Here is a 138,515-nt window from a genome sequence, read left to right as displayed (position 1 = left end):
ACTGGAAGTGTGCTGCCTGTGGGGTGACAAATACCACTGGCCCCCAAAGAGTTTGCTTGGAAACAACCAAAATGAAACAAAGAGCTGAGGTTTGATGTGTGTCATCCCTCAAGGGACATTTGAGCTGAGATCAGGACCTATTTCTGACCTCCAGCCCAGAGTACCAAGTCAAGTCTTACAGAAGCGCTCTTCCACTAGGCTGAAGTCTGTAGGGGCCCAGTGTTTTGCTGGTTTGTCGTAGTACCTACTATCTCTTCACAAAAAATCAAATTAATTTTCCTTGACAGTAGTTTGTAATTTCCTCATGTGATCAGAAAATGAAACAGTGGTTGCAGTGCAATCTTCAGTCTCTGCTTCAGTTTTAACTGTGCTGCTTTCCCCTCTGATTCTTTGGGGATGGTTTCATCTGCCTCATTTCAAAGGCACTTTTAAATATTCTTTCTTTTCCTTTACTCTTGGTTACCCTTTGCTTTTTTTATTTTTCCAAATTGACCCTGGTATAGAGTCACCCACCACTGTTGCTCTACACCCATTCATCACCATTTAGGAATGGAAAAGTAAATGTCAAACACGGTGCTGTACCAAGGCAGCAGGCTAGTGCTGTTGTCAATGGTTGTATTTAGAAGTAGATCTGAGATTTTCTTCAAAGGAAGAAAGTGTCTCTTGAAGCTGGGCACACTCTCTCTTCTGTAAATACCTGAGCCCATTAATCTATTACCACAAAATATCTTCTTATCAGTGAATTTCTGTGCTCTTTGTTATCTGCATTTCCATAGCATAGTCTTTCAGTCCTGTCGTGCTTAATTTGAAACTCAGTAACAGAATTCAGATCTTTTGGATCTAAATCTGCAGAGAACCAGTGGACCTTAGCTTGCTGAAGCTCCTTAGCTTGCAGATTAGGAGGTGTGTTAATCTGGCAAATATTATCAAAGACAGTGATGTGGGAGAGAGAAACAACTAGTCACACTTGAAAATTATTCTAAGTGTGCTCAGGAAAAAACTCAGCAATGTGTTTTATGTGATTAAAATAAAAAGAAGAGGATGTTATGAGAATAGGATCTGACTATACAGTCCTCCTGGGAAAAACAGGCTCTGGTGGAAGGACAGGAGGATTTGAAATGGTGTCTGGACACCAGAGCAGTGTGACTGCACTGACTGTTTGCAGGACCTGCAGTGAGTGCCTACAGCTAGGAAGGCTCTGAGTTACACAGTGGTTTCAGTGCCCACAGAGACAGGCTGCACCTTGGCTTATTCCAGACACAGCTGGGTAAGGCCTGACAGATGTAGTTTTGTTGTAGTATGGTCAGAACATTACTGATTTTTCAATTCTCCTGGAGCATAAATGGAGATAAGGACTTCTATTGCCATGAGGCTCTTTGCTGTTATGTTGAATGTCTCTAAACTCATCAAAAATCAGGTTGCCTTATGATTGTGGACATCTTCTCCATGGTTTTGGGTGGTTGTTTTTTAACCTAACCTTGAATTATCATCAACATTTCCCACCCTACCCTTAATTTTTTGGGGGGAGGGATGAGGGTGAAAATTAGAATGGATTTTGAAGCCCAGCTACATATAAAGCTAAATTTTTGCCTGCTACCTGCTTGAACACTTCTTACAGCTCCCATCGGGGCTTATTTTATCCAATTACCACAACTGCTGGGCAAAGATAATTTTGAGACAGATTTTTGGACTGAGGAGAAAATGTCTCCCACTGAGTTAATGAAAATCTCTTGGAACATCAAGTCTGATAGTTCTGCCAGACCTTGTCTCAATCCTGATTAGACCCTGCCTCGCTTTATCATCTTGTTTACAGTGAGATATTCCTTAGAAGGAAGACAAAATCAAACAGCTGCTTTTCTATCAATTCTCATTTGGGAAAGGTAGTGCTGGATACAGGTATTTTCAAAATTAAGACCAGAAGATCTGCTTTCTGCTTTCAATTCCCAGTTCTGCTTTTCATTCCTTCTGAACTTAGGCAAATTACACATCCCACTTTTTTTTTTTTACCTTTTTTTCTGATTGAGATTCTGATCTTATTTTTCCTCAGCTTCCTCTTTCATCTATTTAGATGCTGTCTTAGTGCGCAGTCAGTCCTGTTTTGCAGTGAAAGAGCTGAAGCACTGGTGCTTCCCAAGTCATGGATTCTAAAGCAATTCCATTCCCAGTATGATTGAGAGGTGTTTCAAGATGTCAAGGCAGCTGGTTCCTTGTGTAATCAGGGGAACATGTTGGTAACTTCTTCTAATGGAAGCTGAAGAATGACAGTATGTGAATTGGGTAAAAAGATGTATTCCCAAAGCCTAATACCTCAATTCAAAATTACCTTCAAGGCAGCATGATTGATTGCCAGCAGAATTTAATCTTTAATGAGCTTTTGTCTCTGACTTCATAAAACCTAATGTGGATTAATAGTTTTTATTGTCTTTGGTTAAAGCACAGCAACCCTTTGAATGAAATTGATATTCAATATAAGAAGCTAAGGTTTTTAAATTCAAAATGGTAAGGAAAAGCAGAGCTTTGTGTTTAGTTTTTTTTAAAATTCACTCAAGGTGTAAAACAATACATGAAACAAATTCTTCTTAAAGCGACAACTTTTATTGCGATGCACTTTCTTCAAATTTGGTTCAAATCATCCCACAACTACCACAATAATTTCTATGACTTTTACATTTGCTGTTGTTTCTACTAGATTACCAAATGAATATGACATTCTGACCTGCTGGATTGGAATCTATTTTCCCACCTTTTTAATTTCCACTTCTAGAATTTGTAGAAGGGACTTGGGCTTGTGAAGGGGAAAAAAAATTGCCATCAAATAACCAGGCAATGGAGTGTTTCCCAAAATTCCTCTAAAAATGCTAATCAGGCATTTTGAAAGGTCTCTGAGAGGAGAAATATTAATCAGTGACTTAAAGGATCAGTAATATACTGCAAACTGCAAATAGCTGTCAGAATGTGATGCACCACAGCAGTGGTTGGTGAGAGTAAGGGGTCTGTGTGTGGAAATATCTAACACAAAGAAAACTAGCAAAGCTCTATGTGCCACATATTCTTTTCAGCATATTCAGGACTCAGTGTATCAGTGCAATTATGGGGAAAGGTAATTTGTCTTGCAGACAAAGAGAGATTTTTTTTGAAAGCTTTGCTGCTTGCAGTATATTCAACAGCTTATATTATACTCATAAGCTTCTGTTCTAATCAGAGTACATGGTTTGTGAGCTGTTTTGCTATGCCTAATGGAGAACTGTGACAGAAGGACAGAGAATTGTAAAGCTAACACATATTCAATAAATATTGTAATTAAATTCTTTTCTATCCCTGTCGTTGTGATGAGGAATTTTTGCTGAAATACTTTTGCCCCAATTAAATATTAGAATGAGCATGGCTTTTTTCACTATAATTTTCTTTATTGTAAAGATGAACAATATTTCAGTTTTGATGGAAAAGGAGATTTCTTCTGAAGTCTAGTCATTCGCTCTTCAAATTTTATTAAACTTTGTTTCCTAGGAAGTGAATGACATCCTGACTGTTGCTGATGTGCTACAAGGCACAGAGGTGATTTAGGTGGTGACCTTTTAGCCATTCATGCTTTGCAGGACCAGCCATTTCAGACTAACACACATTTATCACTTTGATGCTAATTTGAATACTAGCAGAGATAATTTGGGCTGATCAGTAGCTTTTTTATAACATCTGATGGATATTAGTCTAGTTTTTATACTCACAAGCTGTTGAGTAAGTTAATATTTTAGATGGGGAAAGAAGAATGAGAGCATGTATGAACATACGAAAAAGGGAGCGAGAGCTTTTTTTGTCTGAACATACTTTGTAAACAAGTAAAGAGGATTAATTATTCTGCTTATCATTTCTCTCTCTAAGACAATCTTCTTTCTGATCCAGCTTTACCAAAAGCAGCTGGTGGAAGCGGATCAGATAGGTACAGTTCATTTGTATAAATATATCAGTGTGTGAATGACTCAGTTTGTGTTTTCCACTCTAATTCTCAATAGTTCTGCAAGAATAATGGTCATTCCTAGTGGTAAATTAGTGCTGTGTCACTCTGCTAACAGTGCTGGTATTGTGAGGGCTTGCCTCACTGTTGGACATCTCCCGAAAAACAGAGCGTGTGCAGAAAAGGCCAGGATAAAGGAAATCACTGAGCTTTTGTGCCTCACTTGACACCTTCTGCACCAGCCTCATGGGACAGCTTGTCTGTCACCGACATAGTTTATGAAAAATCCTTTACTTAAAAATTTTCCTCTCCTGAGAGCTGAGAAGCCTCAGGAACAACTGTAAAAAATTCTTATCTGCTGCTGTGGAATGCAACGGGGAGAAATCTGTGATTGGCCCCGTCAGACTGTTTGCAATTAAGAGCCTATCACAATTCACCTGTTCGGCCCGTCTCGGGCTGAGAAGACTTCAGTTTACACATTCTTTTCTATTCTTAGGATAGCCTTGGTAGTGAAATCTTTCTCTTTATTCTTTTAGTATAGTTTTTATATCTTATATATCATATGATAATAAATCAAGCCTTCTGATGCATGGAGTCAACTGTCTTGTCTCTTCCCTCATCCTGGGACCCCAGAAAACCACTGTAACACTTGTCCACCTGAGCAGGTAGGTAAGGAAGCTGGCCTCCATCACCTTCTCCAATACCATTTGCAAAGGGAGTGACAATGGTAGAGATTGTTTGCAAACTGGCAAACATGCTGCATCACAACTACAACTTTTAAAGATATTTAATGAAATGTAGTAAAAATTCCTATATGTGATCTTAAGGGAGCAAATGATTCTTCATTGACAGTGACAGAGTAAATGCAGGTGATTTCATTTACAGGAATTACTATGAGCTTTTAGAAATGCTGCTCTGATGTCAAAGATCTCAAAAAAGCCCAATTGACACCACCCCTTGAATCAAACTCATTGTAATCCTGCAGTTGATAAAATGACAGCATTTACTTCACCATTGCACCTCACAGGAGCCCAGATTTTGAAAATGTTCTGTTAAATGCCTGCAAAGTGTGTGGTGAAGAGGATAGAACAGTTTGGTACAGAAGAAGCCATCTGTGTTTTTATTGATGAGAATGAATTTTAACTAATGAAAATTTCAGTGTTGAATGTTGAGCATATTGAAGCAATACTCTGTGTGATTACATTTTATGTAATAAAGTAAAAAGAGAGGTGGAAAATCTTGCACAGACCATGTTCCTTGAAGTGCAGTTGAGTGGTGGTCTTTTTTTCCTGCCTTCAGTTCTGACAGATATTAGCAAAATTTTCAGATAAGTTTTGCAGAAACGAGCACATGTGCTTGAAGGTATGGGTGGTCATATCCTTGCCAGAAGTGATCTGTGATAATTAAAGCCAGGACTGGCAATTATGTCCTCAAAATCTAACGACCTAGATTTCTTTTTACCATGCTGTTTACAGAAGCCTGTTGTAAAAATAAAATTTAAAAAAAAAAAGCAGACAAAAGAAACCCTAATGGTGATTCTCCAGTATTTGAATAACTGTTCTGGGATGTTTGGAGGGAAAGAACTCAAAATATCCAGAAAAGTTTGGGTTTCATAATCTTCATTTTCTGTGAAGGGGAAGATGTTTTGATGGATTGGATCATGTATTGGGGATTCTAGCTCTTCAAATAGATTTGGCTTCACTTTTCAAACACAGAATTTGTGGAAATATCTGCCAGGTGCTGACAACCTGTGCCCACAGCGTGGAAAACTCCACAGGTGGGATCTCACCTAGGTTAGGGATCCTGAGTATGCACAGCCTTGAGCTACTCAGCCAGGACAGAAAGGACTCTTCTGCAGGAAATGCATCTCTGTCTTCTCCTGTGAGCATCTAAAATTCTGCCAGGACACCCCAGCCTGTAACCCCTGATTTCTTAACTGTCAAAGGATGTGGATGTTATACCAGAATACCATCTTGCCTTCCTACCCCCAGTGTGGGGTGATCTGTCTGCCTTTATCTTCCTGGAAATGTAAAAGGAGATCCTTTAGTTATTTTCTGAACCTGGATGTAATTTGACAGGAGAGATTAGAAGAAGCTATTTCCCCTCCCCACCATGACATTTTTTAATCTCATCTATGATGGCTCAACACTATAGATATGGTAGCAAGTGCCAATAACTAATTTCTATTTGTTCATGCTGTGTTATTGTGGTTCCTGATAATGTGACCACAGTGAACTCTTTTCTTGCTCTATGTAACCTTCTGTAATTTATTGTTTTATATAAAAGAGAACCCCAACCAACTGGTCTGTTCAATGTGCTTTTGGATAATTGCTGCTTGTCTGAATATGAGGTAGAAAGGAGTGAAATAAATGTGATTTTTCAGCCCTAAACCCTTAGAAAATGCTGGATGTTTAAGAAACAAATATCAGGAACTCTTGATTCTTCCTCTGAGCTTTTGAACACGTGCATTATTCTAATTTTTCTTTTTGGGAAATAATAGAGGCAAATATGAGATGCTTTTTTTTTTTCCAATTGAAGGAATGCAATTCTAAGACATGGCAATTATGAAAGACATCAGATATGCAAAGAGAGCTACATGAGGGTGCAGGTTTGCTCCATCCCATGAGAAATGTCTGGGATCCAACCCCTTTGCTCACAGCTCTGTTGCACTGTTTTTCTTCTGAGATGCTGATCATGATCAGAGCAGCCAAGAGTTGCATCTCTTTTCATGGGAACTAGGTATCCTGAATGTCTTAATTTTCAGTGTGCAAGTATATATTTAGTTGGTATGACAAATTCACAATCTTTCTACTCTTTGAATTTGCCTGCAGCTGCTGTTCTCTGCCACACTTATTTGATGTGGTCCTTCACAAAAGACCTTTTCTGAAAGAAGACAAAAATAAAGCTGGAAGCGGAGGAAGGCCAGCAGATAGGGAAGGCCAGCTTTTACTTTCCTTGACAGGGGAAGATGTGTGGAGAGACAAGAAGTCACTATTTTGAATTAAAATGACCATGCTTGCACAGGGACCTGACCACCGATATCTAAACCCCAGCACTTCAATACTTCAGACTATGGGTTTGGGTAAACACAATTACCTCCACAAGGCTTACAAATTATTAGTAATTTGCAGGAGGATTATAAGACATCATAAAAGATGAAAGGTTATTTCCAGAGCTAAGTTTTAAATTGCATTCTTAGAGTCTAAGAATGACCTTTTAGTAAGCTTTGGGCAGGCAGCGGTATCCGAAAGGTGGATCAGCATGAAGCCGCTGAGCAATGATGCCTCTCATGGAGGGGCACTTACAGGGGTCACTTAGAGTTTCTTGTTATTCAACTTTGAAATGGTTTTCAGTACTCTCACAAGAGTATGGCTTATTCTTCAAAAATAAAGAAGTACAAAAAAGCTTCTGTTATAAAACATTAGGAAATTGTTAGAGACTGAATATAGTCACTTGTGTTAAGCTGGGTATTTGGTCTAAAGGAACCTGTGCAGCTAATTCTAAATAGTGCCCAGAGATCTTGTTTTTAATGAAATGGCATTTGCATTTCTAGCACCTGTTTTATTTTTTTTTCCTTAGCAGGAGGAATCTCCTGCCAGTGCTATTGCCCCCAGTAAATCTTTCAGCTTTTCAATTGGCAAATGCCCTTTGCACAAGTACCAAAATCTACAGATACTTTGCTTCTGTGTAACTACACAGGTCCCAGACTTACTCAAACACTTCAGCCCTTCCTCTACACTTTTGCCCACTGCTGCTGGCACTTCTCCTGTATGAGAAACCCAGTGCTGCCCATGGGCTGTGTGTGGGTCCCTCTGGTGCTGCTGAGCACCAAGCATGGCTCCCAGCCACATGAGGGAGTCATGGAATTCATGCCTTCTGACTCCTTACTTGCACTCAAAATATTTTTTCCCGCCTCACAGCATCAAGTTCCTTCCAGGGAAAGCTGGGCTAACTGCATCTGACTGTGCTGTTCTGCACTTTTCATGCACCTAAAGGGTGTCAGGTTTCTGTGACATAATAAATTCCATCTCATTTCCATCATTACAGCTATTGGCTCACTCACCACTGTACTTCTGTTGTAGAAATATTTTGCAGGATAATAGGGAAATTTAAAAGATGGCTAGGAAACAGAGCTACCCTCTTCTAATATTTTGTCATGCAAGTATGATTTCCTAGGCCTTGAACTTGGAGGGATTTTCAATAACTCTTTTTCTAATTCTGGATTTATGAATGGCTAAGTTTTCTGCTGTTCTAAATTTCCAGAACTTTGGGGAAGACAATGGCAGACTGTAAATTCTCATGAAGAACCTATCCCTCACAATTCAGGAGTAGAATGATAAATAATTATGGGGAAAATTATGCTTTATGGGGTAAAGGTAGTACAGTTTTTCAAGATTTTCAAGCATTTTATATTGAATTTTACAAAGAAAGGGCATGTCTGGGAAGGGGAACTTTCTTACTCATGTATTAGGACATTCTGAACTGAAAGCATGTCTGTGTGCAGACCATTCAGCTGGTTGTTGAACTGTCTTGTTTGTGCCCAATAATGGTGCTTATAATTAGGAGGCATAAATAGTGATGCCCTTTGAAAAATGTGCTTTTCAAAATCAAAGCAATGTGACAAATTGATCCTTTTTTTGCCATTGGAAAAATGAGCCTGAATCTGGTTATGGTTCCTTATGTCATGATACTTTTTGAGTGCATTTTTCCCACCTGTATGTGTGGCGCCAGAATACCAGGAATCGAGGGATGTGATACATGACAATATGCTGCAATGCTACAGGAAAATAAAGACATGGAGCAAAGGTGTCTTTCCAAACTGAAATTTTATGAAGTGATCCCCAAGGGGCAATGGAGGGAGGAAATAGTCAAATTAGAAGCAAAGCAGAAAGCTGGATAGTCCTGTTTTAAGAAGGTTGCCAGAGGACCTGAACTACCATAACTACATGAGGACAGGATCTTGATTTTTCTGTCTTGAGCAAAAAAATTCCCTATCACAACAGCCTGAACCAGAGGGATTTTTGTTTTTTTTCCTCTGGTGATTGCAGGCCAGGATTTAGAAATGCTGACTCTTTCTGAAAGCCTCTATATGGGTCTGTTGAATATGAGCAGTTTCACATCATTTGTAGTTGCATACACCTGATTTCAGCATCTGGTTTCTCATGGGATCCTACAGTTAAAGATTAACCCTGTGTGCTTTTTTCTGATGATTGGCTTCTCTTGTATTTTTCAAAATAAAAAAGCCTTAATTTTCCATACTTAGGAAATACTAAATCCTAAAAGTGTTGTAACAGAGTGTTTAGAAAGGCCTAATACCATCAGAATAAAATTTTAAGGCTTAATATTTTTTTAGGATGTCAGAATTAGAATACAAGTGGGTGTTTGTTTTACAGTGGTGATTAAATTTATCTTTGCTTTCTGATAGATCTGAGGTTTTTTAAATATTAGGAACTTAAAGTGACCTTGTTTTTAAGGTAAATATGTTAATTTTGACCTTTAACTGAACCAAATAGAATGAGTCTCAGATTTTTTACCATTCAAGATTACAGTCCTTTTTTTCTGGTAACTTTAATTTATGGGGCAATGTTCATGTTTTATAGAACTGTTCAAGGCTAGGCTGGACAGGGCCTGGAGCAACCTGGGATATTGGAAGGTGCCCCTGCCCATGGCAGGGGATTGGAAGGAGGTAACCATGGTTAAATTCAAGGGTCTGTTCTGTAGCTTCAAAATCCACTTCTCTTCCTTTGATAGGTGTTGGAAGGATCTGGTTCTTGCTCTGAAGACTTGTCCGTCAGATTCAAAAGAATTGTAGAAAAATGGTAAAATATGATTGGTCCTCTTCCTTAGGTAAATTGTGGACCCATTTGTTCTCCAGATCACAGCCAGTATCTCTTCATTGTGAAAGCTGCTATTTTCTGCCTGTGCCTGTCTGAATCCCAGTCTTTGACAGTACCTCTGCCGGCATGGCCTTGCTCCCTGCTTTCTAATTTCAGCCCTGTGTACAAGTTAATTTCACCCAAGTGATCTTCTGTCATTTTCAGTTGACTTTATTGTCCATTCCTAAATGCCTTTGCCTCTTCAAACTGACACTAACTTTGTCAGGTAGCTTCAAATAGAGCTTAAATTTGTATCTCAGTGTCAGCCATACTGCTCTGCTTCTCACACTTGTGACTGGACTACTTATAGCCAGAGACTCTGTAGGAGTGATTCATTCATCCTTTATGCATGGTCATGCTGAGTCATTTCCAAATTATTGCCAATTGCATTACACTGCTATTCCCACAACAATAATTAGTTGTATGATGCTGATGTGCTCCAGTTGGCTAAAATATCTTATTTGAGAAGCAAAGCTCTAGGTTTTCTACCTCCTAATAGTTATGTTCTGTGTCTTCTTGAAGCATATTTTAACATGTGCAGTTTTCCCAGCAACTGGAATTGGAGTTTTCAGTTACAGGAGTTTTCTTGTTTGACCTTTAGTTTAAGATTTTAAAATTTCAATATACTCCTATGAGGCCAGGGGCTGAGCCTTTGAGCAATGTTCCTGACCTCTGCATCCTACAAAACAGTGTTCCCCAATTTTGGTGCCTGTTTCTAGAATGCTTTAGATGTGCACAAATAACCCTGTGACCTCCTTGGTACCCGTTTCCCCTTCATCCCTTTGACTGTGGAAAAGATGCCTTTATGATTTATTTATTTTATTTATTGATCTCTTTCCCTTTCTTCTACAAAGGTTGTGCTAAAGTGTATCTTTAAAAAGAAACAAAATACATCCAGCACATTCAAGTAGAAGAGTACTTGCTTTCACCGGAAAAGAAATACATCTGCAGGAAAGTTTACCTACTTGTCTAGTGACCAAAATAAGGCACAGGAGATGTCACCACCTGGAGAGCCAGGACAGGAGAAAAGAAAGGGAATGGAGTAGCCTCTCCCTACAGTAAACAGAACTTACGCAAAGGCTGGGGCTGCTGAGAAGAGACAGCTCTATGAGGAAAGAAAAGCAACTGCCTATTGGGACACCTAAAGGAAGGATAAAAGGATAAATTACAAACCCACAGTGCTTGGGAAGGGTTAGGGGAGTGACAAAATAGATTAAGCTTGGCTGTGGCCTTCAGGAGAGACACTGCCATTTGTTGCTTTGACATTGAGCAACAGACTAATACTGCCTCACACAGAATTACTGTGTAATCCTGACAGAAAAAAGTTTTCTCCAGTTTCATTAGACAGATGCTACAAAAAAATTTGCTGCTGCCCAGCACAGAAATGCTCTGACAGGGCCTCCCTGAGTGAAACACTTGGCCCAGGGGTGAAGTCTTGAGACAGAGTGGAAATTTTCCAGGTTCCAGGGTAGAAGTCCTTTTGATTTAGGTTAAATGTACATCTTTTAGTTAAGCCTTGGAATCTTAGCTGTTTAGTCTGAACTCAGAACATTGCACCAGTGAAGGGCAGAGATAAAGCGGGGGGAGATGGGTCAACTTGGCCTAGGAATTTTTCTGATAACAAAAGAACTAGCGCCAAATGTCAAGCGAAGTCTGTAAAATGAATATGTATGAATCTATTGTGAAATTGTATGCATATGTATTTGGGGAGAAAGATAAAAAGGGGACCTGAAGGTCCCAGAGGTATGCATGCCTTTTAAGAGGAGTAATCCCCGCATGCGTCCAGTGCTGCAATAAACATACCGGCTTTACAACTTTTACGAAGTTGTGGAGTTTTGATTTTCTCCGCAAAACAGTCTGAAGAGCTGTAGGATCCAAGGTGGCAAGATGTAGTGCTGTGATAAAATCCAGACGCTACAATAGGGAAGTTCTTGTGTTGAAAACAAGGAAAAAGTATTTTGTTGGTGTTCACAAGGCATGGTTGAACTTGAAGGCTTAATAAGCAAAGCTGAGGAAGTTAATTCTTGGACTCCCATGGACCATTTAATGTTTCCCACCGGACAATACCTGCAGGCTGTTCTCATTTTGAAGGTGTGAGTGTGCTGTCCCAGCTTCTTCCCTGTCCTGGGAAACATGTCACGCTCTGTTCCCAACAGTCCCTCTGCCAAGGGCTCTGCAGGGACACCTTTTAATGTTGTTTGGATCCTCAGACTCACCCTCCAGTCCTGGTGCTGGTACTGTTGAGTGGGGTTATGGGGAGCAGGAGAGCTTATGAAGTGGTGCTTAGCTGTGTAATAACTTCCTGAGAGTCAGTGCTCAGATCTCCAGCAGATTAATTTTTGTACCCACCAACATCCTACTTGTTTGTGAATAAAGGTCCTAATCGCTGTCACAAGAGCTGCATTGAACTCGCACATTGGTGACCTTGTTTGTCACTAGACAGATGGCGAAGAATAGGACAAAATATGTCTGATAAATATTTTACATGACAAAATGGATCTGAGAAAGCTGTGCTTGAACATGTCTGTCATTGACTCAGACATCCTGGAGCTTATTTTCATTACAAGATAATTACAGGAGTTGCAAACAGAGAGAAACTATTGAAGTAATTTTGCCCCTTCCCTGGCAACACAATGCTTCTATATCTCTCTTTCTGGTTCTCTGCACATCCACAAGCACTTAACCATGGGATATTACTTAGCTAAAATTAATCCTCAACTTTATCCAAACCTTCTGAATGAGGATAAACAACATTTAGCTTTCTAATAGTTTTGAAAATAGATAGAGTCTGATATCACAGAGGATGGAGGTAATCTGGTATCAAAAAGGAGGGAGTTCTGCCATCACAAAAGATGGAGGGCGTGTGGCACCATAGTAGAAGAAAGGAGTCTGGAATCACAGAGCTTGGAGGCAATCTCACATCACAAAGGAAAGATGGAATCTGGCTTCATAGAGGGTGGAGGTAATCAAAGAGGATGGAAGCAGTCTAGCCTGGTTGAGGAAGGGAGAAAGGATTCTGTCCCCACAGAGGTAAGAAGGTTTCTTCCATCCTGGATGTTCAAGGGAGTGGCATCACAGAGGAGGAAAAGAGTCTGGCATCATAGAAGTAGTAGCAATTCTGGAATCACTGAGGAAGGAAGGAGTCTCATCACAGAAGTAAGAGCGGGGCTGGCATCGTAAATGAGATGGAAATTGTAGAGTGAAGTTGGGGTGCTTTTTGTTTTGTTCACACATTCCCTAGAGACAGAAAACTAATACCACTCCGTGGGAAACTGAGCCATTATTTTGTTTAAAACAAAGCACACCTGCAATCCTCTCCTGCAGGTGGTGGTGATCAATGGTTTTAAAATGGTTTTTCTCTTCCTGAAAGGCAATCCAGCAGGCTCTGCTGTAAGTTCCTGCCTAAATTTAGCGGAGAGAGCAGGTGAAGAAGAGGGTTGCCAGAAAGGCCAGAACTGTGCTCTAGGGGCCTAGGAGGCATCCCTGCAGCCTGGGAAGTGGAGTGGGCATGGGGGCTGTTTGAGTCCATGAAGACACAGACAAAGACAGTCACTCACTGTGTGTTCATGCCCTACCTTTGCACAGTAGATGTCCTGTGGTACCCAGGAGTCTCTGCAGTGTTTTTGGATAGACAGGAGGGGCTGTTCATAGCCTTTGAAAAGCAGGGAGCCAGGGGAAATTTTTGTTCTCTCTCTGCCCTGCCTTGTCCTTCTCTCTGCCTCCTATTTCTCCTGTTAATTCTTTGTCTTTCCTGCTCCTAACACAGTGAAACAAAACTGGTTTTCCTTTTGTTTCTAGTGGTTTTATCTCTCTATTCTTCTCATGAATTAGCACAGTGCTGCAAAATCTGGATTGCAAATCAAGCATCGATTGGGCTTTGTAGAAAGGAATTAGATCTATTTTGCTTTAAAAAAGTGATAACTCTGGCCTAAAAAAATGCTTAGATAAAATTCTCTGAGACTAATGCTTTTAGTAGACAGTAATTTCAACTTTAAAGAGTCCTCTTCATCCCAAGTATGGGCTAAAGTACAGATGAAAGAATTTCGTAAATATATTTGAAATCATACATTGAGTTCCTAATTTTTAACTGTGCTCATGCAAAACTTGGTCAACTACTTTAGCACTAGATTTTCCAGTCACTTTTTAAGTAAGACCTTTACCACAGAGTATTATTTAGCACAAGCAGGAATTACAGAGCATCAATTTAATTCTTCCACCTTTTGCTTTCAGTAGACAAACACAGATGACATTGACACAGTAATTTTTATTAACACAGTTTAATAAACAGATTTCTCATTTGTAGTTTCTCCTGTGTATCCAGCTTGACATGAGAGGGAAAAAAAAAATTTTGAATAGAGAGAAAGCATTAGTGAAGGAGAAGGTCTGCCGGGCTTCAGGCTGGCTTGACTGAAGGATGGTGCCCATGTAGGCAACCAAAAATTGAGTTCAGCTTCATGCTGGAATGCAAGGCTCCCAAGCTTGCGTGGAGATGTCATCATCTCTGAGCTGCCAGTGCTTCAGTGGCAGGCTTGCCTGGCTGCCAAGCTTTGTGCTTGGCAGTCTCTCAGGACTTTCTTGATGGAAGTGAGATTAAGAGAACAAGTTCAGGAAAAGTGAGTTCTGCTGAGGTGATGATGACAACTCAGAGGCACTGTGCTTCCCCCACCACTCACCTTGGCAGCAGCTGATAGCTAATTAGCAAATCCTCTTGGTGCTTGTCTGCCAGCTCTTGTGCCTTTCCTACTCACTCTCACAGTTTCCTTTTAATATATGCCATTTTCCCCTTTTCAGATGCATACCCTCTTCCTAAAATGAGTTAGGAACTTGTCTCCCCTTGCCAAGCTTCTCTACCTTGGCAGGAGCAGTGCACAACCAGCTGTGTGTCCCTGCCTTTGCAGCCCTTCCTCTGGGCAAAGTTACAGCCCCAAAGGTTTGCCTCCTAAGCCAGCCATAAGAGGATGTTTGGAATTTACTGAACCTCTCTGACACCTACAGAGCACAACAGGGGACATTTCTTGCTTGCTTTATTAATTGTTTCATTGAAAAAGATGATAGGATGGTACATCTGAGTGTATTGATTTACCAGAGGTTGACATAGTTGATTCTACTAAAAAAGATACAGGGAACAGGGAAATGTTGGCATTCTCCTTCAGGACTGTGCTGTTTTTTCTCTGGGATAGAGTTAACATTCTTCATAGTAGCTAGTATGGGGCTTTATTTTAGATTTCTGCTGCAAACTTTGTTGACAACACAGGGGTATTTCAGTTTCTGGAGTTATTATAGGAATTTCAAATTTCACCTTTTTTTTAATATTTGCAGCTGACTTTTAAAGCTTTTGGGTACTTAGTGTGCTATTGTTTAAATTTCTGCTATTTGCAGTAGTCAGTCAATGAGTCATACACAGTTGTATAGCTGTGCTTGCCTCCTATGATACTTGTACCACTTTGTTTTGATCCCCCTGACCAAGTGGTTTTGATGTACTTTAGTTTAGGTAGTGGCTTTACTTGGGATTCTGCTGTTTTTACCAGTTTTCTTTACTGGCAGAGGGGAAAGAGGCTGGCCACCACCCATCTGGAATTTGAAGATTACTACAGGCTGCTGAATTACAAAAGTAACAGTTGAAGGGGGACTACCGGCACAGAATGAACTGCTTCGATTCATACACCACCAATTTGCAGAGTAGAGGTTTCCAGCCATCTCAAAGATGAAGTTCAAGGGAGTTGGGGGACACAACACACAATCCTGAAAATTGCTGAGGGAAAGGACTTGAAATTTATGATAGAATTTAATAAATTTATAGAAGGGATTTTATAACACAACAAAATAATCCATGTAAATAAAAAATAGAACTTGTGGCTCATGCATTCAGTATATATTTTACCCATGTATCATGGGTAAGTATTTTTCAGGGGCTGCAGAATAAGACTGGTTTGCTGTTTGCATCATATTGATATTGTACTAATCCATGCCTTAGGCTCCTGCTGTTTGCTTGCTGAAACGAAAAAGGAATTAATTTTTCTTTGGGCTATAACTTCACCCAGGAGAGAATGGTGCTTGTGTGTCTTACTCAGACTGACTCAGCATGAAAGACAACACCTCATTTGAAGACCAGAACTAGTTTCCTCAGGTGAGACTGGCAAAAACTACGCCAATTCCCTTCTGGCTTTCTGTACTAAAATGGAGTGTGGCTAATCTATGTTGTTCTGTGCATTAAATCAAACATGTTCCTACTGTTCCTACTGTTATAGACACTCAGGACCCTGGCAATGTTCTTGGGATCCCCTAATCTCCTTCACATCCATTCTTTATAGATTGGTGGCTTTAACCTTCCACTAAAGCTGCCAGGCACTGGGGGTGCTGTTGTGGTGTGGTGGGTTGGTCATGGCTGGATTCCAGCACCTACCAAAGCCCCTGTCTTGCTGCTCTCCACAGCTGGGCAGGGGAAAGGAAATGCAACCAAGGGCTCCTGAGTTAAGGACTGGAGAGAGATCTCTCATCAAATACTGTCACAGGCAAAACAGGCTTGAAGTAGAGATGTTAATTGAATTTATTACACTGACACAATCAGAGCAGAATAATGAGAAGTAAAATAAAACCTTAGAAACAGCTTCTCCCCACCCCTCCCTTCTTCCCAGCTCTACCTCCTCTCCCAGTGGTACTGGGAGACAAGGAATCGGATCTGGAATACTTAGCATTACAGATCTAGACCTACACTGAGGATTTTTGCGAGGAGCAAAAAGGTGACTGTGAAAGTCCAGATTCTCTCTGCTCTCAAAACACGATGCTCTTTTTTAATTATTATCCAAATGTATGATTTTCAAAAGGAAAACTCTACTGATCAACACAGTAACTTTCTGAAAAGCTTGGAGGCAAACACAGATGCAGAGCAAGGATCTGACAAAGGAAAAAGATGCTAATGCAAAAGGCTTGTCAGCTGTTGCTGATATGCAAAACAGAAGCAATTAACTCTCCATGAGCAGTTACATTTGAGGAATTAAGAAGTGACTCTGTTCCACAGCCAGCTTAGCAAAATAACTGCATCCTGTGGGCTTTGCCATGAATTCAGAAATTTTATCTGAATTTGGAAAGCTGGTCCCATGGTTCTAGTCAAGCTGTGCAAATACTCTGAGCACATTTAATATATGTAAATTAAATAAATCTTAAATCACCGTGTCTCTGTGGTAGTGAACAATACAGAAAAAGCAAATGGGACACACAGCAAAAGGAAGTGATTCAGCTGTCAGACTGTATCCATGAATATTTCTCCAAACTCTTTGAATGGAGACATTACAAAAGTACAATTTTTCTTTAAAGAGCGAATATTTAATAAATTTTAAAATGATGACATTTTTGTTTCTCTGCTTAATCTTGTACTACTCCAGCTTTAGATTAATGTTCGAATTTGATAATCTAGTCTTCTAAAATTAGCCTGCCAGGATATGCTTTACATTTTGCAATTTTATGAATACTTCTTTAGAAGTTCCAGGCCATAAAAATCAGCCCCCAAACTTGTACTGTAAGCAAATATTGTTCCTTCATCGGGCAAATGAATTACTAATTGGGGTTGGATTATTTTGGTGCAGGAAGTTTCAAAGACTTTAGTTTTGCAACAAGGATTATAATCTTGTATTATAATCTTGTCTCTCCAAAGTCTTAGAGCAGGCAGGCAGATATAAAACTGAGGAATTAGAAATGCTATAATGCTGTCAAATCCCAGCAGGTTAAGGAGATTTCCCAGGTTAAGGGGAAGTGTGGCATTTTAGAAGGATAAGTGTCTCAGGTCCCTCAGAGTTTGTTGCACAGGTCAAATTGGGTGTGGGCTGTAGCTCTGCTCAGATTGCTGTCAGCAATAGAAGATGCTCAGTTTTTGTTTTTGGTTTCCGTCAAGCTTTATTTTCTTTGCTGTTTTTTCTTAAAACCAATGGCACCGACGTTGACACTCATGGACTTTTAATAGGAGCAGGTAAAGAGACAAGACCATGAATAAAAAAAATTCTCTATTGCTGCTTCTTAGAGACTTGTGTTGAATGAAACAAAGAAAGTTGTGTCTAGAATAATTTTTAAAATCATGTCTCTTATCAATATTTTACACAAGTTGGGAGGGAATTAATGAAGTGTGCAAATGTTGTTCTAACAGAAGGACCTCAATAATCAAGCACTGAGGGACTTCTTTCTCTAGATACTTATTTTTGGTGGTATTCTCTGTTTTAAAGAAAAACTGATTGACAACAAAAAACTTTTTGATAAATCAGGGTGTTTAGTTTAAAAAACATTCATTAGTAGAAGGACATGCTGTGAGGTACAAACATTTATTGTGGAAGGAAAAATGAGTGAATTGTATTTCAGCACATAAAAAGGGAAAAAATGGGGGCTCTATTTTTTCTTTATTCCATCTCCCACCTTCTACCTCCATATTGTCCTTTCTCCAGAATTAACCCTGTCCCATCTCACAATGTCTTCTCTCTGCCTGAGCTTGAACACTGTTTTCTCTTCAATCCTATCAAGTATGAAAGGATGTTTTAAAATATATTCTTACAGCAGTAACTGTAGTCTACCACGGGAAACAAACCCCAAACCTGAGCAGAACCACCAGCCTGGGTACCAGGAGTCATTCGTTGCTTGCCAATTATTTATCAGGTACAATAATGTAATATTCAGGACCAATGTACATAAAAGAAGCACTTATGAAAACTTATCCAGTCCAATATTATGCTTGATGTGACAATGATTGATGTGACAATAATTAGCAAGGGGCTTGTATGGAGGTGGGGGCTTCCCTGAGGATCAAGTATAACCTCAAAAACTAGCAGATGCCTCAGAGTAGTTTATTTAAATGGGTAAGAGATAATACATGAGGGAAGAAGAGCTAAAATGAACTGTTTGATCTGGTAGCACAGCAGAGATTGTCAGAGGGACTGTCTTCTCTCCAGAGGTGCAGCATCAAGAAGTTCAGGTTTCTGTGGTGATGCCTTGGCCATTGGCAGCAGGAGCAGAGGAACTAATTTCAATGGTTCTGGTACATTTCCCTTTAATGTGCTTCCTAACATTCACCTTCTGTTCAGGAACAATCACACCAAAAACTTTTGGCACGCAACCATCAAGTTACATGGAAATTTCTGTTCCACAAGGACATTCTGTGTATTTCAAAGCTGACTCTGAAAACCAAAATAGAATCTAAAATCTTCCACCTTTTCTCTTGGATTTTGAAAGTTTTCTGCACATTGGGTTGTTGGTACAACAAAAGTATGAGCCCAGGTCATGCAAAGATTGGTCCTTCTCATGGGAACACAAATGCTTTGAAGGCTCAGCTTTGCAGAGTGCCCATCAGTCATTGCTGATGTCAGGCTGATGCACTTCTCTGTGCAAAATCTCCCTGCTCAGGTGTGCTGGGAGGCCATCCATTTCAGCAGGAAATGCTGTAGCATTCTTCTGACTCTGCACAAGACATCTGCATGCACTGAAGAGAGTGGTGCTGGTGCTGCTTCTGGCATTAACCCTCCTGAAGTTGGGAGATGGGCCTGGACCTATTTCTGGCATGGGGTAGAGGGAGAGGGGGAAAATCAGCATGGGTCATAGAAACTCTGCTGCTTCCTGGTCTTTGGCATGGGAGTCTCAACAGTGTTGTGTGGCCTTAATAAATAAGATGGTAGGCAAATGGTGTTTGAGACTTTAAAAGTTGAAGTGAAAATTTCTAGGTATTCCTTTTTATTTGACTTTGTCTGAATAGTAAAATATTTTTTTTCTTTTTTTCCAAGCAGTGAAAAGATTTCCCTGGGGCCCAAAGGTCCATTTTTAGGTGGAGGTGCTGCAAGACTCTTTTTCTCACCTGAGCATAAGCAGCAGACCTGGAGGCAGCTTTCTCAATGCAGAGCTGATCACGTGTCAGAGGGTGAGAGGCTTGAGCCCTTTTTCTTTCCTTTCTCAGGCTTTGAGGTCAGTTTGTATGGGTGGAAAACCATTTCTTTCCATGTGCTTCCACCACCTCCTCATCAAACCCCCTCTGAGCCTCTTGCTCCAGCTGAATTCAAGGGACCAGGAAGCCCCATGGGGTGGGTTCTGCCTTCCCTGGGAGATGGTCGTGGGACATATCTGTCTCACAAATCCACTCTGCGACTGTGGAGGTGAAATGTGTGGGGCATGCAGTGCTGATCTGGCTGCTAAGGACTCTTTGCTTTGAGCTGGTAATGGTCAGGAGACCTTGTTTTGGCGCTACCTTGTTTAGGTGGAATGGAAAATGCTCTGGGGTTTGATTATTTATTTTGTGGATTATGCATAACATGAATAGGAAAGCAGTGAGGTCCCGGGAGAACCCTCTTTCATGATAAATAAAGCAAAATAGACAAAATTTGAGGTGCTCTGTTACTTTTTTTTCCCTTTCAGCTACCTAAGCATATCTGCACTTTAAAGGATTGTGTGATATGAGGGCAAACAACGAATTCTTCCTTTCAGAAATGGGGGAAGATTCTTCTTTATTTATATAGTTTGGGCCAGATTCATTCCTTTGATCATGAATTGCAGCTTGTCTGTTACCGGCATTATTTCATACTTCATCTTTTCTCATGTAGTTTCTTTTCCTTTTGATCTCTCTCTGTTACTTCTGCCAGTTGTGCTACGTGAGGAGAATGAGCAAACTTAAGACCTGATTTTGCACAGGAAAAACACATCCCTCTAGCTGGTAAATTGCTCTTGTTGGATGCCTTGCAAGTTTGACAGGGAAGCAAAAGCTTAGTGGCGGTCCTGGACAGTAAAATGAAGAGTTTGTCTGGCATCCATCTAGCACCATCTGCAGAGCATGACCCTTGTACTTGGCTCCTTGTGCTGTAGTGCAAACCAGGCACAAAAACCTGCAGTTTCCAAGCTCTCCGGAGAAAATCCTAGGGAAGACTGGCAAACTCAGTGGCCTTTTTTCTGTCAGGAGCTCTGAAAGGCTGGAGGCTGCAGTGTGGATTTTCTTTTAACTTAGAGGTTAGGGCAAATAGATTAAATATACCCTTTGTGAAACCCCAGGGGCCAAGAAGCTACAGAGACTTCTCTTCCTCCAGGCTGCTGTGGCAGGTAAACCAAAATACACTAACGTTCCATTGTTTTCCTATTTTTTACATCTGTGGCTGGCTGCATTGCTGATTCAGATCCCATCTTTTAGCTGGAAAAAGCTCCTTTTTAATTTTTTCCAATAATGATGAATTCCAGCACACAGAGCTACAAAGCCTTCCCAGCTGAATATGTAAGTATACTTAACATATAGATTTTTAGAATTTATACCTCTTTTTTGCCTTCCCCTTTCTTTTAACCTCAAAACTACTGACAATCCTGTCTGGAGAGGACTTCTTTCCTTCCTATCAATTGTATTTTACCTCTGTTTGTGACATCAGTAATTTCTTTCTACCAAAGAGTTTTTGTTTTGGTCAACTCGTTGAAATGCAGCAATTACTCTGTGTCTGTTGTGAACTTCTGTCCCCTGCCTGTGTCCCTTTGCCTCTACAGCTGTGTGATGCCAAATGGCTGCTGGGAATCCTGTGTGACAATATTTTGTAACACAGTATTGAGAAAACACTGACCGTCATTGTAGCTGCAGGTGACCCCAAGGAGGCACCAGACTGTGACCAAAGTGGTCCAGGGGCCCTTGTGGGAAGCCTTCAAGTAAAATTTTCTCACTGGCATTTGGCCCTTTTTTGTCTTCAAACTTCAGGTTCGGCTTAGCTTCCAAGTAACTTATTCCCAGCTTCTTATTTTTGCGCCTCTGAGAAAAATTCTGTATATAGCCCATTCTTGTATATGTTTCAGCTTTGCGGCTGTCTCTTCTCTCTGTGATAGTGACTTCCAAGAGGCGTCTCCCCCCCACCCCGTAATGAGAATTGATGGACAGCACCAGGTCTGGGCAGCACAGTGGGGATGTGAGGAGTGGAGAGCTGTCGGGAAAAGTAGAGCAGGTTGGCAAAGACAGCATTAGCCACCTGCAAACACAAAAGGACTTCTGAAAATAGCAGGGCATTTCAATTGAGGCTGCTCTTTAATGTGTATTTATGCTTCAAGACAAAACCAGTATGGGATGACATTTCCCAACGATTCAATTGATTATTTGGCTTGGCACAGATGCTGTTTGGTGTCTGCTGGGGGAAACTTCCATCCCCTGTGCTGAACATTTCCCTCCAGTTTGGTGACTGGCTGATATACATGGATAGGTGGGTGGATTCTCTGCACCTGGGCAGAGGGATTAAGTGGTGTGGAAAGATGGGATGTGGCAGGATTTCACTTCTTGAAAGGTGAGTCCTGGGTGGTAACAGCTCAGTGATGTTTAAAAGCTGTTTAGTGAGACTACATAAAGAGCCAGTGTCAGATATGTAATATCTAATATACGTAGACTAATGCTCTCTTTTTTCTGCATAGCCCTATGAACATCCTTAGTGAAAACACAACCAGTTCCTTGTTGGTGAAGTGTCAGGCAGTGGGATTGTATCATCATCCCCAGGTGGCAGGGGAATCAGCTGAGTGATTTTGTATAAAAAAGGAATAAGTTAGCCATCCTTTCTTATGCCAGGTACAGAGCTGGGCAGTAGTAAATGACGTTCTGAGGAATCTCACAGGCTCTAAAGAACATCCCTGGGCAGTGTGTGCTGGGCTGGGGGAGCACAGGAGCAGCTGCCCTTGGGAGATAGAGGCTTCTCCCTGGCTGGGGTTTGGTCTGTGTGGGTCAGGCCAGCCTGTTGGGCTGGCCTTGGTCCTGTTGTGTGCCCTGGGTGTAGATAAGGTGACCCACCAAGATTCCTGCCATCACTGTGGCTCTGGAACTGCCTGCATTTACACTTCAACTTGTCTGCTGCATGGGAAGTATTTCAGTCCAAGGCACTGGCTTTATCTGTTCTGTTTGCTTTCTGTACACTGGTGGAAAACTGTTTGTAAGAAGGAGTTTTTTTTGTTTGTTTGCTTTTTTGTTCTTGTATTTATTTCACTTTGGAAGTGAAATGCTATTTAAAGGTGATGTGCTGCCTTCCACACATACTATACCTGCATTAAGATTTTGGAAAGTACGGGCAGAGGTCTGTTTGACTTTGAGCTGTGTTTAATAAGTTCCTCATGAAGTTATGCTATTTCAGCAAGTCCTGAGCTGACAACTCATTAATGCTCCAGATAATCTGGGTATGCATAGTGGATGGACAGAGGGACTGAGCAGGGGGTTTTGTCTGTGGCCTTTTGTGTACACAAGCTTGTTGGGCTCTGTGTTACAGTGGAAACAGAAGAATGCAAACCAGCCACAATGGGGACATGAAATTCTCCTTTAATGCTGGTAGAGGAAAAACCCATCCTTTTTTGGGAAATGTTTTAGAAGCTGCAGCTGCTCTGTATTTTGTCATTTGTGATTGTGAGGCAACAGTAATTGATATACCTTTAGCCTGCTGCCTTGCTTTTCTTTATACATGTAATTTAATCTTTAAAGACGTTTAAATTTTGATGCAGTTACACAGTTGAGAAAAGAAGGCAATAAAAGGAGGAAGAAGAAAAAGACTAAGTGAAAATAAACCAAAGTAAGTGAAAAATGAAGTGGGTAACAAGTAGTGATTACCATTTCCTAATATTGTCAGCAATTTGGTATGAAAAGATGAAGAAGCTAAGAAAGTTGCCATGATAATGAATCTGCCACAAATGGAAATCCTGGAGCCACAGGAAGCATGCTGGGCAGCAGCAGACTGCAGGGCATCTCTGCATCTCTCCCAGGTTTTGGGAATCCAATTGGTCTGGGGTGCTGCTTCCCACCCAAGTGATTCCAATGTACTTCCATGCCACCAGTGAGCCCTTAGTTAACAGACATGAAGGAACCATACTCCGTCAGCTCTGCAGATGTGGACAGTCTCAACCCCTTGCTTGCTTGTCTGCATCTCATTTTCATGATTTGTTGTTTTAACTGTGCAAGGGAGCTGCAGAATGCTCTATGTTGCTGGGGAAAAAGCCTGATAAAATGAGACAGATGCTGTCAAAAATAATAAAGCAGGAAGTCTGTTAAATAGAATTTCCCTTGAAGAAGAGGCGAGTATCTCATGCAGCATATATTGATTTTCTGTGGTTTATTGTGTTTATTTTGACCTGTGAAGCTGCTGGAGCCTCAGCTGAGTGTGCGGGTTGCAGTGAGATCACATGTGCACCCAACGCTGAGAAACAGCAAAAGCTGAATTTTTGAAGCAATACCTCAACATCTGCACTTTGGCTTTTTAGAGGAGCCAGTTATTGAGCTTTCCATGCAAAGAAAAACAGTTGAAGAGTATTTGTTTGAACTCAAAGGACCCCAACTATTTTTTTACATGCATGTGTTTTAGGAGAACAAGTCTACTTCTTGCAGTCTGCTTCCTTGCAGAAAACCTGCCAAGACAAAATTGCTAGAAGATGTGAGGAGTAGGCCAGTTGCAGGGGAGGGTGCTGCAATGGAAATCCCACAGCTTCAGGGTAGGCTCAGATTTCTGGAAGTAAGAAAAGATCAGCCTGGAATTCTTCCTGAGGATAAATTTTACAGCCCTTCAGAGGGGGCAGAAGAGCCTTGACAGATTTGGGAGCAGCATCTTGAGGGGGGCTAGAAGATCATGAATACCCATTTTTTTTTTGTGGTCTACTGATACTTGGCCAGATTTTGGTATTACTGAGAGGACATTCAGTGATTTAATCCATATTAAACCCTCAGGTTTTTGGATACACATCAGATGTGTCTGATATGTTTCTGAATTGCTGCACTCTCAAGCAACAGCAACTAGAAATAAGCAGCAAAGGAGGACGTAGAAGTAGTATTGGAGCAGGGATCCAGTAATGGCACCAATATCTGAGCCTCTTTTCAACCTGCATGTCTGTGAAAAAGGTTTTTTCTTGTTTGCTTTTTGGTTCTTGTATTTATTTCCCTTTAGAAGTGAAATGCTATTTAAAGGTGACTTGCTGCTTTCCACGTGCACAGTATCTGCATTGAAATTCAAACAATATAATGTCATTACTAGTTTTAACTATATTGACATGTTATTTTGTCCAAGACATTTACATTTTAAAGTCCTTCGCTCTGTTGTTGTCTTTTTTTTTTTTAATTGGATTTTTTGGTACACATCTGTTATCACTTAGCCCTGGTACCTTTACCAGGCCATTTGGAGGTGCTTGGATATTGCAGTGCTCTGCCACATTTGGTAATGTTTCCCTCTTTGTGTACATTTTTCAATTGTTCCTCAGGGCTGATTGGTTTGGATTTGGCAAGGCTTGTGGTTTCACAGGCAAACACCACCAGGCCCCCCAAAAAGTAAACAGATTCATATTTTAGGGTTTTTACACAATAGGCGAATATTTCCACAGCTTCTATGAAGTTTGAATTTCCTTTCCTTGTCAGCCTTTACATCTCTTTAGAACTGATCATCCTGAAGAATTTTCCTTGTAAGTTGATGTCGGAAAAAATCAATCTTTATTTAGAAAAACACTAGTAAAAGTTTCTTGTGTGATATCATTTAAGACTGATCTTTTTACAGCCCCACAAAGGAAGGTGGTGGAAAACACTCATTCATCCTGGTTCTTGCACTAGCTGCTGACATGAGGAACCCAGCCTGAAAACTAGAGCTTCTTCAGCTCCAATTAAACTTCCCTTTTGCTGTAACAGATGCACATTTTCTGTGGATCACCAAAGACAAGGACTTGAGTAGTATCTAAAGTTATATATCCACTTGCAGCGCTGATCAGAGAACAGCTTGGTTTAATCTGAAAAAAAGCTGTGATCTGGGGAGAGCTCCTGCTCCTCACACCAAGTTCAGTATTTGCAGAGACTGTGTGCAAGAATATATTTTATTTCCATTTTAAGCTCAAGAGGAAAATTTATTGGGGTGCACACAGCCTGAAAGATTGGGGATTTTTTTAAAAATCCATTTTGGAATGTGTCTTTCTGAAACATTTGGGATATAATAAGGTCCAGCTTCATTTTCATGAGATTTTTTTCTTCCAATTTTGGTAGAATTGAAGCAGTATTTTTCTCTGAAAAAACTCAGTTAAAAAGTTTAATTCTCTTTTGTCCCTACAGGCTTGACCTTATCCGTACTACTCACGCTGGCCAGCATTTCTGCACAGCCTTCATTTAACCTCACACCACACCACAGACTTCCTCCACCATTCTGTGGTGCTCCTCTGGAAAGTTAACCTTGCCTCTGGTTGTGTTTTTTCCAAAGAGTTGGAAATGAGTCCTTCATAATCTCAGAAAGAAAAACATTCCAGGGCCTGTTGTTGGCGGTTAATTAAACATAGAGCAACACTAAAGGTGCTTTAAAAAGCAAGCACAGTATTTTTGGTTTTGTTTTTGTTTTTTGTTTGTTTGGTTGGTTTTTGGTTTTTTTTTGTTTTGTTTTTTTAAGGAAGGGTGATACAATGTCAGCTGTGAAATGACGAAATTACAGCAACTTTGCCCTGAATAAAATTCCAGATGATGACTAAGTAAATGGAAAGCTACAAGTAAAATATAGTAAGCCAAATACACATAGGCTGTATTTGACAGTGCATCAAGGAATCCAGAAGGACTTGAAAGATACATCCATAACTGCCATGTTGAGGCCAGATCAAGGTAAGCTCATTGGTGCAGTCTTGGTCAGCTTTTTCTCTCTGCTCTGATTACAGGTGTTCATGCTGAACTTCTCAGCTTTGACAGGTGCAGTTCCATGATGGTTAATTTTTTGTTCTGTGGTATTTTGGTGAAGAACTTCTTCAGCAAAACTGGCTGCTAAGGGGGTCATAGTCCATCAAAGACTCCCAAAGCACCTCCCAGACCGATTCCTGAGGCTTTGCAGCAGAAGACTGCACACAATGCAAAGTGATGCAACTGATCCAGGGTCTTGCAAGACAGTGTCAAACCTGAACCCTCAGGGGAGGCATCTGGGTGTTCCCACCTAGCCCAAATGTATATTGATCCATGAACTCTATGTTTTTTGGGGGACCCTCACCACTAAGAAGACAGGATTGAGAGTATAAATGGGATGCTGTTGGGATCCACAGAGTGATGATATTTTCTGCTTAATCTGTCTCTGTCACTATCTCTCTCTCCCTCCAGTCTTTTCTATTTCTCTCTCTCTCTCAGGTTTACTGTTAAATAAAATCCATACTGTTGACTTTGGCATATAATCTTATTTGCACTAATTCAGGCAGAGGCATCTCTAAAAATTTTAATAAACGGATCTTAACAGCTACGTGAGGGCAAACAGTTGCCTAATTAACATCCTATGGAGGAGAACAGGAATTGGCTGGGGCAGCAAGGAGTGACTAAGCACATTGAAGTGAAGGTTGTGTTCTCCTGCAGAAGGTTATAAAAGGTTTGCTGGTATGAGGTAAAACCATTGTGGCATTGTTAGCACCAGTTTCCCCACTGGTGGTATCTCCACACGTACCATGCAGGCAACGAGCAATTTCATACTCCCAGCTCTTAAACCTTTTAATCTCCTTGTCTTCTGAGCAATACTATAAATTAGCAGTGTACCTTTCTTCACCCCATCTCAATTTTTTTTCCCTTTAGAAAAGAAATTCAATTGGCTTTATTCTTCCACAGTGAAAGGCAATGCCGTGGGAATTGTGTTTGAACTGGAATGTTCCTTTTCTTGCTAATATGTTATTGCCAATATTTGTTTGTTTGTTTGCTGTATGTCAATTTTTGGATAGAACAGAAAAATCCGGAGACAGCTGGATATACATTAATCTTAGCTAAAAGCTTTTCAGATTAACCCTGGAAGGCAAAAAGGATGTGAACACAGCTGGAATAAATGATTGTTTTCTATTTCAAAGAATAAAGCTCTTTATTTTGTGGATTCACACTGAGAATTACAAAATTATCTCCTCCTGCTTTTTTTCAGACTTGCCTTATAAGTGTCATGAGAGTAACTTACTCTATACCTCGATTTCTGTCAAACTGATGAAATATATTGCTCAAATCCCTCCTGTCCCTCTCCTGGAGTACCATTGGTAGCTCTGATTTCTTAGGGATTTTATCTGTTTATGGCAAATTTGCTGGGAATATATTAGACCTAAGACAATCATGGAGTCTGGGACATTTGTATAGTTTGGTGTTTGTGCCACACAATGTTCTTGTTGTGTCTTGTATCTTCCATCTATTACTATTTGGTCCTGGAGCACAGCCAAAGCCCTCATGGAGGTATGAGGGGTAACTACTGAGCATCCAGCACCTAAAGAATGAGAAATAAAGAGTCAGAGTTTCATTTTTGAGGCAGAAACTGAAAACAGGATGAGTAAAATGTGTAAAAAATCCTTTTCATCTTGGACTCAGAACAGTCTTTTGCTCTCATGGTGTTGTGCAGGTGTGCCAGTAGTTCCTCTGCCACAGAAGAGCTACTTGGGCACAAATTCTTTGGGCCTTTCACACTGCTGACTCTGGCACTGAAACTTGCAGCATGGCCTGGGCTAATAATAAGCAGAGCCCTGTGTGGGACTGGTGAACGACTTGCTTGAGTAAAATCCATGGGCACAAGGGAGTTTGCAGCTCTGCCATGACTGCCACATGCTCCTGGCACATGGGACCTTTGCCAACTCTTTTGCCTTTGAATCACATTGGACTGACTCCACTGTCCCTGTGCTGCTCAAAAAACAAAGCAAAACAAAGCAAAACCCCAATGGCACCCTCAACTCTGAACTTAAAAGCAAACAACCCCCCTCTGCCCATTGCTTTGATCTGGAATGTTTCTACCTCCTCTTTTACATATTTGTGACTTCTACACTTCAGACAGCCTCATTTCAGAGGGGGCTGCTACAGAAATTCCAGCTGTCTAGAAAAGGCAGTTTTCACATGCCAGCTGAGGATTCCCTGTTCCAACTGCTGTGGTGCAAGCAAGAAGCAGTGTCTATAGTGACTGATGGATGCAGCACAGGAATATCACAGCTGGGCTTGGGGGATTTTGCCTGTGGAAAGGAAGATGACACTCAAAAAGGGGACATCAAATACAGAGATGACTTAATGACTCCTCTCAAAACTTCCTGATGTGGTGCAAGGGAGAGATTTGTATCCATAGTGTGTAGAGGAGAGGTCTGGACAAACATATTTAAATTACTGCAATCTTTTTGTTTGTTTTTAAACCAGTGTCTGACTGCAAATCCATCTGGACTCTCTCTTTCTCTGTCATCTTCATCAGAGCACTTGAAATCTTCATAAAGGTTTCCAGGTTGTTTCTTTGCAATGTCAGACTTGGACACATGCCTCTTTTTAGGGACCTGTGCTGGAGTTAGTTTCCTTCCCAGGGGCTGGAATTAGGCTGTAGTTTGGATCTGTGCTGCACACAGGGCTGATAACACAGAGGTGATGTTGTTATTGCTGAGCAAGGATTACACAGAGCCTAAGCCTTTCCTGCCCCTCAAAGGCCGTGCTGGGGGGGTGGCTGGGGGTACCTGGGAGTTTGGGAAGAGACACAGCCAGGACAGGTGACCCTGACTGACCCAAGGGATGCTCCAGACACTATGATATCATGCTCAGTATGTAAAGGGGGAGGAAGAGGGAGGAAGGGCAGGGACATTTGGGGCAATGGTGTTTGTCTTCCCAAGTCACTATTCCATGGGACAGGGCCCTGCTCTCCTGGAGGTGCTGAACACCTGCCTGCTCCTTGTTTTACTTTGCTTTTGTGTGTGGCTTTTGCTTTCCCTATTAAACTGCCTTTATTTCCACCCACAAGTATCCTGGCTTTTATCCTTCCTATTCTCTCCCTGATCCCATTGGTGGGAGTGACTGTGCTGTTTGGTTGCTGGCTGGGGCTAGACCACAGCAAGGCCTGAGATGGTGAGAGCTGAACTGTGCAGCCCAAGGGCTCAGAGAAAGCCCTTTCTGGCAGCCAAAAACCCATATGACCTCCAGTTGTGGTCTGGCATCGAGGTCATAACATGTGTCTGGCACATTCTCGATGACAGGTTGATTCCTCAAAATATATTGCCAGGCAGATTTGAAGAGAGGATATTTTTGGCAAAAGAAGAATTCAGAGATGAACATCCAGGGGTATTCTGTAGCTTGTTTTCCAACAGTTTACTGAAACCCAAAGGGTAATGAAAAGAAATAAAAACTTTTATTTCCCGTATGACATTGTATTTCCTGTTGAGCTAAATGTTTTGGGGAGAAATATTGCAATTGAATTTTAGCACATTCTTTAGCATGTTTTGGTAGGGACTAGCTGCTGCTGCTAACTGAGGCTGCTTGTGCCTGAGCTCCCACTGCTTTCTGCTGGAGCTGCAGCCGCAGAGACCAGCAGGGGAGGAAATCTTTCTCTGCTCGACAGACAGTTTATAAAAACTGGATAAAGTCTCCACTGTTTTAGAAGTCTTCCCCATTGTTCCTCTATCACCATTATAAGAAATCACTTGAGCTCCTTGGGGAGGGGCATCTCAAGACACTCCCATAATAACATAAGTTCAGAGCAAAATTTTGGCTTTGGTTTCACCATAGGCATTTATTTCCTTTGTGTGTTTCAGTTTATGGGAAACAGGGAAGAAAAATTTAGACCATCCATTTTATTCTTTCCTGGGGTTTATTAATCACCAGACAGCAAGTAATACTTCCTGTAGAGTGTGGTTGTTATTGCTTCGTTCTTGCTTCTAATAAAAATAATTTTGAGATGTCCCTCTAACTGAATATGTTTGCGTTAAATCAGCAGTTCTGTTTATTAAAACCAAACTTTTCCTTATTGAGTATTGTTGCAGAATTAATTACCAGCCTGTTGCTGAGCTCCTTTCTTTTCCAACAAGAGAGGATTAAAGTGGCAGATGCTGGGAATACATCAGCCACAGCAGTTTTCATAAAGTTTTTCCTGAGGACTTGAATTTTCTGTTCTGTTATGTACGTGTCTTGACGTGGAGATCAGATGAAGACATTAGAAGAAACTCCTCATATTTACACCCAAAAGCTCCCTACTAGGAGGGCCTGAAGGGAAGACTTTGCAATGTTCTGCAGGCAGGGCAATTTTCTTGGTGTGCTCTCTTTGATACAGTCTTTGGTGAGAAATAGGCCAACATTTGCTTCATACCCTCTTCTCTGAATGCCCTACAAGCTCCAGGTGTGATAGTGAGCTGCTAAGACCTGGCTGCCACTTAATATATCCCACTCAACCTCGTTGATCTGTACCTTGGAACTACAAAGCACATGGAAACCCATGAGTAGTTCAACTAAAACCAATGGCTTTGGGTATGCCAAGGTAGGTTTTCTTGGATGACAAACTTTTGGCTGAAATGGGAAAAAATAAAACCAAACAAAAAATCCTGCAGTTGCTTTGGCAAAAGTTTCATGTTTTTGCAGAGGCCTCCTGCAACCTGGTTTTATATTTTCCTGTTAGTTATGAAGTTTTCTGTGTGTTTTTTGTGTAGTCATTTGTAGTACTTGTTTTCCTGTAGCAGCACTGCAGGAATTAATGATGTAAGTTAGACAGGCTTGAAGGGGATGGTCAAGCCAGTGGCTCGAGATGGGACATGGCACAGAGGAGGAGAGACAGAGTCTCTCAGCCAAGCTTTGAAACTTTCTGGGTCTGGGCCAGACCATTCCTTCATCCCTGCAGACACATCCTTGGTATATGCTCACATGCCCTGGGCAAGTGGCGGCTCCCTTTGATCTGAGGTGATCTCTGGGTGTTTGACTTTGCCTGGGAAAGGAGCCTAGCTGAGGTATGAGGCTGCTGCTTGGGTATGTGCAAACAGGGGGGCAGGGGTTCCCTCTGGCTTAGAGGCTCACAGTAACCAGGCAGTCAGCTTGGCCTTCTTTGGACCCTGCTATTTTTACCTTACTCTGCTCCAAATTTATCTGCTGCTTGCCAGCTCCCCGAGGTTTCTCTTCTCAATTCACCTCAGCAGCAAAGCCAAAGCCCAACTCTGTGGTGCAAACTGGGTAGCACTGGGGCAGCAGAGTGTGGGTTTGAATTACAGATGCAAAGCTCACACTTAAAAGTGTTTCTAAAAACTGCTTCCTTCCCTTAGGGCATGCAGATGTTCCTGGCTCCCTGAAAAACAGAAGGAAGTGCCTCATTGCCTGGTGATGGAGTGAGTGAGAGAGTGTGATGGGGCTGGAAAACCACTCCTGCACCATGGTGAGACCTGGCAAAGGGATGGGAAGTGTTCCAGGGATTGTGCCCTGGAGGAGAGGATAGCCCAAGGGACCCTGGGTCAAACCTTAGGAAGTGGCCATGTAACAATCTGCCCATAGAATCAGGTTGCAAGTTTTACACAGCTCTGGCAGAGCCTCTTTCAGGAACAAGGCTTGGTCCAGAGCATGCTGGACCTCCAGTGTGGGCTTATGATAGAATTGTATTTGGGAGCCTCCAGCAACTGCACAGGTTTGGGCTGCAGCAGGGAATGGCATTTTGCAGCTCGTTAGGAAAGAGCATAGTCCAGCCAAAATATTCTTTCTTTAAGTGTTGAAACAGAAAACTGGATTTGCCCAAACTGTCCATTCCTGCCAGCAAGGAGTGTCTCTGCAAAAGTCTGTTGGAAGCCTTAGTGCCTACAATCCCACAGCTGAGAAGAAAGATTTCTTAATAGCAGTGGTTCTCCCATGGCCTGCTTTCCTGTTGTCTGAACACTGGAGATTGGGAGTGGAAGTTGAGAGTGTGTTCAGGTAGTCCAAGTATTCCTGTTTTATTTCTGTTCTGAATCAGTTCCACTTCTGGGCACTTTTTCTGAATGCTTGTGTTACCCATTTTGTCGGTGTAATGCTGAAAGACCTGAGGCAGAGGAGCAGGTCCCCAGCCAAAGGCAGCAGTCAGAGATGCCTTGGGTGAGCAGAGACCTCCCTGCACAGACTGGGAGGGACAATGCTTTAGAAGGTGAAGCTGTTGGTCCTTGCAGAGAAGTCTTTGATTGCTGTGGCCCATGTTTGGCTGCAGCTCTCTTCACAGAAAGCAGCAGGCATAATGCTCTCCCAGGATTTTTCCTGGGAAAGGCATTGAGAAACTTAAAGAAGAGAAAACAATTCTTATCTCTATTCAGTGCTCCCGTTGTTTTGCACTTGTGGAATGTGTTATGAAGATTTTTACCCTAAGTGATTTGTTAACTGGACATCGGTGAATGTTGTTTTGACTCCTTGACCAGTTGGGTCAAAGTTTTGTCCTGGCTGTCTCCAGACTGTCATGGATTTTTCTTTAGTATTCTTTAGTATAGTATCTTTTTAGTATGTAATTTAGTATAGTATTAGTGTAATATAGTATAGCTTAATAAAGCAGTTGTTCAGCCTCTTGAATCATGGAGTCAGAGCACGTTATTCCCTGGCTGGGGGATCACCTGTTTCTGCTATAGGCCATGAGGCATGGCTGGGTCTCAGGGAGGGTGGGAGCACCTGCAGTAGTGCAAAAGCATTGCCTGTCATGCTTAGAGTGCTCCTTGTTTATGGGCAGTGTGGGGAGATGTGAAAGGAGGAATGATGAGTGAAGAGGACTGACAGAAGTCACATCCTGTGCCACTGAGCTACAGCTTACAAACTCCATAAAAATGTAACTGGAGCTTAAGCAGTGTCTTTTATTTATGTGACATTTCTGTGGGTATTATAAAAAAACAAAATTTGTGAGACTCACAGTATTGCATGATTTCTTTCCTTGGGGTTTAGGGCTTTTAAGGTTTTTTATTAGCTGGAGGTAATTTCTTTAACAAACATCCATTTGCAGCTAGCAAAGAAAAGAGGAAGAGGTTGTGAAATATCTTGAGCTCCTCTATCTGCATAATAATAGCAGATCCAGCACAGGTATGCTGTGTCTCCTTGCTAGATAAATTCCCAACTGGCTTTTTCTGGTGGCTGCTGGGAGCACATTCACTCAGGGAAATAGGAGGTGGACTGTGTGGTTAAAATGATAATGGAGTTTATACAGCAAACCCCAGCTATCACTAGCTCACTGAAGGTGGCACTTCCTACTGCGCTCCCACCCACCCTAGCAGCATTTTGCAACATAAATTCTTCCAACAAAAGCCAGGAATGCTTGAGGAAGGTGGCTTTGCAGGAAGCAGTTTGATACTGCATAGTAATAGTAGTAATGATACAATATTCTTAATTCTCAGGACAGCAAATACTGGAGAGCAGAGGAGGTAGGCCTTATGCTGGGGAGCAAAAGCCTTGAGGTAAAATGAAACACAGCTTTTCAGATGTTCCAAAGGTTTCAACTGTTTTCAGTAGCCCTACCTGAAAAAACAGCATTGTAGAGCAGTAACTATGAGGCAGTTAAAACAAACAAACCCCAGGTAATTCTCAAAAATGCCTTAAATTAAATCTCTGTAGTTGGCTAAGGGGAGAGTATTCTCAAATGTTACCTAGATCAAGCTTTTTTTGTTTGTGTGTTGTCAATGCCAAGGATTTAAACCAGATTGTCACTGGTAATTCTCACTACAGCAAAGCAGCAGCAGTAGCTACTAATACCTAATGTATTGCTATATTCCCCCCACTCCCAAGTAATGTTTTTTCATTTTCCAAATTAAACTAATTGTTTGGAATAGCTTTGGTGAGCGACAGGGTTTTATTTTCTTGGAAATAAAATCAAATCTTAGCTCACTTTTCTTGTCCTTCTGTACGTCTGAGCAACCAGCAAATCAATGAAGTCTCTGCTTTCTAGTAAGAATAGACAGTTTGAAGGAACTGGCTGTGATCTTCCTGTTTGTTTTGACTTGGTGGTAATGGCAGTCTGTAAGTCAATATCAGCATTTTAGCATCTCCCATGGAAATTCCAGAGGTGTTTAATTTACTCCTTGGTATATAAAAGCTGCTCCTGGTGAGCATAATGTGCTGAATATAACCCTTACTCAATTACTAGAAGCACATAATAAAAATTGTTGAAACTTGGTGAGGGAGCTATAACACACCCAATGCATTGATTTATGTCCTTTGTCTTATATATTTAACTCTTTTCACAATTGCAGGTGCAGTTTGAGAAGGGGACTAGCTTGCAATTGTTTGTAATTTTACACATTTATGTATGTTTAAAGCTGCTTTTTGTCCTCTTTTTTTCTGTAATAACTTCCATAAATTTTAGCACAGCGGGGTGCAATTGTAGTCTCTTATAGTTGCAAACCCCCTAAGAATTACTGAAGTGTTGCTTTAATGAAAATGATCCTTTTCTACTTTAGAGCTCATGTGCTTTGTTATAGAAGCTCCAGAAATGCACTCTGGCACATGAAGTAAGTGATATTACAAAGGATTTCTCATCCTTCCTTTAAAATTTGGCTTTAAAATATATTTTTGAGGGTTTAGGTATATTCCCACAGCACAGTCTCTAGTCTGAGGCTAGTGATCTGATGCTGAAAGGATAATTTCTAATGGAAAAGGTACCTGCTGTGTATAAATGCCAGGATTTCAGTCAGATATCAAGGATTTGGGATGGGCCAAGAAGAACTGCAAGTGCTGGACGGGAAAACAGCTGAGGAAAACTAAAGCTTGGGGGCAGCAGGACAGAGCAAGAACTCTTTTTGTAAAAGGAAGCAATCTGTTCCAAGAGATGATGTCAAAAATACTCCCTTTTACTAATGAAATTTCAGCTCAAAGCTCTCAGTATTTTGGGAACATTAGCAATGATGCCTCCTAAACAGGTGACAGTGACTTGAGAGAGTGTTTAGAAAATCTAAAACTTTCTGGGAAAACAGTCCAAATCCTTCAGCCTGGAAGCAAAGAACAAATTAAATCTCTTTTCCCTGAGAATTGTTGGTCTTGCCTTTTTGTACAGAGCAAACTAAACTGTGTTTGCCTCAGCAGGGGAGGTGAGCCATGTGGGACAGAGTACTTTATGTGTGAAGGTTAAAATGTTGCTTTCTTTCTGCTCAGATGCAGTCTGGCCTTCTCAGCTTGCCTTGAGTAGTGGAAAGATTATGTTTATTTCTTAGCAATCTCTCTTTAGTGTCTCACACTTACCTCATAATTATCTGGTATCAGCAACTGCTGGAAATGTGAAGCAGACTAAATGGAACACGTATTGATTTATGCAATGGCCTTAGTGGGTTTTTTTGTGTTGTGGTTTGGCTTCTTTGGGCCCCTTCCCCCCATCTCTAAATCCATTCTTTGTGTTAAATACACTTTCTTCATTTTACCCTTGTACAGACTGGAGATCTGGTATCTGGGGATTTTCTGCAGAGGGAAAGGAAGCCATGAATTTTGAAGCTACTGAAATATTCAGGAGCTCAAATGTCTACAGCTATTCCAGACAGCCTTTGAAACACTAAAGCAAGTTTTATTACAGAGATTAGTTTACGTTACACTCATTTATTAAAACCTAAGGACATCTTTATAAAAACTACTGTATATAAAGATGAGAGCAGTGCAATAGCAGTGTAAAACACATTTTTGGTTTGCTTGGCAATCACTTTAGAAAGACAACATGATTCATAATGTGAAGTCAGAGAATTCTGCAAAAAATAGGACAGGATTAGACCAGAAACTAGATTAGCAAATCATGGATCCTGGCATGTGTTGATTTCAAACACCAAGTGTTATGGAAACAGTATTATCATCAATGTATCAATAAAGAGAAATCACTGCAACCCTACAATTTCTAGTTAGCTTAATTAGCCTAAAATAGTCTGCTGCCTATCAAAATAGACCATTGTACTGTATATATATTATTTTCTTAGTAATTTACTACTTTAGTAAAAGGAGGACTAGAAGAAATGCCTGTCTTCCAGAAGAGAACTTTTGAAGCTGAGAAAAGGTGTTTCTTCCCAGCAGTGGTTGAGGTTTTGTTTTTGTTGTTTTACTTTTCATACACAGTCACAGGTGATGGAATAGAACAGACTTTAAAAAGTCATTTTGATGTGCTAACTTCGCTGCTTCTTCAGGTGGACAGTCCTCATACAGAAATTACAGCTGTAGTAAAACTATAAAAAATAGGTGTCTAAAATAGCTGCTACAATATGCTGAATTATACATTAAGAGGCCAGATTATTTTCACTCTGTTTTTTGTAAAATCCATAACCAGGCATGAAAGATGGTTAAATTACAACACCAAGTCCTGCACAAGCTTTATAACTTATTTTTTTCTGTCCTACATTACACAAAGCAATTACTAAGAAGTTGGACATAGTTCTCAGTGAAACAGAAGAGAGGAAATTATTTGGGCAGGTGAAGGGGCTTCTGGAGCAGGAAGCTCCCTAACAGGCACTGAGATAGACAGCTGCCATTGTCACATGGGAGGTGTAATATATGCACTTTTTAAAGTGTTAACTTCAGATCCCTTATTTTTCCAAATATATCAGAATGGACATAGAGAAAAACATAATAATTTTAGTCAAGACAATTTCTTTTAGAGAAGGATTGCATTTGAACCAGTCTCTCTGCAGAAATAACTGAAAAATTCATTGCAGTTTATCTGGTCCACCATAATTTTGATCAAGGAAATGCAGGGGGATATCAGAGCACAGCTACAGAGGTGGATGAGGTGTTCAGGTGACTGTTTGTGCAGCCAGTGCTCTTCTCCACTGTCCCAACAGCAAGGAAGAAGGACTGATAGAAATGACAGTAGGGATATATGTAGTGCACTATTTCCCCTTAATTTAAGGCCCAACTAGCATTAGTCTTATTCAGGATCTTTTATTCTGCTAAACTAGAGAGACTATCAGGTGATTATAACAACACAATTGATGAAAAATTGTTCACCAGCTACAACATGGATTTATCCATAAATTAATTGGTAGGCAAAATCAGAATTTCAGCCAGAGAGTATCTACCTTATATTTACTGGCTCTGTATAGAGAATAAAAGAAAACAAACAAACAAAAAGCACATCCATTACAAGGTATACGTGTACTAGAAGTAAAGCATAAAACTGCTCATTAATAACGCACAATTCCCAAAGGGAAAAAAACCCTTACAAAATACAGTAAGTCACACAAACCAGTATCTAATACAAATTTCCCTATGAACATAAGCTTTTTCCAAAGCTCTCTGTGGTAGTCATCACCTCACAACAAAAGTAGATGCTGGGAGAAGGTATAAGGACCAGGCAGTTACTGCAAAGGACCACACTGGTTACTGTGGATACTTTTTTGGGTGCCTGCAAGATTATGAATCTTGGAGCCAATGAGGAAGTGTGGAGGACCTTGATGCTGGCATGGATGGCATCACCTCCAGCTACTCCGTTTGCTTTGTTTTTTTTGGAGAGTTTCTAAGGTGTAACACAGGTGTAACACCCCAGGTGCACTGTGGGAGCTCCCTTAGGTCTCTCCAAGCTGGGGGATGTGCAGGAGCTTCCGTGATGAGTGAGAGCAGGCCAGGCTTGAAGCTTTCCTGGGACATGCCTGCAGGGTGGCACTTCCACCTGTGAATTTGTTCTTTTAGGCACTGCCTCAGTGATACCTGGCATATTTAGTTGTTGAAAAGGGGCATGTGCATGTTGGCATCCTACTCAGATTGGGCTTTATTTGAAGACTGGGCTTCCAATCCTGTGGTATCCAGCCTTGTTGGGTCCTCCAACACTATTTATTCCTTCATGGTTTTAGTCACATACCATCCTGAACTCCAGTAGTCATGAACTAACTCAAATCACTGAGGAGTGTCCCCTTTGAGTTCAATAGAAAACTAAAATTCATTCAGCCAAAGAGGTACAAAAGGAACACTTGATTATTCATTAACAAGGTGTTCCTCATGTTGTGGTTAAATGGTAAAATGTAAGGTTATTTTAAAGTTACTGAAATTTGCAGGACAAAATATTAGATGTGAAGGATTAAACTGGCATTATCATGGCATGTGTTATGATTTCCAGATGAGCACCTCTGTTTGCTTGTCACTGGCAGGTTCACCATGCAAATACCTTAAATAACTGAATTTCGCAGGATTTGCTCATGTAATTGGTACTGTATGACTTTAAAATAACCCTGCCCTATGGAAAGTTAAGTCAACCTATTGCAATCCAGTGATCAAGTGCTCCACATACCTCTGTGGCAAAGTCATTGCCTCTCTGGCTTACAAATGGATTCTGAGACATGTGGTGTAAACTCTGCAGCCAGGCAGTGGCTGAGGGAATTTGACTATTGCCCTGAAAAGGAGGGGGACAATGGTATTATTGCTTTTGAAATATACATTTTGGTTTTTTTCTGTTTCCCTTTCAGCTTCAAGGAGTATAGGGGTGGAATGCTGTTGCATCCTAATAAAGGATGCCTTCTTCAAGAACCTGAATTTGGAAAGTCTTAGCAGAGCCATTGCCAGTGATCTAAAAATGTGCATTATGGTTGAAGCTACCCTGCAGTCTGACTCAATGAAAGGGCTTTGCTTACTTTTGTAATGCATAGGACAGTATGGTTAACAGTGATGTGAATTACCAGCATCTACCCTATTGTGACAAAATGTTCACCAGAGAACTTAGGAAAAACTCACATTCAAGATTCTGACACTTAGGCTGAGATTAGGCTCAAACGGCAATTGATGGATGGGGAGGCAAAGAAAAGTTATCTACCAAAGGTTTGTCTTGTGGTCGTTTTCCACCTTTGTGTGGATTTGCCAGAGCAACATAATTTTCTTCCTACTGAGCATTTTCACAAATATGATGCTTCCTTTCAGAGATAATAGTGTCAGTCTAGAATTAAAATATTGCTTACAGACTGCTTTCTCCTGGAGACTCTTTCTATATCATTTGCCTGTGTAAGTTGTTTGAATGGTGTCTGTCCTCAGGTGACTTGCTCAATCTTCCTCTTGTAGTCTTTCTCTCTCCTGCTTATCCATATTTTTTTCAGCTCTTGTAATTTAGTCAATTTTCTTGAAAGCTGCTCCTTGAAGTCTGGTCTTACCTCTCCCATCTTGAGGCACATCAATATAATTTTCTGGAAGACATAAAGCACAGATGTTTTCCATAATGTTTCAGGAACACCCAACACAAAAGTATTTTCTGTAAAGAAAACCTTGTAGTATTCCCAGCTGCAGATTTAGTTTGGGGAGGCAAGAAAGAAGAAGGAAGAGCATGAGGAAGAAAGAGGTGTTAAGAGGCTTCTACCTCCCTTTGTTAGCTCTGTGTGGTCTGGTCTACCTTGTGTGTGCTATGGATGGCTGCATTCTCCTTCTCTTGTTGGATTCTGCATAGCCAGAGGGGAAGGCTTAGCTTGTTTCTCCCTGTTCATATTAAACTGGTCATATTAAACTGGCTGCTCACTCTGATCCCTGTTCCTTTCCTCTGAAGAGAAAATGTGCTTCTATTTCCATATATATACGTGGGTAAATAATTTATTTATGTTCTTTCCTTTCAGAAGTGTTGTAGGTATTACTAAGTGTTGCGGTGTGATGTCATAGCTTGCTTCAGTTATCCTAGTCCTTCCCCAGGTGCCAATCACCTCTCCTTTCCCTCAACCTTACCCCTGCTGAGTGCTGTCAGTCCTGGCATTCCAGAAGGGCGTTGAGTGGTTGGCAGAGTTCAAAAGATGCTCTGCATCCCTGAGGGCCATTGGCCCATCCAGGTGTCCCTGTCACCTGAGACCTGCCTGCCCTGCACCTGGTTGGTGGGATCCCTACACCTTCCCTCCCCCTCTCCCCGGGGTTAAAAGGAACAGCAACCATGCAGTTCGGAAGTTCTGTTGGAGCAGTTGCTGGATTCAGAAGCCTGTGGGCCAGAATAAAGCTCTGGATCGAAACCCTCCAGCAGAACCGGACTCCTTTTCCTTCATCCTTGCCTTAAAGCTTCTCTACCAGAGGTAAACCTGAGCTACAGCTGCAGCATCCAGATAGCCAAAGGTGTCTCTGAGATGAAAACACCACAGTTGCTGCCTCTTGGTCAAGCAGCAAGTGCCAGACAAGCTCAGGAACGACCCATCCGGCGGTACTGGCATTATTCCAATAACTAAGCTTTTTGCTTGCAGCACTTTCTGGACATTACAGCTGCTTTAAATCTGCTGCTTTAAATCTTATACAGAGCGTGCAACTGGCTGTGGGATCCATCCACAGACAACTATGACAGTGTGCAGGGGGCTGGGCTGAAGGTCCAGCTAGGGAATGTTTTGCGGCAGACTAAGATCACTAATCATAGTAACAAATTAAAGAAATACATCTGTTTACTCAAGCAGGTAAAAAATGCAAGATGCTGGGCAGTGCAAGGTTGGGTATGCAGCCACCTGAGCCATAGCACAACAGTGTTACCTTAATTCAGACTGAGGAATTTTTCACAGTACTGTCAGCCAGGTAGGACCTCCAGACAGAAATCTGAGATTTTCCTGCAACTCTGGGGGTTTAGACTTTCACCCAAAACTCAGTCACATGAGACCTGCCAAGGTTTGACAGCTAATTCCTTTCTAATAATCAAATAGCCTACACAACCTTTTTCATGTTAGAAATAAAAAAAAAAAAAATGTTTTGTTCTGTCACTTGTCCTTTTTTGATATAGGTAGAAATGCACATTAACACAACATGCAAACCTGCTCTTGTAAGATCTGCACACAGATGGAGTTTAAAATTAGTTGTTCATATCTAGATGAGAGTCTCAGGAGACTTAGCTATAACTAATTAAAAAAACACCTGGGGAGAAAGAAACTGCACACTGTGAGTGCATCACATGGCTTGCAGGTACCTCTGTCCTTCATAGCACCTTCAGTTGTTTCATCTCACTCTTTTGTAGATTGCCACATGTGCTTCCCCTCCTGTGAAATGCTTGACTCATCTGCTATCTACATAATTTAAATCACTAGACTGTTTGACAGGATACAATTTTTTTTATTTATCTATCTTTGCTTTTAAATAAATGTTTAGGGATGAAGCAGATAGAGCAGGCATTTGTGTGTCCTAGGACAGACTCCAATTTTAAACGTGTCAGACCTGTTAGCCAGTTACTCTTTTCCTCTACCTGAGTGTCCCCAAGTTGCTGCTGGCCAGGTCCTTCTTCAGGTGAAGGTAAAATCAAGAGTGTCACTAAAGTGAGAGTTCCTGGAGTTCCTGGACCCAAAGACCATAGGAAAGTTCATGAATATTTGTCCGAAGCACAGAAGCTAAAATACCACTCCTGTGAGTAGCTCTGGTTTCCTGCCAATTCTTCTCCTCTGTCTAAAGCTATGGGAAAATGAGTGGGAGGATGTGGACAGCAGAGCCAGACCCCACTCAGCTCTGGAAGCCTCTTACAGCAAGTAGGGAGTATTTGCCCTGCATTTTCCAAGCTGGATGAGTCTGGGCCAAATCCACAGCTTCTCCATGAAACCAAACAGGACAGTCGCTAAACTATAAGGTCCTCTTCCCCTACAAAAAATGAAGTGGGGTGTGTGATTGATTGATTGATTGATTGATTGACTGTGGGCTGGACCAGTAAGGTTGAGAGGTACTGCTTCACATCATTTTGCAATGGCAGTAACCCATAAAAATACCTGCATTTTCCTAAGAGAGATGAATGCTAATTTCCATGTGCAAGAGTGATATATTCCAGTCCCCCAACACAGTGTGCTTGGCAAGAAAAACCCTGTGTTTGTCACTTTTGGTCACTGCTACAGGGTTTTAATGCACTTAGAGCTGAAGCCTGTGCTCTGGAGGTGGCTCAGGTTGTGCTTGAGCCTGCTGCTCCCTGGCAGAGGTTATTGTCACGGTACAGCACCCCAGGCTGTTCAATGAACAGCACCCAGGCAGCAGGGGGGAGCTTCAGATCAGATATTAGGAAGAAATTCTTTACCATGAGGGTGGTGAGGCCCTGGCACAGGTTGCCCAGAGAAGCTGTAGCTTCCCATCCCTGGAAGTGTCCAAGGCCAGGTTGGACAGGGCTTGGAGCAGCCTGGTCTAGTAGAAGGTGTCCCTGCTCATGCAGGGGGTGGAACTGGATAAGCTCTAAGGTCTCTTCCCACCCAAATCATTCTGCGAATCTGTGATTTTCATTGCTTGACAAGGCAGCAGCCAACTAAAAGGTTGCCTCCTCTTTGACAGCAGTAATTGCTTGGTAGTTCAGTTCTGCTGGAATTAAATGCCAACCATTAGTAATGAAGGAATGATTCAGAGCCTCTGGAGGCAAGTTTTTCCAGAGATTTCTGCCATTTTTCTAACAAATGTGGTGAACAGGTAAACAGGTAATGAGGTAAACAGTTGCCACCTTCACCATTGCAAGGCCTCTGGTTAAAAAGCGCCACGGATCACCACAGTCCCTTCAGACCTCAGATACACCCTGGATCCATGACTTACATGAGTTGTGGCTCACAGATCACACGAAAGCAACCAGCCTCTGCAACCGTTCAGGTTTTACTCTGGCATAAAATGGCACTACACTGATCTGAACAGGCCTACTGTGATCTGCATCTGTCTTCCAGCCTGCTCACTGGGACTGGGAGAAAAGCTTTTGCTCTCTCTGAGCACAGGCACAGCTGGAATGCCAGGCTAACAAACAGCTTTCTGTAACAGGAAGCCCTTGGTGTCTACACCTATTGTTACAGGAAATAGGAATGTGCCCTCCTTGCCCAGAAATGGAAGGACAAGGGAGGACAAAGCACATAGCACAAGACTTCGTAAAAGCCTCACCAGATTGAAAGGGAGGACATGAGAAATTAATTGCAGGGCAAGCACTAAATGAAAAGCCATTCTAAATACATTGTCTAAATATATTTCAAACCAGAAGAAAGAGAATGTAATCTAATCCCTCTGCCTGTGGAGTCTGCCAAAGAGCAGGGAAATAACTTTCATTGTTTGGAATCTGTAGACTCCTATGGCTATGTTATACAGAGCATGTAACATTATATCCAAAGTATATAGTAAAAGGTTGCTTGCATTACCAATACTAATCCTTGAAAGTTATAAAATTCCACAGTGAATGCTGCTCATTTAGGTTTGCTCAATACCAAAGAGATTGAATGTTCAGGATTTTTTGAACTGACAAGGAACAACTCAGCATTAAGCAGTGGTCCTGGGTGTTGCCATCTTGTCATCAAGGAGCATTGGATTTGCCTCTGTCTTCATCCCCAGGCTGAATTACCTCACTTTTGATGGATCACAAATTCTCCTCTGGTCTAGCTGTGAAATGCATCCTAGCACCTGCATGATGTTCAGATGGTAGGAGATAGTGGCAAATAAACTTTGTCACAGCCACTGCTAAAAATAACACCATCACTGACAGCCTCTGCTAATATTTCTAAATAATATCTGGCTCAGGGAAGACAGATATCTGGTGGTTAGGAGTGTACACAAAAGTCAGGCACTGGACATGTTCAACTTGGAAAACACCCTGAAATTTCAACTCAAGTGCTGTTTTCTACTGTAGCTGACAATTCTGCAAAAATGGAGAGAAATGTCAAAATATGTTTGAAAGCAAATACCTCAGGACGGTGTTAAGGTTTAAATAGAAAAAATGTACAATACATGCCTGATTCACCAGAGTTAAACAATGTTGCTTTGCAGGTGGGAAGAAAGCATTTGGATTATTTAAATTTTCCTTGCATTATGCTTATGGCAGTGTGTTTGCTCATGCTGCAACGAGCTAACATCAGCACAGTGTCTGTGAGTTCAGACACAAGGTGTGGATGTGACCTGTCAGGCTGTTCTCCCTTTTACCTAGGAAATGCAGGTAGGAACCGGGCATGTGCTTACTTCCACTGCTCTTTCACAGCTGAATCCCTTGTCTATCACCTAAGGGCACCATGTGTAAAAAGGTGATTGCTGTCAGCTGTCTCAGACATCCCAGCGCTGACTGTTTACACTGGATCGCTAGAAAGGCTTATTAGAAAAAAACAACTTGTGAAGCAGTTGTAAAGAAGTTTCCATCTGAATAGTTTGTTATGAGCGTTGGTAGGCCTGCTTTTTAAATTGCTCACCACTATTATTATCGATGCCTTACTTGAAGAGATGGGACTACTGTCGGGCTAAAAATGATTTATTACTCTGATAAACATCAGCCTCAAAGGCCGTGAGATTTTAGAGGGGTAAGAAGTCGGCCATAGCTCAAGGTAGTCACAAGTTTTTTCATTACAAGGCAATATAAAACATTCCAATCCAATAGAAAATTGCCACAAAGTTTAGGGTGGTTTTTTTTTTTTTTTTTTTTTTTTTGCAACCTATCACCCTAACTTAATTCTGCTGCACTGCAGATACTTTTATCGAATGGGCAATTATTACAGGTACACAGATATACATCTATAATAACATCTAAACTCTTAGCTTACTCTGTACAATTACATTGCTACACTATAAAGCCCTTCACCATCTTACCCAATATCATTTCTTACTTAAGATATAGTCTTACTTACAACTAGAGAAACATAAGTTTATAATTTTTCTGCTTAATGTCTATCTACTTTTTTTTACATCAATCCAAGCTTCTTCCAAGGCTGTAAATCAAACCCTTCAGTATCTGTGGAAGTTTCTAGCTTTCCGTTTCCTACAACCTTTCTTAAGAATCTCACCTCTTACAGATCAGTCTAAGCTTGTGCATCTCCCATAAGAGCTCAGGGGATAAAACCTGAACTGCACATGGCATCACATCACTTCTGAGAGCTGCTCCCTGGTTTTGGAGGAACTTTAGACACTTTGGGAATCTCTCGTGTACCCAAGGGACAGGCTGGCTTGGGCAGAGAGAGCTGCTGGCAGGTGTCAGGCAGGTGCCTGCTGGCCAAGTCCTGCTGCTGTCCTGCAGAGGAAGGTTGGTGGGTCAGGGAAGGTGCAGGGCTGCTCTCTGTGTCAGAGGGACAGACAAGAACTTGAAAGATTTGAACTCCACTGCTGCTTATTTTCCAGAAAAATCTGAAAACAATATTAAGACCTTCTAATTACCAACAGCTGTGTACTCCCCACTGGTGTGCATTCACCCATGAGCTTGGGATATCACACCAGTGGAAGGGCTTTCTTTGCCCCTTTAAATTATTTTTAAATTTGATTCCATGACTTTTTGCTGCTAATACTGAGTTCAGGGATGGTTTTCAGAGGAACGCTTTGCCTATGTGATGGTTTGGGCTTCACACTGGTACACTTACTAGTTTGGTCTTGTATCTAGGGCAGTGCTGTGATCTGGAAGCCAGAGAGCTAGGAAACAAATTGCAACCAGTCAGGAACTGGTTTTGGTACAGCACTGTGGCCACACTACCAAAGATCTGGCTGCTCTTTTGGGAAGTGAGGCTTAGGATCTGCTTGGATCCAAGGCCTGTCCTGCAAATGGATGCAGGAGGAGGTTTGGAACTTGCAGTGAGCCTGGAGAGCTGCAGCAGGCAAGGACTGGCCTCATCCAGCTCCTTCCCCTGAACTGTGGGTGTAAAAACAGCAGCTGGCTGAACTTCTGTCATTAATGTGACTGCCTGGCCAACAGAGCAAAGCTAAGAGGGAAAACTGGTTTCCTGTAGAGTCTCTGGAATATCTATAACTGTACAAATTAAATACATATTTTGTCCCATCATCTGGGTTGGGTGGGAGAGGAATGAAACCACACAGGATACAATTTTCTCTATTTTTTTACTGATGGCCATATTTTACAATCCTCACTTGCAAAGAGCAGTGATTTGAAACCAATTGGGTTGCTAACATAAATAAACATTACTTACTGTTTTTGAAGTATCCCTATGCTCCTGAAAGTTAAGTATATTTCAGTTAGTAGCAGTGTTTTTCATTTGGTAGTTCCTGAATTGGTTGATACTCCTGAACACTGTTCTGGAAAGTAAAAACATCCAGGAGAATTTCTGAGGTTTGTTTTTATTTTAAATGGAAATATGAAGCATTCAAAGTTTGATTTAAAAGTTTTCAATGGAGGAACAGATGAAGGTTTGAGCCCATTAACTGAAAGATGATCACTGAAAAGCTGTGTTTTTCCTCACTGAAGAGCTGCAGTCTGACTTTTCATGATCTGAAATGTTTTCTTCCTCCTCTTAAGGGTATTTCAGAAAAATACTCAAAACACCCCAGGTCTTCCAAAATGTCTTAAAAAAGTGGATGGCCCATTACAAGTAAAACTGAAAATTAATTGGACTTACTAATTCTCCGGATATTTATGAAACCCTTGTGTCATTACCAGGCTGCCTGAAACAGATGTGTGGCTTGAGGCTGAAATTCATCTGGTTGATTGTTGATGAATTTTCCTGCTAATATGTGGCAGTCCTTAAACAGCTGATATGCCTGAATCAAAATTTCTTTGTATGATTCAAAAAAACCCCCCAACCCTGGTTTTGCTATGTAAACGGTTTGAGCTGCTTTCAAGTTTTTTCAAGATGCCAAGGCATCGTAATGCCAAGATGAATGTGGGTATCCATGTGAAGAACTCTAGACATTATTCCACTTGAGACTGTGCCCATTTTCACATCTTTTTCATGTAACTGGAGTGACCAAATAGCTTTAATTGCACTCCTATCATAGAGGAAGATATTTAAAAACAAAGGAACTATTGCTAGTGGCAAGAGAGTATTTTTTGTCTTCTTCTTTAAGGTCCAAGCATGTTGCTTTGGAAAGGAGACTTATTGCTGTGTGTACTGTAATTTAATGGCATATACTCCAAGTGGGCTTAAATCCCACCTAAATGCAGACACCAGAATGGTAAAATGGGTTAATTTCTAGAGAGTCACCTCAGGGTCCTTTATTGTCAACAGAAAACAACTCTGCAGATCCACTCTATTCCTCCTCAGACAGGCTCCAAAAGAAACTGATAGTGCAGGAACCTCTGAGTCCCAAGCCTAACTTAGGAAATGAGAAGCCCCACTGGCCCCAAAAACTGAATTATAAAAATGTGCAGCAGTAGTACAGATTTCTCTTAACACCATCTTCACTCTCACACTGCCACATGCAGATACACAAATTTGTATGTAAATATATGAAACTCTGTTTTACAATCTAGTACCACTAAGTGGGAGGGTTTCTGTAGTCTCCTTGTTCTGGGTAGAAAACTTCCCTCAGGTTTATTCATGACCAGATTTTATGAACATGTATAACAGACCTGTAACATCCTACAAGATTCTGATAGAAAACCCAAGGCCTGTAGGTATTTCCTCAAGCAGATTCTTATCCCATATATGCATGTGCAGTCCTAGATTTTTTTCCCCCCTATCTCACAAACTCAGTGGCAGGAAAGGTGAATCCCTGAGGCTCATGACATGCCAAGAGGTGCTGCATGTTCCTGTGGGTGGGGTAATAGATGGGCATTCTCTAGAGCAGGGCTTGATCCCCTCAATTTGTTCTTGGTAGTGCTGTAAAAGTTCTAAAAAAAGCTGTGAACTTGCACTATTTCTGCATCAGTGGTAAGGACTGAGCTATCTCTGATTCAAGCTCATCCCAATTTCCCAAAAGCTGATGTCACCACCTTTCAAAATCTGTTCCTAGAGAGTAGCTCTGACATCCCTCGGACACTCAAATATTCTCCGTGTGTGCTGAGCTCTTGTACGGCAGTGCCAAACCATTCATCTTAGATCCAGGAGAGCACAGTGGAAATACAGGAGGCTTTACAAGAGCATGCCCTGCTGTGTTAAAATTCAGGTACATGATAGGAGAAAAAAGCTTCCTTTTGTGCTGACTGACAATTTGAATTTAACGGATCCTCTAGAACGTGAGGTTTAAAAACAAAAAACAAAAAACCAAACAGTAAAACTTGGCATGTGATTTATGATGTAGCTTATTGGGACACTGCCTTTCCCTGCTTACACAGTCTCCTAATGCACTGAAAATACTGCCAGGGATTTTTAAAAACCTACAAGCACCAAAATTTTGGTTCAACAGTATTGCTTGATTTAGAAAGAAGAGCACTTATAGAACAGTCTGGTAACTTTTAATTTTTAAAATCTATTTATTTATAAATGAAGGACAATTTAAAAGGCTGTCTGTGCAAGCTATACTCAGTATAGCTCACAGTATCTTTGCCTATGGGGATGGTCAATTCTAAGTGTTGTAACAGGTTTTTGCAAGTTACAGCTGAGGGTAAATGCAGCTGTTATGCAGGGCAATGTGGTTTGTACCTTGTCATTAACTGAACAGAAACGTTATGAGTAGAGGAAAAATGTGGCCAGATGTAAGGAATGCATGTGTTTGTTTATGTATCTATTTATCTGGCCCACTTTTCCTGTATATAATCTCTGACATTTTTAATATAGGTGTAGCTTTGTTTCTGTGTAAAATTCAAGAATAATCTACTGAGCTAAACAACAGCTCAGGCCAGCCTACATCAGGTGAATATCCTGCTCTTTTTGCCCTAATATCTTGCCACCAGCAAAATTCAATCTCTTAAAAAATTGCTGCCTAGCATGTCCTGATGTCCAACAGAGGCTAAAATCCAACCACTTGCGTGGAAATTGAACTGCTGAAACATGCTTAAAGGAAAAAGGGGTCAGCCAAACGTTAGATTGGAATGTTCTGGTACCATTTGCAGAGCTTTGAGGAGCTGACTTCTTCCAAGGCTCACAGAAGTCAAGAAAACTGAAAGCCACTGAGATTTCAGGGGACTTATTTTAGAAACAGGACAAGAGTTTGTCGCAGATTCTCTTTGAAAGAATGTGGCAATGCTGGTTTACAAAGCAGATCAAATGAGTATATTGCTTGAACTGAATCCCACCTGGATCACTAAGAAATACTGCAGGCTCTTGTTCCTCTGTTAGGAGGGTGGGTTCTGCATAGGAAGGGGGCAGAACAGTGGAGGGAGGAGTAAGGTAACCAATTCCTGTGCTGGCCTCCAACAACCAGGGAGCCCCTCTGGCTGCTGGAACTGCTCCTCAGCCTCTGCATTTCATTTGGCTCAGTAAGCTACCTCCCCTTTCTTTCTTCCATTTCCATTTCTTTCTCCTGAGCATGTCTTCCAAGACAAGATGCATGTGCTGCTTCCCTCTGCCTCGCCAGAGGTTCAAATTGCTCCAGCTGCACAACCATCTATTAGGAGGGAGGAATCTGTTTCAGCACTTGAGTTTTGAGCACCAAACCTGTGGTTTAGCCCAGAGCTGCATATTTTGTCCAAGTTAAATTAGCTTTTTTAGTTAGCTCTGTACAATACAGGAGATTCTGTCATTTCTGGAAATAAAATGCATAATAATGACATGTGAGAAAAAGTATTTTTTGAGATAGTTATTACTTTTACCAAGACCTTTATTTTCTGCTCTCACTTTTCAGTTTAAGAGGGCTAGTCTTCTGAGTCAGAGCTCAAGAGAAAGTGTGTAGTAATTATTGTGTTGAGAGCTTTCATTGTAGGATGAAACCAGTCATGTTTCCTGCAACTGTTCTTTCTATGTATGTTTTTCTTTTCTTTTCACAACTGAATTTGTGTGGCTTTTCTAGCAGCAGGAAAATTTAAACTATTTCTTTTAAAATAAGTTTCTGAAGATATTTCAATAAACTACACAGAACTGCTTTTTAACACTAACAAAAGTATCAACAGCTAAAATCAATAGGAGTAATAAAGCCTTTGAAATTTAATCTGGTTCCTGTTTGGCTTCCTGTTGTAGATCCAGTCTATGTTTCTTTGCACATAATCATCCAAGCAATAAATAACTTTAAACTTCGTTTCTTTGCAGTTAGGAGCAGAAGGGCAACACCCACAACACCATCATTGGTTACAGCACTACACACAGGAAGCAATGTTAGAATGGCAATTTTATGCAGAAATGCTTCTTACCTCTTTCCTCCCCGCCTTTCCTATGTAAAAAAGTGATAGGAGAAATTGAGGTGTGCTGTGATGTGGAAAGAGAAGAGGCCAAGAACCCTGGGCAATTTTAGCAGAGTGCAAAAGGCAAGAAAACAATTTTTCTTCTGTGGTTATCTGAGCTGTATGGCTGGTTTTACACAGAAACATGTTTTGATGCCAGTGCTGGAACTGTGACTGGTTTATTATTTTTAAATTGTCTCACAGCTGCATCTAGATATGGGTGTGCTGGGGCATCAAATGTCCTTTGGGTGGAGTAGGAACTTTTGCATGGCTCAGTGCATGATCCCTGCAGAGGAGCGTTTCTTGAGTCACGGAGAAAGAAAAACAGGGCTTGGCTGGTGTCAGAACTGAGGAATTCCACTTTGTATGGCATGGTTTGAATGATAATTTACAAAGCGTGGAAAATTTTTGTTGTATACCATTATGACTGCCAGTTGGTGGGTTATTCTCATTTTGTTCTATGTTACTTTTCATTATTTGCCCCCCCCCCCTTTTTTTTTTTTTGCATCTGTGTGCACATTTCATATTGTGGATCTATTATATGCTCATTTTTTATGACAGAAATTTAAGCTTCTTAGAGGTGCCCAGTGATAACTGTAGCTATCACGTGTGCACCTTAACATTAGAGGAGAAGCAGAAAGGCTGTAAGAATGCAGGATGATTAATTCCACAACAGCTTTTACATGTGCACACTGTAACAGAGCCCATTGCTCTCTTGTCCACTATCATCTCAGAGCGCTTCCACATGAAAGTTGGAAGCCTGTTACAAAAACAATTTTCACCTCTTCAGTACTGCTACCACTTCTGGCTCTCTGAGCCCACAGAACCTGAGAGATGAGGACTGGGCAGGTGGTGCTGGGAATGGGCTTTGCCCAGAGATTCCCATTCTCGGGGGTGATTATGCAATCACTGCACAGTTCCACTGGCATCAGCAGCTATTATGCAGCAGCTGTGTAATCAGGCATTTATTGGAAGAGGTAGAGAAGGAAGAAGGCCACATGTTTGTCCCCTGCAGTCCTGAATGGCAGAGGGTGATACAACTGGAGAAAAGCATTGCGTGAGTTTTGATGTGCAGCTGTTGGTTTGTGTTTTGTGACAGCTCAGTGAGCAGGATGAGCTTGCCATGCTGGGAAAATGTGATGCTTGCATCACGCCAACCCCCTGCAGCTCCAGGCTGGGGCAGAGGGGCTGGAAAGCTGGGAAAGGCCCTGGGGGTGCTGGGGACAGCAGCTGGACAGGAGCCAGGTGTGCCCAGGGGGGCAGGAGGCCAATGGCACCTGGGCTGTGCCAGCCATGGTGTGGCAGCAGGGCCAGGGCAGTGACTGTCCTCTGGGCTGGCACTGCTGGGGCCACAACTTGAATCTAGTCTCCAGTTCTGGGCCCTCACAAGACAGACATTAAGGGGCTGGAGCAGCAGGAGGGGCTGGTGAACTGGAGGGGCTCAGCCTGGAGTAAATGAGGCTCAGGGGGGACCTTCTTGCTCTTTATCTCTGCCTGGAAAGAGACTAAAAACAGGTGGGGGTTGATTTCTGCTCCCAGGTAACAAGCAATAAGGTAAGAGGAAGCAGCCCCAAGTGGCACCAGGGGAGGTTTAGGTTGGATATTAGGAGAAATTTCTTCACTGAAAGAGCTGCCAAGCACTGGCAGAGGCTATGCAGGGCAGTGCTGGAATCTCCATCCCTGGAGGGATTTCAAAGCTGTGTGGATGTGGCACGTGGGGACATGGGTTGACAGTGCTAGTGGAATGATTGGACTCAATGACCTTAAGGGTTTTTCCCAGCCTAATGATTCTAAGAAAACTGATGTTGGTGTAAATCTTCTGGGACTGCAGCCTCACCCGTTCCCCAGATAAATCAAATTTTTGAAGATTTTTGTTCTCTTAGGGTCCTCAGTTTGGCCAGCTGTGCAGACCTAACTTCCCGTTCTTCCCACTGTTGCTTATGTTCCACAAGCTCCCTTGCCAGTTTTAAAATCACAAGTAATGGGTGGTCTGCTGCATCTCAAGACATTTCCTTGATCAACTGCCAACTTTAAAAAAAAAGCACATTTGGAGGAGATAAATCCCACTGGCAAATTTTGCTGGATAAATGACTTCTATAAAGTCATCTTCCAGCATAATGTCAAAAAAATTAATCAAGCCAGGCTTCCAAGAAATTTCATCCATCTTAAGATAAGTGGAATGAATAACCCCCTGGAAATGCCTCTTTCAACTTGTTAGTGAGGATAACTAGTAGATACAGTACTTTTAAATAGCCAAATTGACTAAGTTTAATCCTGCTCTTTATCACCAGTAAGGATTTGTATAATTAGATCTTTCAGGTATTGGATATTTTTTTGTCTTTGTACAGTCCTCTACTATTCAAAATCTCCTGGCCATGAAGAATTTACAGACTGAGCTCAAATTGCCTTTTAATGCTCTTTTAGCCTTGAGCTTCTTTAACTCCATAGTCTGACAAACTTTCCAGAAGTCAGATAAGTTCTGCAGCTCTTCCTGAATGCTTTCCCATCTGTCACTAGGATTTTTCCTGATGCAGGCCCTAGGGAAGGTGGTGTTTCCCTCTAGCAATCTCACACTACTTGTGAGACAACAATTCCCTACTTCTAATTGGCATCTCCTCTCCATGAGCTCCAGAATTCCAAATTTGCTTGTTTAGCCATCATCCCAAAATACCCTCAAAAATGCATCCCAAATTTTGTCTTCTTTTTATTTTTCATGCAAACACTGAGGGTTTTTTTAACTGGGATGCCTATTTTTGTTATGCTCTAAGAGGTTTCAGTGAATATTTAAAAAAATAAATTGAGTCAAGTCTCATTCCATCATGTAATTTTCTTTAAAATGCCTTAAAATGCAAATCAGGCTGGTGTTCTTCTGGCTGCTGTTAACTTCAGCAGCATGAGAGAAGTTTGGGAGGTTTTTGGTGGGTGAAAGGCTGATCTCTGGCTGCCTTCCAGTCACAACTTCTTCAGAATGTTTTTGGTGAAGCTGTGCTGGGGATGAGCAGGTAACAGGTGCAGGCTTCAGCAGCTCCCTGTGAGTCACCACTTCCAAAAACTGCGAATGCAACTGAAAATTACTTTGCCTCCATCCTATGCATGAGTGACCAAAATCTGTAACAGTAATCAACTCAGAATATATTTAATGACTGTTTAATTAATTTACTGTAATTCCTGATGAAGCTCACTGCAGTTCCTTTTCCATGTGACAGCCAGCAGTGATTTCCAGCAGACAGGAGGCAGCCTGTGTGGTGTGTACTCAGCAGAGCTCAGCTCAGGGATATGATCAGCTCGTTAATACACACAATTCCTGTAACTAGGGCAACTCTTTTGTGCATAAACTCCTCCCTGATGTACCAGTTTTTCAGGAAGGAAAATTGTGGGTGGAGCTTGCTCCCTTCCAGATTTGTGTCCTACAGTCATTTTTCTATTGTAAGCTGCTGTGCAAACACCTTTCCATTTCTGCCTTTAACGTTTACTGTCAATAGCTCTGTCTCCCAAGCCATTCCACCTCAGAGATTCTCTGGAGCCTAAGTAAAGGCTCCCACTATACAGAAACACCGGGAAACAGATAACCCTATTGGGAAGTGAAGTGAGGTAGATTATTTCCACACATAACCACTTTTTACACATCTTTTTTACATTCCTGCATATTATGATGGGTGCCAAATTCTATCCAATTATTCCTCTGCTGCTGCTCTATGCAGGTTACATAGCGTTGTGCTGATTAAACTCATCTCACATTTTTTGAAGCAATGTGCCTCACTTCTGTTCTGTTTTGGGATCATGTTGTCACCTGAGGAGGGACTACCATTAGCAGCATTCCTAATTGTGTTCCAGCGACATGTCATATTCCTGCCATTTCATGTCTTAAGCTGGTTTTATCTCCTCAGCACTGCAAATTTCCAAGAAACTTTCTACCTGGATTTCAAACTCTCCTAAGATGTATGTTTTTTCCTGCGGTGAATTGTAAGTGTCTGTGCATATTTATTTATGACAGTGTTGATCATGTAACTTCCCCAAAAGCTTTCAAGTGCCTGAAAACTGTTTGTTCTCTCATGTCTCAGTGAAGAGTATAATGACACAGATTTCAGTGCTTCTTGATCTATTTTGCTTTTGAGACTTAAACAGCTAAGATATATCTGATACCTTGCTAATAATGAAAATCTGTGTCTAATTTCTGGTTCTTTTCTTTTAAGTTTTTTTTTTTTTGAACGGTTCAGTGAAACATAATTATAAAAACAAGATCATACAGACAAGTTTTAGCACTTCTCTGATGAAATAATTACTGTGGTTGCTTTCATTATGATCTCATCAGGGGACAGGGACAATAAAAGTAATGATGTGGTAGATTCCTGACCTCAGCTCTCACTGAAAATAATTGTCTGACATTGTTACCATTTATGGTCCTGCCTTCAGCATTATCATGTAAGTTTCTGATTATTCCATTAATGTCTGATATTTCATAATAAGCCATCATTTCACACAGAAATTTTAGCTTACTTAAAAGATCTTCTGCTATTCCATAGAAGGATTAATTATTACATGTGGCTTTTTGCTTAATAATAACTCTGAAAATAATAAATAGGTCAGCACAAGATCTTCAGTACTCCCTGAGTTTAGGAAGTTGTTTTTTGACATCCAAAATATACATTTGAGTTCCTTTTCCAAGGTGAAAGCAGTGGCATCTTATTTCAGAGACTCTTACCTTGTTTATTCTTCTTCCTTCTCCCTTCTGTTAAAAGTACCAAGTGTACATAGACTGTTGTTCTGCAGGTATTTTAAGTAGTTCTCTGCAGCATAAACTACTGAAGATGGGCAATATCCTATCTATATTTTTTTTCTGTTTTATTTTTGAAATGTGCTTTCTTTCAGTTCAGAACAACGAATTACACTGAATCTCCTACCAAGAAATCCTGTTGCACTGTGCATGAAGTAAGGATTGTCTGTTTAAATCATTAACTCTAGCTTCTCAACATCTCCCCTTTTATTCTTTCTATCCCTGGAAATATCTTTGGCTGATGCTTAAGTTTTTCTGTTGTACTTCAGAACCCAAGCGAGTATGTTATTTTTCCGTGCATATTTAAAATGTGTAAAACATTAGTCAACTGCTGTTGAGCATCTAGCACCTAAGAGGATGCCAGGGGTAGGACTTCTGTAACTATCAAGGTATTTATAGAGTGTTTTAAAGTTTACTGGTTCCTATTGTGACAGAGGAGATGGAATTGGCTGATACAGTTTGGGATGCCAAACTCCTTCCTGTGTGATGGTGTTGTGACATTATGCAGTAAAATTGTGGGCTTAATTGCAGTGTTCTGATTTCACATAAATTTTATGCTGCTATCTGCTACTTCAGTAGTGTCATTCTATATCTGTATCATGGGGATGAGGTAATGATCTCATTGCAAAAAATTCTATCCAGAATAGATGAGAAAATTTAAATATGGATGATGTTCAGCTCTGGTTTCAAACAATTTTACTAGATTTCTTTCCTCAGCAGGAAAAGTTAATTCAGCAATAGTACTCAGATAACCTTTTAATCACTCACTTTAGAGTGAGTTACTAATTACTGTTTTCTCACAATTCTTTATCATATTTAAGTTAAACTGCTTCAACTGTACAGTCCCTTTAAAAGAAAGATTTTCTTGAAGCTGATGAATGCAACAGTCCCAACTCAATGAAAAGGCTGAGAAACAGCTGCAATAGGGAATATCAATAAGCCCACATGCCATGAATTTGCAGTTAAGAATGTAGAGAAATCAATATGGGGTCTATAATTTACAGAGCCAGAGGAAAAGGAGAACATGGCATGAAATTAATACCGTGTACTACATATGTATCAACAAAAGATGCAGTTTGTGCATATCTAGGTCTTTGTGCACACAAAGACTTAGATTGAACTGGACAAAAACCTTGCATATTGGCTTAAGTTCACATGCTAACAGTGAATTTCTAAACACAATGAAGAAAGGAAGCAGGCACTCAGAAACTTGAATTATTTAAATGCAAATGATAGAACCAGAATCTCCCAATTTTTTGCATGTTGTATCGAGGCAAGCAAACAAGACTTGGAGCACTGCAGATTTTGAGGTGTTTGGTTCCAAGCCCACTGTGTGTTTGTACTGTTGTCTTCCTGCCCTGGTGTGCTGGTTTGGGCTAGGGTAGAGCTAATTTCTATTTTAACAGTTATGCAGTTCCCAGTAAGAAAGGTAAGAATATTTAGAAGAAAATACATTCGGCATTATCTGTTATTCTAACCCAATATATTCCAAAGGCATTGGAGGCCCACAGATAATAGTAGATGTAGCTTTACACCCCTACCTAGTCTTTGTAACCAAACAGATTTTCTAGGTCATGTCAATTCCCAGAGAGTTCTTTCAAAGAAGCACAATAGAAGTACTATTATTTTTTTCATCTTTTTAAAAAACCCAAATTACTCATGTTCTGACTTGCCAAATTTAGTCTAACATAAAAGTCTAGGTTGAGGCTCTAAATAAAAACTATGCTTGGCCCTATGATGTAAAATTCCGCATCTTTAAAATAGCATATTCTATTGCTGTTCAGTCAAGTAATTCTGCAAATGTGAAGCTGAGATCTTATTTACCTCAAATGGAAGGAGGCAGCTTCTTTCTCTTGTTTACTGTAAATAATTATATCAAGAGCAGCCTCTGCACAAACTCCTCCGTCACCACAATGGCTCATGATTTTGGTGGATTGTGTGCACAGTGACCCACTGCAGCACTAATGTACCATGACACAGGCAAGACTGCAGCTCCTACAAGTCACTGAAGGAAGCACTGCAGTGATAGCCCATATTCTGTTTCAAAATCTGCTATCAAAGCAAATTCTTTCACAAGATCTTTTTAGCCACCAGCAAAATATTCATGCGGTTTTTGTATAGTTGCTGAGGACATGATCAGTTACCTGCTGGCTCCTAAACTCTGCCAGTATTTTTATAGGCTTTATTCTCTCTGGTGCTTTGCTAGTCATCTGAAGAGGTGTCAAGTAGCAGGTGAATAGCAGCAGGCTAGAAACTATTCTATTTGTTGTCCGAAAGACGAAGTGCCCCAGAGGAATTCACAGCAAAAGCAGATTCCAGCATCTAATAAGGCAAAGTAAAATAGACTTGCCTTTGCCTAATCCATTCCAGCAGTGAGAAGGAAATAACAGGGCTAACCCTGCTGGGCTGCTCCTTTCCTGATTCAAGCCAGGCAGCAGGTTTCTGAAACTGAGAGTCACAGAGCACAGGTGTGACCACAGGCAGTGCATCTGCCTGCTGTTGTGCAGGAAGGCAAAGAACACAGAAGCAAATGTTGGACTTCAGGACAGTATTTATTCCCTGTGATTTGCATCCTTGATGGAGGTGAGGAGGAATTTAACATCAGCAGAGCAAGGCTGAGAGATCAGGTCTTCCTCTCACATCCAGAACAAAACACAGCCACAGAGGACGTGGAGGAATTCTGCCAGGCTGCCCTGGCCCACACTTCTTAATGTGATCTTCCTCTTTAGACTGTTTTAATTATATTCCCACAGTTATGAGAACAAGTTATTTCAGCAGTCAGGATTTTGATTCCCCAACTGGCAATATTCCATTTTATCGCCTCCCTGGCTTTTACTTTGCTGAGCAGTAGAAATAATTTGCCTGCTGCTTGTTGCAGTTCCATTTCCAGGAGTAAAAGCTTGCTCAGGTAACCAACCAGACTGCAGGTTCTCCCTCGGGCCAGGCAGTGTGGAGGGCCCAGCTCATGCTCTGAAGGATCACCATGAGAGAAGAAACGGCTGTGTGAGCTGTATGAGCTCAGTCACTGCAGGCTGTGCTGGTGCTGGGGCTGCAGAAGGTGCATCCACCATGACCTTCTGCCCACACAGGCCTTGGGCAGCCCTCAGGTGGTTTTCATACTAAAGAAGAAATCAGCATTAGTTGGACTGCAAAATCCACATGCTACAGGATGACTCAAACCCATTTTTAAGTCCAAATGGGGTTGGATGCTCCTGAGATTAATGATTTTCCTTCCTATCCTGGTATGACACTGCAAGAGCAGCCAGAAACTTGCCTAATGGATTCCAGACCTCTTTACTTATAATAATATTATGGCTATACATGGTTCTCTTTGTATCAAGTAAACAACGAAGTGATCCACTGTGACAAATGTTTAAACATCATAGGGATATTTCTACCCACTCTATACTATAACTTGCTTAATTTTTCCCTCTGACATACCCAATTCATTGCCAATTCATAGCACTTAAAATAGGGCAATGAAAGAAATGCTGAAATAAAAGACAGTTACATAATTTTTTTAATCCAGAAAGATCTGAAAGCTACTTTACAAGCTATAGGTTAATCCTGACATCCTTCTTTGGACAGTTCCTTACACTGACAATTCTCTGCAGTACTCAAGGGATTTGCAAGAATCACTTTCCTATTATCATCATTTAGTGTCTTCTAGAATGGGCATATTTTTAGCTGTGCTCAGATGAATGTAGTACAGGAAGTTAACAACTTGAACAACATCTGTCATTACAAAAACTTGAAAACTGGTTTGGAAAATGTTTTTAGCTGTATTTAAGTTTCTTATAAGGGGGCTATATCCATACTTGTCAGGATTCATAGATGTATTATGCATTTTCAAAATGCTCATCTGTGCACAGGAACCATTCTAACAGTATATCATATATATATATATATGTATACACACACACACACAAACACACAGACACACACACACACACACAGACACACACACATACACATAGTGTGTTTGTGAGGTGCTAAAGAAAAATGCTTTTTTTTCCCTGCAGACAGAAAAGCTGGGGTAAGTTTAGAACACATTAAAATGGCAACATAAACTGAAAAGCTGATTTTTTTAGACTGGAAGCCTGGTGTGTTACCAAAGCAGGTTTCATAATCTAGAATAATGGAAATTCAGGTAGAAAATGTAAAACAGGTCTTTTAATAGACTCAGTGATTTTAAAATTGGGGATGGAAATTACAAATCCAGTAAGTGTTCACTTCTTCACTGATAGTATGGTTACATTTTGAGAAAACGGTACTGAGGTCATTCATCAAATATAGACTGCAGCAGAAAATCTGGCTCTGAAACTAATCTTAATTTCTGTAGGGCAAAATTATCATATTTTCATCTATATAACCTGCAGATTATCTAACAGAGAAATAAATAGCCAGGCAACCCACTCCCCACTGTTTTAGCAATTGCTGTAGTACACAAATCTGTCATTTTCTGAGGAAGCTGTTTACTCAAAATCCTCTTTTGCATGCTAAACATCTTGCCTGTGATCACCAGTGCCTATTGCTATTTTTTCTGTATCCAACTAAGACTGAATCATCTGTGCTCTTGGTTCAAAGGCTCCAAGTTCCAAAAGTTACAAGAATGAAAATATAGAAGCTAGTGTAGTGTTTTACATGCTGAAATACAGGCGATAAACAGGATTTTGATAAGGAAGCATCTACTGATTTCTTCCACTGAGCAAGGAAAGGACTAGGGGAAAATAACAATTTTGTGGAAGCTGAGGGGAGCCCAAACAGCTCACTGGGGAAGACGTGAGTGTTACTGGAGTGGCTTATCAATGCTCATCTCCTGCCAGCACAGGACAAGAAGAATATGGGATGTGCTCACCTGATCCTAATATTCATGGCTTGCTTAGCGCTTTGGGAAAAGCAAAGAAGCAGAACAGGAGTCAGTCATGAGAGGTGACCAGGAATCAAGCCTTCAAGAATATTGAATGGTTTCAATTTATAATATTACAGCAAACTAATAGTACATAAATTAACAGATGCAGTCATTTTTGTACATGTACACAGAATTTTTTGTACATGTACACACACATATCCTGATATTACGCCAGGATACCATTACTGTACTACAAATCTAGTTCTTAACATACATGGCAATTTTAACTGGAGACTGGAAAATCAATGTGCAAAAAAGCTGGAAGAATTAGAGCAAAGAAAAAGGAAAGAGGAAGTGAAAAGGAGAATGCTCACAACAAAGCACAAGCAATTCTCTCTCTCAAGTAGCAGCCTCAGACTCTTCTGTTTGAGCAAGCATTGCTGGAATGGTCATTCAGTCTGAGCTGCTCTGGATACATCCAGGACTGGCTCCAGTGCCAAGCAACCTTCTCTATCAGTGAGTTAACCATCACTTCTTTCCCTATTGCAACAAATCTTTAGCTCTATTTGTCCTCTATTTACCCTTCAAATTAAGGGGCAAGTGATGAAATCAAAGGACCATCACTGTTACCATCCCATCTGCAACCCAGTGATACCCAAAGGTTTCAGACCGACATCAGTGCTGAGGCTTCATGTGCTCCACAGCTCCAGGAACTGCTGTCATCTTTTTCACTCTGCATATTCCTAGATCACTTAAATTTGCCAAAACTCAACACTCAGCCTTCTGGAACTCTTCTAAAATACAGTGGTGACTTGGTACTCTGTCTGCATCCTTCCAAGTACTAATTCTTTCTTGGTAAGAAAAAAAGTCTCTGCCTTTCTTGACACCTTTTTCAGAGAAATGTTTTATTCAGCTCTCTCCCTTTGCTTTCATTTTCCTTGCAAAACAAGTCCAAAATAATTCAACGTCATTTTGTCCTGTGGCTATGTTTAATTTTTTCTATTTATACTGCAAATTCTGCTTGCTTTCATAGATCTGCCTCCCTTTTGGTCTGATGGCTTTTGTCTTGGTTTCATAGCATTCAACCTTACAGTAGCCTCCTTGTGACACTCTGTCAAATGAGATCAAGCAAAGCTTTTTTGGCTGTGCCTATAAAAAACTAACCTGGTTCTTATGTTGTTTCTGTGTCTCACGCCACAAAAAGAGAGGATTTGTGACATCTCACGTTGAAGCTATCCCAATGTCACTATTTATAGAGTCTTTTAAAACCAGAGCAACTGATACACATAGCAATTACTCTTTGAGGCCAGATTAAAATGATGTTTATAGTTGATGCAGATTTTTAGTTTGTTTGCATGACACAGTAGTAAAACTGCTCAGCACTGAAAGACGGCAGCACCTGTTTCTCCAAGAAAAGGATTAAAAGATGACTTAATATATTTCAGAGTAAGACATTACTCCTAAGCAGTAATTCAATAAGACAAGCCACGTTGTAAATAATTATGTGCAAGAAGTGGTGCTGTTCAGCCTGAATTCACAGGCACTTCCAAACACAGGGGATTTTTCACAGTTCAAAACAGCAAAAGAATATATCTCAGTATGACTTAGCTTACTTACCAGGCAGTTGTACTCTGAAAAGACACCAGGGGTGGGCTTAAAGCATCTCCTTTTAAGGTGTGTTCTGTCTGTGATGTTTGAGGCTGGGGCTGAGTTTGAGGCTGTGTCTGTCTTGGGTCCTGAGCAGGGTTAATCCATTGACTCTGTCCCGGTGTCATCCACTTTCCATGGATTCCCCAGCGGGCCAGGTAAAATTTGCAAATATCATAGTTCATTGAAGAGTAATATAAAAGGTCCAGTATCAGTAAGATCACCACAAAAAAGCCATAGATCCACACTCCCAACAGTGCACTGTAGTTGCTGTGAAAGGAAGAAAAGGGGCAACAAAGAAAGTTATCTCTTAGTAGTGGTCACTGTGTTAGTTCATCAAGGTTGTTTGTTTCATTGATTATTTATAGATGGCTGAAACAAAATATTGTTCCAAAACACGTGTCTTTAAAATTAAGCTATATTTTTCAGTATGAATACTGCTATAAGCATGGGTTTTAGAAACTAAAGCCACCTGTCTTACAAAATTTTTTGTCCTTCTAATCTGTTCATAGGCTTTCCAGAGGGGCTGCTAAAGACCTCTTAATATGGTTGGTAATAAATTTTAGGAAGGAAGTACATTGGCAAAATAATGTTAGACAATGCACTTCACAGGAAAGAAAATATGTACAACACTGAGATGTATAAGTTGGTGTACTTATAATGTGTTTATATAGATAAAGGCCATGGCAATAATATGGTGCAGAGAGCTGTAAGGCTGTGAGAGATTACTAATGGTATTAAAAGAAAGGGGAGAAAAACAGGAGGAAAAAATGTAAGGGGTCAAAAATGTGGAGATCAAAAAGGGGAAGAAGGGCTAATACCCTGCTGGAGAAGAAGTATTATTAAAAGAAAAATTACTGTCAGGTGTAAATGTAGTTTGGATTGGAAACTGTGTGAGTGGGGAGAATGAGATCAGAGCTGAGATGGAAAGAAATGTATAAAGATTAGATTGTTAGGTAGAAAGCAAAAGAAAGGCTGATCTAGACCCATGAACTAATGTGGAAGTACACGTACTGGAGACCATAAAACCAAGAGGAAGCTGAAGGAATGTTAGTAAAAAAATATCATTAGGAAGGCAGAAAAATTATATCCTAGTCATAGGTGGGCAACCCACATCTACATGGAGCTGAACTCAAAGCTGAACACACACTCAACCATGCTGTCCTTTCACAGCCAGTCAGAGAAACTTGACAGAAATCATATTTTCTTAGGACATTGATCAAAATGGCAATGCTGCAAGAAGAAAAAAAAGGATGAGAAGACATGCAAACCAGAAGGGTATTTTGGTACTTTAAAAACATATCCTCCAGCCTTTCTGGATCAAAAGATTTCAAGTCTCTGCTTTGAACTTTCATTTCTATTTAAACTATTGTAGGACTCTTCCATTTTATACTTTAAAAAAAAAATCAGGATTTGAAACAAGAAATCAGAATTTTACTATCTGTGTTGCTGTCTGTCAGCACTTCAAGAGAGTGATTCTTCCCTTCAGGGAATGATTTTTCCACTACACAGCTATAATGCCCTTAGATTAAATGAAGTTCCATTTTAAACAACTAAGTAACAAGACGAAGGTCCAAGCTGTTAATGGCTCACTTCCTGTGAAACTTTAGGACTACACAAGGCTAGAATTAAAATTAAAAAAAAATAAAGGAATCAGAACATTTCCAGAAGGATTAGAAGTAGGCAAAATTTAATGTTCTGAAAACCCTTAGCTCCAGAGTCTTTATCTCTGCTGAAGACTTATACATGCAAGCCTAACTTCACACAACAGAGGGTAGATCTTAGTAATGCACTAAAATCTGCAGTTCAGGTCCTTGAAAGTAAAACAGGATCTGGTCAATCCAGGCTTCTCAGCAGTGCTGTTCTTGACTTCCACTAGATTTTGTCATACTGGGGGTAAATTCTTCTATTTTCTATTAACATAAATAAAATGCAAGCAAAGGCTGAAAAAATCAGGAAGAAATGCACTTGGACAAAACCCATTTTTGCTCATCATTATTGCCAATAGGATCCATTTTGCATACAGGTGAGCTGTATTTGACCCACACTAAGAAAACATATTTGTTTTGGCAACAATGTGGGCGGCAAAAACATTCCTTCTAGTTAACTCAAAATATTTTTTTTTGTATTTTAGGTATTTAATTTTACCCACCAAAATTTTGACTAGTGAAAATTAGAGCTATTTTGAGTGTTCCAATTTAAAGCAGCACTTTAATAATCATGCCAATATGTAAGCTATTCATCTGCTCCTCCTAAGAAACATCTGTTTCTCACAAGTACAAAAAAATGAATGGCTGCTTTATATCAATTAACAATGGAACAACAGCACTATCAAAAATGCCTTGTGAAAAATCACAAGTGAAAATAGTAAGTAGTATGTTTAGTATGCAGAAGGATATTCCATACATGGTGTCTTCTGTTTCTCTGACTACTGAGGTAGAAGAAAATGGTAATTTTTCTGATGGCTACTAATGAAAATTAAAACTGACCTGCAAATAAAGATGTCCTCATTAGAAAATAAACAATTTTATTTACATAGATTACCAGTAAGTCCAGAAACACAGAAAAGAACTTGGAATCCAAAAACTTCTAGGACTTGCTCTCATTTCACTGACCTGAATGATTTGTCAGTTTATTCTTGCAATCTGGTTTTCCTGTTCTTTTGGGCAGAAGTTTAATTTTTGATAAAACTGAAGTGTGAACAGAGTCTAAATTTGCTGAGATTCAGATTTTAGGGTTTGTTCCATTACAGGGTGTAACAGGTTGCATCCATCTCACTCATTCACTTTTTGAGACAGATAAGCTGGTTATGACTAGCCTATATCTTTTTAGTGGATTTTCTTGGGTTTTATGTGCAGCACAGGAATAAAAAAAACTCATTTGGGAATTCAGGTTTGAAGAAACCAACAAATCTGAACAATTGCAGGCTGAAATCTACAGCTTCAGAGTTTAAATGTGGGCAGGTGGTCACGGAAATAGTTCCCTCCCCTGTTCTAATTAAAAGGGCAGTTCCTTGGATTAGTAACAATAAGGCCTGCCCCTAGGAAAGATTACAGCCGTGGTGCTGAGGAAACCAGGGCAGATTTTGCATCTACACTTTAAATGAGATTTCCCCCCCATTTTTCTTTTATAATTATTTCCAGGCCTTTGTCCAATCCTGTGTTTTCCTGAGGAATCTGTTCCTGCCATACATGAGAGGTGTTCCACTACCAACAGTTGGTAGTGGAATTGATGATTTTTTTTTTTTCTCTCTTGTTAAGATGACTTTCTGAGTGCTATTTAATCCAATACCATTTCTGCAGAGGACACTCAGTACCTGGAGAAAGATGGTGCTATTCTGTTCTCACACTGCTTTGGGTGCCAGTGTTGGAATGAGGTGTGCAAAAGCCATTCCTCTCTGACAAACCAAACTAAGAGATAAGCAAAAACATGGATACACTACAGACTGCCAGACCATTGCTCCAGTAGCAGATTAAGGACCCCTATCATAGCAGTACTACTGATAATCCACCAAAATATGCACAACAGAAAACCTGACTATGAAAACTAGACAAACTAGGTTCAAGTGAATACTACTTTTAAGAATAGCTAAACAATTTCTTAGATGGTTTAAAGGGAAAATACTTTGGATTACAGAGCTTTTCCTGTCTGTTAGACATAATTTTTATTTCTATATTTAATACTAAATTAATTATTCACATTCAAAAATATATACACTGATTAATTTGCATGATTGTAAAGATACAATATTCCCATATTTTTCTCTTATAAAAACATATAAATATTGTGTTACAGTAATGTAAAAATGTAAATAAATGTGGCTATAATTGCATTGTGGGACTGGTGAAGACAAATGTACCTTTTGAGCTGTGCCATATCAAAGAAGTTTCAAGTCACTTCATTAACTTTTTCCCTCAACTGTATTATAAAACAAGAAACTTTTTTTGGTGATCACAAGAATGGCTAAGGGGAAAAATTAACCAAATAACAATATTGAAATAAACCAAGCAATAATGTTGAATCACTCTTCCCTGAAAACTATAATCCATTTTTTTTAAGTTCATTGCTTTTCCCATATCTTAAATTATTCTACCTTGCCACAGTACAATAGGTTTAATTAGGTATTTTTTCAGTGGTGTGTGAAATTAGATCTAAACAAAGAGCTGACTTTGCCACTGTAAACTGAAGCCTGGAAGCATTAGAATCCAAATTATTGTGTACGATAGATAAAGTCAGAGTATTACTTAAGAAGCTTTTTGCAATGTTTTTAATGTAGGCACATAGGGTTCTCTTCTTTCTGCTGCTTCTAAAAATAGCAGGGAGTTTTCTACCAGTATCACTGAGCTCAGAGTGAGGAGATCTCCCCTGTCTTACTCCATCTTCCTTTACGTAGGAAGCAGCATTTTTTCATTTTCCTGCTCCTGACAGATTTATCAGAAGTGATATTTGAGGAACAAGGCAACACCAGTTTCATTCATGCACTCCTCTACACTACAGCTCCAGAGGCTTTTTACTGTATCCAGTAGGATGTCACATACCTTTGTAAAAGTTCACACAGAGCCGATATCCCTAGGAAGTCCTGGACTGGGTGGTAAATAGTCTGCGGGTGGTTCTCAACCACAAATCTTACCAACAAAAACACACGGGTACCTCTTTCTCCATCACAATTGAACAAGGTGACTTTTAAAAAATAGTTCTACATGAAAACTAATACAGTACTTTTACTCTAAATATTTTTATCAAAACAAATGCTGTAGTTCACAGAATACCAAACCCTTTTTTTTTTTTTTTCCCCAAACTGCTTGCATACACAACAGCCCTGTGATGAGAAGACCCCTGGATTTATTTCTCCAGGAGTGTGTGCACATGTGCAGATGTGAGTGGGCAAACAATGCTGGAGGAAGAGAAATGATCTGTGTCCCAGGTCATCTTTTGCAATCAGCCTGGACCTGTTCCTCTGCCTTGGAAAGGCTGGTTGCCCTCTACATTCCAGGTTGCTGGTGAAACGAATGGCAGAAGAGCTTTCCCTGAGTAAGCTCTGGCCATGACTACACAGAGGAGCTGCTGAAACACTGGGACAAGCCTGAAGCATTGGCTTAGTGTTTGTCAGAACTGCCTTTGATGGTAACATACCAACCTCCGTGAGACAGGGTGGTCAGCAGTGCTGATGCAGGGTTTATAGAACAGCACAGCAAGAAATGAAACAAATTTGCTGTGTGCAGGACAAAGACCTGGGAAAGCATGGGGGAAACACCCTCACGAGCCCATTCTTGAGGCTCATTTTACCACTCTAAGTGTGCAGCAGATTCTGGATCTGTCTGTGACTACCTGCAGAGCCCTTCTGTTATGAGAGTCCAGTGAGGACCTCTCTGACATCCAGGGCTGCTAAGGGAGCAGGGCCACCCCAGTACACAAAGGGGCAGCACACCCTGGTTTTTTAGCATGTTTAGAGCACATACTCTGTAGGAGCACTGGGGCTATAAACTCCACCTGGTTGCCTGGAACTATTTATGTTGCCAGATTTGGGGAGCTCCAGGTGAAAGCGGCTGGATTGTCTGGGCTGCAGAAAAGGTGGACAAAGTGGTTTGTCTTTAACAGGCTTGGTACTACAGTATCTTCCCAGCGTTCTGTGTGATCTGTTCTCATGATCCCAGAGGCACTACAAAGCCAAGGCAAGAAAATTTCACCTGAACTATGTAACTGCACATAAAGTAACACAACAGTATAGATCTACATTGATTTAAAGGTATCTTATATGGGTAGAGTCTATTTTTGTCTGTCTTTGCAGGTGATTGACACTTTAACCAGCGGTAAATTTAGAGAATGCAACTTCTATTGCATTCTTAACTCAGTCCATTCAAGACTGAAATTTTTCTGGGCAGCTCTGTATGAGGAGTGGGTGTTAAGGAAGGCAATGCTTTGCTGACCCCTCAAGCTGAAGACAGCTGCACACAATGAGTTAGACCAGCTAGCATCCTATTCCAGCACCATAATCTCCTAACAGCCTTGCACCTGCTCCCATTGGGGAGAATACAACAGAACAATTGACTGGCACCACAGAAAACACCAAAATCCTCTTGTAAACAGCAATCCATACACTGTGATTCCACCTGTCTTTAATCTGCTCCTTCCTTGTCCTGCAGGGGCTGAATACCAGAATAAAATGGCAGGGAAAGCAGATTGATCAGAATTCGATCTTGGGAATTACACCAAGGGAGCTCACAGCAGATCAGTGTGGCCAGAATGTTATACTAACCACAAGGGTGTTCCTGTAAATTGGTATTCAGTAACAAAGATCTATTTGCTACTTCCTGCTTCTTTATAAATAAAAAACTTACTGACATTCATTCTGGGGGACAGCCCTCAGCAGAACATGGAAGTATCCCAGGTAACAGGCAAGGAGACCACACAATGTTGGTAAAAGCAAATAAATTCTGTTCCCCAAGGCTAGTGATTTGTTACAAGAGATTAAGATTCAAAACCATCAGGGACTCCAAAAAGGGCATTTAGGTTGATGTGGAAAATGTCAGCTCACTTCCTCTCTCACCTGTGAACAGCTTTGGGGTTTATTTTTACTGATGCACATTTAAACATAGTTTGGATCAAATTAGGGTCAGGGAAAAGACTTTTCTAACTTTTATATGTAACTTTTTACTTGTCACATTTATATGCAACTTTTACACTCCTTGCAATGTTTATAGCCCATGTCAAAGCGAAGAAAGCAAAGCTGAAATATTCTTTCTTTTAGGAACCCTGCAACAACAAAAAACCTTTCAGTAATGTTTTCTGTATATGCAATTATTCTAATTGCTTCCATCATTAAGTGTACCTCAGACTCGTTTATTAGACCAGGAACAGTTTGGTGAAGAGTACTTTAAAACTCATTTACTTACTTATGCATATATCCATCTGCATTCCCTGTTAAGTTCATCTGCATAACAGTCTGAAATTCTGTCTCATTGCAGCAATATTTAAACACTGTGTTGTTATGGTGACAGCAAAAGATGTAAGATTTATTGTCAGAAAGACGGGGGCAGTGAAAACCAAAGTGGTAGCGACCTTTGTAGTCCGTGTATGGCTCGCAGACCCGAAAATGTGCGGACAACGCTGGAAAACAAAAACAACATTGGCTTTGTCAGTCACTTCTGTTATCTGCACCTTATTAACTCTCATTTTTCAAGGTTAAAGAACTGTTGGTTGATTTCCAAGAAACATCAGTAGTTCAGAACTTTCAATGTTTTAACATTTAGTACTTAAAGGTAACAATATTCAGACTTCTGTTGTATTTTGAGTTTTGTTGCTTCTATGTTTCTGATAACCATTGGTTGTTTTAAGGGAAGGGAGTAATGCCCTCAAGAGGCACAAAAGTATTTAGGGAAATTTTTTCATACTTCTGTTCTAGTTATAGGGATATCCATAACACACAACAATGTTCATGCTTGATTCTCCTGGGACGACTTAATAAAAACAAAAAGTCTGTGTAGAAACTGCAATGAAAGTTTGATGGCATTCGGTTTCCTGTTCCTGATTTCTTTTCTTCTTCTCTAAAGGTCAGTCTTTGGTAAAGAATAGTCTATCAAAACAGTTATTACAAATACTATAACAAATCTGAGCAGCTTTGAATTTGCAAATAGACAGAACTAATAAAACACAGGTGTTCCTGGGAGTTCTTGCATTTCTTCTTTAACAAGTTCTCATGTAAAGTGTTTATTACAGCTCTGAGAACATTTTTCTTCTTTGCAGTCCTGTGTCACACTGATTTCACCATCACTTTTACTGGGGTAAAAAAGAAGCTGTTCACTGATACCTTTTTCTCATTTTGGTTTCCCTGAGTTTCTGTGTTTTTCAATTGTGCAGAGGGGCAGGGTAGAGATCCCTTCCAAAATGGTTGTAAGCAAACAAATGCAGTTTCCTGAAAGACTTTATATTGTATTTGCAGGGAATGCCCTGACAAAGGCAGGAATGATGCATCTGACTCCATGTTCTCAGAAGGCTAATTTATTATTTTATAATACTACATCATATTAAAAAATACTATATTATACTAAAGAATACAGAAGGGATACTTACCTAATGCCAAAAAGATAATAATGAAAACTCGTGACTCTTCCCAGAGTCTGGACACAGCTTGGCCCTGATTGGCCAAAGAGTGAAAACAACTCACTCCAGAATCCAATGAAACAATCACCTGTGAGTAAACAATCTCTAAACACATTCCATGTGAGTAAAACAGAGGACAAGCAAATGAGATAAGAATTGTTCTCCTTTTCTCTGAGGCTTCTCAGCTTCCCAGAAGAAAAATCCTGGGCAAAGGAATTTTTTCAGAGAATGTGATGCCACACTTTTAGGAGTCAATGTTTGTTTCCACATTCACAGTTTGTGTTATGGTAGGCCTTACAAGATCATTTAAAAGTACATGTACCCCAGAGACACCCCAAAGGGCTTAAGCTTTAAGGAACATGAAATGTGGAAGCTGAGTCTGAATCCTCTTAGCAGTGAAATGTTTGTCCTTTAGAGAACTGAGGCTCAGCAATGATGTGGGCAACTGCAGTTCATAAGGTTACACCAACAAATAAATTATATATTCACTTTGGACTGACAGAATTAACTCTTGTAATTTGATGCATGAGTTTTCTGTCAGTTTACCAGTACAAGAAGTTACACATAATGACTTGCATGGATTTAGCTGAACTGGACCTTACCCCTCTGCACAGAGCCCCTCTTGATCTGCAATTGCATCTGTGCACCTTGCCTGTCTAATCCTCATTTTTTTCTACTTTGCTTAAAAAAAAAAGCCTATTCCTAACACTTGTTTGTCTATTTTATAAAATATATTAATTTCAAGACAAATTTTAAGGATTGTGACAGTAGAGATCACTTTATTTGTGTGTAGAGAAGGGGAGCCTGGAACAAAAACCAGAGTACTAGGCTGTTGACAAGGTAATCTTGTGCTGCAGCCTGAGTCAAGAAAGCTCACTTCAAACATTTATGTATACACACAATAGCTGGCATCATTACTTGCTTGAAAGAAGAAATAATTTCTGTAGATTAATTCAGCCAGGAACTGAAAGTGCTGGAAGAAAGTAATTTCTAAAGGAATACAGATATTGAGAAAACTAACTACCTACCTGTTCTTGCCTTACTTTGGAAAAAAAACCAAAGTGTTCCAAATGGGAGGATGCTATCATCAGCAAAGAAACTTTCTTTGGACTTATGTTTTTAACAACCTCTGTAACTCTCGTAACAAATCTTCATGTTCAAATTCTGTTGTAAAATACACACAGCATGTAATTGCATGGGAATGTGTTTGTTTGAACAAGTACTTTGCTGCATGCCCCTCCTTAATTAACATAGCAGTAATAAGAGTGTGCCAGGATAGATTATGTTGTGAAAAAAACCTCAGTGTTTGCAGCTGGAAGGGACCTCTGGAGGTCATCTCATGCAAATCCTCTGCTCAGGCAGGGCCTCCTGGTACCCAGAACGGTGTCCAAATGGCTTTTGAGAATCGCCAAGGATGGAGACTCCACATCCTCCACAAGCAACCTGTGGCATTGCTCAGTCCCCCTCACAGAGAAAAAGCATTTCTTGACGTTTGGAGGGAGCCTCTGGGTCAGTTTGTGCCCATGGCCTCTGGTCCTGTCCCTACCACTCAGGGCTTAAGCCTCCTCGTCACTGCCAAGTGTTTGGTTTAATTGCACATCTGGAAGTGTCCCCTGATCCCTACATGACTCTTTTGCACTTTTTAAAAAGACAAGAATCCCTAAACTTCTGAGAATTAAAACTGAGGAAAGCAAGATTATAGAAGGAAGGAGAGAAATAAGATAACATCAGGTCCTAGGAGGAGGGATGTCTGCAATAAAACAGTCCTAAGCAAATCCTTAAATAGCAAAATTTGTTGGTGATTAAATAAAGGCATGATTTGATGACTGAATGACATTCTCAGCTGGGCAGTCAGTGTGGGGTGGATTACCCCTGCTGGGCAGCTGAACACCACACAGCTGCTTGCTCACTTCCCCCTCCCAGTGGGATGGGCCAGGGAATCCGGAAGCCAAGACAAAATTCATGGGTTGAGATAAACACTGTATAACAAATAAGAAAAAACCCCACAACACCATCAACAACAAAAAACAAAGCACAAGTGATGCTAAGCAATCACTCACTACCAGCAGACTGATGTTCAGCTAGTCCCTGAGCAATTTTTGGGTAAACTCACACCCCAATTTCATTGCTGAGCATCCATCCTATGGAATAGAAATCACCTCGGTCAGTCTAGGTCAGCAGTGCCAGCCTGTCACCAGCCACAGCTCTGTGATACCAGCACTGCTTTGGTCACCAGCCTAAAACACAGCCTTGACCCCACCCCAGCCAGACCTAGCACACAGAGAAAACACTTCCTCAATTTATTATAATCTGTGTAATTTCAGTTGCTGTCTTTGCTTCTCTGTGAATCAGAGAGACAATAAACAAAGTGGGATTCATTTCCTCCAAGGTTTTTTGTTTGTTTGTTTGTTTGTTTTTTTCTGAAAATAACTTCATTTAAATCCCCAGTTTTAAAGGACCTTATTTCTATAGAAATACTTTGGATAAACATAGAAATATTTCAGATAAAGGCCTTGTACCTGTAAAGGCCTTAAGTTGTCTGTTGCAAAGATGCAGCTGTGTCTGGAGCTGTGAGTGCAAATTCTCAGGCTATTTTTCAAAACAGTTATTGAACAGTTGCCACAGATGCTCCTCTCTCTGTTCTAACTGATTTCAAGAGGATAGTCTGTCTGGCTTCATCATCACAAGACTTACCTACTTTACCTTAAAAAATACACAGCCAGCAAATGTCAGACTGTTACTTCTCTATCTAGTCACAGCTAGAGTTCTGCCCAATGTACATTTTTAATTCAGATACTAAATTTTTAAAGCCCAAAGACTCTCTGGATGGCTGGTGTTTATCTGCTTTCCATATGGAACCACAGAAATATTCATATGTATGCATTTTACCACATGTTAACTTGCCGTGTGGATGTTAATTTCCTACTTCAAAGAAAAAATGTTGTAATGTGCAAATAATCTGATGATTTTTGCTTGTTAATCTAAGTCTTGCTGTCAGCACTGATTTTATAAATGTGTTTAAATCCTTTAAATAAAAAGGTTTAGATTTGCAAAGCCAATCTAAGAGTTAGTGGTCAGAAAGTCATCCTTCCAGCATGACTGCATGGTGCTCCTCCCTTTATTATGCATTCCTGGTGTGCCCAGTAGAACCAGTGAGTGTTTACCCCCCCTAAAATGCCACTGTGATCTTGCTAGCACTGAAATAAAATACCTCAAGTTTCCGTATTCTCAACCCAGAAATTGATTACTGAGATTGTTAATCTTAGTATACCAAAGACCTGGAAGTGAAGCAATATCTTACAGATGGAAATCTGTAAATCTAGGGCACTCAAAGGGAATCTTGCCATTAGATTTTCATTTCAGCTTAGGTTAAAAATGACATTTATATTCCAGTGAGAGTAGCATCCTTTCTCCCCCACACCCCCTATCATTCACTGTATAAAGCCAGTAGTTTTCCTTTATGGAAACTGATCTCTCTTGGACAAAAAAAAAATTACATTGGCTGGCTGAAAAATAATAATAAATTTCCTCCTGTAAAATGTGCTGTGAGTTACCAATGACCTAAGCCCCTTCCTACAGATCACAGTGGCAAAATTCCACAAGGCAGGAGTACGAAACACTTGTGATGATTTCAAATTAAGCCTGGACCCTACATGCTAATATAGGACATGAAGAGATAAAACACCAGTAATCCAAGGAGCAACAAAATTATAAGAAACACATTTACAAAGCCAATAGTTATCAAGGATAATAGATAAATTATGTAAGAAGTAAAAGCTATGTGTAATTGGTTTCAAATAAAAACATTGCACTTCACAGGCAGTACTTCTAAGAGAGAGGAAAAAAAAAGTCTGGGTTTGAGGGAACAAGGGCTTGAGGGAATACACCAGTGGCTGAATACAGGTGTTTGCATAGTGCATAGTGCAATCACAGTGTCCCACTCAACTCCAAGACAGGAATTTGTATCAACTTGAGGAAATGGGTTGGAGGAGTGGGATCTCAGGACTGCTCTAGTAAAAGACCCCTATAAAGAGTGGCAAAGGTATAAAAACCTAAAAATTGACAGAAGAGCCTGGAGCAGCTGGAACAGTTTTGTGATATTTGATCCCTGTTGGATCACTTCATTGAAGACTTCTTGATAACCAAGTTCATTGCTGCACCAGGGAGGCAGATTTTTGAAATTTCTTTAGGCTAGAGGAAGACAAAGAAGCAGCTGCAGGCCCTGTGCCTGATCCCAGTCCATCAGAGGAGGAGGACAGTTCCACAATTAGGAAGTTACATACACGGGGATTCCAGGGGAAGGGCTCTAAAGAAAAACAATTATTTAACGTGGGCAGAGGAGTGCTCTAATTGATAATATGATAACATTGTTAGCAAAAGGGCTGTGTCAGAGCTAAATAACGAGCTATCATTAGGAAGAATCAACTTGAATGCTGCAAACAAGCAAGGAGACTGTGGGCAACAAAACACATACTCGAACTGACTGGTGAGGATATGAGTATTAATATTTCATGAATGTTAAAGACACAGACTCAGTAGTAACAATTTTAACTGGAACAAAAGGATGCTTTAGTAAACATGGTGCCTGGTAAAATTTTAGCTTTGGTGGTTGGGGATGTGATGTACTACAAGAGAATAAGAAGCAGTGATTGAAAAAAAAAGTCTTTTTGTATTAAAAACTGCCTCAGGAGTGGAGGACAAAAGATACTGAACTGAAAACATGTAAGGTCAAATCTATTTGGACTGAAAGCTTTTAAAAATTTTATTTTAAATATTCACTCACAATTACAAAAAACCCTAATGCCATAAATGACTTCTGATGAACAAATACAAACAATAATCAGAGCACTCCACTAATCCTCAGTCTAACAGCACACGTCCACACAAACCCTTTCTGTGTGCTAATTGCAAACATCTAGAGCAGAACTATCAAGCATCAGGAGAAACATCTCTGGTCCAGTCAATTCTTTAAATTCAGGAAGATTACACAGATTCCAAGTTCAATCCTTCAGGTGCTTTACATTCTCTGGTGTGTACACAGAAAAATACACACCTGGAACCTGACTTGCTCTGCTTGCAGTGGATGGTTATTTAGCAAAATGGATGGGTTTTATAGTGGTATAGAAATTATTCTTTTCTTTAAGGTGAACTGAAAAAGTAGCATATCCAAAGAAATAAAGCTACACTTTCAACTTTCCAGTCTGCTTTGTTCTTAAGTGATTTTCAATTCCATTTCAAATTCCAATTTCCAGTTCTTAAATACAAAGAGGCTTCATTTATATCAGACCTGGATGATCTTGAAGGTCCCTTTCAGCCCTAACCATTCTATGATTCTGTGACTGATTTATTAGACAATTAACAATCATTTAGTCTTGTTTATTTTGTAGGAACCCACTATTAAATGGCAATTATTTTTTCGCTGTGGTACACATCAGTAAAAGATAAATTAAAAGTTACCTGCTGACAAGAGTAATGAAAGCAGAACCATCAGCACATTCAAGGACTGTTGACCACAACTTGTCATCATTGGCTTTCATTGGTCCATTAGAGAATTACCTGTTGGACAAGATGCAACACCATGATTAAATGTCTGTTTCATTTCCTTTCATTGTTCAAATGTTCACTTCTCCACAAAGCTTTGGTAAAATGAGATGGCTTTGCACAGTAGGGAAAAAATTTTTTTTCTGGAATTTTTCTTTCCACTATTTTAAAGGGAAATAAATTCTCCTTTCTATGATTAAAATTCCTTTCTCATTTCACCATGGAGATATACAGCTGTTGACATACTTCTCATTAACCCAGAGTAGAGATGAATCATATGAAGTTTTTACTGAATATTCATATGTCCCCTGTAATCTACATCCAGCATTAGTCTGTTTGCTTTACTGTCACAAGAACAGGATGTTGTATTATATGCGTAAGGGCCATAAAGGAATAAAGAATAGAAAAATAAACTGGCTGCTTTGAAAGTCAATCTGTTTTACCCCATTAGAGGGTGCAGTCACTCAGAAAGTGGGTCAAGCAGCTGAGATGGTTGGAAACCCTTCAATAATGTCTTTTCATTAGCATCAGTGCCTTTCATGCGATTATTATTTGTTGTTTTCCTAGGACAGGAAGTGAGAAGTGATGCAGTTTGATCTGACTGGCAGCCCTCCTTGGTGTTTGCCGTCTGGTTAGTCCAAACTCCTCTTCTCTTCAGCTTAATTCAAAAACAGCAGCTGCAGCAGGGACCATCCCAGGTGTCACCACCAAGAGGAGGGTGGCACCTGTCACTGCCATCACTGATAAATCCAACTAACTCTGGGTCTCAGAGGTTTCCAGCATCCTGGACTCACACTGACATCAGGGCACACAGAAGAGGTCAATTCTGCCTTTGTGCACATGAACCCTGTGTGCACTGGGGCCACAGACAGGATGGCCCAGGGGGTGCTGCAGCAACCTGGTGTAGGGAATCCAACTCCTGCACTGCTAAAATTGTTCAAATGTGTTTACAATGGAGCAGCTTGGGGAAAAAAGAAAAGGAATGGCAATTTCTTTAAAAATTACACTGCTCCCGACACTTCAAGTGACACATTTTGCCAAATGCCTATGAAAAAAGCTGTATATGAATATGCTGTATCTTATAAATACAACATGGTTTACTAGTTGGTGTCTGCTCCAACCTACTGAATCAAATGAAAATCCCCAAACAATTGCACCTGCACGTAACAAAAGGGGGAGGGAGTGAAAAATTAACACACCATGAGCAACTGAATTCTAAATAACAGACGTGGGCACTGGAGGGGAGACATGCTACCTACGAAGTGTTGAGAGGTAAAAGATTCCTCACTAACACAAAATGCTGTGTGTGGCACAAGCAGATTCACCAAGAGCTATCTTAGCATATGGATCACAAACCTAAAAATCGGTGTAACTTGTAGACTTCAGTTGTAACTTTCAAACTTCAGTTCGAAACCAGGCAGAAACTATCCTAGGCCTTGAAAAACAAGTCCTTTAGAAACATAGTATCCCTAAAAAGATTAAATCAAGACAACAGAACTCATTTCAAAAACAACTCTATCAACGCCTGGGCTAGGGAACATTATGTTAAGTAAGTATACTATATCCCCTATCATACACCAACTACAAACAAAATAAAGAAATACATTAGACTATTAAAAACCACCTTAAAAGCATTAAGTAAAAAATCTTTCAAAATTCGAAACAACATCCAACAAAAACCACCTAATTACTTAACACCCAAGACTCTACCAACCAAATAAACCCTACCCAATCTAAACCCCTACACACAACAAACAGAAACAAAATCCCAGTAATACATATCGAAGATTTATCAAGGAAAACAGCTTAAATCAATTCATAGGGTTGTCTTTACTCAGGGACCAAATTATACATAGTAAATAATACAGAAAAATAAAACAACACAATTTATACCTCAAGAAGATCTAATTATTAAGTAAAAACTATTTATAAATATCACTATTTACTAAATATTACTACCATTATCTGTGTATAACTATATATTGTATGTTTAATATATCTACACTTCTGTACAAGAAATCATACCAGTTTACACTGTTTGCTGCAAGCATGATTAACACCCAAACCACTGTATTTCTAGCTTTAAAATAAGCCAGTTCCTCCAGAAGAAAACAATTTGAAGCTTTAACACTGAAAAAAGAAAATAAAAATGCAATAAACTAGGAATGTTAAGTGAGTATTTCTCATGAATACTGAGAAAAATGCCTCCCTTCTTTTCCAGTGGGAATATCACATTAATTAGAAAACTAAGCAGACTTAAAGTTGGAACTATTAAAAAAAAAAAGTATAATACTGAATACAAGCCAGAGGTTGAGAACATAGGCATTTAATCACGAAAAATAGCTACAAAAAACAAGCTATTGCCAGTATTTATAGGAATAAAAGGAATTTGATATTTTCCTGAGTAAACCAAAGCTGCAGGAATTCTGCAGGAATCCTTAGTAATGATGCATTACTAAGGGAAATCATGGCCTTCATAACAGTTAATTAAAAAGAGATCAATAAGCACTCCTGTTGTGTATCTGGGATGACAAAGATGTTTCTAATAGTTGAGACTATTAAATATTTCCATATCAAGAATAATTCAGGATGACATTAATGAGTTGATACTAACGTTTGCAATTTGATATTTTCATTTCTGTGTAATTTGTACCTAGTTATTTCAGCAGAGTTGGCCGGGGGACACATATAATTTTTTCAGTTTGTTGGAAAACAATGGCAAGTTTCAGAGGACCTGTAGAAACATAAGAAAATTTTTGGAAGTAAATGAGATAATCCAGGTAATCAAAAGCTTGTGAGTGTGATGTTGATCCAGACAAAATTATTGGCATAGTTAGCATGCATTCCAATTAACAAATAATTGGGGAAATAAATATAATTCACATGATCACGATGGGCTTATGGCAAAGTTAATTTTATTTCTCTCAGGAGTGTTGACTAAAGTAGCTTAAAGATAGTTATAATGTAGGAGATGCCTGTAAAATATCTCACTTTAGTATCATGAAACTTGAGCAGGCAGTGAGAATGATGAAAACAAGCTTCTTATCAGTTGTGGAGGAATAACTCAGTCTGGAAAGCAGGTGCATGTCTTGGAAAATATAATCCTATTAGTAACTGAGTGCAGCCTCACTGCTAGTTTCTTAAACAGCACTGCAGGTATGAATGTAGAAGCTTTTCAGGGAGGGAAAATTTATTCAATTAGATCCAACAGAATGGGCAACAATGAAATTGTTATTTTAATCCAACTCATGCAATGATCGTATTTTATAGAGTATCATCTGGGAGGATCAGAGTGGGGGACTAGATAGTGAGAGCTGCATATCAAGAGCCAGCAGAGTGACAGAATCTGTGTAAGTGAATACATACATCTAGGGATATGTCTGTGGCAGTAGGGAAAGGCTCCAATTTTATAACTTAATAGGTAATAATTTTGTCACTTCAGTGATCATTATACAAAAGAAGACCATTTTTGGAGACAGAAATACAAGTAACTGGTCATTCCTTGACCATTTTGAGTTTCTTACATGCTGCTGTCTGGCTAAAGCCATCATATTTCAGCAGTACCACGATGACATCTCTGAGGTATTAGAGATCCACTCAGCCACTGGAAGAGATGTGCAGGACAACAGATGATGTGCTACAAGGAAGAGCTTAAATCATACACAGTATTTCCTCATGTCAGACCACAGAAAAGGGAGGGGAGAAACATGGTAATTAGCAGTGGTCTAGATAAATAAATTATTATTTATTATTGCTATTAATTAAAGACTAATGGCAGTTTAAAGTAAGAGCATTACATCTGAAGGATGAAGGAAAGGAAAACTTAGTTGCAGTCTCTTTTTCTTTGTTTTTTGAGTAGAATTTGAGGGTCTGGAGGTGGTGCAATTATGTTTTCCTTCTAGTTCAGCAAACCAGCAATTAGAAGGGTCGTCTAATGCATCAGTTTTCATTTTTAATGCACCATTCCAAGCTTATTTGTGGTCACTGTGGAGGTAAGGATGATGCCCATCCTTTTCCTCCCCTTTTAACATTCATACCCTCACACCACCTCCTCCCTTCTGCTGGCAATCACAAGTATCTCTGCAGCTACCCCAGGAAGCAGACTAAAGAAATGGCTAAAGAATCGCATTTTTAGAGGCTTTTTTTCACTGTTTGTCCACATCTTGTCCTTATTCCCCTCTCTCACTATATTTTACAATTATTGTTATTATTATTATTATTATTATGCAAGCAGCTGCATGGCAGTTACTTGCAGGCTGGGGTTAAACCATGAGACACATCTAATCTGGAACAGAAGAAATGGTCCTCACTCATGATTTTTGCTATTTTCTCATGAATAAGGATTATGTCCAGAATCTTTTTTTCCCTCACAGAAAATGCAGCCATGCATGACCCAAAGACAGCACCATTCAAAGGAAAGGTACTGTAATGTTATGATCAAGGGGACCATAGAAATGCATGAGCTCATTATGCCAGATTTTACTTTTCCGTGACATTTTAGCTCTCACTATGCTCCTACCTACACTACTTTGGTTATCCTCATAGTCTTATCTAGCTGTCTTTTCTTGAAGGGAATCAGTGAATCACTGCAAAGAAAAGCTGCCAAGAGAAACAGCCATTTCAGGAGGGAAGATTCTGATGAAGGAATTATTTTCCCCTGACTTTGAAGAAAAGGAAAAGTTATGTTATGAAAAGTTATGAAGAGATATCTGAAAAACAATGCACATTTTTCCATTTTTTTGGTTATTAGGAAAAACAAAAGGAGCTAGAGTGAGAGAATTTATTAAACACATCAGCACTGCCTCACAAGCAGTTTCTCTCTGCCTAGAACAGAAAATAGGGCAATTCATGAGATCATTTAATTCCTTTTTCCTGCCATAGGATTAAGACCATCTAAACCATTCTTAGCAGAAGTTCCCAGGATTCCCACCACCAGTGGTTTTCTAACCTTCTCAGTCAATTTCCTAGAGTGTTTGTCTACCCTAGAAAGGTTTCCCTATGCCAAATTTACAGTCCCTTTGCTTTGCTTTAAGCCCTATTTCCTGTGGAGATGGAGAATGATTTACCCACAGACACACTGGTTTCATCTCTTTGCATCAATCTTTTAATTAATACAAACAGGAAGTGCTATCATATCTTCACTAAGCCTTTTCTTAGGCTAACAGCTTTCACCTCTTGCAAGCTTTCCTTTAAAAACATCCTTGTCATACCTTCTATGTCCCCTCTTTGATCTGCCTCTATCCTTTATAGCAAGGTTGCGCAAGTAACTTACGCATCATTTTGTATTCAGTGGTTTGTATTTTCTTAGAGCCCTGAAAGTCCTAATAAACATCCCAAGAGCTGCCAGTTCTTCCAGGAGAAATAAAAAAACCCACAGCTTTACCAAAGTGCAGAGAGGCATGGAGCTTCTGCTAATTCTCAGTTACAGCAAGGACACAAAGAGAAATCCCTCTGAAATGAAGAGAGGCACATCTACACACAGAAAAAACCACATGGGTAAAAATGTATCAGGACTACATGAGAATGCTGGTTCATTGTGGCAGCATTAAGAAGATGAGTAACACGACCAGAGCATGACAGTAGTTGAGAAAGCTGTTTAAAATTAGATGGAAAAGAAAAGGCTGTGATCCAAACCTTACTCCTAGTCTGGCTCTGTTCACTTATCACATTAAAGAGGGACTAAAAATGCATCCAGTATGTGCCCATGAATGCCTTTGCAATGAAGTTACAGGCTTATTACAAAGGAAGTGGCATGACAGAAAACCTGATTAAGAAAAACGTGGTTTCACACTGCAGCAACCTCAACAAAATGTTTATGAAAAACAGATACTAAGTTTCAATTGACAGTTGCCTTACTTGAAACAACCTATGAAAAGGAGCTGCTGGTAGAAAACCTTCTGGATTGTGATGCAGCACTAACATTACTCAGCGCCTTCTCCCTAAAAACATCTCACTACGCATATGCTGGAAGTTAACCATGAGTCTCTACCCAGCTGCAGATAAAGCCTTTGCAGTCAGAGCTTTAGTACTGCTAAAGGTGAGCAAATGTATATTACACTACCTAGGCTACAAAATTCTTCCCCCTTATTTTATGAATTTTATAATTGAAATTATAGACTGCTGTGTTTTATACACCCTTCCATGTTTATTATTTCCCACAGCTGTTCTCCAAAAAGTTATGAAGAGACAACATTCAAGAATCCTAAAAAATAAAGCTCTGAAGTACAGCCTGAAGGCCAGCTTGTGAACTTCAAGCTGTTATTAACAGGATGGAGCCAAGAAACCTGCAGGTGCCACAAGTATCACCTGTCAAAGCCATCCATTCCTCTCCTTTTCCCTCTCTTTTTCACCTTTTCACCAACACATTTAGTTGGTTGTTGGGAACTGTCCCACAGCCACATCATAAACATCTAAGTTGGAATAGGGTTTTTGCAGTTCCCACAGTAAGCACAATGCACAGTAGAGTCTGATAAAGAAGTCAAAGGGTCCCTTTATTACAGGAGAATTAATTTTAGAGAGTCCATGGTGCATTCAGACCTTTCAGTCACAAAATTTGACTGATGAGAAGGTTCCACGAGAGAGAACAAACTCTTTATTCATAGCCAAATTCTAAACTGTCTCCATAGCACATGGAAAGATATTAAAGACAATACCATAATGGAGCTGTAGTGCAAATAAGTGATTCATTACATACTGGCATTGGTATAATAAATGTTTAATTTCCTAGATTTATTTTTTATAACGGTCAGAAAATCTTAGTCTGTTGTCTGTTCTACAACTGTCCTTACCCTTACCCTGTATACATTAGACCTCATTTTGGGGAAAAATACCTAAACTACTTTTTGGAGACAGTCAGCTTTGTAAAAATAAAAGCTGCAGTTGTGATGATTTACTGATAACTAACTTCAGCTACAAGTTAGTGGCAACTTTCTCACTTGTTGTTTAGCAAGATTCATTCTGCAGCCAAGAGCTACAACCTTCCCTAATGCTCTGAAGCCACTGAGACTAAAATATTTGTATTTTCTCATTTGAATGTACTTTATCAGCCTGAGCATAGGCAGCTGATAAAAGTTTGCTGTAGTCATCAGAACCCTTATTTTTGGTGAAATAACTCAGCTCAGATGTACACCTGGACTATTGAGTCAGCTGAGGGGATTTTGGACAACCCAACATCTACAATCTGTGGGAGCTCAACTGAGTGCTTTGCTGATGAATTCATAAATCTGCCAGGCTGAGACAATCAAGCTATGCATGAAACAATCTGAGAAAACCAAATTTTCACTCTGAAATGATGAATGGTCTTGGTCTCCCATGAGGCAGGAATAGTAAGGAAGTATACACAGTTTTGTAAAAATATTCTAAGAGAGTTTAAGAAAGGGATAGGATACATTTTTTTGTGATTACAAATCTCTACAGTTAATCAAGTTTCAGTTTGTAAAGAAACACAAGGCTCTTCTCTAGGAAAACTTCTGCTTGGGCTTTTTGAGTTACTTTCAGTACAGATCCAAAGCAAATGTGCTTTAATTTAATATATTACCAAGTCTTAAATAAATAATACAATTTCTACTAGTTTATGTGAAACAGTTTGTCCAAGTAATTCTAAGGATGTTACTAAGAAATGAGTTTTGGTAATAAGATTAGAGGTTTTATAACAGCCAGATTTTATAAAACTCCCAGATCTAATTCCTCATTCTGCTTTAGAGTATAGCTCTAAAACTTGTGAATATCTGTACCTGTAAAAAGGGCAGTAAACCTGGCTAGTGTATTTTTAACATCCATTTGAGAAAAAAGTAATATATCAGCAGTTTATCTAGTGAAAAATGTGAGTACATTTTTGGTTTCCCCAATATGCTGTCAGCTGTATATACAGAGAAAGTAAAAACTACCTGTAGTCTCTCTGGGAACATTGTTTGACACATTTTCCTTTCAAAATGGCCTCTTTTGAAAAATAAACCTTCCAGTGCAAAGTCTGGGACATCTACATTTTATTTTATTCTCACATTTTTCAACATCAACTATCAACATCTGTATTTAATCAGATGGATTTCTAACATTCTGTCACTCTGGGTCTGTAGACATTTTCAAATGTTATTTTGTTCAAAAGTGAAAAAATAGGAGCAGCAAGTTAAACAAAAATTGAAGTCAACTCAGAAAAGCATTAATTTGATCATATTAAGTACAAAGGAAACCAAAATTCTAATTAGTGCTTTTTCCTCTTTCCATTGACTTTAGAAAGGATGTTTCCTTTTACGAATACAAATTATTACTCCATTCCTTTATAATCTAACTAAATATTTCAAAATGCGCAAAACACCACTTTTTTTCCCCTCATGAGGATCATTTAATCATGCCAACACAAAGTGTAGCTTATCTGACACAGATGGATCTGCACTAAAAGTATTTTGACAGCATTATTCCAACTTTCCTAAGGATAACACCTCAATGTGCAAAAGGCAGGTCTTAATTTTTAAAACCTGATACTAGTTCCTTAAGAAGAAAATAACTCTGAATTCCTGCAAACATTTTGGTCAAAGCTTCCTCACCCTCTTGTTAAAGAAAATGATGAAAAACACCCAGTGTAGTAAACTGAGAAATCAGAGAATCAAGATGAAAGGGACCCACAAGCATCAGCAAGTTCAAAAGAATTTGCCTCTCCTCTTAAAACATCTGCAAATGTTTCACATTCTGAAAAGTTTCTCAGTAACATCACAAATGAAGGTTGTTCCTAAAGCAGACTCCAGCTAAGGAAAAAGGAAACTGTGTGGGAGCCTTAACCAAGGACTTTAGGAAAGAAAAAAAAAATGCACAATAGAAGGTGAGAATAACTTCCTTTTCACCTGCTCTTTTGCCTCATTCTGACTGAACAACCAGCCTCACACTGCAGGAGAAATTGTCATTTTTTCACTGCTGCACACATAAATACCTTAAAAAACTGGTTTTAAGGGAGTATATGGCTGTACTAATGCAACCATCCTAGCTCACAGCTATTCTAATTAAAACCCCTGAATTTTCAACCCCTAGAACACTGGATTGTTTACAAAAGCTTAATTTTGAAAGTAACAAGGCAGAGAAACCAAGGAAAAAGCTATGTCCTCTCCTCTTAAGCAGAAATACCTGCGGCACAAAGGAAAGGACAATTTTTAGTAGTCAGAACAGCAGGTGTGGAGGTTGCCAAGCAGAAGCAGATAAAGCATGCAGAGCAATAGAAAAGTGGCTTTCAACAATTTATCCTTTTTTTCTTTTTTTAAGCGTGCAATTTTTGGAACTGAAAAATCAGGTAAAACAAAGCTGTGCTGCTGGTGGTGACATCACATGGCCCCAAGCTTTGTTTCACACTCTCTGTTTTACAAGATGTAAAAACTGCTTATTTTATGCCTAGCTTGGGGTGTCTGCAGATTTTATACTGTGCACAGAGGTGGGTGCGAGAGGAGCTGCATCCGAAGGCTTGTACAGAATTCCACAGAAATTCTGATTCTTGGCCTCCCATGGATCAAGCCTCAAACACCCCTCTCCTCACTGAGCCCAGTGCAGCTGAGCAAAATGGAATGTACCAGAAGCATCAGCTGCAGACCGAAGCCACAGTTTATTATTTATCTCAGTGGGCAGGTTTACATCCCTCTCATAGAGCATAATCTAGGGTGTTCCAGCTACTACAATCAACACCACATTTTGGCTCCAAACAGCCCCATCCCTAAAACTGGCCTCCATCTGAAACATTTCCCGTTAATAGGTGTACAACTACAGCAACAGAAAACAGTTTTCCAGAACTTTCTGAAATGGTTCTTCTGAAAGTGAAAAGTGACATGCATTTCCCACTTTCCTTAGAAACCAAGAGAACCTCCCAAATCCAAATATTTGGTAAGTAAGGATAAAAGCACAGCATTCAACCCAGCAAAGCTATTTGCCACCAAGCAATACTGCAGTCATGCAGTCTCTTCCTTCTCACAAATATTCTGGAGTCCAAACAAATGGGGAAAAAAAAAAGAGACAAATTAAGGGGTGGCACTATTTCTAGTTTACAGAAAGGATGCTGATGCTCAGTCATAAAGGAGGAATACAACACATTTGAGGACTATGCATCAAGTTTGAAGACCTAATGCTTTAAACAGGAAACGTTGATTTAAAAACCCATGTGGAAAATAATCAGGGTTGGAAAAAAGAACTTCACCTATGAGAATACAAAGTCACTTGATGTTTAAAAGATTTTTCAGGAAGTTTATGTACAGAAGAGAGTATGGTTTAGGAATTCTGCTGCACCCAATTTAGTAATAATTAACTCTCAAGTCATGTGCAGTGATGGCTTCTGGACTGGTAAAACTGAGATGGTGGTAACAGGTTGATTACAACTTTCTGATAGGAACCAGATGCTAGCCACTGCATCTTTGAGATGCACTTACAGAGTCTCTAAACCAAAGAACTGAAAATTTAATTAAGCCTCTGTTTAATTAAATACACACTTCAACTTAATGAAAGATTGTGATGAAAGGATACAGGGATACCAGCATCACTTTAAACCATCCTTGCTGATAACAAGCTTAGATATCTTTGAAGGATCACACCTAATCTCCAAATTCAGATAGTGAAAAACAGCTCAAAATTAGGTAAAGATGTAAAATAAGAATGTAGAGTTTTAAATAACAAGAAGTGTTTTAAAAATCAGATGCTTTGTTTCTGGAAATTTTAGCTGAACAACTGCTTTTCATCTGCAATAATACTACATTACATGCATTACCTCATGAAAGTTGACATGAAAAAGCCCTTACTCACACAGGGAACAGTTTCTCATATCCTCCTAATGACCCATTCTTTAGGGTATTTTAGCAACATGAAATTAGTTTCATTTGTTAAGCAGCAATTTTATAACCATATAACACAGACAGTTTTAGCTATTTCCCATAAATGGGGAACACAGAAAGCTGATCATAAAACATATTTAGAAAACCCCAAAAGAGCAACAACAGCAACAAGAACAACAACAGCAACAAAAGCTGGAATTACAGCCTCCAAGGCAGGGAGGACCCAACATGCTTGCAAATTTTATGAGCAGAATGTTATTTTAATGCTGGTATCTCAAGGCATTTTCAAGGTCTGCTCTCAAAATTTTATGCCTATGGTAACAATACTTCCAGTCTATAAAAATCTCATCCTTTTGGTAGCTGCCACAGATGCTCATTCTGCAATCACTTTCTTTTTACCAACCATAAGGCCTTTGATGCCCACTTTGTAATATACTTATCAGTATGGATGGAGTCACATAGCCCAGACAATCAATTTTGTGTCTTGGCACAGTAAACTGCATCCAAAATATATTGAATGGTGGAATCCTTAGACCTTCAATACAACTGAACTGAATCTAATAGAGTCTGTGAAGAGCAGAGAGGCTTTTTATATTTATAATTAACTCATTTCAGTTACAGGTAACAAACCAGAAATCCCCACATAAAGAGACCTGATTTGGAGAAAGGATTGAGATTTGCCTTCCTTATTTTACTTAGAATGACAACTCACAGAGACATCTCTGGACAACTCTGGGGAAAAGACAGCTATTATTTTAAGAAGTAAATTATAGAAATATTTAATTTCTAGTACATATAAATGAGACAGAAATGAATGAAAGCATAATTGGAAACAGAGTTGTCCAAGTAAGGGAATGGTAGCCAGATAACCTGATTCTATTCCTTCTCATCTTCTACTTCTTTCAGCTGCTTAAATCATTATTTATTCCCTCCAGCAAAACCACTTAATAGAAATGATCAGATCTGAAAATGCCTTTCTGTTCTTGAATTTTTTTCTGAATTATTATTTTACTAAAAATCAAAGTCAGCAGTCCATTCCTCAGCTTCCTTGGTAATCAACTGTCTTCCACATTTCTAAACATATTGTTCTGGTTTGTGGCATTTCAGCAAAGGTCAGATGTCACTCTCTTTTTTCCTTGTCCTATTTTTTTTCCTCTTCAAACAAATCCTTATATTGGGTAAACCATTTATCCAAGAATCTTCATGTTCTAATATCTGGGCTTCAACATCAGTTAAAAGGGGAGGCACAGACTACAGCACGGTTTGTAAAATTTCTGTCATGTAATCACCATCTAGGATTACTGTCCTTTTTCAGGAGCCATAACACTGGCAAAAGAGGCTTTTCCAAGGGCTCCTGAGGAGTCAGTGCCTCAGCTGCAGGAGCTACTGTAGATCCTAAGTGTAACCTCAAGTCAAACAAACTTCTGGATACATGCTAAGTTTGTCTTAGACATAAATTTCTTCTATATTCCCCTAAAGAGGCTAAAAATGTTATGAAGCAAAAATTGAGTCCTGAAAAATCTTCATGTAATTATCATAGCAATAAATTATTTCATTGCTTATATAAATGTCTGCTTTTCTCCAGAGCTTTTATCAGCATGGACATCTTTTACTTCAATGACTTCTATTCATCAGCTGAAAATAAATAGTAAATGCTACTGGACCAGACTAACATTTTTTTTATTCTTGCTTTTCAAAAGGGCTGATTTGCCCTCACTATATCACTACTTTTGCATCCCACTTCCCAAAAGTTTCATTTCTCAGTATCCTCCCTCTTTGGGACAAATTTTATGTCATTTGTCCTGTGAGAAATATGGGAGAAACTTAATAGTCTTTGATAAGGAAAGCAAGCTTGGATTATAATCCTTATTTCAAATAAGCACATAAAAAATGAAATATTGAAACATTGATTAATTTGAAGAAGTAAGGAAATTTTACATTAGACTGACATTTACAAATAGTTAAAAAATAGTATTTTCTTTGAGAGGGACATCACACTAGGTCAGAAACCTCATCAACTGGAAACACCATCCAGTGAGTAATGAATTCAATTAAAAGAAAGTCTTGTTCTTAACCTGATATATTTCTAGCTAAGAAATCTCACACAATGCTTCTCTGATACCTTCTTTTTCCCCCCAACTGCTGTCTTTACCACAATTTTGAACTGAAAATACCAAACCAAGGGGCAAACCTGCAATTTCATAATTTTTGTAAATAAGCATAGCAGCTTCTGAAGGCCATTTTGAACAATGAATTTCCAAATCAAGTAATGCAATTAATCATCTGCCTTGTATGACAAGGTAAGTAACAGTAATTGGGAAGGCCATTCTAAATTACAGAAACATCTTTCAGTCTAGGAAGAAAACTCACCTTGAAGCACAGCACTGATTAAAAAAAAATCAAGGAAAATCACACTTAAGGAAACACTTCTCAGTTAATCAGGCCTTTAGCTTTTAACTGCAACATTGTGGGCACCAAATTTCACGTCACCCCTCCCAGCAAGGCTCATAACCAGGCTTGCCATCTGCACTGTGTCTGCCTTCCAAACTCCCTCCTTGTCAAAAAGAGGCTCTTCAAATGAAGAGGGATGTAAAATATGCTCAGAGAAGAGAGCTAGATTCATGTGGAGTAGTGGTAACCTTCCTCAGGGAAGTCAAGAGGTGGCAACCAGAGCTGAAACATCAGAGTGTGCTAAGAATCCCTGCTACATATTAAAGAGTGAGCCCAGTTGTTTCTCTACCATGAAAACACCTGGAATCTTCAAACAAATGAAGCAAGTCATGAAGAAATCCAGAAGACATTGTTTCTTAAAGCAAGCAGAAAGGAAAACTGTCGAAATACGACACGAAATGAATGACATGCTGAGATGTCCAAGACAAAAAAGGGCCCGTTTAGTTCCAGACCTCAATATTTATAGAATTCCAAAAGTGACCATTAATTGGAGGATGAAATTGTCACCTCTCCAACCACACTGGTCAAACCAACAGTCCATCCATTTTCTCCTCCTCCAGAAAAGAATGCAAAATAATCATTATATACATGAAAAGTGCGTGAGAAATTCCATTACAACAATGTAAACATCAGAAGGTTTAGAAGAACTTTAGAAGAACAGGGCGACAGAAAACTGGCTAGGAATGAAGACAAATAATACAATTAAAGGTGATTTGGTTGGAGCTGCTGAGCAGGGCTGACACAGCATCCAACATTCTCACATCAGTGGGATGGGAGTGGGCAAGGTCCCACGAGGGTACACAGCCAGGACAGTGACCCAAAATGGCCAAAGGGATACTCCAGACCATGTGACATTGATTCAAACAAAACCTATGAAAATGAAGATGAAGGGGGAGCATTGATTATTTACCATGTTTGCCTTCCAGAGCTACACTGGAGCCTTGCTTCCCTTGGATTTTGTTTGCCGATGAGAAGTAGAGAATAAAATCTTTGGACTTTTGCCTTTGCTTGTGCAAATCCAGTCTTGGCTTTTGGTTTAATAAACTGATTTATCTCACCCTCCTTGTTTTCCATCATATTTTCTCCAATGTGTCCAGCTGAGGAGTGATAGAGCAGCTTGGTGAGCATCCACCATATAGATATTGGGTTTGTGTGGCAAAGTTCTGGTAGCAGAGGGAGGGCTACAGGGGTGGCTTCTGTGAGAAGCTCCCAGATGCCTCCCCCATGTTCAGCAGAGCCAGTGCTAGCCCAGGCTCCAGGACAGACCAGCCACTGGTCAAGGTCAAGCCTAGCAGAGAAGGTGGTGACAACTAGGGAATAATGGATTTAAGCCTCAGTAGCTCTCTGCAAACACCAGCACCATCAGGAACACTTCAGTGGAAACTTTCATTTTGGTCTCACATCCAGCATCTAGATTACCCAGCTTTTCTCCAGTCAGGAAAGCAATAGCATTGTATTTCAATTTGGTTTTGTCTCTGAAGCATGAAAAGCATTCTGGAGAGGTTTGCTGTGCCCAAAGGGGAAGAAATAATCACAAACATTAAGTATTGATATTGCACCATATATATTAATGTCACCTATTTTCACCATTAAAAGCCAGACTAAAGCTTTTTTTGCTTTTAATAAAATTTGTTATTGAAAATAAAAACTCTTTGTACATTCTGTATAATTCATATTGTTCTACCATGAAAACATATGGCTCAGATTCCTCATTCGTATGAAGATAAATATGTTTATTCTCCCACTGACTCAGTGCTATGAGAAACTTAATTCACTCAAAAGTTTCCCATAACATAACTAAAAAAAAAAAAAAAGAGTATTTAAATCCTTCAGAGCCTTCTTACTGGGAAAAGGTAATCCAGTCATTAAAGAGAGCAGCTTTTCATAAAGAGAGCAGTTTTCCAACAAAAAAAAACTACTGAGGCAAATATTAGTATCTTCTTCACTGTTACAAATATGGTTCAATTTGAATATATGCATACAGGTAATTTCCATATATTTAAGCCCAGTCTGCAGACAGCACCCAACAGCCTGCAGTGGTACTTTATTTTTCTGCCATGCACTGGCTAAAAACTCTGTCCAGCTTCTCAGCACTCCAAAAGCAACCAACAATTTGGGTCTAAAATGTGCTAATCAGTGTAACAGATTTTTTAATAACTACCAGAGTGCTGACATGCCACTGCAGGCACACCCTCCTCCCCTGGAAAAGCACAGCTCTGGCACAGGACTGCAATCCCTGAGCATCAATGCAATCCCCCCTGTTCTTTGCAGAGTAAGAGCCAGAATGCAAAAAAAAAAGTCAAAGATCCTCCTTCTTTTCATGGACTTGGGCCTCTTTGATGTCTCACTCTTCTAAGGTGAAGCTTTTTAAAGATAAAAATTACTCTGTTGATAATTTCAAACAGTATGACTTGTGCTTTAGCACAAGTTTTACTTCTGGAGAACAAGTGATGTGAAAGTGATTTCCTTAGTTACTTGAAAAATTTCTGTAGTGTTTCCAGATAATGTATTTTCAGGCCTTCATCTTAAGCAACAAGAAATGTTCTTGGATATTCTTTTTTCTTGGTAGTATTTCTGAAGGGTTTTAAAAACAAACAAGTAAATTTCAGAGTGCCTTAATAAAAAGACTCCCTGTACAGCAGCTTGACTTTCACCCTTTGGATTTTGCAAAGTTATCACTGTTCTTTTGGTCAAACCAGAAGGATTCTGTATTGGACAAAGGTAGAATACTTCATGGGAGCAACACTTGGGAACAGAAACTGATTCCAAAGACTTTGAAACATTCCTGGGTTTAACTGAATTACAGAAAACTTGCCTCTGAAAGTTTCTTCCTCCACTGTACTTCCCATTAAAATAAAATGGCATTTTAAACTTTTCTGCCTTACCTGTTGTAGTAGGTTGAAATGAGGGTTTTTTTTGAGATGGTGTGGTCACGCCAATCAGTGTTCAGATTTTAATATTGGCACCTGGTTTGTCCACTGAGGGCATGGATATGCCTCTGAGAACACAGGGGGTTAAAAGCTGTGAACTCCCAGGTGAAATTCCCTTTTGGGTTCTGGTCCTAGAAGAGAGCAGACCCTCCCCTGCCTGGCTCCGAGCTGGGGGAGGGGAGGGGAGCCATGCGGCCGTAGGGAGGTAGGCCAGGCCTGGGCAGAAGGGTAGAGAAGCACTGCGAGGGCTTCGGGCAGCCATCCCCCATTCCCCCTCCAGAGAGGGAGAGAGAGAGAGAAAGCAGCCTGTGCCTGTGATAGCGCGGCTGGCATGAAGGAGAAGGGGGGGGTGCCCAGCAGGGCAGCCAGGCGTGGGAGTTAATGAACCAAACCGGCAGAGCCTGGGACTTTTAACCCTTCTTAGGATGACAGAAACCTTGCAAATGCTGATTCCTCCTGAAGTTGATGAAATAGAGTGAGATAGCAAGAAAAAAGCAAGTGAAAGACATTGAGAGAAGTTGAGAAGAATCCTAAGTAAGAAGAGATGATGGAGTCGCCTTTGGCTGGACTTTTTCTTGAAATCACCATGGCAGAACCCTTGAGTTCCTGTGACACAGAGACTGCATTCTAGGGGGAGGCAATGGCTCAGAGCCAGGAGAGTGCGGTGATGTGAAAGTGTGTGAACAGAGACGACGAGTGAGGAGGGTGGTGGTGGTGCCCTCCGTCTTTGAAGAAGAAGAAGAAGAAGAGGAAGATGATCTCTGTTCAAGAGACCCCTCAGCCCCAAAGAGTGAAATTTAGAGAGGACAGGTGTCCCAAAAAGAGAAAGACTGTACTCTTTTTAGAACTAAACAAAGCATCCTTAAAAAATAATACCCTAAAAACAGCTCTAGTCCATGTGCAGTAGTGAGAACACTGAACATGGAAAAAAGAAGTCACGATAGCAAAATGTTCTCCAGGCGGTGCCACACATGACACAGAAACATGAGAAGTTTCGACTGTTTCCTAGAGAAGTCTTTAGTGCAAGAAAAACTCCTCTCTTCTTGAAAAATTGAAAATTGATTATCTAAAAAGTAGTGATAGACTGAGAGCGAGTGATCTAAAAAGTAGTAACAGAATTAAAAATTTAGTAGGGGGAGGAGAAAGAAATTTAAAAAGTTTCATCCTGTGTTCTGTGTGTTTTTTTCCTTGTAGTTTTAAGTTAATAAAGTTTTTTTCTTTCAATCTTAAGTTAAAGCCTGCTCTGCTCTGTCTCTGATCACATCTCACAGTAAATACCAAAGAAAGAAGTATTCTCATGAGAGCACTGGCATTGCGCCAAGCTCAAACCATGACACCTGTCCTCAGTTGTTTGGGAAAAAGTGATTGAAAAGGATGCGATACATGCGATAAATGTGACACAATACATAGGATTTGATACCTGTGACATGTATCACATGACACATATAACATCATATCATATGACATGTGATCCATGACATCTTATGCCAATATGATTACAAAAATCATATTATATAATCATTCATGGCAAATACAATAGGTGATACATATACAATATATGTGATAAAGATGAAACATTATTATTAATGGCATATATATTATATATATGATACATGGCATACACATGAGCTATAACAGGTTTGGGGTTGTTTTTTTGAGAAATCCTTATAAAACCAAATTAAACTCACCTGTTTTCTGGATTATTTGTGCATTTGAAGAAGGGGCAGGTTTAGGAAAAAGAGATGAGTCACAACCTTGTGCAGTCCTGAACAATCAGGAAAGCAATGGTTTTCATTACCACAATACCCACTTCATGTTCAGTGAAAACTTTAAATATTGTATAAATTCTCCATTTAATAGCTGGATTTTCTTCAATCTGCCTGGATTAAGCTACATTGTCTGAAGACATTAAATATAACAAATCTCATTTTCAAACCTACTACAATATGTTTTAAAAGCTAATCCAAAAGCCCTTTTACTGCCTTTCAGTAAAAATCCCTTATTAACTATGCTGAATCACGGCACACTACATAAATGGAAGCAAGACTCTAATAAAAGATGGGATATTAATAAAAATGAGGAGTGGGAAGATGGATCAACAACTGAGAAAGCCGCTTAGCAACAATAAGGGTACAGAAATGAAAAGGATGATGCGCACAGGAAGCAAATTTATGCAAAACACAGGCTAGAGTACAATTGAACAAGTATCTGCCTTTAAGTAATAAAAGAGCATTTCTTTCACATGTTTAGGAAAGCACACTTGGTTGAAAAACATTAGCACTTACTACTGGTAACTGGACTACCAGGTATGGGGCAGGTATTTTTGTACACTGTCACAGTTAAAAAGAGTCTTCTGCCCTAAATGCACTTTGAAGTTAAAACCAGTTGTGCAGAATGAAAATTCAAAGCCTGTTACAATTATATGAAGACTCAATGTAGCTAAGGAAGAATGTGACTGAAAACAGGAGGAAGGGAGGTATTTTTTATTTCCATAGTAATCATCATATAATACTTTATAATTGAGAAAAGTTTTAAATTGCATTACAAATGCCTTGAGCACTTGGAACAGTGTCAGTTTTGCTATCCAGAGTCTCAGACCCAAACAACCGATGTCTCCTTTGATTTAGCCCACATCTGTTCAATTGGTACCACACAACGGGCACCCTTGTGTGATTTTTACCAAAATATCCCCTCTCCCCAGTCTCTCATCTCCAGAGAATCCAAAGGTTAAACGACCATGACCAATCAACTGCAACAAGTTACAGATTTTAAGAAACTTAAAATAAAGAAACAAACTATGTATTTAATGAATTACTAGCTAAACAATGCTGCACATACCTCTGAAGGGCCTTATTTGAAATGTCAGTCTTGCTATTCCTCACTCTTGTTAGGGAGGAGTGAATACACAAGGCACAAGTATTCTGGCACTAGATCTCTGCTGTCTCATTTTCTTTCCTTCTCCAAGGTCAACTTCATCAAAAGCGTGGGCTGAGTATTAATTGACACTAATACGAGAGAGGTGGTGGGGACAAGACTTCTGGATAAGCTCACATTATCTAAATGAGGAGCTGCCTACTGGCCCTTGCTGATGGATTGATCACATGCGGTCACTCTTGTTCCCCATCTTTAGGCACAGGCCTGTTAAGGGCCCAGCTCTGGGGGACAGACTGCTGTGCCCCATGCTTCACTTCCAAAATCAAGCACAGAATGGTATTCTAGGAAGAGAAACAAAGCTAACCAAACCACACCAAAATGACACCAGGACAAGGAATTTGCCTGCTGTCCACTAAAGGCCTCTTGTAGAAAAGCGGTAAGTTAAGGGTCCCTAAACAGAACTCCCCAGGCAGATATTCCTGGGACACCTCTCACCTATCTTTAGAAACTTTCTACAGCACACAGCTCTGTATCTATACTGAGTTCAGTGGAGAGGGGCTTTCCACATTCAAATCAATATGAACATCTCATTTGGAAGACTAAGAAGGAGCTTCTGACTCCAGTGGGTGAAGAGAACTCCATTGTGCATGAATACACCAAGTCCTAAGAGTCACATCTTATCTACCAGCACTGGGCACCAGCTAAGGGTGAGACAGCTTTAGGAAACCTTATTTCTGGCAGCAGTTGATTGTCTTTTAGTCAAATATGACAGAGAGGGCCAGCTACGGGTTGGCCTCATCATTAGAAAGGAATAACGTATGCTGCACTGACAAGAGACCAGGGAAACACAGGAAGATGCAGCCTTGAACTTTCTTGAGGAAATGAGGATGTGCCACGTGAACAAAACCCAGCTATACACAGTGGACAGCAACTATGCAAACTGCAAAGAACCCAGACTGTTCCAAGCAAAAGATATTTGATGCTGAAAGTTCCCTGTGGACCTCTGGCAAACTGAGAGCACAATAACTTCCTGCCATATGAAGGACAGATGCAGAAACTACAAGAGGATTACTTCACTTAATAAGAGCATGTAAGAACCAGAGCTTGCATAACACATCACTGAGAACCATGCCAGTAGGAGAATTAATTCAAAAGCATTCTGCTCCAGAGTTACGTACTAGGTTTTAGGAGAAGATAGGTAAGACTATCAGCCTGAAATTAAACAGGCTGCTTATTACATTTCTGTTTGGCATACCCAAGTCAGCATAGTTAGCCAAATAATGACCTTCAAACTTAAAGAAAAAGCACTTCACATAAAGAAGTTAAATTAAGGTTCAAGAGCTCTTTGCTTTTGACATGGCAGTATACAGAATAAAATGCTTCCGTAAAAGAGCTAAGAAAGGTGCAGCACATAATGGAGGAGGAATTACCCATCACTGAGATTAACTGGCTGCTCATTAGCCAGGCCATTCCTGCATATATCAAATTGCTACCCCAGAGTCCAAGGACAATATTAACATGGTAGCAGAACATACCTCAAAAATTCAAGCACTCAGCAGTCGTTGCCTTAAGACACAGAGCAGAGGTTTTCCTCTCATACAGCTGTTGAATAACCTGTACAAGCAGAGCATGGATTCCTGTACAGCACAAAAGGAGGTAGAACTTAGATACTGACTGAAATTAACCAATCAAATATATAAAAAGAGAATGAGGGGAAAAAACATGGAGAGATAAATGACTCCATGTGTTCCCTGTATCTTAAGACAGCACAAGGTTATGTATAACGCTGTTGGAAACTCAGAATACCTTTATGGTACCCATTAAAGAAATGTATTCTGTAGATTACTTTCCTAGCAAAGAAGGCAAATAAAGGAAAAGCATAGGTATTTTGGTGATATAAAAGGTTAATGCTAGTAAAGTTTAAGTCTTAACCTAAAAGAAATAGCTTGACTAGACATGAGTCTGAACAGCTCTAGAAGGAACTAGAATTCACAGAGTAAAGCAAAGAAATAAGGTAAATTCCCTAAAAATAAAAAGAGCAATAATACCACATTTGCAAATGGAGGAATCTCAGACTGTTCAGGTGACCACAAATATGCTACAACAAAGGGCTATTAAAAAAACAACTCAATTTCCTTCAATATCCGATCTGAGTTGCTGTTGTCTGTTGTTTATAATGTTCAGTGATTGCTCTGTCTCCTCGAGACAAACTCAGGATTTGGAGGACTATTATCTAGATAGCAATCTTCGTAAGTACTTTGGCTAAGCAAACTCTGTGACTCCACCACAAACCAAATTCTTTTGCAACACAACTAACTGCAACTTGCTTTTACAAAGAGCTGCTGATTACCTGTCCTCTAGCCAAAGTAAAGACACTAGGAGGGAAAATCCCTCAACATCTGGTTGCTCATCGAAAACAAGGCTAGTTTCCACATACATAAAACTTATACTTTATAGGGGAGGGAAGACTGGACATCCTCAGAGGTTTTTTTTCTTGTTTGGTGAGGAGACACATCTTAAGAATCCTTTACATGAGGAACTGCATCCCTGAGAACACATAATTTTGAAGCAGTCTGAATAAACATTGGGAATCTGATCATGTTGCAGGTCCCTTCTCTCACCACCAAAGAACCCAATTCCTATTGCTGACCAAAACACTGGACAGGGAGCAAAAACCAAGTGCCATTTCTGTCACAGAAACTTTAAATATGTATTAGAAACACAGTACAATGCCATAGTGGAAAAGAGCTTTAGTGCTGTCACCTGAGAAAAGCCAAACATCTACAGAACGCTGATGATCAGAGTGCATGCAGGTATCAATGTCTGCTCTCAGTGGATCACGTCCTACTGCTGTCATACAGCCATCAAGATGCTGTTTCTAAGTTAAGGGACTTCCAGTTAAAACCAACCTCTATCTCTTTTTTATGTGATTCCAGGTCTCTTTTCCTCTCCCACTGCTGCCCTTGATGCTGAAAACTAGTAAAGCAGGGCTTCCCCATTCCCACTCTTACTTTGTCCAGCTTTGCCCATTCAGTCCTTCAAAGACTCTGTGCCAGAAGGCAAAGAACTAAACAGGCTTAACAGAATTTCTTGACCAAATTTATTTCAGAGAATGTAGGAGTTCCAATTCCTCAAAACTGCGACAAATCCCAAGACATGCTTTCCCTTACACTGAACTGACTCCCTCCTCAAAGCATCCCCAGCTTGGAGAACACTTCCTTGCCTTCACCCAGAAATCATTCTAGCAGGATCCATCACTCACTGAGAAACTGGGGGGATAAAATGGTAAATTAAATTCATGCTGGTAAATGCAAAGTAATACAAGGAGGAAATCCCCTTCTCTTAGCACTGGGCGGGCATCTTAGAGAGACAGGAATGCTATAATGAAATTATGCACATCAGTCCTATGCAGATAGTGATTTAGTACTCAGTAGCAGACAGAATTTCAGAAGCTGATGAGAAAAAAAAAAGGGGGGGGGGAAGAAAATCTCATTATATCATAGTTTGATTTTTCTACATCTCTAGAGCTGGAAAGGGATCAGGAATGACAAGGATAGTAAGAGCTGCAAAATGTTTTCTGTATGCAAAGCATTTGAACAGACTAGGAAGATTCAGCTGGGAAGGAATTTGATAAAAGTCTACAAAAATTTACAAGAAGCATTGACAAACTGAATAGACAGCAATCCTGCATCACTTCTCATAATACAAGAATTATCAGACAGCACTTTGAAAAACAACAAAGGGAGGTTTTCCCACACAGCATGCAATTTAATTGCTCTCTTTATGACAAAAGCTTGCTTATCTTTCAAGAACAATTTGGCAAATTCTATGGATAAAAACTCCCACCAACAGCTACTAAACACAAAACTGACTCTGCTGCCAGACAGAATGTACCTGTGAGGCAGCCAGACAGAAACTGAGAGGGTATATCTGGAGAAATACAATTTCCCTATACTTAGATAATAAAATACCTAGCCCAAGCAATAGTAACAAGCTAGAAAGATGCTTAACCTGATCCAAATATCCACTCTTACACCCTTCTCTTGTGTCATGTGCCCAACTCAAGAGACATACCAGTCATTAAATTGTTTCTAGGAAAGCACCTATTCCCTTTTGCTGTCACAATGAAACAGGAATGAGATCCCACTTTTCTGTCTAAAGAACCTAATATTGTACAGATATTTATGCCTTACTGCATCCTGCAGATCACTTGTGTTTTGATAGCTTTACTTTCTGTTGTAGTGTACTTTATATGGTGCAAAACAATGAAGGGTTTGTGTTCTGGTGACCTTCAGCTTTGATCAAAAGCTGCTACATCACACCACCAGAAAAACAGACCATGAAGAAGAATTAATTTTTTAAGTTTTAAGTGGCACTTTACTACTTTTCTCTTAAAGCAATATGTTCTCCAGACATTACTTCATCCTTCTGATGGGCCAGAACTGCTCCTAAATACTCATATCATTACATTTGCAGAGGTCATTCACTCTTGTGACAGAACAAACTTCAGGTTTAGGTGCTGGTTTATGTATGTTAAGACCTTCCTGTTTAGCCTTCTTGGAAATGCTGGTTACCATTCACAGTGGAAGGAAGGAAGAGAAACTGCCAACCCAATTAATTCCCATTGCGTCCGTTGTCATTTGAAATAAAAAAGCAAAAATTCAGGCTCTTAACTTTTGAATTCCTGCTATGAATACTCACTGGATCACTGTGTTTGTTTTTGGTGTATCATTACATTTGTCAGCAGTAGCAAACAGTAGAACACACAGCTCACTTTACTGGGTCTGCTTTGCTACACATATCTAGAAAACTCAATTTGGTTACATCCTTCTCCCTGCTCCCCCAAATGAATAAAACCATCACTCTGATGGATTGCACTCAGCTTGAATACAGAAACAACATGTGAGATAATTCCACCTTACAACCCAAGAGGTATTTGTCACAAAATACTCTTTGCGCTTACTGAAAGAGGATTAAAAAAATTGTGATTCTATCATAAACAGAGCCATTATGGGCTTAAGAACTGAAAATACCAAATTCTTTGGAGACCATGTCTTAGCTTTGTTTTCAAGAAAAGGACATGAGTGATCTACTCCCTTCAACAAAGCTTTGGGGGTTTTTTAGTGGTTTCCTAAACTTGTCAAACTCTAAGTCTCTCATTTAATCATGGAAAATGCTCTTGTGTAATAGCATAGGATTTCTGAGGGCTTGCAATGATGATGGCTATGGAAACAAACTGATCATATCTGTGCTAAGCATCTCAATTCACAGGGAAAAACGTTCTTGTGGAGGGCCCCTCTGTGCCAGATACAAATTCTCCATAAGGGCCATGTAACTGACAGGCGTTTTTTGTTGTTTTGGCAGCTGAATTGGAAGAAAATTAGAAAAGAAATTAATGTTTAAATGTGTTAAACATTTGTTTGGTTTTGATGCTTGAAACTAAAACATCAGAACAGTTACTTCATACCAGGCAGAAAAGAAAAGGAAAGTAAAAAGCAAAGGAAACATGAAAATGATTTTCCAAGTTTTGAAAAGTACTGCCTGAAACAAAACCATTGCTACTGGCCCCAGCACCACTTCCCGTGGAAGACACAAGGAGGAAGAAGACCCCAACAAATACTTTTGAGATAGAAGCCTGGCTCATTTTGGAAGTTTGCTGGCAGCTGCTGGGCAGCCAGCCCATGGCAGCAGTAAACTACAAAACACAGTCAATCCCAACCTTCGTAACTAAAGCAAATTACAAGATTTCCATTTGCCTGCTTAAGTCCATCTGAAAAAGGATACAGGGCTGACAACGCAGAACAGGGAAGGCAGAGCAAATTCAGAAACTAAGGAGAAATTTTAGCTTTGATGGTGAGTGATCACACTACAGTTTCATTTACATGATTTATTTTACACAGGGTTTTTAATTGCTGAAATATGCAGGAGGTAGTAAAAACAATGCTTGCCTTCCGTGACTAATTATCAAAAAATACATAAACACATCCTGCTTAAGAAAAGTGTTGACTTCCTTAAGAATACTTTTCCTCTTTTATCTTTCCTTGAAAAGCAGCTGGTACCAAGAGCTGTGACTTGGGCTTTCTATGATACAGGCACAGCACAGTGTGCTGTGAAAACCATGGCGGGAGCTCTGGCTTGAGGCTTTAAGGTTGCTCTATAATAACCATTGATTTAAGACTACTGGATTAAATTTCAGTGATCAAAGGAGAAAAATAATGCCTTAAATGTTTCAAACTGTGAAGTCTTGTGAACATGTTTAATTCTGTATTTCATTTCCACCACTGCAGTAAGTTTGGAGCAATGTTATTTATATTCAACACAAAGGAATAAATTGCATTATTAATAGTTTTCAGTCACTTGAACTCATGTTCGCTCTACTGAAAATTTCCCACTGCAGTCCAAACTCAGAAGGTTTAGGGAGAAGCTAGGTGTAGCTAAGGAACAGTAATCAAGTTTACAAACTGAACCAAAATTTGCTATAACCATTAACCTGCTTGCAGCTCTCATCGCAGAGAGCAGACCAATAGAGAAGCACAAAATGAACACATGTAATGCAAATTAATTTTAAGGAGAGCTATGTGCACATGTACATCCATATTAACTTCTCTCTTGTCCAATAGATTCTAGAAAAGAAAAAAAAAAAAGGGAAAAAAAAAGCAGCAAACTTCAGATTCTGGCCTCAGGGCTTAAAGGAGTAATGATGGATAGAACTTTCCCTGCTATTAACATGTCACTATGAGAAAGAAGAGACTGTCTAACAAAGACTGAATTAATGGACTGCATGACACAGAAGCGTGGAAATCTAATCACAGAAACAGAGGGTGGATGGGGCTGGCAGGGACCTCTGGAGATCATTCAGCCCACACTCCCTGCTCAAGGATCACCTGGAGCAAGTTCCACAGGACTGCATCCAGGTGGGTTTGGAATCTCTCCAGAAAGGGAGACTGCACAGCCTCTCTGTGAAGCTAGTTCCAGCACTCTGTCACCCTCACACACCCATAAGCTCTTGTCTTTTTCTTCACCCAGTCCCTGGCAGAGCTCAGCACATTCCAGTCACTCTCTCCCATAAACAGCAGCTCCACCACCATGCCTTGCTGCCCTGGCTTTCCTAGAAGGAATGTAGTCATCCATGACTCTATTCCCACCGCATCTCTGTGGCTGCAATAAGATAATGGCCCCAGTGATAAAGAGCAGAAAGGCAAAAGAAGTACCACTGCTGCCAATTCCCTTCCTTATAAATTTCTTGTTGTTGTATTTAGCTTACTGCCCAGGAGTGCATCCCAATTCCAGCAGAGGAGACTCAGCAAGGGTCTACTTTCACAATAGCAGCCCTCAGGCACATGGGGCTTGACCCTGCTCCCATTCAAATAAACAAGAATTTGGCCATGGACTTGCAAAAGCAGGATACCTGTCTTGAAAAGAGTTACTTCCTATTAAAAAAATGTTAGAGCCCTGTTCAGTAACTCCACACTTGTGTCCTTCTACTCTAAAATAAAGGTGAATTGTTGCAAGACAAGCTCATAATTTATCAATATAGTTCTGTGTATGAGGCTCCTAAAAAGCAGTTATCACCAGCAATAACAATATGAGCTGGTTTCTTATGTAAAATTTGTTTCTGAGGTAAACAAACCCTCTGGAATTTCAAGGAGCTGCCTTTGACTCGCTCTAGTTGGGAGATGAATAGTGAAAAGAAGGAAGGGAAATGGGAAGAAGAGTGACAGGGCCTGATCTCTGCAGCAGAGGTGAGCACAGTGATTTGTGCACCTTGCTGATCTTCCAGCAGAAGAAACTTGTCAAAAACCACGGGTTAGAAGCAGAACAGTACCAAGGCCATGGGACCCTTTCCATTCACCACCTGCCCTGAAGGGGCTGTGGGACAGGATGTGGCTCAGTGCCACCGCCCTGGCTGATGTCCCTGCACTACAGCAATCCCTCTGCCAGCCCCTTACATGATTTCCCACAAGAATTCACAGACTTGCCCAAACAGGGATGAGAGGGGCTGCAGCACAAAGTAATAATTAACAAATCTCCAACGCGTGTCTATGGAATCTCCTTGCAGAGCTGGCTCCAGTGATTGTTCACTTCCTGGCTGGAGCCCAGGTTTCTAAATCCCTGCCAATAGTATTTCTAAAAATGAATTTCCAGCAATATCTTAATCAACAAAATGTTGCCACATCACAATCCTTCACAGCAGAATCACAATGAATTACTCTTAAAACTCCACACAATTAAAAAGGGTAATGAGCATCAAACTGAACTTGCCTCTGAGAAGTGGTTTCAGTACTCAGAGCAGCAACTCACTGATTTCTGCCATGACTTCTGCCAGCCCAAGAAGCCAGATACTGAAACATTCAGGTCAGGGCTCTTTTACCACTAAGGGGAATTTAACTGACAATGTGAATGTTAAAATAATTAATGTCTTGTTTTCACGACAAAATAGAAATGAAACCCATTCTGTGAAGATGTTCAGTTTCCATTCATTTTCATTCACACACACTTGACAACTCTCTGCTTTGGGGTAAAAAGTTCTTCATGACTATGAAATTTTGGGCTGCAGCTTTCAAGTAAATCATTTGAGCAGTCTTGTGCTCAAGCTCTGCATTTTGGGATTTTTGTACCTTTAGAAATAGAAATGTTTTGTATCTTGAGGATAGGAAGCTTGGTCTATTATCTTGGCAGCTTTCTGTTCAGTGATATGCAATGGTCATACTGAAACAAGACATGAACAAAGAACCCTAACTTAACTCTGGAGTTTAATGTATATTGAACACTTTCATTTGCCATTCAAGATAAAGTGTCTGAAATGGATGCAATTTCCTTGGAAAAGTTCATCTCTCTAGACTTCTGTCTATATTTTCAAATGTTAAAATAGTAATTACCTGAAAAGTGACATAAGGGAAAGTACATATGCTGCCCGCTTTACAAAAAAAAAAAAAGCTTTTCAAAATTTTAATAAGTATACTAACTATGGGGCAGTAAGTAAAGAAGAATTTAACAAATATCAATGCTGTTAAGGCACCATGGGGAAAAATGCATTTCCCCAAATGTTCACCACAAAAACAAACAAGTCCAAGATGGGAGATAACCAAAGAAAATTATACTCTGACTACCACAAGCTGAAAATTGTGTGAAAAAGCAGCCCTTAGGCTCTCATATATGGGAATGCAACACAAATGGCAAAAGCACTAATCTATTTCTTCCCACCACTTCCTTGCACCCGGACAGCTTTATTTGGACAGAATGGTGCCTTTCTAGTGGCAAAATTAATGGAATACATGGATTTGGGAAAGAAAGGAATCACAGATATCTATGAGTTACATTTGTAAACCCTTGCCTCCAGCAGCCTTTAGGTGATTCATTTGAACCCCTCTTAAAGAAAAGGCCTGTAACTGGAAAGAATTCATTGTTGTGAAACAGCAATACAGGAATGTCAGTAAAATGAGGGCTGGACCATCTCCACCTTTAAAAAAAAACCATGTAAATAAAGGGGAAGAAAAAAAAGTTTTAGTTAGGAACTAGTCTAGCTAGAGTACAACAACTCAGAACAACAGAATTGCACTCCAAAGTTTTCCTTAGTAACTTCCAAGAGTCTTCCACATCAGCGTAGGAGAGAGAGGGCATTTTGCTTCTTCGGGTAAATTAAAATCCCACTGCCTTTCCTGCTTGACATAGCAAATCCTTTGTGCAACACATTACACCTCACTGCTCACTCCTGATATCACCTAAGGGGCTCAGTTGACATCCATTAGAATAAATAAGATTTTATCAGTAATCTGCCGAAGCCTCAGTTGTTTCCCTGGGCAGAGTGAGAGTGGATAATCCTTGACAGTGCTGCCAGAAATGCCCTGAGATTTGCTGCTTGCAGTGCTTGGTCTGCAGACCTGTTCCTGCTAAGAACTCTGAAGAGAAGCTCAGAACAATGCTTCACGTTCTATGTTATGTGAGCCTGGTTCTTTATTAGGAAGTTTCTTTCTAGCTACTGAAGTATGTTTAGGAATACATCTTGTTCCTATGGAAATCAGTGAGAATTCTGCCCTTGACTCCAAACAGAGCAGGAACAGACTCCCTGTCTGCAGTATCGGACATCTTGGCATAAAGTAAGAAAATTGGGAGGGCCTGCTAAGCTTCACTGGTTGGGAAAGGTCAGCCTGCAAATCAAGGGACTCCCACAGGAGAAGCAGGAGGGCTGCCGCACATGCAGAGGGGAGGCCTTTCCCTGCCTTATCCCCAGAGAAAATCCCAATTTCACTCCCTGGCTCCTTCGCCCTGCCAGCCCATCCCGGCAACTGAAAAGGCAGAGCAGCAGTAGCATCTCATGGCTGAGGTGCTGCTGAACCCATCACTCTGAGCAATACAGGTATGGGAGGAATTTCAATTTTGATGTAATTTGAGCTGACATCTCTATTTTACAAGTAGAAGATACACCAAGGTCCAAAACTTCCAAAATGACTTGGGAGTTTGAGCATGTGAAAATCAGGCATCTCAGAGGGGGTGGAGAGGCATCCTTCTAGAATGCATTTTTTAAAACACAGATTTCTTTGGGGTGTTTCAAACTTGGGCCTTAAAAGACTAAGTAGTTTTGAAATTATTATACATGGTTCATTAAAAATATGGTGAGTATATGAAAGGCCAGAAAGGAGCTTTTTTACATCTTCATGTTTACGAAGGTTCATTTTTTAAAAGAATAAAATGACAGAAACAGGAGAGTTTTACGTTACCACTGGTATGTAAAAATACAGTCTTTGTTTGATCTTAAGTTTGGCCATTAAATTCTGATGAAAAGCAGAAGTTAGTCTACCATATATAAGAGATATCACTTTAAAGTCAGGTTTTCATGTGCAAACCTTTCATACTAAACAATCCTGCCTCAATCTAAAAGACTGGTTTATCAGAAGTATTGATTACTAGGTTTATTCTGAAATTAAGACCAAACTAAAAACCCTATAGCTAAATCAAGTACACCACCATTTGAAGTATAAACACTTTACAGTAGCTTATGAAGAATATAACTGAGCTCCTGACTGGAATTACAGAAACATCTCTCATACCTTCCTAACACCACTAATTGCTCCTGTCAAATGTGCATTTTATAAGCTCAAAAAGTATATCTGGAAACTCACCTGCCCAACCCCTCTCCTAGAAAAAAACCCCAAAAAACAAATACACACACAAAAAAAAAATCACTTTGGATATTTAGTGCTGGTTTCTGCCTTTCACAAGCCCTATGCTGACAATATGCCTGTTTTAAATTCATAATGGCCTTATTTTTCCATCCAGAAAACCAGTACATCCAACCTGACAGCAAACAGGAAAAGCAGTGATGAGCCATTCTTTGTTTTCAAGTCTTTGGAGTACAGATCTGTGAACTTTTTCTCTGAAATCTGTTTCCTTCAAATATATTCAGCAAAATGAATGTTAAGGAACTAGCACTGGAAGTAATTTCTCACAACATCTTCACACTGATCTCTAACAATCTCACTGGTGTACAGATGCCAGTGAGAAAGGCCTGAGACAGGAAAAATGTTGACTTCCATTTGTTATTGTGCTGCACTAACATTTTGCTTCTTCCCCAGAGATCTCTCTGGGCACAATATATGCACATAGCACAACTCTACAGTCCAAATAAGCAACCCTGAATCATAATGATTAATGGGGGTAGGGAAAAGTTATAATAGAGGGGTAAAGTGACTTGGCCTACAGAGTAGATCAGTTACCAAGGAAGGAGCTCAAACGCATCTTCTAAATAATGGTCCAATACTTATTCATCCCAGGTGTGGAACTTCTAACACCACAGAAACAAAGAATATTTAGTCTATTTCCACATGATAGCAAATTTTGGGCAATAGGCTGGTTGAGCAATTTGCAGTATCTTGAATATGAACACCATAAGAAGCATTTTTGTTTATAAAAGTAGTGTACATTATATCTAAGTTACTTTGGTATAATGTTGAGTAAAACATAGTGCAAACCAATATAATTTTCCATATTTATAGACTTAGCCTTCATATCTATGTACTTTTTTCCCCACTCCATGAAACAAAATGTCTTTATCAGTGACAGCTTTCATACTCTGATGCCTTCTCAAAACCTTAAGTGATTATTGTTTCTGAAAATATCTATAAAAGTAATAAGGGCTCATTACAAGTTATCTTCCTTGCTGCTTGTTATCAGTCTTAAAAAATAAAACTAAGATTTTTTTTCCCCTCCTCATGGCACTCAGGGTCTGAAATATGAACTGGAATATCTGCTGCTCTTACTACCACCAATAATGAAAGGCTGAGCTTCAGAGATGCAAAGCACAGAGTAAAATCTAGATCACTTTCCTCTACTTGTATTGACTGTGCAGCACTAAGTAGTAAAAATGTTATTATTCAGCATGGAAATTTAAGTCAATGACATCCAAAGGAGACAAGATGACAACTAAGATTTTTGTTCTTTTCTTTCTTTCTATTCATGGGGTTGTCATTAAGTTACTTCACTGGTAACTAGGGACTGGTGACGGCCCTCCATTCACAAGAAATATTGTCAGAGAGGTATCTCACTACTGAGTTGCTAAAAAACAGAATACAAAAATCAATGGGTATTTCAGTAAAAATACCTTTAGGGTATTTCAGTAAAAGCTTGAAACTTTTTTCAAAAGGTGATTTGCCTACTCTAATGCATTTGGAATAAGGCAGATGTTTTAGCACTTTGCTGGACTGAGCTGAGGATAGACTCTTTCTCACAACATGAAAGAGACAACTATTTTATAACAGTTTATTCAGTGAGAAGGAGTGTTTCAAGACAGGAGAAAGAATGTATGCTTCATATAGAAGTTCCCCTACTATTATAACTTCCTACTCCTGTAATCTGAAACAGTCACAACCGAACGTCTCTTGGTCAGTATTTCAGAACTGAGTATTCTAAAACATTCCTTACACACTGCCAATGCTTCTCAACATAACACTATATATTAAACTGTTTCTTGCAAAACTATGAAAATTTGCAGGACAGTTTCAGATGTTTAACCTAACATATAGTTAACTTAAAAGTGTGTGTTTGCTCATTCTCTCTAAAAAAAAAGCTTTTAAGTCCCTTCTAAGGTTGCAATGCTAAGGCAAGTGATCAAGACTGTCATTCAGTTTCACAGCATTTTCTTTCCTTACTCTTGCATCTTCTCACTGGAGGTGTACTCTTTGTAACAGTGGATATTCCTACAAATTTCAGAATACTATAGACCCTCGTTTTTACCTGATTCTGAAGATGTTAACCCAGGAAAGCATTTTAAAATGGCATTAGAACCACTGTTTTAAGCTGGATGGTCACAGTTCACATCTTTTGAAGACCAGGGGGACTGTGATATATTAAATAAAGACTGGAGTTAAAAAGGAGGATTTTTACCTCTACCATTAGGGAAAAGGAATTTATAACATATGTTCACTCGTTGTAACAGAGGACAATACACTCATATACTCGGTTTTAACATTACTCCATCTTAGATAAAGTGTTTTTCTGGATTAGCTGAGAGCACTGGTGCAAGTGAACAACATTTCCTTTTGCTGAGCAGAGCGGGGTAGGAAGAAGTTAAAGAGACCTGTCAAGGTCACACCACAGCACGATGACAAAGTTACAGAGAAAGTCACTGTACCACCAATTATTCCCAGCTCAGCTGTAGCAGAGACTGCAACACGAAGCTCCTCAAAGGGTTCTGTGCTGCCAAATGACACAAGCAGAAAGATAAGTAAAATCAATAGATTTTAGCACTACTGTGTGTCAGGAGTACTTTGAACATGAGACAAGTCAGACCACGGCTTAGTTTGAGCTTTACAGCTAAACGAGGTAATGCAGCAGAACAAATACTCAGAAACCTTGTATAACTCTCACACTTGCTCAATCACATCCGCCTATCGTTAATTAAGTCTGGGGAAATCGTGGAGCCTAGAGGAAAATCGAAGAGAGGGCCACAGGATCACGCAGGGTTTATTTGCTGTTTTTTTGTCCCCGGTGACAAAATACGGTACTAGTACCTATATGAAAAGAGAGAAAATCGGGCAACTAGATAACCCCGAAGGCTCCGAAGGGTCCCGTTGTCATGGAAACAAGTCGCCGCTAATGAGCTTTCCATGGCATGAGTGATTAATACCGGAGCCCTGTAAATAAATATTGATGCCGAACGCAGCCAGAAACGCAGGCAGCCGCTGGATCGGGGCGAGCAGCAGCGCAGCGCTCACAAGCCGCGGGTCCCTGCGCACAAAGGGGACCGTACAAAGTTTCCCGAGAGCTGCTGCCACCGCGCTGCGCGGGGGAGCGACGGCGGCCACCGCGCAGCACAACGCGGGCCGGGCCGGGCCGGACCGAGCCGAGCCGGGCTCTCTGCCCCGTTCCTGCAGCCGGCACGATGCCCGCCGGTCTCCGGCAGCTCACGGAGCAGTGCAGCCCGCCACCCGCCCAGCCCCGCACAGACAGACACACAGAAGCGCCACCCCTCACCTTGCGCTAAGTCGCTGCCCGCGCACAGCCTCTTTTCCCGATAGTTGCACGGCGAATCCACGAAGGAGAGCGCGGCTCCGGCGTGTGGCTGGGGACGGCAGCTGTGGCACCTCCGACGTTGGGGAGCAGAGCACGGTGCTTCAGCCGGCGAGCGGGGGGACGAAGCACCGATGAACAGAAGCTGCTGCCACCTCCTTCCCCAGCCCCCCCATCTCCTCCTGTCCCCGCCTGCTTCTCCACCTTCTGTCTTCCTCCCTCCACCCCCTCTCCAAACAGCTGCTCTCGCTCCACCTGGGCTGGCTCTCCAGGTGCCTCCCTGATCCCGCACGCATCCCCTATCGCAGCTGGAGCTCCGGGGCGGCTGCTGCTGCTCTGGCTCCGCTGTCCCGCAGGGAAACTTCCCCGGTCCCCGCCGCTCCTGTCCTGTACGGAGCGGGCTCCTCGCCTCGGCCGGGGACATGGCAGCGCGGAGCCCTGTCCCGGCTCGAGGACAGGCAGAACGGCCCGGAGGTGACCACTCACCTCAGCAAAGCCCGGCGGTACCCTCCCGGGATGGGGGTGGATGCGGCGCTGGCGGCATCGCCGATGGAGGTGAAACCTGGCGGGAGCGCGGGGCGCTCCCCCTGCCCTCCCCCTGTCCTGCTCTTCCTGCGGAACACCCCGGGGAGGGATGGGACGCGCCGCCCGGGCGCTGCTGGCACTGCCGGGCTGCCTTTGCGGTGCCGCCGCCCGCTCTCCTGAGCTGGGTGAAGGATGGATGAGGAAGGGGGCGCTGGCAGGGAGGGTGCGGCTGGAGCGGAGCCGTGCGGTGCTCAAGGATTGGCTTCCCTCGGGCAGACTGGGCTCTGTCACCAGCGAGCGGGAGGCTTCCCCAGGGGTCCTAGCCAGCCGCTGGTCCCTGCCTGGCTCAGACCCGGGCCCGCTCCTCTCTTCTTCTTCCCCCTTCCCGCACGCCGCCCTCCCCTCCCAGTCGTTACGAGGGTACAGGGGATAAGTGTACGTTCAATTTTAAGAGCATTATATTAATAAATAGCGATTCGGTGATTTTAAATTACTCTGCGAGCATCCACCCGGCAGCCTGTTAAGAAGCAATCCCCTCCAGGCACGGTTTAATCGGAAGGATCAGAGCGCGGGCGCCGCGTCCTCCGGTGCCTCCAGCGGGGCTTGCCCGGGGAGCCGCGGCCGAGCGCCCACCTGCTGTGGAGTTCCTTAGGAAAATTCCTTACGGGAGAGCCCTGCCCGGCCCGGGAAGGCGCTGCTGCCGGCGGGAGGGACGGAGGAAGCCCCGGGAGAACCCCGGCCTCCTCCTGGGAACAGCCACAGAGTTTGTCCCACTAGGGACTAAACGAGCCCGGGCTCGGCAGGGGTTGGCCATGCAGCCGGAGTTTAGACGCTGCAGAAAGTACACATCCTTAGAGCAGTGGAAATCTGGCTTTTATACGGCATGACTCCAGTGGACACGCGGAGAGGCAGCGCGATGTGAGTTCTCCTGGCTCCTCAGAGCGATTCTCGAGCTCATCTGCCCACCCGGCGGCCCCTCGCTGCTGCAATAGCAGCCCCTCGGCTCCAAGACAAAAACTAATGCAGCTCCGAGATGGGAAGAGGAGGATAGACACTGATTTGAGGGCTCAGCCCTCAGAAGATGGCTAAAACTTCCCTTTCTCCCCCTCCTTCCTTTTGCATCACATCTCCAGAGCCCAACAGGTGGTTGTGACCTCAGAGAAGTTCTAAGCTAATCTAAGTAATGTCTATAAATGACCTCTCTCATGAATTCAGATTATAAGAAAAAAAGATTTTTCATTTACATTTTAATGCATAAATCATGCAAAGCAGGGAGCTCCAGACACTGTTGCAAGAGTGATGACTCATGCCCACCACATGTACATTATTTATTGTCTGAAGATGGGACTGTGTTTAAATTAGGCTGCTTGATAACCTAATCTGAATGTTCTGATCTGCTTCCCTATAATTATGTTCTGGAGAAAGTAAAGTATCATTTCTTAACCCTAGTCTCTCTCCCTGACACATTTTAATTCAGAGACTTGTATGGAACAACATGCTTTAAATTTCCTAGCAGGTGGAGTGCTCTTTCTGTACAGGCACTGCACATGGAAAGGAACAATCACAGATGTACTTCTCAGATCAGGCAGGAATGTAAACTATGGTTTTCTGTACATTAGCAGATAAAAACTGTTAAGTTCAACAATTTCAAGCAGAAATTAAGATACCCTGCCAGTTTGGACCAGTTTCTCATACTGGGATGTCTCATTACACGGCTGTGTTAAACTGGGCTTCACCATCCCATTGGGACTAATTCTCTTCCAGACACTAAAAGCAACCTCCTTATGGCTAGGTGGGCTGCTGTTATTTTTTCATAAAATAATTACAGAGCAAATAAATGGTGGACCACCAGTTCATCTGTTTGTTTCCTTCTTACAGTCCTGTACAATTGCCGATTCCTCCATTTTACTAAACCTTGAAAGTGCAAGGGCAAAAAGCTGTTCTGTTCCCTGTTCTTCATTTGTTTCCTCCTTATTTTCAAGCAGTTGGTATCAAGGCAGCTCTTCCCACGCATACACAAAGATCCAAAGCCATTCCTGTGAGGAACTCAGGCTTCAGTCTACTCCTTTTGTTCTGTTCTTCTCTTTCTGTGAGAGTGGCACACTGTCACCCTCACCCATTTCATTGTTGTGAGTGACCAAAGGAAAAGCTATGGCCAGAGTCTCCTCTAAATATGACATGAACAATTCTGTGGTACTCATACCTATTTTATGAGGAGCAGAAATTTTCCAGTGAATAAATGTGTGAGGGGAAAGATCAGGATGGAAGGTGTTTATTTTTGCTCTATATTTTGGAGGAAAGAAAGAAATGCTGGACTTTTAATGGTTTGAGCTTTCAACTGGCTTTTGGTCAGATCCCAAACCCACAGGGCTGAAATGCAGCAAACAGTAATAGGGAAATGCTAATTAGGACAAGAAATTAAAATTAAATCCCAATCAATGCTTCTGTCATCCCATGCTAGTGCCAGATGCAGCAACCAAATGCTTGTGTCCCAACAGCCTCATCATCATCTGCTTGATGTTGTGTGGCTCTTTTTGCAGTAAATATAAAATAAAACCCATCTTATATTTTAGCGAGTTGGTAGACACTTTCTATTTTCTAAAATATCTACAAGTCTTCCCGCTCTAATGCTCCTGTCTCATCAAATAAAAACTGTTTAAAATCATTACTTCTGCCATGAAGTAAACTTCAAGTACCTGTCTCAGTGTGGAGGGGGACACCAAACAGAATATCAGTGATTTAACTAACACTCTTGCCCAAACCTGTGCTGCAATTGGTGTTAGGATTCCATGCCACTGAGTGTGGCAGTGTTCCCAGTCAAGCCTGTACTGCTTCAAGGTTTCAAAGTTAAAGCTCTATATAAAAACACAAAAGATGGTTAGAATCCAAGGAGTGCTAATTTGCTTAATGTGGTATAAAGAAACCTTAAATGGGAATCTTTTTTGGGCTTTATTTGGGACAATATCACAGTAAATAGTAAAATAATGAAAAATAGGATAAAGCTGTTATTCAAATATTCTTTTTTTCTCTCTTCTGATGTTACAGAAGGGCACTACTTTAAAGTTCATGACATCTAAGCAGCTCATTTTCTATTTTAGCCCTTACAGGCCAGCTCTGCTGGCTCACATGGGCTAACTTTGTTCCCAGGGAACATCCCACTGACTGCAGCAAGGACAAATTCACATCCCAGGCTTTACAGTACAGATTCTGTGCTGAAGTAAGTGTGTCAGGGGTCAAATGCTGCAATGACCTGCAGGCATGAGTTATACATGAAGACAAGCATGTGTCTAAGCCCTTGTAGATCTGACCAAAATTTCTTAGTTATTCATCACTGAAGATGAAAAGCCAAAAGCCCTATTGTTTCATCCTGGGAATTCCATGCAATTTCATCCCCTGTATGAGGATGAAAAACTTCATGTTTAATATAAAGTTTTTCCTTGGCAACATCAGGAAATCTTGATAATGCATTATATGCACAGAAGTGCAGAATGTCACTATCAGATTCATTTTTGAAAGGATAATTCATTTTCTGGCATTCTTAATAGTTTTTATTGGACTATTATGACATGAAATGCATGGTTTCCACACAGTGTTTGGAAAATACTATGAGTAAGACAGTGTTTCAAATACTGTTTCAGTCATCTTTCATAAATCATCTTTAAAGATCACTTAGGGGGAACCTGTGTGGTTTTCTTTTGTGAGGGACTTGCATGCAGACAAGGTGCATTTGGTCCTTCCAGATGAGAAGTGTTGGCATTTGGAGTGAATTAACAATTAAAGTGCTGGCTGCAAAAAGAGCAGACCAAACTCAGGTGGTTTGGACATGGCCCCGGCTACCACATGGTCTTTGAAGATTGCCAAAGATGGTTTTTCAAAGCTAAATATCAAAGAAATTACTCAGGGACAGACCTTTCTGTTGCTGTCCAGGCTGTATATGTGTATAGAAATGTATGTATGTTTCATTTTCAGGAAAAAAAATTGTATTTAAAAAGTGGATCAGAGTCAAAAACCCTGGCATATACTTCTATAAACATTCTTGAAGCTGTGAATTTGAAAAGGACTGCCTATAACATAAATATTTGGATATTGTTTCTATTAGCTGGGGTTTTCAAAAAGAAAAAAAGAAGGAAAATAACAGAAACACAACAATAGTTAGTTATAATAGTGTAAGGACATTTATCTGTGTGATTTGTGTACACATATAGGCACATATACATAAATATACATTTTCAAGCCCACATTCAGGGAAGTAGAGTGGGTCACATCATTACACAATGCAGATGACACTCCATGCTATCTGGTGGTGAGGGCTTGTACTGGTAGATCCACCCCAGAACACACACAAATGTGCGGGATTGGCATTAATCCCATTATCCCAGAGGGAAGGACATTCATTCCTCCTCCCACAGAGCAGCCCACTGTGAATTCACAAAGCCCTTTCCTCCACTTGATTCCTAAGCAAGCCAGACTGCAGCACCTCTCTCCCCCTCTTATGCACTCCAGGCAGCTGCTGCTCAGAAGAGCAAGAGGGGAAGGGAGCTGTTTTTGTGTCAGCAAATCAAAAATACTGCTTGCTTCTGTGTGTAGACCGTGGGTTCTGCTACAGCAGCTGACATTTAAAACATTCACACTTGTCACAAAAATAATACACAGTGTGTGGATTGTCCCTCCCTAGCACAGCAAGGCCATCACTCTCCCAACTCTCCTTTGGATGTTTTTTGCTTTTTCCCTGTGTCTGATTGCTGAGGAGAAAATGTGAGACTGCTCCCAAAAGGTTACCAGGCCTGTTCTGTTAGGCTGTGTTACCATGCACATGTAAAGAGAGACGGGAGAGCTGGAGTGGCCTTCCAGTCCGACATTAAAAGCAAAGGTGCCTCGACAGTTCTCTGCAAAAAGACAAACCATCCTTCTGCACCCAGCAGAGGAGTTATCAGTTCCAAGGTTTGGGAAGGTTAGGGAAGGTTTGGGAAGGTTTGGGAAGGTTTGGGAAGGGAAGGTTAGGGAAGGTTAGGGAAGGGAAGGTTAGGGAAGGGAAGGGAAGGGAAGGGAAGGGAGGGAAGGGAAGGGTAAGGGAGGGAAGAGGAACGGGAAGGGAAGTGAAGGGATAGGGAAGGGAAGGGAAGGCAGGGAAGGGGAAGGGAGGGAAGGGAAGGGAAGGGAAGCGAAGGGAAGGAAGGTGAAGGGATGGAAGGGAAGTGGCAAGGGAAGGGCAGGGCAGGAGGGAAGGGAATCGGGCAGGGAAGGGAGGTGGAAGGGATGAGGGGAAGGGAAGGAAGGACGGGAAGCGTGACGGGAAGGGAAGGGAACAGAGGGATAGGGAAGGGAACGGGAAGGGGACGGGATTCAGGGACAGGGAATGTCAGGCTCGGGATCATGGGCAGGGACGGTACAGGGACGGTGCCGGGAATAGGGCAGGGAAAGGGACGGGAAGGGACAGGGAAGGGACTCCGGGACAGGACCGGACCGCTTGCCCGCCCGACCGATCCGAAAGCCAGTCAGACTAGCAGCCGCCCCGCACGCCCCGCACGCCCGACCGAACCCGCCCCGCCCCCGCCCGAACGCCCGCCTCCTCCAGAAGAACAGTAGACGCATAAGAACGAAAGAAAGACAGAAGAAAGAATAGGAAGAAAGAAAGAAAGCAAAGAAAGAAAGACAGAAAGACATAGAAGAAAGGAAAGAAGCAACAGAACGAAAGAAAAGAAGAGAAGATTGGATTTTGCTCTTCAAAATGCAAGTAGATCTTTGTGGCCACATTGTCCAGCCAAAGCCTCCAGTTATGAAAGTAAGAGATGCAGCTCAATGCAGTGTTTGGACTTGGATGTGGAGTCCTTAATAAGAGAAAAAAGTGGTGGAAGAAGAATTGCAATGTAAGTAGATTTATGCAAACCAAATGGGAAGTGTGAAGAGCAAATTCTGGGACAAGTTTTATGTTCTCCACAATTTACAGTTTAAATTATTGTAAAAATACATATCAGCTAATAGTTTTCCCACAAGTTCTGTTTTGTCAGGGATTATTACACAGGGTTGGATTGTTTAACAGTGGCTACATTTCATTCCAAATATGGCTGCACTTTCGGGGAGGGATTGTTATTGCTGAATTGTGTCAATTTTTGAAGAAGTCCAAGATCCTTGACATGGAAAAAACTATGCAGATGTGCAATGACTATATTTTACTGGCTATATTAACCAAAGCAGGGAGGAGAGCCAGCAGGGTGGGCTTTCATGTACTTACAGCACAAGGTTCTTGACAATCTTTTTTTCTTCCCCTTCCTGGTCTTTGACAAGTGGAGCATGTTTTGGTTTAGCTATCCACAATATAAACATGAAAATATCTGGTCTCCCAGATGTGCTGCAGAACATATTGTTAGTCAAGTATTTTAAGGTTCTACAAATGAGGAAGAATTTGTATTGTTGTGTTTTCTTGCTAGAAACCAGCAGGAACCTTTCCACGCCAACTCTGTCACCACTGGCTCGTACTGGGGGATTTTTGCGGGATGGTACATGAGAAACACATGGGGCTGACTCATGTTCATGTTTGCCAGCATAAATACCTTTCCAGGACAGCTTGGTTGGAAGTTTGCTCAGAATATAGGTTAGCTTTGGGTTCCCTGGTCTCTTGGAGAACTCTTAGAGGATATTTAAGGATCTGGCGCAGTGAGGGAGGAAAGGAAGGCTGCATTTCAATGAGTCGGAAAAGCTTTTATTTTGATGGGCGCATGAAATGAGATTTCTCTCTAATCTTCTGTGTAATTCATTGGTGTAATCTCTTTGTAGGCACATCGTATTAATCCTTGTTATTAGAGAGAGGACCTCAGACATGGAAAGGTTCAGAACATGCCACTGTATGGAAAAGGCCAAGATGCTGGATCTGCCTACTCTTTGTACTATAATTAGGATTTACATTGTTTATGCCTTAGCAGTTCACAGGAAATAGTCCTTGAAGTAAGTGTGCACAGGGAAAAAAAAAAGAAAAAGGAATAAAAATGAGAGAAAGTATTTGAATTGAGAAACATGCTGTGTAACATTGAGCCGTATCAGCAAAGGGATTTTTCTCCTGTGTGGGAATGAACAGCAGAAGTTCAGTGAAAGGGGTTTTAATTCCAGTGGAATCCAGAGATTTAAGCATAATTTGCAGAGCCGCATATGAGTTCCTTTATATTCAACTCCATGGGTTCCGTCAGTGCAAAACAGACAGACAAGAGAAAATAACCTATAAAGCCACAATGTAAATAGGTTTCTCTTGTTCAGTATTCTGTGGCCACAGGTTTTAGATTGCCGCCCTTGGGCTAGGATTTGCAGAGAGTAAATGTGCCTTTATTGTTGTATGGGCATGGCTTATAATCAAAATCCTCTCTGTATTAATAAGTGATTACATCCAGAGCAGTATTTCATCCTCCTGCTTAGGATTTTCCTGATGGACTGGAAAAGGAAATTTTTAACTCTACTTTTCTCCTGCCTGAAATGGGAGCTGGGACAACCACTTTCCCCATGATGGCATGTTCTTCCCTCACTATATTGCTGTATCCTCCCTTCTACACTTCACTTCTGTATTTTCTCCTTTGCAAAACCAATAGAAGGGAGATGGGAGGACACAAATTTACATGTCCTGCTAAACAATCTCTGTCCCTACCCATTAAGTTATTTAAGCATCAGAGTAACACTGCTCCATATCCTTGAGGGTCTCAGTCAGAGATGTATTAGAAAACGTTATCTTTACTTTGAAGTCCAGCTTCAATACAAATCTGCTTCCTTCCTGCTCCTCCTTCTCCTCATGTTTATTTATACCAGAAACCTTTTTCTTAGTGAAAGAGGAAGATGTTACTTGGTATTTCAGTCCCTTAACCACAAAGTTTTGGGCCACTCTTTATTCTGGGAAAGATAGTATCTTTATAGGGGTGGCATACCTATGTTAAAACACCACAAATCACTGAGAGAAAATGAAGGGATTGTAAGTGAAACTTCTAAAATGAAGGTATTTTTCTGTTCAACACAAACCTAATAGGGTGTTGTGGTTCTGCTGTGCCTGGCTAAAGGATGGTTGCAGACCTATGGTGTTCTGTGAGCTGGTGAAATTCCTTTTCAGGATGAAATACATTAAAAAATACCACTGTCTGGAAGTAGTAGGAACCAGCTATTTGATGTCATAATATTAAGCTTGCAATTCCATAACCTTCATAAAAGTGGGAGACTGTTCTGTATGCTGCTTCTTGGGGAAATTTTGCTTTCTCTTGGATAAAGTATTTCTTTTCCCTTTTCAACAAATAACACATATGGAATTGTAAGGGATTAAACAGAAACCAGTGGTTCATGGAATCACAGGATCATTTAAGTTGGAAAAGACCTCAAAGATCATTGGGTCCAACTCTGAGCCATCATGCCCTTGTGTCATTAGAAAAGGGGATATTTCCTGTATCCTTGGTGATCAATTTGTCTGCCCAGGAAAAGTGTCCAGGAAAGCTGAAACTCATTGTGCCTGACCAGTCCTGTCCCATTTTGGGGACCTTTTCCCTGATAAATCCTGCTGGATTAGATGGTGCTTGAACTGACTTATTCAGGGACACACACCAACAGCATCCCCTTCAGCAGGTGCTGTGGATACAGCTTGTGGCTGTGGGAATCATCATGGAAGAGTTTTTGAACATACCAGCCACATTCCATGCAGGAAGCAGCAGCTGTATTTTTTACCCTACAATTTCTGCACTGTTACAGGCTGTGTGAGGATAGAGCTGAGCTGTGCTCAGCTTCCCCTGATCTTAACTCCTGCCATCTTTTCCCACCTCATCAACCAGCCTAGAGCACTGCTATGTCCAGTCATTCCTTGAACACCTCTGGGGATGAGGACCCAAACACCTCCCTGGGCAGCCCCTGCCAGTGTTTGACAATCTTCTCTCTTTTCAGTGAAGAAATTCCTCCTGAATCAGGTCCAACCTGAACCTCCCTGTGCACAACTTGAGGCCATGTCCTCTTATCCTGTCCTAGTTAGAAGGATCTCAGGGCTCCTGTGAATGTATGTGCATAATTAGGGGGCTGGAAATCTTTTATGCCCATCATGGTGACAGTGACCATGGTTGTCTCTTACCCAGATACTTGGTGTCATGTTCATGTCACGGCTTCCAAATCCTGTTGCACAGACTCTCACACTGAAGACCTTTCAGGGCAGCCAGGGTATGGTACCAGCCTTACTGGTCACTCCTGCAGGAATTCTGGACATTCTCTTGGAACAAAAACATTTACAAAGAAAAGGAGTAAATAAAAAGAAGTCACAAGTACTTTCACAGCTATTTCTCAGGTCTGAAGGTAATGCTCAAGAATATTTTCTCTCCCCCTTTCTCACATGTCAGGGCCTTGTCCCAGCCAATCGAGGATCAGAAATTAAAGTGGGAGGAATTGCAGAGAGTCCAGGTAGAACATAATATTAATTTTATTATGGACTACTACTATTACTAGTACTAGCACTACTACTACTTCTTCTTCTTCTTCTTCTTATTATTATTATTATCATTATCATTATCTTTATTTTACACAGTTCCAATAATTTTTCTGACTCCTATATTTTTCTAGTACTCCTGTGTTTAAAAGGATATTGTTTAATCAGAAGCTGTCACCGCTTTCATTATAAAAGCAATATTTGCTCTACAAAGCTATGTAAGTAAGGTACACTCGTGTTCTAATCTAGTGTTTCTACATCCCATTTATTTGCAGTATTTTTAAGAATCTTGTAAGAGCTGTTTAAACTGTCTCTGGTCTCCTCTGCAGAAGAACCACATTTGGCTGGATTTCTGCTGCAGTGGAAGCCAGCTTGGCCATCTTCTCATGGGCTCTTGTCTTTTTTTAGAGATGGGAACTCTATCTACCTGTTCATTTTTGCTTCACAATGGTAGGTTAAAAAATAACTACACATAATTTTGTGCTTTTTCCTCCATGGCCAAGACTTGCCCAAACTTTGAATGGAGAGGGCAGAGCTGCTAAGAGAAATACAGACTCACTTAGGAATGTCTGCTGTGGTTAGAATCAGCCAGGGAAGGGCCTAAATTTATTCAAGTTGCAAGCAAGAAGAGAAGCTTTAATAGCAGATTCTAAGAAACCTGCACATGACCGGACTCCACATAACCAATTGTTGCCACCTTTTCAGCATGTGCAGTTGGGGCAAATCTTGCAGTCTTCACACAGAGAAAATTCCCACTAGAATTAACAGGAATTTGTGTGAACAAGGATTGAATAAGTGTGGACTCGCAGCCCAGCCTGACAAGTCTTTTCTCTTGACAGCATCCAATTAAAATTAATGAAGTAACTTGTTCAAGGATCACCCAGGGAAATGATGGGAGAGGCAAGGGTAGAACACAGATTATATGAGTCACTGCCAAGTTCCCTGATGTTAAAAAGTCAAAAATACTTAGAGGACAGAAATGCTGAAGAATAGTGAGAAATGAGAACCATTAGTTGAAGTGGCTTCCAGGCAATCTGTCTGGGGTGATCAATTTACATATTTATCACTACCAAGATATAAACCCTGCAATATTTCTCACCTCTCTCCCATCTTATTGGGTATTATGGTCAAAATGTGAGTATCTTATCTTTTGTAAAGGAAAACAATTATGTTTTAACATCCCTGGTGGACTTCATCTCTATTTTCTTCAACTACCCAAACTGCAGGTCACTCTTGACTTTTCAGAGCAGCCCAGACATTTCAAATGCAGCTGGCTGTGCCTGATTTTGCCCCTTACCCAGCTCAAACCAGAAAATTATATTCTGTCTGTGACCATCCTTCCTCCTTTCTCTAGCTTACCCTCTTTCCTGGAAGAAGCTGAAGGGAGGTAACATCCCTCTGCAGCTGGCTGAGGAAGCATCTCTTAAATAAATATACCATCACCTGTGATGTTAGATTGGCATTAGGGGAAGGGTGTAAAGGTTTGGCCTGATACTTATAAGTTTGCTGGCTTGTGTTGCAATTGCTACAGGGGAGTCAGTAGAAACAGGAAGAGTTTCAGAAATCTAATTTGCTTTTCATTGAGTATGCTCTTTGATTACCTTGTACTGTTCTTTCTGTTTGCAATAAAAACAGTGACTTCCCAGTCATTTTCATTTTAGGTCTCTCTCTGGCATTCACACACCAATATAACATTTGAATTACAAATGCTGAAAGAATTTATTAAAGATAGTCACTTACTATGGATTTTATGTGTATATGTGTCTATACCTTCCTAATGTTGCTGTGAGAGCTTATTCTGTTTTTCAGGTCTCTTTTAACTAGCTCTGTGTCCATGAATGAGGAAGAAAGGAGGGAGCAGTACATTTAAAACACTTCACTGGAAAACTATTCAATCACAGTTTTTAAAAGAGACATTTTGAAAGAATATTGTGCAAGAACTCCAGTGTCTTCTCAAAGAAAGTTCCCCTTGACTGGGCACTCAAAGCAACCTTGTCTGACATCCATGCAATTTAAATTATTAAATGAATTCAAGAGGAAGATCCTATAATGAAATTGCATCCTCTCCTATTTTTCCAGCTGCCTGCCCTTCTCCCAGTGTACCTAACTCAAAATGCCTGCTGCGGTCCATTACACTCCAAAAAGAACAATAAAGAGTGTCTGAATGAAAAGTATAAACTATGCCAACACAAGTCCACAAACACCATCCAAGTCCCTGAACCCCAGAATGTAATATCCTTTCTCCAACATCCAGCTGCTCATGGAAACAGTACAAAAGGAACAAAAACAACAACAAAAAAACCCTCCCTAATAAGCAGAGAACAAATTCATACATGCCACTGCTAAAGGTGAAAAATTGGTAAGTCCCACTTGGGAAAAACAGTTTTTCCAAGCTTCTTCCAGGAAGAGTGTGAAGCATTTTCCCATTGGTGCAATCACTGTTAACCTTTCTGGAAAAGAAGCTTAGGCCACACTGGGACTTCAGTCCCTTGAGCTGAAGTTGCAGAATCGTGGATGGCTGTACAGGTGCTAAAGATGGAAAAGGTACCCTTAAATCATTTTGAAACTTCATATTACAGAAATAAGACCTAACAGTCTTAGCTTTCTGCTCAGCTTTATGACCAGCATTTCAAAACAACCTGATACCAACATAAATAACTGGAATAAAGTCCTTTAATTACTTTCCATTTCTGTGTTTTCCCTCTACTCCTTTGGCAAAAAAGGAGGTTCCAGACACTTTTTTCCTTAAGTTAGTTGATAGAATATTCTTACCTTATGCTTGGTGAGCTCTAAACCTCTAAACTTAACATGGAAGGCATCAAGAAACCAGATTTCATCTTAGTATATCTAGATCTGTATGTCTGAGTGACATAACATGATCAAAGCTGCAGACTGAAGTGAGCAGGTTATGCTGCTGTCATAAAGTGAATGCATGCAGCACAGGCCACATTGCCACTTTTGATTGCATCTGACTGTATTTAGGGGATGTGGCATGACAGTGCATAGATCATGAAGCCAAACCAAATTTCAGGTTCCTCCATTTCCTGCCAAGTGATATTTGAGCAGTAGGATTCCCCCATTCTCCCACTCCCTCACTGCATTCATAATCTGAAATCAGTATTTTGATTTCAGACTAAATTATGATAGATGTTTTAGTTTTGAGATTTCTGTATTGAACTAGTCATTAGTAGGAATTTTTCTGTCCTTTGTCTCCCCTAAATGATGTTCCTGTTCTCCCTTCATAACAAGTTTTCCTAACAACGTTTTCAATACTACCAGAAAGAAGGAAGTTTCTATCTCTTATTACAGAATGTATTTTAAGGTTCATTTCTTTCCTTTCTATAGAAGATACACATACAAAGCTGTTTTGGAGCAGCACCGTTGAAATATTATTTGAGTTTGGAAAGACCTAATTACTAATGTGGAAGTGGCAGGAAGATCTAGAGGGTAAAAAATCATTATTTTTTTACAAGTCATAATTCAGTGAGTCTGGTGTTTATCTCTAGGAGAGACTTACACCATGTGCTTCATCTAGAGACAAATCTTGTTACTGATATCATTCCTATTGCTCTTGGCAGTAGCTTAAATTGGAATTACAATTAAAACTCGGATGGGAATTCAACAAAAAGACATGACTAGTGCTGTACCTTTCATTCTCTGAGGAATGTCCATGCTGTTCATGCTAAATTCAAGTTTGTAGTTCTCTTGGACTACCTATGACAAAAAGCTGCTATGGTGTCCAATTCCTTCCTTCATTGGGAAAAAAATAATTTCTTTTCCAAAATGTCAAACCTAGTACAGCCTGGGAGAAAAGTATTGGCAGGCAAATATAAACCTCAGTTGCGGTCAAAAGAGAGGGAACAGGGAGATGTGGGGTTTTTTGAGACTGATAGTGGCGCCCTGGAAAATGCTAAGATAAACTCTGAAATGTTAAGCCTTGTGTTTTACCTGCCTAAGTAGTAGTAATTAAAATAATTATTGTATAATCATAAGAAGAACAATGAGAAACTGTATGTTCCTAGTCTAAGGTGGCTATGCTTGGCTGAAATCTATGTATACTATAGAACAATGTAAGTTTAATAATTAACATGAAAGTTATATAATGATAGAAAATAAAAGCATATCCATCCCGAATATATGTCGGAGTCAGATTTGGGTTTGTACCCCTGACACCCAGAGCTCTTCAATAAAAGCACCTGCATATAATCATTTCTCGTGATGATGTGTTCCTGAACGCTAACAAGACCACAACGTGGGAAGGCAGTATTTGAAATAACTCCATTTTCATTGTCCCACGTTGCACCATTCAGCAAGGAGAGGGACAATGGTAGGCTGGGTTGGTGATGCTCCAGTGTGCATGGAGTGACTTCCCTTCCTCTTACAGAGGCAAAATAACCTAATTGCTTTCATTTATGTAAGATGCAGGTGCACAGTAGCTCAGACTCTGTCAGCAATAGGATGGTTTATGCTGAGAGAGCATCTTTGGTGTGTCATTGTCACAGCATAGTGGGACATTACCTTAAGACACACAAAAATGAGGCCTTTGTGCCTGCCTGGGAAATCAAAAACCAGAAAGCTATCCTGAGAGAATCATCCTTCTGGCCTTCCTCCCTTCTTTACTACCTTCCTTCGGTTTCTGCTGACCAGCATTCAGTCCTGTCTCCTACCTGAGGGTCAGTATGAGCCATTGAAATGTGTGGGATCTGTTTTTCATGTAGAAATGGTTCTGGGCAAAAGTGAACCAAGTCTGCTAATTTTGCTTCTATGACCTGAAACACCAAGCACTGTCAAACACAATTAATGACTCAGAATGAGAAGTACTAAATGAAATAGGAACGTGAAAATATTCTGGTATTACCACATTGTCTTTTATAAGGAACATGACACCATGATAAATGATAATCCAATCCATCTTTGATACAAAAGAAAAAAAGGAAGTTGAAAGCCTCCACTGAGTCAGAAATGTCGACAGTAACACAGCTCCTTATACATCTCGAGACACCGTTTTTATTTGAGAAAATTGACTCTGTTCTTGACATTTGCTCTTATATTCATGGCACTAAAACTCTGGCAATCTGGAGACACACTTTCTTAGTACTTTGAAAGAAAAACCATCGACATCCAGCCCGCTGTACAGTCCAACCAAGGAAAAAATGCCAAATTTATTGCTAATTGCCTGTCCTAAGCCAGATGAGCTCAATATCTGCTACCTCACATTTTCACTGGGCTAAACTCAACTTTTTTTTTTCAGTACCACAGGTTGTAAATTGAATAATTCAGAATTACTGAATGTTTTTGCTGACCAGAAGAGAAGTGCTATCTTTAATTCTTTAATCCCCACTATTTAAAAAAAAAAAAAGTTGGCAACTTCACACTGATTTTGAAGGCAAAAGTTGAAAAATCTTGTTTGAATTCAGCATATTTATATTTATAATGTCATTTCCATTTTTAAAACATCAGCCATAAGAGTGAAGAATTCTGACTGTCCAACAAATGCATATTTTTGGTAAGTAAGTAATTAGTAAAATTTATGAGTCTGATTCACTCCACTCTAGATATTGTTTGTCACAATTTTCTAAGATCATTCTTTGTTTAGAAATATGGCTGATTTTTATCTGTTTGTAAAGCCCTGGTGCATATCTAACTTTAAATTACATAAGCAATTGATGAATAGTCACTAATATTTCCATAATTGCTGCTACAGTACATCCCCAGGTATGATATGAGGCTCCCACTGGAATAAATTTTGGGCGCATAAAGCTAATCTCCCTGTTTAGGATCCCTCATAATAGGAGTGTTCTAAAAAGATGAGAGTAAAAGAAGGAAACACCAAAACCTGCTTTGTCAGAAGTTTAGTGCTGAAACAAAGACAGAGTGAATAATTTTCTCACATTTTGCAGGATATATGTAAAGATCAGAAACAGAACCAGCACCTCCCAAAGGCCTCTGCAGTGCCTTTCTAACAGGATAATCCTTCCTGGCAAGGAAAGGCAAACCACTCTTGTTATTCCGTCCTTTCCCAGCTCCCAAGGTGGGGAAGCTGCTGAGCCAAGGGTCAACCCTGTCCCCATGGGTGCTGATTTTGGAGGCTGCTGCAGGGCAGGGAAGAACAGCCCAAATGAAACAGCGTGCTGAGGAAAGAGTTCTTGATTTAGACACTGCTGGCACCTCCCTGGAGTTCTTAAATTGCAGCTGAAATCAGGAGTGTATAGCAATGACACATCATTATTTTTATAAATAATGATGGGCTCAAAGGCATATGAGGATCTGAGTTATAATATTCTTATGAAACGGTCTGTATTTATAGTCTCATTAAAAAAAGAAATATCTTTGGAAGGCATTTATCATAATAAGTTCTTTTTTTTTTCCTTCCTATTTGGAATGTTATGTTCTCTGGGAGATTTCAAGTATTGATGCACAATAAAATTTCCAGGAAGATAGTCACAAAGGGAGAAAAAAATATTATCAAAAAGAGAAATTACATGGAAATATGAGAGAAAGATAATTTATTTTTCTTCTAGCTGTCATGCAAATAGAATGGATATCACTGTTTTTAAGAATACTTATTTGATAAAAGTAATCCAGCTGTTTATGAGGAAAGAAAATGTGAGAGATCATGAGGAAAAAAGAAAGGGAAGGAGATTAGGCTAAACTCTTACCTTTCATTTTAATTAACAAGAAAATAATCTGGTGAGATAATGGTCTTTGAATTGCAGATCCAAGAACTGTGCGTCCCTCCCTCCAAAATGTATCTGAAATGTCTGCTGTCTGCAAAGACTGTATATAAATAAGTTTTAACTACAGCATGTTTCTCTCTTTCTTAAGCAAGCTTTTACTCTCTATACTAACTTTTGGTCTCTATTTATTGTCTTTGGTTGATGATGAGCTGAGCCACATGACATATAGAGTGATACAGAGAAAGTGTGTGAAAAGCTGTTTCAAGGAGGCAGATACTGCTCTTATAGGCAGCATCTCATGCCTTATGCAACAACTTGCTCATGCACCCCACTAACAAAACCAGACCAGAAACAGGGATGAGCCTCAGTTTGGTCATTTGAGGATGCTCAGATAGGAATCTTCTCATCTATGAAATGATGATACTTGAACCTTCCAGACAAAGAAAGCATGAAAGCCTCACTCAGAGAAATCTCTTTTGGATAAACCCCCTCTGAAAACATGAAGTAAATATGAATCATCCCTTCATCAAATGAAAGCTGAACTGTAAAATCTTGAGAGACTACATTTAACTCTCACACTGTTTGTGCGGATACTGCCAAAACTGAAGACTTAAAACTGCTTATGCTCTTCAAATTAAATTCTTGAGGAGAAAACTAAAAATCATAGCAATGTTTTGTAGAGTTTTGCTGCCTATGGTAGAATAATTTTGTAAGTTCTTTCATGTTTCCAGAAGGAAAGCTGAGGTAACCATAGGAGTACTCTGTATTACAAATAAGAACTGTTAAGTGCTCATTTTTAAGAATCCCATTCCATTAGATTTCTTACAGAAAACCTCATTTATGCATCTGCTTTTTTTTTTTTCCCTAGGAAAATGCAAAATTAAGTCATCATGACAACATTTCATTGTGTGCAAAATTAGCTCAATTACTAAATCAGACAAGAATTCCAATATAAACAGATGTAACAATAGTTTTGCAAATAAAATCCTGATGGCTCCTTCTTTCCCTACTTAGAAAAGGAAGATTGGCCACATGTTCTGGCAGGTCCTGCATTATTTGCTGCAGGGTGCAAAATTGTGGATTTTAAGGGGAATTAAAGATTTCCATTCTGCCTATTAAACTTGTTCTGTTTTAACACTGATAATGTTCCTTTTATATGAAAAGTATCTAGAAATGCAGAATCCCAAGCATCTATCCTTTTTTTTTTATTTATCATTTAGTTTGATCTTATACCCATGTGGCAACAGCTGTGCCATGTTTTATATGGATTATAAATTGGAAAGAGCTGATAACTTTCAGGACAAATGAGAATAATTAATCTCTGAAAGGACAGAAGTTATGAGGGTAGTAAATTCTTTTCCTACCTAACTTGAGGCCCTGACAATTTAGATACTTAGCTAATGTGCTTAAATTAGAAGCAAGGTCAGGGTAGGTTTCCCATATAGTTAATTCATATTTTCTGAGGGAGGTGCAGCCCACCTCAGAAATGAATCACCCACTGGAGGTTCACTGACTGCAAGAGCACCCTCCAAGTGACCTTGATCCAAGTATAAATTTTCAGCCAGGTACTTGAAGTTAGTTTAAAGGGATCCAGGACTCTCTAGGTAGAGAGATAAGTTTAGATTAGAGAGGTAAAAAAGGCAAGATGAAGTGGGAAGTCATGCTGTGTTTAAAGAACCCAAGCACACTTGGTGTTTGAAGTTTTGATAAGAAGAAAAACCAAACACTCTACTTTGAAGAAGAGCTTCGGTCCCTCATTCTTTGTGTCCCATTTTGGCCTCTGACCTTCCATTCTAGAAAAGAACCCAAGCTAAAAATAAACCTCCCACCCTCCAGCTCAGGTTAGGGTGGTTACTTGCTCAGGAATGTAAGAGTACCTCTCCTGGGCCAGACCAAAGGTCTTCAACAACAGGCAGAATTACTTCCCTGTGAGGGAGCACAAGTTTGGAAAATTCTGCAATATTCTCCCAATGTCTGAGAGTCTGTGGCTCATAAGCATCCTTTACAGTTAACAACCTGCAACTGGGTTTCTCTTACACTCATCCTCCAACTGCCCTCTTTAAACTCTGTCCACTCCTGTCACACATACTTCCCTGAGCTGAGGAAATGCACCACTGAGCTGCACATTTAGCCTTTGCTTCTTCTGATTTTGTGTTTTTTTCTGTCCTTGATCCTTCTGCCATCAGCACCAGGAAGCCTTGATGGCCCTTCCCTCCTTCGAAACTTCTGAAGGGTGCAGAGGTAACTCTTTGGTGCAAACTCCAGAGTGACTGAAAGGTTTTGGGAGTGGTGCCACTTTTTACACTCTTTCCAGGCTCAAGAGGACACAATTTCCTGACTTGAAGGAGCTGCTAAAACACAAAATACTCAAAAACACCAGTACCAGGGAAGAATGACATGGAAGGGAAAACACTGACAACGGATTAAGGGCAAGATATTTGTAGGCAGCTGAAAATTTGAATTTGTTTTCGATTCGTTAAATACAACATACTTGAGAACTTCAAAAGAGGTCATTCTGCAACTGCCTGAGTTCCTGAGAGAGCAGATAAAGGCAGCCTCTCAAACTACACCTTTCTCCACTGCCTGAGGAAGTTTTTACCTCATTTGATAAAAATAGAAATAATTTTCATGAGTTACTGTCTTCTAAACAACAGTGAACTGTAAACCTCCAGAACTGATTGGAACATTTTCCAAATTCCCCTTGAAAAAAGAGAATGCAGTTTGTCTGTGTTAGAAAAAGAAATTATGTTAGGGAACACAGTGTATTAAGACAATTATTTTTAAAAATTTAGGCCCAAGACAAGCAAGAAAACAGCTCAGATTTTCCAGGAGATAAACTAAGCAGGAAAGACTATGTTTCTCAATGAACTTTTGAGCCCAGCTGCAATTCCAACTCAGTTACAAAGTGCATCCTTTGCAGAAACCAGAAAAAAAAGCTTTAATATTTGTACTGGTTTGTTTGTTTGTTTGTTTCCCACCAAGCTCCTTTTAGTTGATATAGTTGCCCACTCCACTTGTATATAAAAGCTTAACCAGTGGCTGTGACTAACACATCTAAAAACCTTCTCCCTTCCAAGCACACACTTTATTATCTCCTGGAATAGGTATAGCAAGTTGGGATGTGAAATGGTCCAGCAGGAGAGAAAAGGTGAATTCCTCAGGGTTCTTCTTGAGAGAAAGAGATCATGGCCAGAAGGACGCATTGAAATTGTGTTATCGCATTTCAGGTTCCTCCAGCCCTGGCAGGGAGTTAATGACATGTTGGCAGGCTCATCTAACCAGCAAGATCAATAGAGATAATTTGTTTGCAGATAGTGCACTCTTATCTCCACAATAAAGTGCACCAAAGAGATGGTTTTCCTGCAGGGAAGCACTCTCTTTGCTTTAGAAGAGGAGTGCCTGCAGAAAACCCTGCGGTCCCACCCTGTCTGTTTTCTCAGAGTCTGCAGGGGCTACTAAATCCATGTTCTGGGCTCATCAAAGCAAGCTGCTCTTGCAGAATGGCATCAGGTGTTGCATGAATAACCTGAATGATGCACTGATGGGGGGCCTGAAAGGAAATAAAGATAAAAAAGGCTACTGAGCTACAGGGTACTGTGGTTTCTACCCATCTACAGTTTTTATTTTTCTTTACTTTATTACCTTTAGCTTTTATTGCAGTCTCAGATGCTCCTTTTTTGCTCCTGTCCATCCCCTCTTTTTCACAGGCCCAGTCCCTTCCCCTGTTTTTTTCCACTTCCTTTCATCTAGAATATGAGATTCCCTGTCCCCTATTTTGTAGTCAGAGCTCCTCAAAAACCCTCAGACCTTGAGTATAACAACATGGAGCAAGACAGGAGTCTAAGCATCAAAGTTCACAATTCATGGCAATAAGCTTGTTTAAATTTAGTTATTTCTCTGTGCCTTTCTGATGGGAAAGGAAATAAGCTCTGCATGTGAAGTGTCTTAGTGAGGATACAAACCTCCCATAGTTTCAAATGCCTGTCTCTGTTAAAAGTACTTATGTGCTGCAATTGGTAAGCTTATTAAAAAAATAATAGATAGGAATAATTTTACATCAGCTAAAACCCACCAAGCTTTCTAAGTTTCTATTTCTCAAGTCCTTCCTAAGTACTTGCTGTCCTAGGAGAAATACCAAATGATCAGGGAAGGCACTGAGAGTTGGAAAACCTCCTGACCAGGATATCACAACCGCTCACCATATCCCACCCATGCCTCTATCTCAAATACTTAGTGACAAATACACACACACACACACACACACACACACACACACACACACACACACACACACACACACACACATACACATTTGTGAAGTATAGGCCTTTCCAGTGCTTTCCTTTTTTTAATTGACTTTTTTAATATCTATACCTTAAATCACATATGTGGCTATTGTGGTTGCTTTAGTGCTTTGATTTCTTTCTGGCTACATCTGAACCGAAAGCCATTAACCAACTAAAACTACAACTGTGCTGGAATTATGTTGCAAGATGTACAGGTAAGTAATACCTGGAAGTCCATATATCCTGTCCATGCAGATTATCTGTCCTTTTCCCATTTTTTGGGTTCTGTACTTGTACAGGTTTCCTTCTGCTTTGCTGTGCCTTGTTGAAGTTCTCTGTCTCTTGTGTTGCCATGACTGTTTCCTGTGATTGAGCATCTGTAACCCCTCTGAGTGGAAACACATGCAAGGAACAGGCACTGGGGATTTTACATTTCTGCTAGAGACATACTTCAAAAATTTTACCAAGGAAAAACAACTTGCCTATGAAAACTAAACAAGCATTATTCCCCCCCATCCTTTCAACATATAGCATAGAAACTACCGTATATATCTTAGTAAAAAGTTAAATTACCATAGAAAAATTTTAGGATCCTTCAGAAATAAAAGCAAATTTCTATCTGGCATTGCAGGCCCTATTTCCAGATATGTAGCAAGCTCTGGCTAATAGCAATATGATTTCAAAAAGTACATTCATGTCAGGCTCAATTCCTCCTTTATGGACAGGCATTATTTCTGGGAATTACCTGGAAAAGTAGGCATTTCTCATCTGATTATGGTTGAAAGGCCTGATTAAACAGCCATTTTGGGTAGAACAGTAGCCCTCTATAATAAGACATGGTAAATTATTAATATCATCCAAAGATTTCTGAGGAAATGGAAGAATTTTTTTCAATTCTCAGAACACAAGGACCTGCTGGATAGGAGCATGCTGCCATGGGGGGGCTACTTATTGCGAAATTGCCAGGAGCTGTGGTAGCACAGCACAGGCACTTTCATCCTCAGATGAGAAGGCAGTTAAGAATCTGAAAGCAGGGGAAGCCTGGAAGACATTTCCTGTCACAGGAATCCACATAGCATTCCTTAAATTTATTTTCATAAGAGGTGCTTGGATTTATTTTTGAAGAGTGAGACTGAAGAAAGCCCTGGGTGGAGGAGGGATGCTGTGCTGTGACTTCAGACTGGGCTCTCTTCTCAGCAGTGAAATAGCAGGCAGCTGGTTAGAAACTGGAAACTGATATAGACATTATGAGTCTGAAAAAGCTTTTGAGCTTCATTTTGCCTCCAAGTCTAATTGGATTTGTTCAAAATGTTCACAGCCATTGGAACTTATTTGCACCACTGCATGCAATCCAGTGATCAGTGTGGCTTCCACAGAGAAAAAGGGCTTTATCCTCCACCATCTACAAACTTCAGTGTTTCAGCCTGTGCTTAATTCCAGCATTCAGATCTTGTACTCTCTCACCAACTTCTTTCATCATGAGCTAAAGAGTCTCTGACACTTCCATAATCTTCAGAGGCATTAGCCATCATCACATTATTCCTTTCGATTTGCTTCTGAAGCACAAATTTTGAGAGTTCCCCTAGACAGCAGGCATTTCAGTCACCCAATGGGGAATGAATTAATGTATATACTATACCCCGGGACATGTATATCCAGCTCTAAAAATCAGAAATTCAGTCTTATTGTCACTTCAGTCCCAAAACAAGCCAATATTTGGGTCTGAAATTAATGGAGAAAAATGTGAATTGTTGGAAGTCTTCGAGCAGTCATGCAATGGAGAATCTCTGTCAAAAGAATTTCCACAGGGAAAAGAATGTAATTAAGGACCAAGGTAATAAACTGCCAAGAAATTTTAACAAGTTAGAGAAGCCTTATTTAAACCCTAAGTTCTCCCAGTGAGGTGAACAGAGAGCATCATCTGCCTCTGAGCTGCTGCAAAAGGAATTTTAAGTACAAAAATTAATATTCTGCATAAATACCTCTGTATTTTCTGCTGCCTCTCCATGTATATTATCCTACCATATTAAAAATAAATTATCAGCATTTGTAGAAGTCTCCTGTGCAGTTCTGGTTAGCACCCTGTCTATTGTTCAAAGAAATCCAAATTATTACAGGCAAAGTGGAATGTGTTCTCCTTTCCCCAGTGGCAAACACTGCTCTGAATTGATGCCTTTACTCTTGCAACAATAATTAAAATTAAGAAATCAGATCAGATACCCCTGGACAGTCACCCGGCCCAGAAGGCCCTACATCCCTTTGCTAAAGAAGAAAGAGGCTGAGGCTCTTTGTGGAAGGAGGTCACCCCATGAAAGGGTCCTGGTAGCAGAGCATGCTGTAATAAGAGATGTTTTTGTGGCTCCTTGATGGCTTTGCACAAAAATATAAATATCAGTTTTATCAGATACATTATGGAGTTTGAGCTGGCAGAGTCCTTTTTCTACAGCGCTGTAGAGTGCCATAATAAAGGAAATAGGGCAGTGGTTAAGTGTTGCCTGGGACTGTCCAGCAGTCATGTAGCTGAAGGAGCAGAAAGGAGCAAGAATTAACTGGTCTTTAGGAGAAAAATTTCTGGGAAAAAATCCCATTTGCTTTGTTTGTTTGCTGAACTGTATTCCATCAGGTCATAGTGACTCTGGATTTTAAGAGCTGCAGAGATCATGCCTGTGTGAAGAGGATGATTTTACAGGAAACAGAGAAATAAGCCTGAGCCCAGAATAGAAAAATGGGGTGTTTGTCTGGGGAAGGAACAGGACAGATTGAGCAGCATTCCACCCTAGAGAGTAATGAGACAAGTTCAAACCTACTTGGAGTGTGCAGCTCCCTACAATTGTTTAAGATCCGCTGAAGTTGAGGAAGGAATTTGAGCCCTTCAGTTCCTCATCTGCCCTCAGTCACTCCTTTCCCTATTATGCACATCTCGTCTTACTTTATAACTGGAACACTCACCCTAATTGTGTTATGTCTATGCTGCATTGTCTGGCCTCATATTGTCTGAAGCTTTGGCAAGCTTTAAAATTGCCTAATTACAAAGTTCTAGCTGAGATCCTGGGAATCATGAAGCATTTGGGAACGTGGGGGGGAAAAAAATATTGGTACTTCTTATTTGTCTCTCTGAAACAATTTAAAAGGCTTCCCCAAATATGCTAGAATAGAAGTTCTTCAAAGAGAATGGGATAAACCTTGTTTTTCAGTAAAAAATCCCCAGTGCAGGATTTTACACTGCCATCAGACAGGAATTCTTTGCATCTGCTGAAAGTGATGGGAACAGCGGCATAAAAAAGCAAGGGCTGGGGCTGGAGCAGATGGGGGAGCTCCGCTTGGATTCAGGAGGAGAAACTGTACCAGGAGGGAGCTGGATTTGCAGGAACAAGAGGAGGAATACTCTGAAAAGCAAAAGGAAAAGACAAGGAAAAGATGTGTGTGCCTGAAAGCAGTGGGATAAGTGCCAGGTGGAGACTAAAGACAATGGTAGGAACTGGGAAGCTGCTAGCTTGAAAACAGGGCCACAGGAGACAGGAGTTTTTAGGAAGACAATGCTCTGGAAAATGTGGGACTGGATGAAGGCTGGGAGTGTGGCAGCCAGGACCATGCAGAGAATGACACACAAAGCCCCCATGTAAAAATAGATGGGTTTGGGAAACAGAAATAGAATTGATGCTTTGCATGAAAGATGAAGTCAGGCCAAAATGCAGTTATAGAATTCATAAAAGATTTTGCCAACCCAACGGGTTATAAATCTGAGGCTGAAAAAAAGTCTTTCTACATACTCAAAAGTTTATTGTCAAATTAACCATGGAAACAGTTTCTGGAGCAGGAGTTCCTAAGTCTGCTGCTCAGTAAAGCCTCGCAACCATCTGAATTCTTTGTGGCTCACCATCTGAATAAAAAACATACTTTATCTGAAAATTAAATTATTTGCTAGATTATTTAGCATTGCCTCATGGATTAATAGCTTGAAAATCAAACCATTTTTAGAGGGCACAAGACTGAAAGAAAAGGTAGCAGCAGCAGGAGCTGGGCAGGAACTTCCTTATCTTGAGAGTTCTGCCAGATGTCCCTGTGGTCTGTAAACTCTGTCTTCTTTGTGTCCATTTTCACTGGACCTTCTTCTTCCCAAGCTTTGTCAGCCTCTGCTTCAAAGATCTCTGGGCTGAGATCGTTGAAGCATGTCCAGCCCTAAACCTTAACAAGGCAGTTCTACTCACAAATAATTTATTTTTTTACCGCCTGGGCATCACTTGCAGATTGCTGGCACTCTGTGTTTCACCAATTAAATTTCCACTCTTGTTGATTAGGCTTGAAAGTCTCAAAAAACAAAGAACATTCGTTCTTAAGATAATTTTACATGTTCAGCACTGTTAGAGGAAAGTGAAGATCTGGGACAAGACACATAGGGAAGGAAGATAAAAAGAGGACAATAGTTTGATTTGAGAGAGTGAGCTGATAGGAGAAAAATATGTACAAAAGACAGGGAATAAGGGATGAGGAAGGCTGAGTCTAGATGAGAGAGAGGCAGAAAAATATCAAAATAAGAGAGCGCATCTCCAGAGGATATAGTGGTCTGAATCTCCATGCTGATGCCAACAAACAAGACATTGTGAACTTCCATGTTTGGTAATGAAACATGTCAAATCTGGTTATTTATTCTCCTAGTTGCATTCCTTCAGTATATGGATAGTTTGCTGAAGATAACTGTACCAGTACAGGTTGAAAGTACTTGCAGAAAATCCAAAGTGGTTTTCTTAATTTTCCCCCTTAAAAATCTCCGCACATTTGGGTGTTTGGAGTAGTGTTATACCAAGAACAGTGTGCTCACAGCTCCACTCTGCTGGTAACAACAGCCTTGAGAGGGCTCTGCCTGGCAGAGAGGTTTGCCCTTAGGACATACTCAGTCTGTTTTCTTTCCATATGAGCGTTTTTATTGAAGTTCCCTGTGGTAGCAGCTCTCTGGCCACAGAGAGCAACACACAACTTCCCAGGCATTGTCCTGGAAAAGGCTGTGAGAAGATCAGAGAAAAGAATGATAAACAATTCTTATCTTTACTTGCTGCACCTGTTGTTGTGAACATGTGGAATGTGTTATTGCGATTTGCTCTACCAAAGTGTAGTTTCTGAATTGGCCAGTGGTGACGAGGTTTAGATTGAAGGACCAGTTGGGTCCACCTGTTTCGCGACTGTGTGCAGGGACAATGGGTTTCTTAATAAGCGTAGTGATAATAAAATGATTCATCAGCCTTCTGAGAATCATGGAGTCAATGCTAATTATCACCCGGCTGGGGGCCTGCGGCAACAGTTCCCTTCAGTGCCTACAGAAAACTCAGAACAACAAAGAAGAATCCACTACAGGCAAATAATTCCTTCTATACCATAGAAAATATTCATTAGGCTCTGGCACTGGGAAATTTGGTATTGCCCTGCAGTGCAGGTAGGAAATTATGAGCATGTAAAAAATTAATGCTGTTAGATGTATACATTATTCCAGGTCAAATGGGTGTGAAAGTTTACACCACTACTATTTTTTCATGATCCTACTGAATTTCTGAGTGCAGGACATGAGATGGGGATGAGCAGAACACCAGCAGAAGCATGACTGTAGCTGGAATTGTCTTTGCCTATTGGCCAGGGGAAGTCTGCAGGGAGCAGCAATAGCTTTTATTAGAATAACAGCCATGTTTTGGGGAAAATAAAAGTCTAGACAAAGCCGTAGAGACCCATTTGGCTTTTTATGTATGTTTGTCATGGCTGTAGATTTGTGATTTTCAGATAAGACATTAGGAATTGGGGTTGTTCAAGTCTGAGATTTTTCTTTCTTGCTGCCCTTTAAAGGTAATCACTAAAATTAGTGACTTATAGAAGAAATACCATGAATTCTGGAAATATCAGTTCACTAAGTGATAGATACATGTACAAGGATGATTATTCTTTACACAGTTTCCAGAAGTACAAAAAGTGGGAGCTTTAATTAGAGCTAATGTTTTTTAATGAGGAACAAACTGAAGATCACTGTCATTAGAAGCCATAAATTAATGGAAGCATCAATTTCCTAAATACAAAGGAAACCCTACCAGAACATCCTGGCTAGACAATACATGGACAATTTTTCTGACTGAATTTAAAACTCTCCTTGCTTGTATTCATAAATTAAACTGAAAGCCCAGGCTATTTCATTAAGAACATAATTGCTGATGTGAGGAGCCTGTGCAACTACTGACAGCACAAAAACATTGGGTGAAATCCTGTTTGGATTAAGTCAATCAGCTTACTCTACAACAAAAATATCCCAATCATTTGGGAAGACAAATGAAGGGGTAAATCTCATTGAGGGAGAAACATGGCTTCATGCACAAAAAACTTAGTCAAAATCCATAACAAGACCAAGAATTCAGGCTGATGTTCAGCACTTCAATTCTGCTTGCTATTCAATACCTTTGCCAGAGGAGTTCTAGTTCCAAATAAATTAACATGATATAGGTTTTGCCTGCAAAAGAAAATTGCAATGGTTTCAGTTAGAGTTTTTCTTTTAGATCAATTTGCTTCAGTAAACATCAAGCAAATCCCTATATGGACGCAGTTAAATTGATTTACAACTGGCTTATGTTGATCTAGCTTAATTCAAAGGGTGGAGTTTTATATGGCAGCTATACATAGTTTAAGTGGCTCTGCACAAGACTGAAATTGTTCATTTAAAGTGACTGAAAATGAGACTTCAGTAAAGCCACTTTTGCAACACTTTAAATAGCAGGTTAGCTTTTACTAAGTAAATACTCAGCGAAGAAGTTGACAGCCACTTTTCAGAAAAGAAGAGATTCAAATCAATTTGAGTTCAGTTTTAAAGAACGGACATTAGGCTTTCTATTTGTACAAAACCTCCAAGGATCGACTCAGGTGCTGACCTGAAAGTTTTATTTTTTTACTTATTATTGTACTATAAAACTGACCTTACTTTTAAAGGTATTGTATAAATTTAATCTGCCAAGAATCCTCTCTTTTTTTTTTTTCTTTTTTGACTAAATTTTTACATGTACTTTCAACATTCTCCCATTGCCACAATGGCTGTTTGCTCATACTTAGAAAAGATATATTAAGTATTCCAGCGATATTGATCATCTGAACCTGTGAAGGACTCATAAAACCCAGAAGTGCTGATCACCAGGATACTTTCTTACAGTGCACAGAAGAGGAAAAAAAAAAAAAAGAGATTTTGCTAAGATATTGAATAACTTGCCTTATAGGGATGTTCAGGTCATGCTTCGAGGTTCAGTGGTTCCAGAGGGACCAAGGTTCACCCTGAGCCTTCTCTGTGCTTAGTTTAATGTTCAGTGTGCCATCAGTGACAAATTTGATTTGTTTGGTGAAAGCAGAACCATGGTGACAATAATTTCTCTGTTTATTAGCTTTAATAATAGAAAGTTGTTGTCACCTCCCTGTCACAAACAGTGACGAAAAGACCACCAATCTGCAGTCATTCTATGGGTGAAAATGGTCTTAATTTTGATGGTGTTCTTCACAATTCCATTTGGGACTTTAGACATGAGGGGTAGGGGGTTTTATCTGGGAATCGGAATGTTCATGTTCTTAGGTAATATTGGAGTCCTTTTGGTGGCAATTTTAAGATGCCATATCATCTCATTTTTCTTGCTAAAAAAAAACCCCAAAAACGTTATAATGTAAAGTACATCAGGAGGCAAAACATTTTTATAGCCTCAGAGATAAGTCATCTTTCATAGTCATGATTAAATGATACGTGAAAAGGGCCTGACTTTTGAGGCAAAGCAATTTCCCCTTACAAAAGGGAAATTTTAACAAAGTGCTCTAGTGAGGCCCCTTCCAGCATGTTTGTGGAGAAGGCTCCTCATGTCATTACCAGTCCCCCGAGGTAAACTGCCTGGGCACTCAGGAGGCTGATGCAGAACATTTTTTAGCTGCCAGTCATGGCACGGTGCTATTGCTGCCCCTTCATGGATCTTGGATGACCTCAGGGGTGCTCAGCCTCTACATCCAAACAGAAAAAGAACAACATATTTGTTGTCTGCTCAACAGAAAATGTCTGTGAACAGAGAAGTGTTGCAAGTGTTGCATGGAGTCAGCCTAATACAGATAAGAAACTAAATGCTAGGTGAGAAAGTTACAGTGAAAAAACCTCTGACAGTATGTCAGACTTCTGTCAATCTTCTATGTAGTATAATGACGTAAGACTTAAACTCCAAAATAATAAAATGTAAATCCAGATTCAACTGAAGTTGATGATAAGATTCCCGCTAACCTAAACCAAACTGGAATTTCTCTCACGGTGTACTTGTCACTGTGCAATGTGCTGGTCACTATTATACTCTGCTGCAATCACCAGTAAAATTTGATTGAGCCTGGGATTATTTTGCTGCTATCCTTTTTACTTTCACTGGTTTCCAGAGGTGTGGTTCCACTTCCCAGAGCAGCACACATATTTAATCTCTTTCAGACTAAGGCAGAACAGATATGCTTGAAAATCAAAAGACACAACAAATTTCTGGCTTAAAACTATAGAATATTTTCCAGACTTTAGCTGAGAATAGTTTCAGGATGTGGCTGACTATAAACACAATAAAACCAAATAAAATAAAAGGGTAACTTTAGAGTAGCCATTTCAATCTGTGGCTAACAACCTGCTAGAGCTCTATAAAATATTTCTAAAAGCCTAGAAAAGGCAAAGAAATAAAGCATTTATATTGCCAGTCAAAGAAATTCACTCTGCCAACCCCTGCAGTGACCATAAGAGTTTTTGAGAATCCACAAATTCAAAGAAATTGAAAAATCAAATGTGTTAAAACAGTGATATTGCTAAACTTGATGATAAGGTGTTGTATGTGGA

The 138,515-nt window shown here is 40.3% G+C and overlaps 1 protein-coding gene across 3 annotated transcripts; it reads right to left on the bottom strand.

Annotated features, from left to right (window-relative positions):
- Positions 1-35,998: 35,998 nt before the first annotated feature.
- Positions 35,999-109,447, bottom strand: SHISAL1 (shisa like 1). 3 transcript variants are annotated; one of them, XM_018918549.3, is made up of 6 exons: positions 109,236-109,447; positions 108,714-108,851; positions 75,110-75,208; positions 68,446-68,659; positions 61,523-61,822; positions 35,999-39,567 (listed from the first exon to the last, which is right to left on the bottom strand). In XM_018918549.3, coding segments are annotated over exons 3-6 (585 nt in total). In that variant the 5' UTR covers positions 75,180-75,208; positions 108,714-108,851; positions 109,236-109,447; the 3' UTR covers positions 35,999-39,566. The 3 variants fall into 3 exon arrangements, with proteins under 3 accessions (XP_018774094.1, XP_030094498.1, XP_050826028.1); XM_030238638.2 differs by lacking the exon at positions 109,236-109,447 and adding an exon at positions 95,780-95,881 and having other exon boundaries at positions 108,714-109,094; XM_050970071.1 differs by lacking the exon at positions 109,236-109,447 and having other exon boundaries at positions 108,714-109,093.
- Between the last annotated feature and the right edge of the window lie 29,068 nt (positions 109,448-138,515).

The sequence above is a fragment of the Serinus canaria genome, chromosome 1A (assembly GCF_022539315.1).
Source record: "Serinus canaria isolate serCan28SL12 chromosome 1A, serCan2020, whole genome shotgun sequence".
In the NCBI taxonomy this organism is placed as follows: Eukaryota; Metazoa; Chordata; class Aves; order Passeriformes; family Fringillidae; genus Serinus; species Serinus canaria.
Note: the sequence above shows the minus strand (reverse complement) of the source record. Positions and strands in the feature narration are given on the sequence as shown.

What these genes read in the sequence shown, in the direction of transcription:
- SHISAL1 (XM_018918549.3), bottom strand. Translation starts at nt 75,179, where the DNA reads ATGATGACAAGTTGTGGTCAACAGTCCTTGAATGTGCTGATGGTTCTG. An exon ending in TTCATTACTCTTGTCAGCAG is followed by an intron (nt 68,660 to 75,109) that starts GTAACTTTTAAT and finishes TTTGTTTTCCAG; the next exon opens with CGTTGTCCGCACATTTTCGG. An exon ending in GCAGATGGATATATGCATAA is followed by an intron (nt 61,823 to 68,445) that starts GTAAGTAAATGA and finishes TTCCTTTCACAG; the next exon opens with CAACTACAGTGCACTGTTGG.